At 40.0% G+C, this 137,922-nt stretch overlaps 2 protein-coding genes across 2 annotated transcripts; both read left to right on the forward strand.

The window, feature by feature from the left end:
- Positions 1–8,134: 8,134 nt before the first annotated feature.
- LOC124126700 lies at positions 8,135–56,841 on the forward strand. Its single transcript, XM_046490203.2, has 5 exons — positions 8,135–8,857; positions 16,483–16,537; positions 17,599–17,677; positions 54,107–54,277; positions 56,227–56,841. Exons 1-5 carry the CDS (start codon positions 8,551–8,553, stop codon positions 56,317–56,319), a joined length of 705 nt encoding a protein of 234 aa, XP_046346159.2. The 5' UTR covers positions 8,135–8,550; the 3' UTR covers positions 56,320–56,841.
- A 29,471-nt stretch (positions 56,842–86,312) lies between these two features.
- Positions 86,313–103,498, forward strand: LOC124117725. Its single transcript, XM_048394490.1, has 5 exons — positions 86,313–86,783; positions 96,080–96,134; positions 98,888–98,966; positions 100,390–100,560; positions 102,435–103,498. The coding sequence occupies exons 1-5, from the start codon at positions 86,471–86,473 to the stop codon at positions 102,525–102,527; spliced, it is 711 nt and encodes a 236-aa protein (XP_048250447.1). The 5' UTR covers positions 86,313–86,470; the 3' UTR covers positions 102,528–103,498.
- The last annotated feature ends 34,424 nt before the right edge of the window (positions 103,499–137,922 follow it).

Genomic DNA, 137,922 nt, shown 5'->3' on the forward strand with positions numbered 1-137,922 from the left:
ACACAAAGAAGAGTTTACTTTGTCCTACAAATAATTGGAACGTCAGCGACAAAACCCTTTCCCCAGTTGTAAGCAGTCACTGCTATAACAACCTCTTGACACAAGGAAAGCATACATTACACACGCTTTCTCATACCAAATAATGGGAATCAAAGCGACACAATCTCTACAAAAACAGTCCATCGTGCGATTTCAACTACGTAATAAGCATGCCTATATGAATCATCCTCAAATAGTGATGATACCAGATGTTCGCGAAAAGTATCCATTGTTGGCATCCGTCACAAACACATGCACAGGCAGGTAAATTGTTCAGCTGAAAGAACATGCTGAGTGCGGCGTTAAACAACAGACAAAACCAAAAACCAAACACACACACATACTCTCTCTCACACACACACACACACACACACACACACACACACACACACACACACACACACACACACACACACACACACTCTCACTCACATTCACAATAACACACACACACACATAAACATACACACAAACGTTTTTGTCACTATGAATCCTTTTACATAGATATTAATATGAAACAGATGATGCAGTTTCACGGGTCTTCTTTTATTTCTAGTTCAGGTGGGTGAATCTAAGGCAAGGAATGACCAAACGCCTGGAGCATAGGTTAAACTTATCATTCTCTTATTTTCATTTTGTCATCCCCAGCAGAAATGCTGACTAGACACAGAAACAGTTCAGGGAGGAGGGGACCACAGATGGTTTCCCTATAGGGACGCCCACCTCCTGCCTAAATGCCCTATCCACAAATGACACATAGACACGTGACACATTTGTGAGATGTCCAGCATTTCACGTCCTTTTTTCTCAGATCAAACGTACCTTCATTTTTGACACATTGCCCTGAAGATTTGAAGACAGAGATGTAACTGTTTGTAGACAGAGATTTAACCAGTTGGAACACGTACACACATTTCATGGATGACAGCTGGCTAGGGTAGAATAGGTTTGTTCCAATTCTGTTCCCCCCTTTTCAGTTTGTGCATTCTACCAATGACTGCATCATACGCTGACTTCACCCACGTACGCTGAAATACATTTAACAGATACTTCGTCTCCTTGACGAATGATCCGAAATCGAAAAATTAATTAACGGAACTTTCCTACATTGTCTGCCTGTGTAAGTGTGGAGAAGGAGTGTACGGCGTCTTTGTCGATACTTTGCTTGCTATGATTCAGGAATTGAGCATGAATATCTCCCTATGTATTTTTTATTATGCTCATCCGTGCGTATGTTAAATGATGTGTGTTTCCATTGCCTATGGTTAGATAAAAACACTAAACACTACTCGTTTGCCTTCGGTGGTTTATGTTCGACAAAGCATACAGGATATTATACGTGGAAAGTTACTGTAATCAGGGTGACAAGAATCTAGCATGAAGACATGGCCACACCTCTTGTGTACTGGATTCCAAGACTCCATACAACCCCCACACAACGTAAGATATGTTTGCGGGGTCCAGCAAATGTCACCAAATCCCTTTCTCAAGATTAACGATAATCCTTAATACAACCAATATATATTTACAAAATGTATTTGCGACAAGTGGAATAAGTGCTATGTGGTTTATCAAAAACTTTTGCTTGAATTTTGCAATCCCAGAAAAGAACCAAGTTCAAATCTGCACTCAGCAGTATTCCACCTGTCTGACGGAGGTCTGTAACTAGTCAAGCCAGGACCAGACAATCCAGTGATTGATGTCATGAGCATCCATCCACGCAATATATTATCTGCACCTGTATGAACATCTGGATCGTGCACTAAGCGCGTATTGAATTCATGAATGGAAAATATTTCATTATTACCCTGACTATTATTATGAATTAAAATTAATTTTCTTTGTCTTGTTGCTCTTGAAGTTTTTGTACATATACGCAGCAAACAAATTAAGGACCAACATTTTGACTAAAATATATGAAGCAACAACGGCAACGGAGTATAATTTTTTTTATTGATCTAGACATCTTTACAGTTCACTGAAATGTCACAATGAGTAGTATAGGAAATGGGGGTTCTGCCGCAATCCCACTGGAGCCAGATTTATATACCTACACTGCTACTACAGAGGGAATGCTTAATGCAAAAATTATGATGCGATTCAACGATCGTCATGATACTAAACTAAATTGTAATGAAAATATTCTCTATTATTTTTACTCATACACATACCATTTTTTTTAACAAAGTTGTTAAACATTTTTACTAAGTTCTTTGTTCATTTTACTAGGAGACAAGACTATATGTGCCATTTTCAAAAGATGTCACTATTTTTGTCCAAACCCATAACAAAATTAAAAATATAAATATTGACATTGTAATTTGTACAGATTATCACCTGCAAAATAATGCATATAATAAAATGGTTATTTTCAATCATTGTGTCATATTATGTGTTTTTGATGCGTTTTAAGTGGGTAGAAAGTGCATTTCTGGCTGTCCAAGTGCATTTAGCACCAAATTTGAGAAACTGTCATTTTATAAATATTGGCATATATAATATTAATGTGGTTATCTTATAAAAACTAGACTCATTTAGGAATTTCAGTGTGTAATTTTAATCTAACTGATATAATTCCTGAATAATAATTATATATAACACCGTCCTTAGATTTTGTGTCTTTCCTGTAACACTTAATAATCATTTTCTGTCATGCCTAGTACCATTTCCTGTACAATAGGAGTGCGATGTGCCATGTGCACAAGGGGACGAATAAGCACCAAAAGTTAACCAAAAAGGTAAAGAACTGATGAGTATTTTCATTTCATGTCTTTCCCATAACACTATTCAATGGAACAGATGCAAAATAGTTATTTCACTTCTAAGTTTATGTGCCAATTCATGAACAGAAAATTGTGTGAACATTCAGCTTCATGAAGGGACCATTAATTAGTCTATATATTTTTCATCTAATGATTTGTCTTTCCTGTAACACTAAATTTTGTTACAGCTAAGACAGATTTTGTTATGGTAATGACATAAGGACTTCATATCATTGAGTGGTAAAGGTAATTGGGGTTTTGCCGCAACCCCCCCCCCCCCCCCACTGGAGCCAGATTTATATACCTATACTGCAACTACAGAAGGAATTATTTATGCAAAAATGATGATGTGATTCAACGATCGTCATGATTCGTATAAAAAGAATCATCAATATTAACTCTTTCATCACTGGCTGCCCCAGAGTTATGTCCCTTGAGACCCTGCAGTCCCTGACACTGACAAGGCCTGTACACTGGCCTCCCTGGCAGTATTATTGGAAAATCACACTATCATTTTTGATGCACTTTTTCTACCAGAAACTTGCTTTTAATATACATTTATCATATACCATTGTAAAGAGGATTAAGTATACTTTAATATTCTTTGTTGTTATTGTCTCTAACCTTTGTTATTTTCTAATTACAGGTGTTTACAAGTGAAATAAAACTTGAAAACACTGAAAAAATGAAAACAGACAAGGAATTTTGGCTCAAATTGTATTACAAATCACAAAAATAAATCACAGATACAAGGTAAACATAACACAGTGGTCTTGTCATCTTGGACGGCACAGGTAATCCCAGGTGTTACAGGTAAATTCTCTTCATGCACATCTGTAAACAAATAAACAAGTTTACAACTCTTGGTACTGACTTTGTTTTCTATACTGATGTCACATATTACTTATGATACACTTACAGCCTCTTAGGTAAACTCGTTAACACAGGTAAACTTGTTAACGCAGGTAAACTCGTTAACACAGGTAAAAACACAAATATTTGATTTATTTTGTTCTTTTTCAGGATTTGAAACAAAAATTAAGTATTTAAGTTTTTAAAAAGTTATTTATCACATTATCTGAACATTGAACCACAGCTACTATAAGAATGACATCACAGGGAAGATAACACAGATTGATCTGAAGAGGGAAACATTGTAAAAGGACGGAAAGATCGTAAATTCAAGTTCTGCAAATATACAAGTTGTGATAACATATTTACAATACACTGCTATTTACAATTGCATAATAAATTAAATCAGTACTGTATTAAATCAATTAATAAATAAATAATCATTACAGTTACTAAAATTTAAATTAAGATGTAAAAAACAAGAAAACAAACATGAATATGGAAATAAATTTTATTCAAATTGAGCGAAATATAAGGACATACGACAAACCGGCAAACTACAATTCGGATTGCGATCAGAAAAATAAATTTAAAAAAAAAAAAACAGATACGTCATGCCACTCACCTTTGTTGTTGTTGTGATCGCTCGTTCACGTGTAGGCTGCATTCTCATTCGTCGCACTGATAATCTGTTCAAACACAGAATCAATGTAAAACAGTTGGAAAAAATCAATAGCACGACTCTTCACTCACCGTGTCAATATATATTCTTGAATCCGGTCGCCTCTTCAAAATCCCTCATGTCTCCACTGTCGTGTGTCCCTCTGCCACTCCCATTCTCGAAAGTTGGCGGGGGGGGGACACCTCGTCGAAACCGTCAAAATCTTCACGAAAATATTCGCGAAATTCCCTCTCCCCTTCGCGTAAATTATTCAATTCAAACACATTATTATTCCCGATATAGTCGTTGTTAATCATCTGATCGCTATCCGAATCGTAGTTGGCCGCCATTACGCTTGATTTACGATTCAAGCGAGAAAAATACCTGTCGCGAAAACAGGTGACATACCCGCGATTTTCGCGCCAAAAAGACGGGGAAATTCCATCGAATGACGTGTCAATACGTGTAGATCTCGTTTCCATATTTAGAACGAGATTACACACGAGAAAGGAAGTAGAAAGAGCGATTTTGTAAACACGCTCGCGCCGCCCGATTTATCGGGCAGCCGGGTTCTGGGCCTCGGCTTATGCTGCCCGATTTTTCGGGCAGCCGGGTCCTGGGACACGGTTTATCCTGCCCGATAAATCGGGCAGTCGGGGCGAAAGGGTTAATTACTAATGGATAAAATTTACTATAGCCCACGAGGATATTGGAAAGGTATAGGAGCAATAAAAAAATTAGCCATTGCGGCTAAGGTATCTTAAGATAACAAGGATTGGTTAAAGAAACAAGCGACGTGGCAAGTATACTTACCGGCACCGCGTTATATCCCAAGTAAGAAGTTTGGTATTTCTACAACGAATGAAGTCACGCTGACCTCTTGTTTCTTCCCCACGATGAGGTAAGACGCAAAACGTATAAATACGCTTTAACCGTAGTGGATGTGGCTAGTCGGTACAAAGAGGCTCAGCCATTAACCTTGAAAGATTCAACAGAAGTAGCTAATGCACTGAGCTGGATATATAAACGCGGACCACTAAAATGGCCTAAGTTATTTCAAGTAGACCCTAGTTGCGAGCTTATGGGAAACAAAGCACGATGTAGAAATCAGGCGTGGTGAAAAAGAGGCCCACCGTAGTCAAGCTATCGTTGAAAGATTTTACCGGACATTAGCGGAATGTTTGTTTGGCTATCAGTATGGGATTGAAATGAAATCAGAACGATTAAGATCAACCGAATAGGTGACACGATTATCAGCTGTTGTATCAACCCTGAATAATGAAGTAACAAGATTAATCGGGAAGAAACCATCCGATGCGATTAAAATGAAATCTGTGACTTCCGAATCTTCAGCACCGAGGAGAGGCAAAGAACAAAAACTTCAGAATAGAGTAAGCATAAGATATTAATACCAGGCGGTGAACTCGAAGGAGGCCTACGTCGCGCAACCGATCCGATTTGGTCCCTTAAGATATAGAACATAAGTCGGTTGGTTACGAAAGAAGGAGAGTCTATTCTTTATTGTTTTAAAGCTGGACCGGGCAGGGCATTTGTACGAGAAGACTTGCTCATAGTTCCCAACAATACAGTATTACTGCCATAACTATAAGCACAGGTAGTTACACCATCATTATCAGAGTATCGCTTTGTATCTAAGGGGGATAGTGATGTCTTGTTCATTCTTAATCCATATTTCCTGTTATTGTAATTTTTTAAGAGTTCATCTCGTGTTTGAATGTCCTACCATTGAATAATGCTTCTTTACACTGTTCGTGTTTGATATGCTTTTTACCACATTCTTCTTAACACACTCAGCTTTTCTTATATCTCCCCATTATCAGACTTCTTAATAGAATACATCTTAGGTCTTTATCCGACATGGGGCGGTCAGGTAGCCTGGTGGTTAAAGCGTTCGCTCGCCACGCCAAGGAGACGGGTTCGATTCCCGACATTGGTACAATGTGTGAAGCCCATTTCTGGTGTCCCCAGCCGTGATGTTGCTGGAATATTGCTCAAAGCGGCTGGTTGATGCATGTCATCGTATCCAAAATGCGTGGATCGATGTCATGTACTGGATTGTCTGGTCCAGCCTCGATTATACACAGACCGCCGTCATACAGCTGGAATATTGCTGAGTGCGGCGTTACAACAAACAAATATTATTGAGTATCTGCAAATAGATAGCACGAGACCGAATGTGTTACACAATGAGAACTCTTCCTGGAAAGAGGTCACGTCAGGCGTTAGATGGACCAGATTGCAAATTGTGCTACGTGGTTTACACTGACAGATCGAAATTCATTCTAAATGCTGCTGATTAAAGGTTCTGAATTTACAGAGGCGGGGAACGGGGAGGCATCGTAGTGGTCGTGTTGGTTTACCTATGTTGGGGAGGAAGCATCATAGTGTGGGTTTACCTATGTTTGGGAGGAAGCATCATAGTGTGGGTTTACCTATGTTGGGAAGGAAGCATCATAGTGTTGGTTTACCTATGTTGGGGAGGAAGCATCATAGTGTGGGTTTACCTATGTTGGGGAGGAAGCATCATAGTGTGGGTTTACCTATGATGGGGAGGAAGCATCTTAGTGTGGGTTTACCTATGTTGGGGAGGAAGCATCATAGTGTCGGTTTACCTATGTTTGGGAGGAAGCATCATAGTGTGGGTTTACCTATGTTGGGAAGGAAGCATCATAGTGTCGGTTTACCTAGGTTGGGGAGGAAGCATCATAGTGTGGGTTTACCTATGTTGGGGAGGAAGCATCATAGTGTCGGTTTACCTATACTGGGGAGGAAGCATCATAGTGTGGGTTTACCTATGTTGGGGAGGAAGCATCATAGTGTCGGTTTACCTAGGTTGGGAAGGAAGCATCATAGTGTGGGTTTGCCTATGTTGGGAAGGAAGCATCATAGTGTGGGTTTACCTATGTTTGGGAGGAAGCATCATAGTGTGGGTTTACCTATGTTGGGAAGGAAGCATCATAGTGTGGGTTTACCTATACTGGGGAGGAAGCATCATAGTGTGGGTTTACCTATGTTGGGGAGGAAGCATCATAGTGTCGGTTTACCTAGGTTGGGGAGGAAGCATCATAGTGTGGGTTGACCTATGATTGGGAGGAAGCATCATTGTGTTGGTTTACCTATGTTGGGGAGGAAGCATCACAGCGGTGGCTGGCATATGCTGTAGAGGAGGAAGCATCATTGTGTGGGCTCAACTGACCTTAGGATCGTGGAGCAGAACCTGCTTCCGTCTTTAAAGAGATCATGATGCGTACGTACTGTCATCATCTTCTTTGCACAACATACAAACATGACTGGTTTGAGAGATTGACACAAGTACTATGGTTCCTCCCAAAATAATGATAAGTTCAGCGTCCTTCTATTGTGTTTTTGTCGATCCCTTTAAATTGTTTGTCTCCTGTTTTCAGAGAAAAATCTGCATTTCTTAAATAAACGTATTTAAAAAAAAATCCAGTTCACAGGTCAGATGGGAGTATATGTACACCCACGTTACTTCCCCTGTCTTGTAAAGTACTAGTATATATATATCATCATAACACATCAGAATATACCAAAACACATAACACCTGAAGGATTAGCACTGGCTTCTGATCCATCAAAAATATGGTACAGCATTCTATTTGTAATGTTCATGTTCATTTAGCAACGCAGCTCCAGTATTTCTCTTCGACCTTGTACTAAGCACCAGCCATAAGGTCATCGCAGCTCATCTGATCAGCTACTGCATATGTCTTGTACCCGTCATCGATGTGTCTGGGTATGCCTCTCCCCAGCTCATCCCCCACAACGGAAATGTCGATAATCATCCACACAAACATTGTGAAGAATTCCTTCTTAAATATGCATCATTCAGCTTGGAATAAGCAATAGCAAAAGAAATTGCCTGAACTGTAACTATAACTAACGATTTCGCGCATTAAAATACAATGGGTAACCAATGTAGGGTAACGTCAATCAGAAGTTCCAACCAATCAGACAAGCATGCCAGCAATCTGAAAATACTGAACAGCCAATCGGTGAAACACGTTAATAATGTAACCATTCTTACCCTGTTGGCAAGGAGCCTGGGTATGACCACAGTAACAGCGCACCAGTTAGATCATCCAAGTGTATCCTGGAGACGATACTTGATGCCCGTGATTCACAGGACTTGGTGAAAACATTGCAGGTAGCAGGAGTGACGTTCAGTCGACGAACCAGCAGGAACTACCCACAGACATGATGGCCGGATACTGGACAGTGTGGGCAGCTGCTTTGAACATCTGTATGGTCACTGGTCAGAGAATAACTATGACACAATGTAATACTAAGTATGAATTTGGTTCCTACTACCAGGATAAGAAGATCGAGAAAGGCATAAGACGACGTGGCAATGCGACTAGTCTGGTGGAGTGTTTGTTGGTCTGTGACCGATTCAGTGCTGGTAACTTCTTCTACAACCGCGCCACCCAGGACTGTATCTGCCCCCTGGGTTACCCTTTAGTAATGGTCTCCGCACCTGGTTATACGTACTACAGCAAACCAGGTGAGAATTCCAGAGTATTTCACCTAAGATCCAAATTTCAGAGATAACAGTATTGACAAGTAACATTCTGACGTTCATTACAAATGAACATTCGACTCGGTTCGTTTATTCTGTTATTCTTATTCTATGTTTGTTTTGGCAATTTAAGCAGAAGACATATTATTTACCTGTAGGTGTCGAATGAGATGTGTTTGTACCAGGGGTGAAACAGTACGCTAAAGGACATCTTTAATTCTTTGAAATTCCGTTTGTTATATTGTTTTCATACGTTATCAAAGTGAACACTTTACTACATATAGTGAAATCTGTCATAAACAGTATTTAATTCTGAGTTAAAATCCTGTTTAGACTCACATATGGATTACACAGAAATTCAATCCTAGCTGGAATCCCTTGGCATCGCACTTGAGATATGAAGACTCAAGGACAACGTGTGTCAAAGAACAGTGGTAGACATGATACTTTTATGTCGTTGTGGTAGGGAGGTCTTGACGTTAGAAACACACGTGCCAATCTAAGACAGTGTGTACAGCTGAAGTCAGCATCAGTTGAGAGTCCCTCTGATACGCAGATAATCCAAACAATTCATGAAAGTATACATCTTGATACTGAATTAAGCTATAGTGTTTCATATTTTTGAGTTGCATATTGCTGGGCATCGTTTCAGACTGATATTTTAGTCATATTGTCCAAGAGCGTACCTTTCGCCCTCGGATGTTAGCTCAGGGTGATGACGGAAGACAAAACTCAGAGGTGAGACTTCAGACGACAGCAGCCGTTTTTATTGTTGCAGGTTGAAATATGTCGAAATGGTACATATAATGGTAATCACATGACAGAACGCACACCGGGACCCAGTGGCAAATATGTTCCCCTGACGCGGAGATCCGCTCTGTCAATAACACTGAGTCGGGAAGTCGGGTGTACACTGGTCGTTGGTGGGGCGACATACAATCTGCCCGCTCCTGTCGATGATCTGGGCCTCTCTCTCTGACTGATCATGGCAGTCAGGTTTTCTAGACAGAGGTATTACGTAACGTGGGGCAAGGTCATTGACCCACTCACATGCACATACGTAAGATCCGGCGACGTGAAGGGGTGTTAACTGACATTCTACCATGATATTGATGAATGCTTGATTCTGATTGGTTAAAAAGAGGTTTTGCTTTTTGTTACGGTAACCCCTTTCAAATATATCAAGCCTTTTCACCCATATAAACGTGTGTATGAATACATGGATAGCCTTACATATCGATTCATAAAGAAATAGCTGCCGATCTATCACCCCCACATGAACGGTAAAACGTATCTATTTTTCCTCGCTGGGTCTCTAATACAAGCCAGGTCTCTTATACACAACGAGTAAACGGCTCTCGCGAAATTAGGGTGTAATAGAGGAAATACAGTAGTTTGATATGGATGTTTTTGGCGACGATGATGTTCAAGGCCCTACCCCTGACTGCTTCGATGATGAGATTACAAGACTTTACGAAGGCATAACTTTTGCATCAAATGAAATGTTTATAAAACTGTTAGGGGCATGTTCGATGACAAACAGACTCGGAACAGGTAATTTTGATCGTCATTGAAACAACCCACAATAAAAGTAAAATATGACATTATAAAAATGTGTTTGAAGAAACTTTATTTATGACAATATGATGTTTACAAACCTTTTTGTGATCAATATTCATTGCCATCTCCGTCAACCACCACCATAAGGATTTGGCAGGAGATTTGAAAATCCATCGAAAACACTCCTCCCTTCGAAAGATCACGGATACAATGTCCCGACATCATTTAAGTCGACGCTTATCAAACTTGATGAAATTCATTTCAGAACACGCACAATTAAGAAAATTTTACACGAACCTCTATTTCTGGGCCACAAAGGTCTCATTGCTTTCACACTCTGGCTTTGAATCCATGAAATCTTGAAATAAATTAACAGGTCAAATCATGCAGGTTGCTTGTGTCAAAATAGCCGGCTCGTTTGCAGCCTTAAAAGCGGCTTCAACCATGTCAACAGTCACACTAGGTGAGGTGAAATGGGGTTTAACGTCGCGTCAAAGATTATTGCGACGTGCATGTTCGTGTGTTCGTTTGTGTGGCTGCTTGTACTAGTCCGGACTGATGCCTATTTATAGTGCTAGCTCACTGAGATACCATGCCGCAGTTTAACATAAATACCCCACTCAGACACAATATACTGACTCCGAGCTGACCAGTCCTTGTTTTAGCCCCTTAATGCCGAGCACCAGACAGGGTAACAACAAGTACCATATTTTAACGTCTTTTGGTATGACGTGGCCGGTAATCGAACCCCGGACCTTCCCCTCTCCGGGCGGTTGCTCTACCACAAGACCACGGACGCGGTCACAGTCACACTAAGTTCCATTGGCAATCGCATTGTACCAGCAGGCTCATTCCCAGTAAAATCTACAGGTTAATGTTGAACCACATCGAAGATCGCGGTTGTCATCTTGCTTGTGTAGTAACTTGTCTGAGGAACAAACTGTAAACACAACACTGTCAGCCATTGACAGTTGTGAGGTGTGAGTAACCGTGATGTAGGTCAAGTTCTGCCACATTCAAGTTCGGGGTGGAGAGGCAATTATTTTGATTTTTGTAATTATCTTCTGGGGTAATTGCTAACTAACTAATAAGACTTACACATGTTAAATACACAATAGAATGTTAATTCATAAAGTTTGTTGTGGAAATATATTCGTTTAGCATTTTAAAAACTATTTTTACAACCTGTCACCCTTACAATGAAAATGGCATGTTCGATTTCCAAGAAATGACCTCTCTCGCATAATTCCAAGAAATGACTTGGTCAGTCCAAACAGTGCAGAAAAGGTTGGAAGAAATTAAAACATTTGACTTTGGACTAGGTTTGGAGGGTTATTTGTCAACTTCTTTTTGAAAAACTTTGTTTTTTTAACACTTATTTTGAACTAATCAAGATTAAGGTGTTTTTGATCTTGAACATTAGCAATATTTGTTGCATATATAATTACCTTTGACCACTGATCGGAATGATCTAAGATTGCGTCCCTTTGTACCCTGTGTTGTTACGGGTTGCAAGAGTGCACCGTTTTCAAAGCGTTGTTGCTGTCATGGTATAATGGAAATAAACCTACTGTGTGTTGAAAATTGATGTAGTCCCACTGTAGAATAGATATTAAAGTAAAGAGGTATCTACTCTACAATGGGACTACATCACATTTCAAATACAGTAGGTTTATCTCCTAATTTATAGATAGTGCCAGAGATTATTGAAGTATTGAAAAGGTTTGTACTTTTATAAATAAAAGTATTGAAATGGTTTGCACTGTAAAAATATGAAAATCGATGATTGAGATAATAGGAGATAACTCTCATTTATCTTTATTTTTAGCCTGGTGTTCCATTTTCTATATTCTATTAAAAATGAAATATTTTCTCTGTCTTTTTATCCGATGAGGTTCTGGTCTGGTTGGTAATAAAAAAATTGAAGGTACAGGTACTAGGTAGTTACTACAATGTTTCAACGAAAACCAGAACAACATGGCCTTAAAACATATTACTACAATGTTTCAAAAAAAAGTAGAACAACATGGTCTTAAAACATGTTACTACAATGTTTAAACGAAAACTAAAACAACATGGTCTTAAAACATGTTACTACAATGTTTCAACGAAAACTAGAACAACATGGCCTTAAAGCATGTTACTACAATGTTTCAACGAAAACTAGAACAACATGGTCTAAAAACATGTTACTACAATGTTTAAACGAAAACTAAAACAACATGGTTTTAAAACATGTTACTACAATGTTTCAACGAAAACTAGAACAACATGGCCTTAAAGCATGTTACCACAATGCTTTAACGAAAACTAGAACAACATGTCTTTAGTCATGTCATAACAATCTTTCAACGAAAACTAGAGCAATATGGTCTTAAAACATGTTACTGCAATGTTTCAACGATAACTAGAACAGCATGGTCTTAAAACATGTTACTACAATGTTTCAACGATAACTAGAACAACATGGTCTTAAAACATGTTACTACAATGTTTCAACGAAAACTAGAACAACATGGTCTTAAAACACGTTACTGCAATGTTTCAACGATAACTAGAACAGGATGGTCTTAAAACATGTTACTACAATGTTTCAACGAAAACTAGAACAACATGGTCTTAAAACTAGAACAACATGGTCTTAAAACATGTTACCACAATGTTTCAACGGAAACTAGAACAACATGGTCTTAAAACAAGTTACTACAATGTTTCAACGAAAACTAGAACAACATGTCTTTAGTCGTTGTGGGGGTGTTGGTGGGGCGGGGGAGGAGGTTGTTGTTAGTAGTGGTTTTAATGGTGGCAGAGGTGGTATTGGTAGTATTGGCGGTATTGGAGGTGTTGGTGGTGGAGATGATTGGTAGTAGTTGAAAAGTTTTCTTTTATCTGAGCGCGGAACCTTGACGAAGACCGTGGGATGAATGAACTCTGCACAAAAGGCCACACAACCTGACACAGAGGATACATCCCTCAAACGTTTATTGATAGCACACTTTCCTCCCTCCATCCGATCTGAGTCACCTTGACTCAGCGATCCATGACGACATCGAACCAGTTTATTTATTTATCTAATGCGTTTCTAAACAGTCGACATTTCCTTTGTTTCATTGCGTTAACATCATGCACAGTGTTATTACACACATGCCTGTCTGAGTCACAACTCGGATTGTAGTAAGCACGTTCCTGCTGGGATACGCATTACTGCCCCTTGTTCTCACTTAACTCTCATGGTGCTTGGCCGTCATTACTGCCCCTTGTTCTCACTTAACCCTCATGGTGCTTGGCCGTCATTACTGCCCCTTGTTCTCAATTAACCCTCATGGTGCTTGGCTGTCATTACTGCCCCTTGTTCTCACTTAACCCTCATGGTGCCTGGCCGTCATAACTGCCCTTGTTCTCACTTAACCCTCATGGTGCTTGGCCGTCATTACTGCCCTTGTTCTCACTTAACCCTCGTGAGGCCTGGCCTTCATTTCTGCCCCTTGTTTTCATTTAACCCTCATGGTGCCTGGCCGTCAGCTTGCTGTGAACACCTCTCAGTACCGCACTGTGATGACGTCGCGGTTTCAAAAACGTATACGCTGCTTCAAAAGTGTTACAACGTTCTTATGACTTCACGCAGCGTAACCAAATTGTATAACATTCAACTGGAGTTGATTGTCTTTCCAACAGCATCTACAGTAAAAGCTCCAAAGATCAATGCACTGCCTAGCCATCGATAGAAGTGCTGGTATTGTCAGTTTCCTACTTTTTTTTCATTAATCGCGATATGGAAGCACCCGAATGTGGCAAGTAAAATGAAACAAACGCCCTTGTTCAAATCTAAATGTCCAATGATTCAAATCATTGGCAAGTACATATCCTAACGGTGATAGACTTATGACATTTATGTCGAAGTACACATTCATTGAGAATTTTCCGTGATTTGATAAATCCCGATGAAATTGTCAATGTTTTTGACGTCAAAACAAAATTGACGGAAGCGGTCGTGATTAGTTCATACGCAGACAGTCTCAAAGATTATAGTACAATACGAATAACAGTTAGGAATATATAATGTTCATTATACAATTGTAAAATGTAATTAATTACATTTACATTTGTTATTGCAAATAGGGTATAGTGACGTATTTGTAAACTTTGTGCTGCAGGGTCCCGTTCCACAAAGCGATCGTAGCACAGCGACAGTCAAAAGTTTATGTTAAAGTATGGGAGTTACAATCATCTCAGCGTGAGGATAGCTTTGTGGAAGGACACACTCAATTAGGTGATGCTGTCCATAGCGTAGATCTCTGCCGCCTATTTACACACGACGGTGGCTTTTTGAAAAGTAGTACACGGCAAGTAATAAATAAAACACCAAACTCGGACCCGTGTAATGCCAATTTTATGAAACTCGTTTCATAGTTTCATAGCTTCATAGACAAATTTTCGTTCTTCAGATACCAGAACAATTTACTCATTTCATAAAATTGGTATTACAAGGGAGCTCTCTAAGTATTCTATATAATATGAATGCATCACGTCACAAGCGAATATGTATTTGTCAGGTTACAAGCTAATATGTATGTGTCATGTCACAAACTGATATGAATGTGTCACTTCACAAAAAAAAGAATATGTATGTGTCACAAACGAATATGTATGTCACGTCACAAACGAATATAAATGTGTTACGTCACAAACGAATATGTATGTGTCACAAACGAATATGTATGTGTCACGTCACAAACGAATATGTATGTCAAAGCGTAAACGAATATGAATGTCACTGCACAAACGAATATTTATGTGTCACGTTACAAACAAACATGTATGTCACGTCACAAACGAATATGTATGTTTCACGTTACAAACGAATATGAATGTCACGTCACAAACGAATATGAATGTGTCACGGTACAAAGTGATACCAGTGTGTCACGGTACAATCTAATACGAATGTGTCACGTTACAAACGAATATGTATGTGTCATGTCACAAACTGATATGAATGTGTCATGTCACAAACCGATATGAATCTGTCACGTCACAAACTGATATGAATGTGTCACATTACAAACGAATAAGTATGTGTCATGTCACAAAATGATATTAATGTGTCAGTTCAAAAACTGATATGAATGTGATACGTCACAAACTGATATGAATGTGTCACGTTACAAACGAATATGTTTGTGTCACGGCACAAACTGATATGAATGTGTCACGTCACAAACTGTTTTGAATGTGTCACGTTACAAACGAATATGTATGTGTCACGTTACAAACTGATATGAATGTGTCAGGTCAAAAACTGATATGAATGTGTCACGTCACAAACTGATATGAATATGTCACGTTACAAACGAATATGTATGTGTCACGTCAGAAACTTATATGAATGTGTCAGGTCAAACACTGATATGAATGTGTCACGTCACAAACTGATATGAATGTGTCACTTCACAAACAAAAATGAATATGTCACTTCACAAACGAATATGAATTTGTCACGGTCACAAACGAATATGAATTTGTCACTTCACAAACAAACATGAATATGTCACTTCACAAACGAATATGAATTTGTCACGGTCACAAACGAATATGAATTTGTCACTTCACAAACAAAAATGAATATGTCACTTCACAAACGAATATGAATTTGTCACGGTCACAAACGAATATGAATTTGTCACTTCACAAACGAATATGAATTTGTCACGGTCACAAACGAATATGAATTTGTCACTTCACAAACGAAAATGAATTTGTCACTTCACAAACAAAAATGAATATGTCACGTCACAAACGAATATGAATTTGTCACGGTCACAAACGAATATGTATGTATCACGTCACAAACGGAATCTGCAATGCGTCAACAATGCCACTGCTCACGTGAAATCATTATTAATGATAAATGTATTCTAATTTACAAGCGTATAGTGATTTCTATTGCTTAAACATATTGAAATATTGATATTGTGTCTATATGTTCTAAAACATGCTCCACGTTGAACTATTTGTAATTTGTAGTAACTTCGCTCCTGTTTCTTTCACAGGTCTGATTGGAAAGTGGATGACAGTAGCGATCAACGCTTCATCACAGGGCAATGGGTACGTTTTTGTCATCCCCACTAGATTAGAATCAGAACAGCATATCGGATTTATGACTTGGTGTCTTTATTTAAAATATTCCGATCAGGGTTCCAACACGTTGATGTGTAATCACGTAATCACGTACAATCGACAAAGTCAACTCTTCAGGATGAAAATAAATAACCAGTGCATGCGATTCCTAGCCAGTGGAACAGTTTTATCACAGATGAGTGAGCAATGTCATTTATGGCCTATTGTCGGCATAGTGACATTGGAAGTTTTGTCACGTGCAGCCCAATCACGTGGGGCTATTGTCACGTGCTGGCCTGTCACGTGGGGTATTACACATTTTTTAAATTGTAGAATCAATAGTTATATTTGCAATGTCTTGTAAGACCAAAAAGAAGTCCAGCTTGTTGTTTTGGATTTTTCTTCCACCATGTGTATTTTTTTTGCATCTATATTTTTCTCTCTCAATTATCAATTATATCAAAGCTTTCTGGGTTTTCTCAAGTACTTACTTTATGGCTTTGGGATTGTTGATATGCTTATAATTTTCCAAATCGACATATGGATTAAGTACCAAGTTCCGTCACAGGGCAACGCAAAAAGGACAAAGTCTTCACGACGAAGAATTTCATTCGTCAACCAATATTCAATGATAGGAGTGTGACTTGAGCACCGAAACTGACTTAAAGCGATGCGATATAAGCATTACTATTAAACACAAGAAAAATACATTTCAAAAGTAACATATTAACCATAATATTTAAATCCAATTGAAATGAGAATATTTTATTGCACCTTGCTTGATTGTCAATATCAACTCATCTACGACTAATACTTATAGAAATAGAACTGATATGTCAAGCACCACACAAACACAGATACCGATACACGAAGTACAGTTACACAGCAACTAATGTATCCAGGTGAGCTACCTTTTGAAACACTGATGTACAATTGGAATAGTTGTGGTGATATATATGTATTTTCTCATCCATTTATTAATGAAATGCAAAGTTTATTTTCACCTTATTTATATGGCAAGGGTCACTGTATGACTTGTAATATTTCAGGTATCCATTAAGCAATGTCATTGGAGGTTCTGCCTCTGTCTGGAAGCCAAGGTCGGACGATGCAGCTCCGTGGATTGAGGTGAATATTATCGTTAGCATTATGTTGCCACTAGACAACTTCATCGAAAAGATCACTTACAATGTATCTTAGTTGGTGTAGTGTTTACACAAAACATGTAGCATTCAAATCTATTATATAAACAATCTACATGTCAGCTTGACCCGCTTTGCATGTTTGTCCTTTATAGGAAAATACGCTTCAGGAAAGTAATTACACTAACTACGGAAACTATGGGAATCGCCGACACATGTAAATCTAATACACTTATGACACCCATCCTGGCAGCAGGGGTATATTGACCGCTGGGATGTGATTGCCTGTGGGTGAAGAATAATGCCCGTCTGTCATTGCCAGTAAAGCAAAAGAGGCTCCAAGTGCTACTGGCTTCTTCTATTGTTCACTGTGAAGTCAGTGACTTATCAGTCTGTGAGTCCACTGTAAGTCAACCACTATGTCCACAATACAGTCTAGGTTCAGTAATGGAATTTAGTTCCCGACACTTTCCCTGCCAGAAAACATTTTCCCCAAACTTTCATAATTGAGTGATGCATGTGTAAAACTACCCACAACAACAGCATTGTTTACGGAGCATGGTTTGATAACTTTAGGAAACGAACATAGGTTCAATCAGAGTTACTGTGAAGTGCTCCACGTGAAACATGCAATACAAATGATTCTATCATGACATTTAGTACTCTGCATTCTGATTGGTCCGCCAGCGGTATCGAATCTACGCAAGACTTTGCTTTTGCTAATGATCGCATCAATGTAGATGAAACTATATCTTTGAAAGCAGTTTTCTGAAACCCGACCGGTAGTAAATTTGAAATACCGATTTCACTGAACAAATGTTGCGGAACAAAGTGTTCGAGATCCAGATTATTTACAGAAAATGTGGCAATATTTTTTTAAAATGGGAAATCCGACGAAGAACGTCTTAGAGAGGGTGTTTTAAGTTCAGTTACATTAACACAGTTTGACATTAAGTTACCGCTCATTTATAACGTCCTGTGACGTCATGTCTATCGCTTCATAGCACGAGGGTGGTGTGCACAAACTGTAAGGATCGTTTTGAAAAATGTTTACACAGTATGTGTGGTAGATAGTTCTAATGTCTCTTAGTGAAAACATTTTAGTATTATGGTGTTAATTATGTTTTGAGTAAAAACAACCAAACAATCTCGGATTAAAGCTTACTGATCCCTAAAGTTGACCATTCAGCCTATTGTAAATATTAGACTTAGCCCATGCCACGTCACTTATTACCTCTGTATTACGAAATCGTTCGAGATTATTGCATATTAAATGTATCTACGATGTATTTTTGTTTTCGGCGGAGAAAGGGTTTAGTATGATAAACATATTTGGAGGTATTTTGTTTAAGATGACGCATTCAGTTAATTAAACTGTTTCTCTTCAACAGATTGGGATGGATACTTTCCTCTACATTGCTGAGGTTCGAATCTACCCCGACATTTCTACCTTTACTAAGGACATCTGGTTTCGGGACTCCAACAGGAACTGGATGGTGACATGGACGAGGAACGACGAGGCATCCATTTTGGGAGGCTACTTCGTTCCACACTGTAAAGTTAGTTTCATATTGTACATGTTGAATCGTTGCCAGTTTTAACACAGTCTGCATTCATCAATCTGAATGAGAAGAAAAATGTCCATTCATTTTGGGGATATGGATATTTTCACGAGTATGACTTGACAGAAAGTATGGTCAGTTTCCTATTGTATGAAGTTGTTAGTTTTAACAGCGGTAGATTTAACATTGTCCATACAGTCAACAACAAGTCCGATTTTATAGAAAATATTATCTGCATATCTGTCATTTGTTGAAGTAAGCTCATCTCAACATACAAACATTTCTCGATAACTGTGACATCTACCTGTGATCCCTAGACACCGTGCTGGGGACGCTTACATAACTGTACATCGCCCTGTAACACACCCATGTGTGATCCGCAGGGACCGTGCTGGGGACGTTTACATAACTGTACATCGCCCTGTAACACATTCATGTGTGATCCAAAGGGGCCGTGTTGGGGACGTACAGAACTGTACATCGCCCTGTAACACATCCAGGTGTGATCTCTAGGGACCGTGGTGAGGACGTTTACATAACTGTACATCGCCCTGTAACACACCCATGTGTGATCCCTAGGGACACTGCTGGGGACGTACATAACTGTACATCGCTCTGTAACACACCCATGTGTGATCCCTAGGGACACTGCTGGGGACGTTTACACAACTGTACATCGCCCTGTAACACATTCATGTGTGATCCACAGGGACCGTGCTGGGGACGTTTACATAACTGTACATCGTCTTGTCACACATTCATGTGTGATCCCTAGTGACCGTGCTGGGGACGTTTTCATCACAGCACATCGACTTGTAACATAGTCACAGATCCAAGTCAACCATGATTAGTTAAGTTTACATCTTTCACAATTCACCAGTCTTGTTATACCGCGGTGTTTTATTCACAGATGCTGACAATTCCTGCAGATGCAGTCAGAATTACAATGGACAAACACAGCAGTCTTCAAGTGCAAGGCGTTCTTGTGCGTTGTCTTATGTAACTTCATTTCAATACAATACCATCATTGTTAAAAATCGCCTCTGCCCACACTATATCAACTCTGTCACCAACAGCCTCTGCCCACACATCTTCAACTCTGTCACCAGCAGCCTCGGCCCACACATCTTCAAATCTGTCACCAACAGCCTTGGCCCACACATCTTGAACTCTGTCACCAACAGCCTCGGCCCACACTATATCAACTCTGTCACCAACAGCCTCGGCCCACACATCTTCAACTCTGCGTGGAGAGCGGAGGGTCGTGGGTTCTATTTCCGGTACCACAGTGGGCTAGCACCATAAAATCGGCGTTAGTCCGGACTGCTACAAGTAGCCACACACACACACACACACACACACACACACACACACACACACACACACACACACACACGAACGCACGCACGCACGCACGCACTCACGCACGCACGCACGCACTCACGCACGCACGCACGCACGCACACACACACACATTTGTGCATGCACATCGTTATGTAAATGCAATAATCTTGAACCCCATTTTAACCCCGTTAAATCCCATTTCACCTCACCTTACTTCATCTGCATTTGTACTCTGCCCGAAGTCTGTCCTGTACATAGGCATTCTGGAATTAGTCCCTAACCTGCATTTCAAAGTACGTATAGGCCTGACTTTCCACGAGATGGTCAATAACTCCCAAGTTATTATCATTATTAAAGTTCTTATCATTATTATTAACAGATTAAAATAAAAAAATGCAGCAAAGAGGGTTTAGGTGATCCTGGCACAGTCAGGCTGATTAGGCTCATCATCAGCTCAGATCCCTTGTCCCATCTACACGCAGCCCAGACAACGAATGGAACTTCTCCCAGGAAGCGCTGCCTAGTCGAACCCACTGAGAACTTTTCGGAGAATGTGAAGACTCCCCAACACTGCAGCCTTCTGCATTACCCAGGGTGTCGGAAAGGCTGTATTCCTGGCAGCAAACCCGGGTACTCTCCCAATGTCACTCAACAGGTTGGGAGGTACCAAACCTAAGGCACCGAGAACAATGGGGAGTCGGACAATTTGGTACTTGCGATGCAAGCGTGACATTTCGAAAGCGAGGTCCGCATGTTTGCCATGTTTTTCCTGAATCTTGTCAATCACATTAGTGTCAAAAGGGACAGAAAATTCAAAAATATAAATGATTTGATTGGATTTATCAAAAAGGACAAGATCAGGTTGTTGGCCTGGATACGTCTTAGGCTGGAAACGGGCCTATTCCAAAGAATTTTGTATTAACATTTCCCATGACGCCCTCCACATATTCCGGGTCGCACCATGGATGGACCTCTGTGTCAAAACCATAAGCATGGCGAAGACGGTAATAAAATGATCAAGCCACTCCATCATATAACTTAAGACACTGTGTTTGTGCCAAAGCTGGGTCTCCACTGACAATGTGTGACAGTCTCTTTAAATTCATTACATAATCTACATTTCATATTTACATTTGGATGCAAAATCCCACATTGACGGTTTCGTGTTGGAAGTGACTGGTCCTAAGCAGCAAAAAGAAAACCTACTGTTTCACTTTACAGGCCAGCCGACCTCATCCAAGCGAAGGACTCTGCTGATCTTCTAAACACACTGCACATAAACTCAATGCAGTGGTCGTTCAGATAGCCTTCCCTTAAAAAACTGAGTCTGGGCCGATTTGATGTAGCACTTTACCAGGTTGACACTCATTCCTGTACCGTCCAGAAGTACAGAACCATCAACAAAATCAACACTGACACTGAGATTATGTCCGCCATCAACATATTGATCATAATTATCAGTTATCAATGCATTATATAATCCCGTTGCCTTTGAATATTGTTGGGTAAATCAGTTTCCATTGTCGATTGTTCTTGATGACGTTTGCGTCATAGCGGTCAGGATGAAGTGACATACCACAAAACACTTACTTATGTTTATGGAAAGATTCAGCGCGTCAAACCCCACCGTTTATAACTGTAATGCACTTTTGCGTGAGGTCGTGTAAATACGCATGAACGTGGAGAAAGATTTGTGTACAATATCCATGTGCAGCTCGTCTGTCTAAAACAGCAATGCATTCAAACATTTGTAGATATGGCTAGAGTATTGCCGATGTGACGTTAAATATTAACTCACTCACTCACTCACTCACTCACTCACTCACTCACTCACTCACTCATGTATTAGCTACTGCTTGTTCATTGGATCAACATTCAAATCGGGAATCTGCAATACTGGCGAAACGTTTGGTTTGGTGATGAACCACGTGTTTTGCTTCAGCGTTGTGATGGGAGATCGACGTTCAAATGGTTTATGCATGTCATCGTATCCCAATTGCGTGGATCGATGCTCATGATGTCAAACACTGCATTGTCTGGTCCAGACTCGTATATTTACAGACCGCCGTCATATAGGTGGAATGTGGCTGAGTGCGGCTTTAAACAACAAACAAAACAAACGACATCAAATGACGTGTCGGGTGTCATATCCTACAAGCAGAGATCAAACCCTGTGTATTTACGGGGGAATTTAACGGTTATTCGCTTCGGATGAAATTGTACGACATCACATGGTTCCCATTATTGACTGTCAGAGGGAAATGTTGCAGCAAGATAATGTCAGGCCGCATACTCCACGTGCCACAGTTGAATATCTACAGAACGAAAACTTTACAAATCTCCCATGACCTTCCAAATCCCCAGATATCAACCCCAAAGAACATCAGTGTTATGACCTGGATAGACGTCAATGTCAACCCATACACTTCAGCCACTTTTACACGCATTTTCTGGACGAGTTGGCTGGGATCCCACAATCCCGGTTTGTTGTTTGTGAGAACAACGCCCACGTGAACTGACGTCAACAATCATTGAACTTCACACGTCACACTGTCACACAGGCGCACAAATTGGGATTCTTTAAGGTTTTTCTTGAAATTGACCACCGCCGCCTCTCTTTGCTTTTGAAACCATTTGGCGTTGGGATATCTTTCATCATGCATATTTTCTATATAGTTGTGGGAAATGTTTTGACACATAGACCACTGATGTCAAGGTTCAAGATCACCCTCAAGTGGCAATATTGTTGTTAATACTAAAAGTGATGATACTATTAGGATATCAGAAGTAGGTCACTGTGAACTACTTATTGTGATCAGCATATGCTTTTCTCCAATGTTACATTGCGGTTACCGTATTTGGTATATTTGCTGGAACGTTTTTGAAACGCCTCACTGATATTCAATGTCAAATAACTTTATTGAGGTAGCTAGGGGCATGGGACTTTTTTAAAAGTTGTTTTGCATGAGACATGTGTTTTCCCAAACTGGACCTATTTTTATTAGACATGAAGTGCACACATTCTTATTAATGTTCTTACAAAAACGAGACTTTCTGTTTAAAATTGTATTGCATGAGACGTACATGTATCTTGTCCCAAGTCGGCAGTGGTGTAACTTTCTTATTACTGTTTTTGAAGGCGTGTTGTAAGGTCGCTCTGAATATGACGTGTATTTGCCAACAGAAAGTGATACCATTCAACCTGAAGCGCGTAAAACCTTCTTTATAAAGTAGATTGAGGTACAGGACCTTCTGTTGTAAAGTTGTCTTGCACTGGGCACGTATTATTGAAATATGATTATTTAAACGACGCAATCAGCCTTGATGTCTGAGTGATGTCATTGCTTTGGGAATGGCTTCAGATTCCTCATTATGCTAGACCAAGTCAGGTCCTTCAATCTGGTATGGGGTTGTAGTAGGCATGTATTTCACCGAACCAGAGGTAATGGTACGACACTGGAAACGTGATGGTAGGTAATGATTTCTGAGGAGTACTAGAACTGTTAGTGAGGGGACTGCTTCTGTTTTTGCAAGTTCGTGCAAACACATTTCTTATTTATATATGTATTTATACGATTATTACAATAATATGTTTTGTTTGTTTTAATAGTGTATTTGTTGTGTCTGTGCAGCTAACGACTTATTGTCAATTGAAACACCCATTCTCTTGATACTAGCTCATGCTTTAATTCAATGCTAGCTGGCTTAGCGGTCATATCACACTATTACACTTAAACCCGCTTAGTCTGGAAACCCCAGTTTGCGGACGCTCAGTCCGTATTAACCAGGTTTAATTGTATTTTTCCGAACACTTTCTCTATTTCTTCCGAAACGTATCAGAGTTAGATTTAAACCAAAACAAGAATCACCATCTTCATGTTGTGGGGACATTAATGTGAACGTACTCGTTAACTTTAAAATATATAAATCAATTGTAATTTGAGCTATGTAATCTTATTACTCATGTTTGCATTTTGAATGTAGTCTTGATATTGATATTATGCTGTCTCTGTGATTTTCCATGAAATTGATATTGTTGTAATCATGAAAATAATTGGCATTCACTTGCTTACGTGATCGAGGATCGATTGACATATTGCCACACATCTTGTATCGTTGCATTTCGAATCCTCTTAGGAAAGCGTATACCAAAACCGAAAAAACACACTTTTAGTAAATTGTGCAGCACATCATTTGATATTGAGATCAGAACAATACGTGGAACATGTCTAAGGAAGAACAGTTTTCCTAAAGTCAGTAATTCTACTCGAAATACTATCTGTTTTGGTGTTGTTTAATGTCTTTATGTTGTGTGTCATTTTTCAAATAAAAAGGTGTTCAGCATCATTAAAGTTGTTTATTCTCTATTCGTGTGTGTGTGCGTGTGCGTGTGCGTGTGCGTGTGCGTGCATGTACGTGTGCGTGTGCGTTATGTGTGTGTTTGTGTGTTTCTTTTAACGGATATATTCTTGAGTCGTATCCGAAAAGTTGCCACACTTGCGGGGTTTCACATGAAGTAATGCCAGAGTTTATTTGCAGGCTCATACTTTAGGAGCGACATCAGGGGTTGTATCAGGGGTCACACAAGAGGTCATGACAGAGGTTATCTCCAGGCTCATACTTTAGGGGCTATATCAGGGGCTGTATCAGGAGTCACACAAGAGGTCATGCCAGAGGTTATTTTCCGGGTCATACTTTAGGGGCGATATCAGGGGTTGTATCAGGGGTCACATAAGAGGTCATGTTAGAGGTTATTTCAAAGGTTATACTTTTGGAGCGATAAAAGGGTTTGTATCAGGGGTCACACAAGACGTCATGCCAGAGGTTATTTTTCAGGCTCATACTTTAGGGGCTATATCGGGGGCTGTATCAGGAGTCACACAAGAGGTCATGCCAGAGGTTATTTTCAGGGTTATACTTTAGGGGCGATATCAGGGGTTGTATCAGGGGTCACACAAGAGGTCATGCCAGAGGTTATTTTCAGGGTTATACTTTAGAGGCTATATCAGGGGTTGTGTCAGGAGTCACACAAGAGGTCATGCCAGAGGTTATTCAGGGTTGTACTTAAGGGGCTATATCAGGGGTTGTATCAGGGGTCACACAAGAGGTCACGCCAGAGGTTATTTTCCGGGTCATACTTTAGGGGCGATATCAGGGGTTGTATCAGGGGTCACATAAGAGGTCATGTTAGAGGTTATTTCAAAGGTTATACTTTTGGAGCGATAAAAGGGTTTGTATCAGGGGTCACACAAGACGTCATGCCAGAGGTTTATTTTTCAGGCTCATACTTTAGGGGCGATATCAGGGTTGTATCAGGGGTCACACAAGAGGTCATGCCAGAGGTTATTTTCAGGGTTATACTTTAGAGGCTATATCAGGGGTTGTGTCAGGAGTCACACAAGAGGTCATGCCAGAGGTTATTCAGGGTTGTACTTAAGGGGCTATATCAGGGGTTGTATCAGGGGTCACACAAGAGGTCACGCCAGAGGTTATTTTCCAGGTCATACTTTAGGGGCGACATCAGGGGCTGTATCAGGGGTCACACAAGAGGTCATGCCAGAGGTTATTTTAAGTGTCATACTTTAGGGACTATATCAGGGGTTGTATCAGGGGTCACATAAGAGGTCATGTTAGAGGTTATTTCAAAGGTTATACTTTTGGAGCGATAAAAGGGTTTGTATCAGGGGTCACACAAGAGGTCATGCCAGAGGTTATTTCAAGAGTTGTACTTTAGGGGCGGTGTGGTATATTTTTGTTGCCATGTGTTTGTAGATAACGAGTTATTGTCAATGTAAACACATGCTCATAAGAACCATGTTTTCATCATATGTTTCCTTCTTTAATAATGAAAATAGAAGAGATCTTGATTCACTCCATTTCTAGCTAGGGCTAATTGTCATGTCTAAATATCAACCCGTCAGTCAGTGTGTGTCCATGCCATGACAATATATGACCTGGGTACATGTCAATGTCAGGTCTAAATACAATCAGTGTGTATCACATGCTGTGACGATGTGTGACGTGGTTAACTTGTTTATGTCAGGTCTGAATACAATCAGTGTGTATATATAACATCACAATGTGTAACCTGGGTACTTGTATATATCAGGACTGAATGCAATCAGTGTGTATCCATGCCATCACAATATGTCACCTGGGTACTTGTATATGTCAGGTCTAAATACAATCAGTATGTATCATGGGCATGGACCTGGGCATTACAACATTGTGGACTGATCATGGTACTCCCTGTCATCACGGACGTCGGTGTTACGACATTGTGAACTGATCATGTTACTCCCTGTCATCACGGACGTCGGTGTTACGACATTGTGGACTGATCATGTTACTCCCTGGCATCACGGACGTCGGTGTTACGACATTGTGGATCAATCATGTTACTCCCTGGTGTCACGGACGTCGGTGTTACGACATTGTGGACTGATCATGTTACTCCCTGGCATCACGGACGTCTGTGTTACGACATTGTGGACTGATCATGTTACTCCCTGGCATCACGGACGTCGGTGTTACGACGTTGTGGACCGATCATGTTACTCCCTTGCATCACGGACGTCGGTGTTACGACGTTGTGGACCGATCATGTTACTCCCTTGCATCACGGACGTCGGTGTTACGACATTGTGGACTGATCATGGTACTCCCTGTCATCACGGACGTCGGTGTTACGACATTGTGGACTGATCATGTTACTCCCTGGCATCACGGACGTCGGTTTTACGACATTGTGGACTGATCATGTTACTCCCTGTCATCACGGACGTCGGGTTTACGACATTGTGGACCGATCATGTTACTCCCTGTCATCACGGACGTCGGTGTTACAACATTGTGGACTGATCATGGTACTCCCTGGTGTCACGGACGTCGGTGTTACGACATTGTGGACTGATCATGTTACTCCCTGTCATCACGGACGTCGGTGTTACGACATTGTGGACTGATAATGTTACTCCCTGTCATCACGGACGTCGGTGTCACGACAATGTGGACCGATCATGTTACTCCCTGGTATCAAGGACGTCGGTGTTACGACATTGTGAACTGATCATGTTACTCCCTGTCATCACGGACGTCGGTGTTACGACATTGTGGACTGATCATGTTACTCCCTGGCATCACGGTCGTCGGTGTTACGACATTGAGGACTGATCATGTTAATCCCTGGCATCACGGACGTCGGTGTTACGACATTGTGGACTGATCATGTTACTCCCTGGCATCACGGTCGTCGGTGTTACGACATTTAGGACTGATCATGTTACTCCCTGGCATCACGGACGTCGGTGTTACAACATTGTGGACTGATCATGTTACTCCCTGTCATCACGGACGTCGGTGTTACAACATTGTGGACTGATCATGTTACTCCCTGGCATCATGGACGTCGGTGTTACGACGTTATGGATGGACGACGTCTGTGATGTGTCATGTGGTAACTTGTGAAGTGAGGTGAAATGAGGGTTTAAGTTCTCTTTCAAGATTATTGACCGCTCTGGTCCAAAGTCCATGTTTAACTTTCCTATATTCAATAAAGGCAAAATTAGTTAAGATATAAAAAACTGACAATATAACCAGACACACACAAGCTACCAGACACACACAAACTACTCGACAGATACAAGCTCCCAGATACACACAAGCTACCAGACACACACAAGCTACCAGACACATACAAGCTACCAGATACACACAAGCTACAAGACACACAAGCTACCAGATACACACATGCTACCAGACACACAGAAGCTACCAGATACACACAACCTAACAGATACACAGAAGCTACCAGACACACAGAAGCGATCAGATACAAACAGCCTACCAGACACACACAACCTACCCGACACACACAACCCTACCAGATACACACAAGCTACCAGATACACACAAACTACTAGACACACACAAGCTACCAGACACACACAACCTTCCAGATACACACAACCTACCAGATAGACACAATCTACGAGATACACACAACCTACGAAACACACACAAACTACCAGACACACACATCCTACCAGACACACACAACCTACCAGATACACATAACCTAAAAGATACACACAAACTACTAGATACACACAACCTACGAGACACACACAACTTACCAGATACACACAACCTACGAAACACACACAAACTACCAGACATACACAAGCTACCAGACACACAACCCTACCAGACATACACAACCTACAAGATACACACAACCCTCGAAACACACACAAACTACCAGACATACACAAGCTACCAGACACACAACCCTACCAGACACACACAAGCTACCTGATCGATTTGTAATGGAGTGAAAGGTTTTTTTTCGTCATCCCATTTGGCACTTTTACACATTTCACATAATTGTTCTGATCTTGGAGTTTTTGTGTATCTCCCACTCTCGATGCATAAATCATGGGATGAACATCAAAATCTTGCCAATGAATTGCGGTATTTCTTAATATATACATAAAGCAGACACTGTTCAATGAGTTTTCAACATTCTATAATATCAAAAATTATTCGATAATGTCAACGAAAATGACCATGATTGCAGATAAATATCTTTTACCCTCTGTAGGTTCTACTACAAAAAATCAGAACCAGTTTGGACAGTGCGGTTTTCGTAGCCTTCAGTGCAGATCGAGAGATATCTGCAGGCTGTGATTGGAGGATATTCTGTAAGATTTTTATGTCTTTTAAATGTACATCCATCCAGTTATTAAAACTGACCATGTTTTTCTATATTTAGTACTGTCTTTTTCAACATGATGACTTATGCTGAATGTGACCACAGCTATTTTCAAGTAGGTGATATTTGGTGCGAAACTGGGGGTGGTGTGTTTAGCTTCCGGTACTCGGTAAAGGAGCTGGCTAAGCTAGTCATATTTTATTTTTTTATTACTGCTCTAAGGCCAAACTATGCACACACGTACGTATTTTAAAAATATAACGTTACTATAGAAGTCTATGGGAAAACATTTGGTTATGTGTAGCCTGTAGATAAGAGTTGGTAAATACACTTTCAGACTGTACAAATTAATCATACCAATAATTTTCAAAACCACTATTGAATAACAATTTTTCACATTAGTTACCCAATTAGTCTTTCCATTCTTATCGTATAGCATCATCATTTTGTAAAATTTCTTAGGGTATCTCTATGAATTCATTTTAAGGAGTTGCAGCCAGTACTTTATGACTTTCAGCTGTGAATATATGACTAGAGCAAATCTACCACATTCTCCATAAACCATTGCGCTAGATGTGTTGGGTTTTACACCGAGAATTCTTTTACATGCAAATAAGTGGACCTTTTCGATATCATTAAATGGTTTTAATCCCCATATTTCAGCACCGTAAAGTAAAATTGGGTTATTTATAACATCAAAGATCTTAAAGAATGACTTATAACTTATATTACAAGGATATGTATATTCTTTAATATACCAAATAAAACCTTTTTGGCCTGACCTGATGCTTCTCTTACATGAACAGACCAATTTAGACTGTTACTGAAATAAACACCCAAATATTTATAATGTGTAGTCACATTCAAGCTTTCAGCTTTAAAGGATCATTTTGCATTTTGGCATGTTTGCAACAATTTTTGAATTCAATAATTTTTGGTTTTGACTCTATTAACTGTGCCACCATCTGTGATTGAGAACATGATGGTATCATCTGCAAAAAATAAAAGAAAGAGTTAAACAACATCTGGATGTAATTGAATGCCGTTTGTACAATTGTTTCTGATACTAATTCATTGATTAGAAAGGAAAACAAAAACGGAATCAATATACATCCTTGGCGGAGGCCGGATTTGCATTCAAACATATCAGACATAAAACCCTTGTCACGTTTTAACATTTGCATATATACTACACAATAACTTCAACATTTTGGAAGTAAGTCCACGTGCAGTAAATATTCTCCATAGATCGCACCTGTGTATAGAATCAAATGCTTTTGAGAAGTCAACAAATAGTCCATAAAACTCCCCCCTTTTTTGTTGATATAGCGCTGTACCAGAGATTGTAGTATAAAGACATTATCAACTGTTGAATATCCTTCCCTTAATCCAGTCTGCGCTTCCGAAATTGTATCCATGGTATTGGCCCAAGACACAAGTCTACACAAAGTAAATATTTTACTGAAGATACAAAAGAGAGTTATCGTTCTGTAGTTGTTGACATCATTTGAAGCACCTGCTTTATGAAGCGGAATTAAAAAACCAATAGACCATGTTGGCGGGAAGTATCCCTCTTCAAAAATCACATTAAAAAACAATTCTAGGTATGGGACAAGTAGATCAGCCGAATGTATAAATAATTCAGAAATGGTGTCAGCTATTCCTGGAGTTTGTTACATTTTAAATGATGGATACTGTTTAATATTTCGTCTTTTGTTATAGGCATATTAAGAATATCCTCTGTAATATCTTTAGTGACATCATCATTAGTACAGTCATCTTGTAAGATACTTGGAAAGTCGTCCGGTACAGTTGTTGTCTGCTCACCAGCAAACACATCTCTAAAATGTGCAAAAAAGTCATCAATCTTAATATTATTTTGAACATAATTCTTAAAATTCAAACTTTTAATCATAGACCAGTAATTCTTTGAGTTCTTAATATTATTCTCCATATATTGTTTTTTGTGTTCAAAATATTCATTCCTTGCCTACAGCATTATATTTGTTTCTTATGTAGTTGTAATCCTTCAAAGTGTGACTGTCCTGATATGTTCTAAACCTATTCAGTGCCCTACATCTTTTGCGTTTCAACAGTTCACTATCAGTATCAAACCATTCATTATTGTATTTACTTCTTCCAACTGGCTTCTTCATATCATTTGCTGCGACACATAATGTATATATCTATCTATCTATCTATCCCAAATCATCAAAAGGCACCATTTCACAACTAGACGTATCTGCACAGAAAGTTTCATCTTGAACTATTAAACAGTTTAAAAGTTCTGCTCAGGATACGAGCAATACCTTCGTTTTCAGTCGAAGTCCAACTTCAAATCTTTGAAAGGCATTTAGAAGTGATACACATAAGTAAGAGAATTTAAGGATGTCAACTACTTTATTATGAGGAACACAACGTTTCGGAGTATATGCTTACTCCTTCATCAGGTGAATGAATGACATGAGGCAGAGAGCCTATATATGTACATATCATTCATTCACCTGATGAAGGAGGAAGCATATACTTCGAAAAGTTGTGTTCCTCATAATAAGGAAGTTGACATCCATAAACTCTCTTTCTTGAAGTCCAACTTGTCACGAAAAAATACAACGTAATAAAACTTCCAAAATCATCAAAATGCACCTGTTCCCCACTAGACTTATCTATATAGCCAGTTTTAACAAGAAGGCTTTTGGAGTTCTGTTCCGTAAACAAAATAACAACTTCTTTTCCTCGTGAAAATTATGAAGAAAAAAAACAAAACCCAGGGGTATAAAACCTTCTTCTTTATTGTACAGGAAAGTCATGATAATTGGTTTCTGGACAGTGGACAAACAGTCGTAAAGGAGACTACTAGACTCGGGTCACTCGAATTTTGATTCCTGTCATCCAAAATCAATATATAATTGGGTCGGTTAATTATATTTTATGATGTGTAGTTGATGGAGACCTTAATTACACACAGACAATGTCTCAATCTGTCTCAGTCACTAATCACAATGTCCAGACCAAGATGGAACCAGGTCGGAGAGTCATCCGTTAATCAATGCATAGCCCCGGGTTCTGGTTAATTACCTACACAGTAATACATTAGTGCGTTCTAACGATCACTTTAAATTATTCAGAATGTTGTTAACTTCCTTCACACCTGATGCAGAAATATCAATACATGGAGGAATACATCACAGAACTAATATCTAAATATCTTTTTTGAATGAAAAATGCACTTGTTGTATGCAACGCTCTCTTGACACAAAGAATAGTTCACTTTGTCTTACCAATAATGTGAACATCAGCGACAAAACCTTTTACAGAGTAATAAGACATCTCTACTATAACAACCTCTTGACACAAGGGTATCGTACATTACACACACTTTATCTTACCAATAATGGGACAAAACCCTTTCCATAGTTGTAAGTAGTCACTGCTATAACAACCTCTTGACACAAGGGTATCGTACATTACACACACTTTGTCTTACCAATAATGGGACGATCAGCGACAAGATCTCTGAAAAGACAGTCAATCGTGCAAGAAGAACTATGAAAAAAGCATGCCTATATTAATCATTTTTAATAGTGATGATACCAGATAGTCGCGAAAAGGTGGGCGTATCCATTGTTGGCATCCGTCACAAACACATGCACAGGCAGGTAAATTGTTCACCTGAAAGAACATGCTGAGTGCGGCGTTTAACAACAGACAAAACCCAAAAACCAAACACACACACATACTCTCTCTCACGCACACACACACACACACACACACACACACACACACACACACACACACACACACACACACACACACACACACACACACACACACACACACACACACTCTCTCTCTCTCTCTCACACACATTCTCTCTCTCTCTCACACACACACACACATACACACAAGTACACACCTTTTCAGTTTGTGCATTCTGCCAATGACAGCATCATGCACTGACTTCACCCACGCTGAAATACATTTAACAAATACTTCGTCTCTTTGAGAATGATCTGAAATCGAAAAATTAATGAACGGAACTTTCCTACATTGTCTGCCTGTCTAATTTTGGAGAAGGAGTGTTTGTGCGTCGTTGTCGATACTTTGCTTGCTATGATTCAGGAATTGAGCATGAATATATCTCTATGTATTTTTCATTATGCTCATCCGTGCGTATATTTAATGATGTGTGTTTCCATTACCTATGGTTAGATAAAAACACTACGGTTTACGGTGGTTTATGTTCGACAAAGCATACAGGATACTATACTTGGAAAGTTACTGTAATCAGGGTGACAAGAATCTAGCATGAAGACATGCAACACCTCTTGTGTACTGGATTCCAAGACTCCAAACAACCCAACACAATGTAAGATATGTTGCGGGGTCCAGCAAATGTCACCAAATCCCTTTCTCAAAGATTAACGATAATCCTTAATACAACCAATGAAGGGTTTTCTATATATTTACAAAACGTATTTGCCACAAGTGGAATAAGTGCTATGTGGTTTATCAAACACTTTTGCTTGAATTTTGCAATCCCAGAAAAAGAACCAAGTTCAAATCTGCACTCAGCAGTATTCCACCTGTCTGACGGAGGTCTGTAAATCATCGAGTCAGGACCAGACAATCCAGTGATTGATGTGATGAGCATCCATCCACGCAATATATATCTGCACCTGTATGAAAATCTGGAGCGTGCACTAAGCGCGTATTGAATTCATGAATGGAAAATATTTCATTATTACCCTGAATATTATGATGAATTAAAATTAATTTCCTTTGTCTTGTTGCTCTTGAAGTTTTTTGTACATATACGCAGCAAACAAATTAAAGACCAAATGTAAACATTTTGACTAAAAGATATGAAGCAACAACAGCAACGGAGTATACAGTTTTTATTGATCTAGACGCCTTTACAGTTCACTGAAATGTCACAATGAGTAGTATAGGAAATGGGGGTTATGCCGCAACCCCAATGGAGCCAGATTTATATACCTATATACTGCTACTACAGAGGGAATTTTTTATGCAAAAATGATGATGCGATTCAACGATCGTCATGATACTAAATTGTAATGAAAATATTCTCTATTATTTTTACTCATATGCATACCATTATTTTGAACAAAGTTGTTAAACATTTTTACTGAGGACTTTGTTCATTTTATTAGGAGACAAGACTATATGTGGCATTTTAAAAAAAATGTCACTATTTTTGTCCAAACCCATTACAAAATTATAAATATATATATTGACATTGCAATTTGTACAGATTATCACCTGCAATTTAATGTATATAATAAAACGGTTATTTTCAATCATTGTGTCATATTATGTGTTTTTGATGGGTTTAATATGGGTAGACAGTGCATTTTTGGCCGTCCCAGTGCATTTAGCACCAAATTTGAGAAACTGTCATTTTATAAATATTGGCATATATATAATGTTAATGTGGTTATCTTATAAAACCTAGATCATTAAGGAATTTCAGTGTGTAATTCAATTTAACTGATATAATTCCTGAATGAAAATTATATATAACACCGTGCTTAGATTTTTTGTCTCTCCTGTAACACTTAATAAAAATTTGGAATAATCAATGATCCCCAATGCAAAGATATCAGTACTTTCTGTCATGCCTAGTACCATTTCCTATACAATAGGAGTGTTATGTGCCATGTGCACCAGGAGACAAATAAGCACCAAAAGTTAACCAAAAAGGTAAGGAACTGATGAGTGTTTTCATTTCATGTCTATCTCATAACACTATTCAATGGAACAGATGCAAAATAGTTATTTCACTTCTAAGTTTATGTGCCAATTCATGAACAGAAAATAGTGTGAACATTCAGCTTCATGAAGGGACCATTAATTAGTCAAAATATTTTTTTATCTAATGATTTGTCTTTCCGCTAACACCAAATTTTGTTACAGCTAAGACATATTTTGTTATGGTAATGACATAAGGACTTCATATCATTGAGTGGTATAGGTCATGGGGGTTCTGCCGCAGCCCCCACTGGAGCCAGATTTATATACCTATACTGCAACTACAGAAGGAATTATTTATGCAAAAATGATGATGCGATTCAACGATCGTCATGATTCGTATAAAAAGAATCATCAATATTAATTACTAATGGATAAAATTTACTATAGCCCACGAGGATATTGGAAAGGTACAGGAGCAATAAAAAAATTAGCCATCGCGGCTAAGGTATCTTAAGATGTGGCCAAGGATTGGTTAAAGAAACAAGCGATGTGGCAAATATACTTACCGGCACCGCGTTATAGCCGAGTAAGAAGTTTGATATTTTTACAACGAATGAAGTTCATCATGTTGACCTCTTGTTTCTTCCCCACGATAAGGTAAGACGCAAAACGTATAAATATGCTTTAACCATAGTGGATGTGGCTTGTCGGTACAAAGAGGCTGAGCCATTAACCTAGAAGGATTCAATAGAAGTAGCTAATGCAATGAGCCGCATATATAAACGTAGACCACTAAAATGGCCTAAGTTATTTCAAGTAGATCCTATTTGGGAGTTTATGGGAAGAAAGCATCACTGTGTGGGATGTTTACACAGTAGGAGAGGAAGCATCGCTGTGTGAAATGTATATACAGTTGGGGAGGAAGCATCACAGTGTGGGATGTATACACAGTAGGGGAGGAAGCATCACTGTGTGAAATGTATATACAGTAGGGGAGGAAGCATCACAGTTTGAAATGTATACACAGTAGGGGAGGAAGCATCACTGTGTAAAATGTATATACAGTTGGGGAGGAAGCATCACCGTCCGGGATGTTTACACATTAGGGGAGGAAGCATCGCTGTGTGAAATGTATATACAGTTGTGAATGAAGCATCACTGTTTGGGATGTATACACAGTAGGGGAGGAAGCATCGCTGTGTGAAATGTATATACAGTCGGGTAGGAAGCATCACAGTGTGGGATGTTTACACAGTAGGGGAGGAAACATCACTGTGTAGGATGTATACACAGAAGGGGAAGAAGCATCACTGTGTGAGATGTATACACAGTAGGGGAGGAAGCATCACTGTGTGAAATGTATATACAGTTGGGGAGGAAGCATCACTGTGTGGGATGTTTACACAATAGGGGAGGAAGCATCGCTGTGTGAAATGTATATACAGTTGGGGAGGAAGCATCACTGTGTGGGGTGTATACACAGTAGGGGAGGAAGCATCACAGTGTGAGATGTATACTCAGTAGGGGAGGAAGCATAACAGTGTGAGATGTATCCACAGTAGGGGAGGAAGCATCACAATGTGAGATGTATACACAGTAGGGGAGGAAGCACCACAGTGTCGGATGTATACACAGTTGGGAAGGGATCAGCACAGTTTGAGATGTATCCAATGTAGGGGAGGAAGCATCACAATGTGAGATGTATACACAGTAGGGGAGGAAGCATCACAGTGTGAAATGTATCCAATGTAGGAGAGGAAGCATCACAGTTTGAGATGTATACACAGTAGGGGAGGAAGCATCACAGTGTGGGATGTTCACACAGTAGGGGAGGAAGCATCATAGTGTGGGTGTTTACACAGTAGGACAGGAAGGATCACAGTGTTGGATGTTTCACAGTAGGGGAGGAAGTATCACAGTTTGGGATGTATACGCAGTAGGGGAGGAAGCATCACAGTGTGAGATGTATCCAATGTAGGAGAGGAAGCATCACAGTGTGAGATGTATACACAGTGGGGGAGGAAGCATCACAGTGTGGGATGCCTACACAGTAGGGGAGGAAGCTTCATGGTGTCGGAAGTATACACAGTAGGGGAGGAAGCATCACAGTGTGAGATGTGTACACAGTAAGGGAGGAAGCTTCATAGTGTCGGAAGTATACACAGTATGGAAGGAATCATCGCAGTGGTGGCTGGCATATGCTGTAGAGGAGGAAGCATCACAGTGTGAGGTATATATGTATTATCATAACACATCAGAATATAGCAGAACACATGACACCTGAAGGAATAGCACTGGCTTCTGATCCATCGAAAATATGGTACAGCATTCTATTTCTAATGTTCATTAAACAACGCAGCTCCAGTATTTCTCTTCGATCTTGTACTAAGCACCAGCTGTAAGGCCATCTCAGCTCATCTGATCAGGCACTGCATTTGTCTTGTACCCGTCATCGATGTGTCTGGTTAAGCCTCTCCACAGCTCACCCCCAACTACGCAAATGTCGATAATCATCCACACAAACATTGTGAACTATTCCTACTTATATATGCATCATTCAGCTTGGAATAGCAATAGAAGAGCACATTGTCTGAACAATAACTATAACTAACGATTTCGCGCATTAAAACACAATAGGTGACCCATGTAGGGTAACGTCAATCAGAAGTTCCACCCAATCAGAGAAGCATGCCAGCAATCTGAAAATACTGAAGAGCCAATCGGTGAAACACGTTAATAATGTAACCATTCTTACCCTGTTGGCAAGGAGCCTGGGTATGACCACAGTAACACCGCACCAGTTAGATCATCCAAGTGTATCCTGGAGACGATACTTGATGCCCGTTATTCACAGGACTTGGAGAGAACATTGCAGGTAGCAGGAGTGACATTCAGTCGATGAACCAGCTGGAACTACCCACAGACATGATGGCCGGATACTGGACAGTGTGGGCAATTGCTTTGTACATCGGTATGGCCACTGGTCAGGGAATAACTGTGACACAATGTAATACAACGTATCAATTAGACCTTTCCGTGAGCTACTTCCAGGATAAGAAGATCGAGAAAGGAATAAGACGACGTGGCAATGCGACTAGTCTGGTGGAGTGTTTGTTGGTCTGTGACCGATTCAGTGCTGGTAACTTCTTCTACAACCACGCCACCCAGGACTGTATCTGCCCCCTGGGTTACCCTTTAGGAATGGTCTCCGCACCTGGCTATACGTACTACAGCACACCAGGTGAGAATTCCAGATTATTTCATCTTAGATCCAAATTTCAGAGATAACAGTATTGACAAGTAACATTCTGACGTTCAATACAAATGAACATTCGACTCGGTTCGTTTATTCTGTTATACTTATTCTATGTTTGTATTGACAATTTAAGCAGAAGACTTATTATTTACCTGTAGGTGTCGAATGAGATTTGTACCATGGATGAAACAGTACGCCAAAGGACATCTTCAATTGTTTGAAATTCCGTTTTTTATATTGTTTTCATACGTTATCAAAGTGAACCCTTTACTACATATAGTGAAATCTGTCAAAAACAGTATTTAATTCTGAGTTAAAATCCTGTTTAAACTCACGTATGGATTACCCAGAAATTCAATTCAAGCAGGAATCCCTTGGTATCGCGTTTGAGATATGAAGACGCAAGGACAACGTGTGTCAAGGAACAGTGGTAGATATAATGTTTTTATGTCGTTGTAGTAGGGAGGTCTTGACGTTAGAGACACACGTGCCAATGTAAGACAGTGTGTACAGCTGAAGTTAGCATCAGTTGAGAGTCCCTCTGATACGCAAATAATCCAAACAATTCATGAAAGTATCCATCTTGATACTGAATTAAGCAATTGTGTTTCATATTTTTGAGTTGCATATTGCTGGGCCTCGTTTCAGACTGATATTTTAGTCATATTGTCCAAGAGCGTACCTTTCGCCCTCGGATGTTAGCTCAGGGTGATGACGGAAGACAAAACTCAGAGGTGAAACTTAAGACGACAGCAGCCGTTTATTGTTGCAGGTTGAAATATGTGGAAATGGTACATATAATGGTAATCACATGACAGAACGCACACCGGGACCCAGTGGGAAATATGTTCCTCTGGTGCAGAGATCCGCTCTGTCACTAACACTGAGTCGGGAAGTCGGGTGTACACTGGTCGTTGGTGAGGCGACGTACAATCTGCCCGCTCCTGTAGATGATCTGGGCCTCTCTCTGTGACTGATCATTGCAGTCAGTTTTTTTAGATAGAGGTATTACGTAACGTGGGGCAAGGTCATTGACCTACTCACATGCACATACGTAAGATCCGGCGACGTGGAGGGGTGTTAACTGACATTCTACCATGACATTGATGAATGCTTGATTCTGATTGGTTAAAAAGAGGTTTTGCTTTTTGTTACGGTAACCCCTTTCAAATATATTAAGCCTTTTTACCCAAATAAACGTGTGTATGAATACATGAATAGCCTTACATATCGATTCATAACAAAATAGCTGCCAATCTATCACCCCCACATGAATGGTAAAACATGTCTATTTTTCCTCTATTACACGCTGGGTCTCTAATACAAGCAAGGTCTCTTATACTCACCGCGCCAAAGGCTCTCGCGAAATTGATAGACGACATAGGTTCTAATAGAGGAAATACAGTAGTTTGATATCGGATGTTTTTGGCGACGATATGATGTTCTAGGCTCTATCCCTGACTGCTTCGATGATGAGATTACAAGACTATACGAAGGCATAACTTTTGCATGAACAGACTCAGAACAGGTAATTTTGATTGTCATTGAAACAACCAACAATGAAAGTAAATATAACATTATAATGTGTTTGAAGACACTTTATTTATGACAACATGTTGTTTACAAACACTTTTGTGAGCAATATTCATTGCCATCTCCGTCAACCACCACCATAAGGATTTGGCAGGAGGGGATTTGAAAGTCCATCAGAAAACACTTCACCTTTCGAAAGATCATGGATACAATGTCCCGCGTGACTCAAGCCAATGCTTATCAAACTTGATGAAATTCATTTCAGAACACGCACAATTAAGACAATTATACACAAACCACTATTTCTGGGCCACAAAGGTCTCATTGCTTTCACATTCTGGCTTTGAATCCATGAAATCTTGAATTAAATTAACACGTCAAATCATGCAGATTCCTTGTGTCAAAATAGCCGGCTCGTCTGCAGCCTAAAAAGCGGCTTCAACCATGTCAACAGTTGATATTCAGTTCCATTGGCAATCGCATTGTACCAGCAGGCTCATTCCCAGTAAATCTTCAGGATAATTTTTTAACCACATCAAAGATCAGGGTTGTCATCTTGTTCGTGTAACTTGTCTGAGGCACAAAACGTAAACACAACACTGTCAGCCATTGACAGTTGTGAGGTGTGAGTAACCGTGATGTAGGTCAAGTTTTGTCACATCCAGGTTCGGGGTGGAGAGGCATTTATTTAAAAACAAATAATTATCTTATGAGGTAATTGCTTACTAACTAATAAGACTTACACATGTTAAATACACAATAGAATGTTAATTCATAAAGTTTGTTGTGGAAATATATTCGTTTAGCATTTTTAAAAACCATTTTTACAAAGTGTCACCCCTACAGTGATAATGGCATGTTCGATTTCGAAGAAATGACCTCTCTCGCATCATTCCAAGAAATGACTTGGTCAGTCCAAACAGTGCAGAAAAGGTTTGAAGAAATTTTAATATTGGTCTTTGTACTTGGTTTGGCGGGTTATTTGTCAACCCTTTTTTGAAAAACTATGTAAATGTGTTTTGAACATTTATTTTGAATGAATTAAGATTATGGTGTTTTTTATCTTGAACTTTAGTAATAATTGTTACATATATAACTACCTGTGACCACTTTTCGGAATGATTTAAGATTGCGGACCTGTGTACCTGTGTTATTACGGGTTGCAAGAGAGCACCGTTTTCAAAGCGTTGTTGCCGTCATGGTAGAATGGAGATAAACCTACTGTGTTTTGAAATTTGATGTAGTCCCACTGTAGAGTAGATATTAAAATAAAGAGGTATCTACTCTACAGTGGGACAACATCAAATTTCAAAACACAGTAGGTTTATCTCCTAATTTATAGATAGTGCCAGGGATTATTGAAGTACATGTATTGAAATGGTTTGTACTTTATAAATATAAGTATTGAAATGGTTTGCACTATACAAATATGAAAATCGATGATTGAAATAATAGGAGATAACTCTCATTTATCTTTATTTTTAGCCTTGTGTTATGTTTTCTATATTCTATTTAAAATGAAATATTTTCCCTGTATTTTTAACCGATGATGTTCTGGTCTGGTTGATAATAAAAAAAATGCAGATACAGGTAGTTGAACACGTGTTATTGATACAATGAAAGAGTGAGTGAGTGAGTGAGTGAGTGAGTGAGTGAGTGAGTGAGTGAGTGAGTGAGTGAGTGAGGGTTTACACCGCTTTTAGCACTATTCCTGCATCACAGTGGGCGACACCAGTCACCCATGTAGGGATTCGAACCCGGGACCTACGGTGTGACGAGCGAATGCTTTTACCACAAGGCTACCCCGACGCTTCTATTGATAGAATTAGCCTAGAGTAGTGGTATAACAGTAATAAGAATCGCACGTTCAGGAGCTCTTTAGATATCAATGAGCCTGGAGTTATGCGAATAGACATGCATGATGACGTGGGATATAGGATTCATGTGAGCGTCATACAAATCGATTTGCAGAAGATGATACCTCAGTCGGATATAAGAACGGTCCAAAGTTCCATTGCAATGTATTAATTAGTCCGACCCTTGATTAAGTGACAAGGGATATAAATTGAGTTTCGAAATAGGACAGTAATTACCAATATGGATGTGTAATAACACAGTAGTATATGAAAAGGAATGCATGTAATAACACAGTACTGAATGGAAAGGCATGTATGTAATAACACAGTACTGTATGGAAAGGCATGTATATAATAACACAGTACTGAATGGAAAGGCATGTACGTAATAACACAGTACTGTATGGAAAACAATGTGTTTGTGGAGAGGCATGTATGTTATAACGCTGTGCTGTATGGAAACGCATAGCCAAGTACACTACATTTCATAAGTAACTTCCCCTATTTTCGCGAAAATTTCGCGAAATTTTCTCGCCACTATTGCGGCACTAACGCGGAATTATTGCGCCACCTTTGAGCAATTAACGCGAAACTATTGCGCCACTTTCGAGACACTTTCGCGCCATTTTCGCGATAACATTTTACAAGATCGCGGCACTTTCGCGAAACTTTCACGGCACTATCGCGCCACTTTCACGCCACTATCGCGACACTTTCACGCCACTTTCGCGCCACTATCGCGCCACTTTCGAGACAGAAAAGTCACGCTATCTTGTGACAGTTGTGCTAAATGTATGGTACAATATATTGTATTACTTTTTTCCTTGACTGATTTTGAGTTACATTTTGTTACATGGCATGCTAGTCTGCATTATTTAAGATCATAGTGTATAGCTTCTTTTCCTTTGACAAATACCGATATCTATACTTTTTTTAGACTGCAAATGTAAGGTGATCATGTGGTCATGACTCCAATCACAAATACTCGTACACAGCTGAGGTGATTTTCCAAATAAGTTAGAACATAATCAAACACAATCATGTGTCGGCCAAAATGACCGTCAGGAAACCTCATAACCAACTAATGTTTTGTGCATGTCTAGTATCCCATAATGTTTCGTGATAAATTTCATTCTGAATATAATGTGAAATAGTCTTGACAAAATCGTTTGGTTATTAAAGATTTCCTATGATAAACGAAGTCCTTCACAAATATTACGTCGTCAGGTATTTGTATTACACAGTGACTTGTTCTTGATGTGTGGACGAGTATTAACATTGTAAAAGAATACGCTTTTTATTGGAAACAAAATAAACAAAACCATTTCAATAAGTTACTTCTTTTCCATTCCATTCCGACTATATCATAAGCATGTGTTAATGAATCATACTCATGAATCAGGTTAGAGCGTATCCACCACAAAACATGCAAATGCAAGTCAGGTATTTGCAAGTCAAAGACATATATGTACAGTTACCACATTGAAATAACACAACTTTATACGAAGCTTCTGAAGTAAACTTAGGGAAGAGCTGGTTTCGTGTTTTAGAGGAAGACACTAGAATATACATGTATGTATTTACATAGACTTATCAGGCTGATTATAACTAGATTTGATTGAGAAATTATATTCAATTAGACGTGCTTTTCTTAGAATTGATGCGTAGATCTTCCATGAACTGCTATTTTAGCGTCTTCGGGATTTATAACATGGTGCCCCGATTTTGATTTCAGTAGGGGGCACGGGTGGCCCAGTCGTCTTGGGCGCTGCGATTCGCTGTGCATAGTTACGTCCCTTGGGCACGCCAGAAACCTATGATTGTGGGCTCGTAACACGGTTCGTCGTTAGGTAATGGTAAACGTCCGACACATGCATCACTTCGGGCTTTCCTCCCACATTAAGCTGACACGCTGTGATATAACTGGAATACTGTTAAATAGGCAATTACCTAAAGCAATTCCCCGAGAGTTGTTGCCTTTGTGTTTTCCCCCGTGAGTACCCGGATGATATAGCAGAGATCTAGACTAGTGCGCGACCTGTGCTGCGCCATTCGTTAGCGCAGTTGTCACTTTTATTGACAGTATAAGGGCGTATGGTCACATTTATCAACAAAATGAAATACAGTTTTGGAAATAATGAGGAAATGTAGGTATCTTTGTGGGTAGCATCATTAATGGTGACGGTGTTTTGATAAGTCACTTGCTTGGTAATTGTGTGATTTTCGTTTACACTTTTTTGACTTGCAACACAAAGAAAATATTTCACCTGCCCATTGCTTATTTTATGGTGTTTATATTTTTACAGTCAAAACGTGCAAAAGTTTCACTTAGGAAATTTATTAAACGCCTAAATATTCAGTTATTTCACAAATTGACTGAAAAATATGCCCATTTGTATTATGATGATGACGAATTCCAAACATTTTTATGTTTAATATCATCACCAAGTGACTGAAAATGTAAGGATATTAAAAGTACATTTCTATATTGTTTGGATTCTAATCCTAGCATGATTAATCTATTGTGATGTTTTTAAGCCCTTTTGTCCGTCTTCGTCATTTTTAGTCAATCTGTTAAATAAATGAACAGATTTTGCAGTCAATCGCCTGAAATATTTAGACATTCTATAGATTGCCTGAGTGAATCATATGTTACACATTGACTGTAACATATACACGCATACAAAGGAAAAGACTTGTGAAAACAACGTCTATCGCGCATCGAAGAACTTCCCAACCAAGACGTAGAGGAACAAGAATGATTATGTTCAATGCTACAGCAAATGAATGAAAACAAAATGCAAATATCATAATTACAACCTACCAAAGTTATATGTATATTGTTTTGTTCGAGGAATGCAACCGTAAATATTCACATAAAGGAACAATATTCCACATATCTGCAGCTGTACAAAGACATTTATTGGATGTCACGTGTCTCTGTAACAATCAAATATTTCAAAATATATTTATCGTTTCGGGATATTATAACCCGTGTTTGGTTTCTCAACTGTATCTAATATCAGTGCTGTACGGAAAGGGATGTATGTGATTACAATGTATTGTATGGAAAGACATATATGCAATAACAATGTGTTATACGGAGAGGAATGTATGTAATAACACTGTGCTGTATGGAAAGGAACGTATGTGATAGCACTGTGCTGTACGGAATGACGTGTAGGTAATAACACTGTGCTGTATGGAATGGCATTCATGAAATAACACTGTGCTGTATGGAATGGTATGTATGCAATAACACTGTGCTGTGTGGAATGGCATGTATGTAATAACACTGTTCTTTACGGAATGGCATGAATGTAATAACACTGTGGTGTATGGAAAGGCATGTAGGTAATAACACTGTCCTGTATGGAAATGCATGTAGGTAATAACACTGTGCTGTTTGGAAAGGCATGCATGTGATAACACATTTATCTATGAAGCGGTTTGACTATATTATCATTGTGGTGTATGGAAAGACATGCAGGTAATAACACTGTGCTGTATGGCATGGCATGTTTGTAATAACACTGTCCGATATGGAAAGGCATGTATGTAATAACACTGTGCTGTATGGAAACGCATGAAGGTAATAGCACGTGCTCTATGGAAAAGGTATGTGTGTAATAACACTGTGTTGTATGGAAAAGCATAGATGTAATAACACTATGCTGTATGCTGTATGGAAAGACGTGTATGTAATAACACTGTGCTGTATGGAATGGCATGGATGTATTAACACTGTGCTGTATAGAAAGGCATGCAGGTAATAACTCTGTGCTGTATGGAATGGCATGTATGTAATAACACTGTGCTGTATGGAAAAGCATAGATGTAATAACACTGTGCTATATGGAAATACGTGTATGTAATAACACTGTGGTGTACATGATAAAACCTCTTCAACAAGCCTGGCATGCATTGAGAACACGTCTCCCAAAGTAACATTATGTGTGGACATGCCGGGGCTCAATTGTATGTGTACATGTGTTGATATTTTTCTTTCACAAGGCTTCTCAGATACTGGCGTATTTTCTCATATGAGGATTGAGGCATGAAGCTCGTCGTTTCTATAAGGAGACGGTTATTTTTACTACAAACACGGTTTCGCCAAGTCAAGGCTGTTCGAAAGTCATGGAATACTGGATATCCTGTAAGAATGATATGCGTTTCATGGACAATACTCCTTGGATTTAGAAACAGTGCAGGTGAGCGTGGACATTCGTGCACCAATTCATGGCGTATCTCATGAGATTTTATATATAGGACAGGTTTTAAAAGGAAAAACTTGAACCTAAGATGCGTTTTTATGACAAACACATATGAGGTGTTGAGATAGAGAAGAGATCGGATTGGGAAACTAGCTCGTGAATTTGGCTGCCAATGTTCATTGTTTGATCAGCTGGATATCGACCTGGTATTGCTCATTTATGATCACCAAGGGTTCTGTGGCAGGCTTATCCGATGTTTTCTTTGTTTCATCGAAAACATGAACAACATGGTCTTAAAACATGTCACTACAATGTTTCAACGAAAACTAGAACAACATGGTCTTAAAACATGTCACTACAATGTTTCAACGAAAACTAGAACAACATAGTCTTAAAACATGTTACTACAATGTTTCAGTGAGTGAGTGAGTGAGTGAGTTGGGTTTAACGCCGCGTTTAATATTATTCCAGTTGTATCACTGCGTGTCAGCTTAATGTGGGAGGAAAGCCCGAAGTGATGCAGGTCTCAGACGTTTACCACTTCGGTGAAACCCACGAACGGTATGCTGCTGACAAACCTAGAAACATAATTGGGGTGAACCGGGATTCGAACCCACAATAATAGGTTTCTGGCGTGTCCAGGGGACGCAACACTGCACAGCGAATCGCGGCCCCCTAAAATGTTTCAACGAAAACTAGAACAACATGACCTTAAGACATGTAACTGCAATGTTTCAACGAAAACTAGAACAAAATGGTCTGAAAACATGCTACTACAATGTTTCAACGAAAACTAGAACAACATGGTCTGAAAACCTTCAAACCTTTTATTGATAGCAGACTTTCCTCCATCCATCCGAATTGAGCGTGCTGTTTTTTCAAACTGACCTGAGTCACCTGGACTCAGCTATCCTTGGCGACATCAAACCAGTTTATTTATTTATCTAATGCGTTTCTAAACAGTCGACAGCTCCTTTGTTTCATTGCGTTAACATCATGCACAGTATTATTACACACATGCCTGTCTGAGTCACGACTCGGATTGTAGTAAGCACGTTCCTGCTGGGATACGCATTCCTGCCCCTTGTTCTCACTTAACCCTCATGGTGCCCGCCCGTCATTACCGCCCCTTGTTCTCACTTAACCCCCATGGTGCCTGGCCGTCATTACCGCCTCTTGTTCTCACTTAACCCTCATGGTGCCTGGCCGTCATTACTGCCCCTTGTTCTCACTTAACCCTCATGTTGCCTGGCCGTCACCTGGCTGTGTAAACCGCTCAGTACCGCACTGTGATGACGTCGCGGTTTCAAAAACGTATACGTTGCATAAAAAGTGTTCCAATGTTCTTATGTCTTCACACAGCGTAACCAAATTTTATAACATTCAACTCGAGTTGATTGTCTTTCCAACAGCATCTACAGTAAAAACTCCAAGGATCAATGTACTGCCGAGCCATCGATAGAAGTGCTGGTATTGTCAGTTTCCTACGTTTTTTCATTAATCGCGATATGGAAGCACCCGAATGAAATTGTCCGTGTTTTTGACGTCAAAACAAAATTGACGGAAGTAGTCGTGATTAGTTCATACGCAGACAGTTTCAATGATTATGTTACAATACGAATGGCAGTTTGGAATATATAATATATATAATGTTCATTATATAATTGTAAAATGTTATTAATTACGTTTACATTTGTTATTGCAAATAGTTTATTTCAAAATACTGACTTATGTTATTTCTTTATTAAATAAAAGAATGTCACAAATTACGTCATAGGGTAGAGTGACGTATTTGTAAACTTTGTGCTGCAGGGTCCCGATCCACAAAGCGATCGTAGCGCAGCGACAGTCATAAGTTTATGTTAAAGTATGGGAGTTGCAATCATCTCAGCACCTGAAGTCGAAAGGTAGACCGTTGTATGGTATTCATATAATAAATGTCAACTTTTAATGCGTTTGAAGTATTATTCTGTTAAACTCAATTGGGTGATGCTGTTCATAGCGTAGATCTCTGCCGCCTATTAACACACGACGATGGCTTTATGAAAAATAGTACACGGCAAGTAATGAATAAAACACCAAACTCGGACCCGTGTAATACCAATTTTATGAAACTCGTTTCATAGTTTCATAGCTTCATAGACGAATTTTCGCTCTTCAGATACCAGAACAATTTACTCATTTCATAAAACTGGCATTACAAGGGAGCTCTTTAAGTATTCTATATAGTATGAATGTATCACGCCACAAGCGAATATGTATTTGTCAGGTTACAAACGAATATGTATGTGTCATGTCACAAACTGATATGAATGTGTCACTTCACAAAAAAAAGAATATGTATGTGTCACAAACGAATATGTACGTCACGTCACAAACGAATATGTATGTGTCACGTCACAAACGAATATGTATGTGTCACAAACGAATATGTATATGTCACGTCACAAACGAATATGTATGTGTCACGTTACAAACGAATATTCATGTGTCACGTCACAAACGAATATGTATGTGTCACGTTACAAACGAATATGAATGTCACGTCACAAACGAATATGTATGTGTCATGTCACAAACGATTATGTATGTCACATCACAAACGAATATGAATGTCACGTCACAAACGAATATGTATGTGTCACGTCACAAACTGATAGGAATGTGTCACGTCACAAACTGATAGGAATGTCACGTCACAAACGAATATGTATGTGTCACGTCACAAACTGATAGGAATGTGTCACTTCACAAACTGATAGGAATGTGTCACGTTACAAACGAATATGTATGTGTCACGTCACAAACTGAAAGGAATGTGTCACGTCACAAACTGATAGAAATGTGTCACGTCACAAACGAATATGAATTTGTCACGGTCACAAACGAATATATATGTGTCACGTCACAAACGAATATGTATGTGTCACTTCACAAACAAAAATGAATATGTCACGTCACAAAATAATATGAATGTGTCACGTCACAAACGAATATGTAAGTCACGTCACAAACGAATATGAATTTGTCACGTCACAAACGAATATGTATGTGTCAACAATGCCAGTGCTCACGTGAAATCATTATTAAAGATAAATGTATTCCAATTAACAAGCTTATTGTGAATTCTATTGCTAAAACATATTGATATTTTGATATGTATATACATGTGTATATATGTTCTAAAGCATGCTCCAAGTTGAACTATTTGTAATTTGTAGTAACTTCGCTCCTGTTTCTTTCACAGGTCTGATTGGAAAGTGGATGACAGAGGCGATCAACGCTTCTTCAGAAGACAATGAGTACGTTTTTGTCATCCCCACTAGATTGGAATGAGAACAGCATATCGGATTTATGACTTGGTGTCATTATTTAAAATATTCCGATCAGGGTTCCAACACGTTGATGTCAATCACGCAATCACGTACAATCGACAAAGTCAACTCTTTGGGATGAAAATAAATAATCAGCGCATGCGATTTCTGCCCAGTGGAACGGTTTTATCATAGATGAGTGAGCAATGTCAATTATAGTGAGTATGGTTTTACGCCGCTTTTAGCAATATTCCAGCAATATCATGGCGGGGGACACCAGAAATGTACTTCACACATTGTACCCATATGGTCGCGGGTGGTACAGTGACGTGGTGATAGTTTCGTGTGTGGCAGAGTGACGTGGATCTATTGTCGCAGGTGGCACAGTAACGTTAAATATTGTCACTGGAGACGACGTTGCAGTGGCACGGTGACATGGGCTATTGTCGGCATAGTGACATTGGAGCTATTGTCACGTGCAGCCTAGTCACGTGGGGCTATTGTCACGTGCTGCCCTGTCATATGGGGGTATTGAAACATTCTTTTTTTAAATTACAGCATTGACTTGTATTAGCAGCGATCAGTTCAAAACGTTCATTTGTTAACATTTCATAACATTCATTTAATGACATGACGTTTATAACATTTTTATATCACTGTTTATCAAATTCATGTTCACATGTATTTAGCAGTTCATGACTTACACACAGGGAGATGTGTAGTCAGTGATTTAGAAAGCTTGTAGCTTTTATGGAAATTATGAGAGTCGCCCTCAGAGAGACTTTCCTCGGCATTTACGGTAAATTATGTGCTACTTACAGAAATATAGAATTCTTTGACTTTGAAACGAACATAACATTCGATATGTAAGTCGATGTCATTTCAGTATATAGCACGTCATGTGGTGTACTTATTAAGTGTAGGTTACATACCTATATAGCAGACAGTAAATTCTAGTTGGCAACAGGTGTACAACAATGTTCACAAATAGTGAAACGAGCAGGCTCTATTTGCCATGCTTATTAACTAAGTGTGAAGCAAAATCCTTACAGCACATTAGTGGAAATTGTTCATGTTCAAAATAGAGACATATTAACAAGACAATTCATTTGCTAAATTTTTCAATTTGATCAAAGTCTTCAGAAAGTTTTCAAGTGACAATTTGTTTTTCTTAATACTTGATACATGTATATATTTTTTGTATGCCAGTATGATGTATTTTAAGTAAGTAATTTTACATGTTTTGTACAGTTTCTGTATCTGATAAAAACATCCTTCCACGATATATGGATATAAGTCAAGAATGGTATCCTATTTTTCACATACTGTTGGGAGAATTGCTGTAGTTATAGTCTTATCATAAAAATATCTGGAGCGCTACAAGTAAATCTATCAAAGTTGCATTTAAATGTTGATTATATAAAATAATGTGATTATTTCTATTAGTATCTTTCCAAGATTTTGGTATGATTTTTGAACCTGGTAATAGTCAATAATTGTGCCTTTAATTTGGTATTTTGTCTGAAGTTCATTGAAGGGCATTATATCACCTTCATTACAGATATCCTTAATAGTGTAAATTCCCTTTAAAAACAATTTCTTATAATGAAATCATTTTTTTTAAACTGATGGTTACCCCAAAGAGGTTCTGATAGTACTTCTTCATTGTTTGTGGAGTTAGTTTTGTGTCTTCTATACAATGTTCCACAAGCAGCCAAAACATCTATTCAGTAAGGGTTAGCTAAGTGGATACATTTTGTAATATTGGCCCCAAGTAGGAAATTGTTTTTCAGTGGAGAGATGCTAGGGTTATACACTTTTTGTTTTGAAGATGTTTTTGAGAACTGACAGTTTTAGAGAAATTTAAAATTCCTCACCTCTATAATTCTCAGTCCGCCTTCGTCACATTTTCTTATTGAAGTTGTTCGTTTTATTTTGTCCCCTTTGTCATTCCAGATGAATCTGTACAATATGTTGTTTAGTTCATCAATAAATTCACTTTTACTCTATATATCCATATTCTAAGATCCTTCCAGAAAAAATGAAAAACTCTACAGGGAATCTATCAATACCTGGGCTTTTGTTATTTTTCATAGATTTTACGGCCTTTGTTATTTCATTCATGTTAATCAGGTCTTCTAAATAATCAAACTGTGATTGAATAATTTTTGGTGTGTTAAGTTTGTGTAATAAATGTTTGGATTCCTTAGTTATTTCTTCACTTGAAGAGCAAAGTTTCTCATAAAAATGTCTTTGTCCAGTTAAGATGGATTGTCTATCGGTTATTGAATCCCCTTTTTCAGATATAATACTGTTAATTAGTTTACTGGTATAGTTCCTGTTTTCAAGATGACAAAAATATTTTGATGGTTTCTCTCCCTACTCGTACCACTGGATTCTGTTTCTTATTTGAAATCCCTTTGATTCTTCTTTTAATGTTTCTAAGATAAGAAGGTATCACTGATTTTTAATTTTAAGTTTTGGTGTTCAGTTTTTATGGTTCATCTTTGGAACATTTACTGTTTGAACATTTTAGCTTTGTTTCTTCTAGTGTATCGTTCACTATTTGGATATATTGATTGTTAAACAATACAGAAGTATTTAACTTCTGGTAGTCCCTACCTTTTTCTTTTGCTAATTGTATTTGAAAAAGTCAATGTTATTGCAAAGTGATTGGATTTGCATCCGGGGGTCATTGTAGAATCAATAGTTATATTTGCAATGTTTTGTGAGACCAAAAAGAAGTCCAGCTTGTTGTTTTGGCTTTTTCTTTCACCATGTGTATTTTTTTGCATCTATATTTTTCTCTCTCCAAATATCAATTAGATCAAAGCTTCTTTTTTTTTTCATGTACTTACTTTATTGCTTTGGGATTGTTGATATGTTTATAATTTTCCAAATCGACATATGGATTGAGTACCAAGTTCCGTCACAGGGCAATGCAAAAAGGACAAAGTCTTCACGACGAAGAATTTCATTCGTCAACCAAATTCAATGATAAGGGTGTGACTTGAGCACCGAAACTGACTTAAAGCGATGCGATATAAGCATTACTATTTTACACAAGATCAATACATTTCATAAGTAACATATTAACCATAATATTGAAATCCAATTGAAATGTGAATATTTTATTGCACCTTGCTTTATTGTCAATATCAACTCATCTCTGACTAATACTAATAGAAATAGAACTGATATGTCAAGCACCACACAAATACAGAATCAGATACACGAAGTACAGGTACACAGCAACTAATGTATCCAGGTGAGCTACCTATTTTAACACTGATATACTATTTGAATAGTAGTGGTGATATTTATATATGTATTTTCTCATCCATTCATAAATGAAATGCAAAGTTTATTTTCACATTATTTGTATGGAAAGGGTCACTGTATGACTTGTAATATTTCAGGTATCCATTGAGCAGTGTCATTGGAAGTTCTCCCTCTGTCTGGAAGCCAAGGTTGGATGATGCAACTCCGTGGATTGAGGTGAATATTATCGTTAGCATTATGTTGTCACTCGAGAACTTCATCGAAAAGATCACTTACAATGTATCTTAGTTGGTGTAGTGTCTACACAAAACATGTAGCACTCAAATCTATTATATAAAAAAAAATACATATTAGCTTGACTCGTTATGCATGTTTGTCATTTATAGGAAAATACGCTTCAGGAAACTGTGGGAATCGCCGACACATGTAAATCTAATACACTTATTAAGTAACACCCCTCCGGGCAGCAGGGGTATATTGACCGCTGGAGTGTGATTGCCTGTGGGTGAAGAATAATGCCCGTCTGTCATTGCCAGTAAAGCAAAAGAGGCTCCAAGTGCAACTGGTTTCTTCTATTGTTCACAGTGATGTCAGTGACTTATCAATCTGTGAGGCCACTGTGCGTCAACCGCTATGTCCACAATAGTCTAGGTTCAGTACATGGAATTTAGTTTCCAACACTTTCCCTCCCAGAAAACATTTTCCCCAAACTTTCATAATTGAGTGATGCATGTGTAAAACTACCCACAACAACAACATTGTTTACGGAGCATGGTTTGATAACTGTAGGATACGAACATAGGTTCAATCAGAGTTACTGTGAAGTGTTCCATGTGATTCGAACACATGCAGAATATACAGATAAAAATTCAACTGGAATCATGCAATACAAATGATTCTATCATGACATTTATTATTCTGCATTTTGACTGTTCCGCCAGCGGTATCGAATCTACGCAGGAATTTGCTCCTGCTAATGATCGCGTCAATGGAGATGAAACTATTTCTTTGAAAGCAGTTTTCTGAAACCCGACCGGTAGTAAATTTGAAATACCGATTTTACTGAACAAATGTTGCGGAACAAAGTGTTCGAGATCCAGATTATTTATAGCAAATGTGGCAATATGTTTTCAGATGAGAAATCCGACGAAGAACGTCTTAGAGAGGGTGTGTTAAGTTCAGTTCCATTAACACAGTTTGACATTAAGTTAGCGCTCATGCTTAACGTCCTGTGACGTCATGTCTATCGCTTCATAACACGAGGTTGGTGTGAACAAGCTGCAAGGGTCGTTTTGAAAAAGTTTTAAACGGTATGTGTGGTAGATAGTTCTAGTGTCTCTTAGTGAAAACATTTTAGTATTATGGTGTTAATTATGTTTTGAGTAAACACAATCAAACATTTTCGGATTAAAGCTTACTGATCCCTTAAGTTGACCATTCAGCATATTGTAAATATTAGACTTAACCCATGCCACGTCACTTATCACCTCTGTATTACGAAATAATTCGAGATTATTACATATTAAATGTATCAACGATGTATTTTTGTTTTCGGCGGACAAAGAGTTTAGTAGGAAACACATATTTCGAGGCATTCAGTAAATTAAACTGTTTTCTCTTCAACAGGCTGGGATAGATACTTTCCTCTACTTTGCTATGGTCCAAATCTACCCCGACATCTCTACCTTCACGAAGAACATCTGGTTTCGGGACTCCAACAGGAACTGGATGGTGACATGGACGAAGAATGATGACGATGAGGCATCCATTGTGGGATTTTTTATTCCACATTGTCAAGTAAGTTTCATATTGTACATGTTGAATCGTTGCCAATCTTAACACAGTTTGCATTCATCCGTCTGAATGAGAAGAAAAATGTCCATCTCTTTTGGGGATATAGGTATTTTCACGATTACGGCTTGACAAAAAGTAAAGTTAGTTTCATAGTGTATGAAGTTGCTAGTTTTACCATCGGTAGTTTTAACATTGAAGAGACAATTGTCCATGCAGTTGGTGCTAACTAGGAGTGGGATTTTATAGAAAGTAATAATCTGCATATCTGTCATTTGTTGAAGTAAGTTAATTTCAACATACAAACATTTCTCGAGAACTGTGACATCGACCTGTGATCCCTAATCACCGTGCTGGCTACGTTTACATAACTGTACATCGTCCTGTAACACACCCATGTGTGATCCCTAGGGGCCGTGCTGGCGACGTTTACATAACTGTACATCGCCCTGTAACACAGCCATGTCTGATCCCTAGGGACCATGCTGGGGAGGTTTACATGACTGTAAATCGACCATTAACACATTCATGTGTGATCCCTAGGGATACTAATGGGAACGTTTACATCACTGTACATCGCCCTGTAACACACCCATGTGTGATCCCTAGGGACCGTGTTGAGAACGTTTACATAACTGTACATCGCCCTGTAACACAGCCATGTGTGATCCCTAGGGACCGTACTGGGGACGTTTAAAAACTGTACATCGCCCTGTAACACTTCATGTGTGATCCCTAGGGACCATGGTGGGGGCGTTTACATCACTGTATATCGTCCTCTATCACATCCATGTGTGATCCCTAGGGACCGTGCTGGAGACGTTTACATAACTGTACATCGCCCTGTAACACATCAATGTGTGATCCCTAGGGACCGTGCTGGGGACGTTTACATTACTGTACATCGCCCTGTCAAAATTTCATGTGAGATCCCTTGGGATACTGCTGGGAACGTTTACATAACTGTACATCGCCCTGGAACACATCCATGTGTGATCCCTAGGGACCGTGCTGGGAACGTTTACATAACTGTACATCGCCCTGGAACACATCCATGTGTGATCCTTAGGGACCGTGCTGGGAACGTTTACATAACTGTACATCGCCCTGGAACACATCCATGTGTGATCCTTAGGGACCGGGCTGGGGCCGTTTATATAACTGTGCATCGCCCTGTAACACATTCATGTGTGATCCCTAGGGACCGGGCTGGGGCCGTTTATATAACTGTACATCGCCCTGTAACACATTCATGTGTGATCCCTTGGGACCGTGCTGGGGACGTTTACATCACTGTACATCGCCCTGTAACACATTCATGTGTGATCCCTAGGGACCATGGTGGAGGCTTTTACATCACTGTACATCGTCCTGTAACACTTTCATGTGTGATCCCTAGGGACCGTGCTGGGAACGTTTACATAACTGTACATCGCCCTGTCACACATTCATGTGTGATCCCTAGGGACTGTACTGGGTATGTTTACATCACTGTACATCGACCTTTCACACAGTCATATGTGATCCCTAGGGACTGTACTGAGGATGGTTACATCACTGTACATCGACCTTTCAGATAGTCATGTGTGGTCCCTAGGGACTGTACTGGGGATGTTACATCACTGTACATCGACCTTTAACATAGTCATACATGTATGTGATCCCTAGGGACTGTACTGAGGATGGTTACATCACTGTACATCGACCTTTCACATAGTCATGTGTGGTCCCTAGGGACTGTACTGGGGATGTTACATCACTGTACATCGACCTGTAACATAGTCATGTGTGATCCCTAGGGACCGGGCTGGGGCTGTTTATATAACTGTACATCGCCCTGTCACAGGTAACCCTAGTTGTGGCCGTTTTCAACACACAGGTCGAAGTCAACCATCAGTAGTTAAGTTAACATCTGTCACAATTCACCTTGTTATACCGCGATGTTTTCTTTACAGATGCTGACAGTCCCAACAGACGCAATCAGAATCACAATGGACAAACACAGCAGTGTTGAAGTCGCACGCGTTTATGTGCGTGGTCTTCTGTAAATTCATTTCAATACAAGACCATCATTGTTAAAGAACAAGCTCAGCCCACACATCTTCAACTCTGTCACCAAGTGCCACGGCCCACACATCATCAACTCACCAACAGATACGGCCCACACATCTTCAACTCCGTCACCAACAGCCTCGGCCCACACATCTTCAACTCTCTCACCAACAGCCTAGGCCCACACATCTTCAACTCCGTCACCAACATCCTCGGCCCACACATCATCCACTCACCAACATCCTCGGCCCACACATCTTCAACTCTCTCATCAACAGCCTCGGCCCACACATCTTCATCTCCGTTACCAACAGCCTCGGCCCACACATCTTCAACTCTGTCAGCAACAGCATCAGCCCGCACATAATCAACTCCGTCACCAACATCCTCGGCCAACACATCTTCAACTCTCTCACCAACAGCCTCGGCCCACACATCTTCAACTCTCTCACCAACAGCCTCGGCCCACACATCATCAACTCACCAACAGCCTCGGCCCACACATCTTCAACTCTCTCACCAACAGCCTCGGCCCACACATCATCAACTTACCAACAGCCTCGGCCCACACATCTTCAACTCTCTCACCAACAGCCTCGGCCCACACATCATCAACTCTCTCACCAACAGCCTCGGCCCACACATCATCCACTCACCAACATCCTCGGCCCACACATCTTCAACTCTCTCACCAACAGCCTCGGCCCACACATCTTCAACTCTCTCACCAACAGCCTCGGCCCACACATCATCAACTCACCAACAGCCTCGGCCCACACATCTTCAACTCTCTCACCAACAGCCTCGGCCCACACATCATCAACTTACCAACAGCCTCGGCCCACACATCTTCAACTCGGTCACCAACATCCTCGGCCCACACATCATCAACTCACCAACAGCCTCGGCCCACACATCTTCAACTCTCTCACCAACAGCCCCGGCCCACACATCTTCAACTCCGTCACCAACAGCCTCGGCCCACACATCTTCAACTCACCAACAGCCTCGGCCCACACATCTTCAACTCTATCAGCAACATCCTCGGCCAACACATCTTCAACTCACCAACAGCCTCGGCCAACACATCTTCAACTCTATCAGGAATATCCTCGGCCCACACATAATCAACTCACCAACAGCCTCGGCCCAAACTTCTTCAACTCTATCACAAACAGCCTCGGCCCACACATAATCAACTCCGTCACCAACAGATTCGGCCCACACATCTTCAACTCGGTCACCAACAGCCTCGGCCAACACATCATCAACTCTGTCACCAACAGCCTCGGCCCACACATCTTCAACTCCGTCACCAGCAGCCTCGGCCCACACATCATTAACTCTATCGCCAACATCCTCGGTCCACACATCTTCAACTGTCACCAACAGCCTCGGCCCACACATAATCAACTCCGTCACCAACATCCTCGGCCCACACATCTTCAACTCTGTCACCAACAGCATCGGCCAACACATCTTCAACTCTATCGCCAACAGCCTCGGCCCACACATCATCAACTCACCAACAGCCTCGGCCCACACATCGTCAACTCTGTCACCAGCAGCCTCGGCCCACACATGTTCAACTCTGTCACCAACAGCCTCGGCCCACACATCTTCAACTCTGTCACCAACAGCCTCGGCCCACACATCTTCAACTCTGTCACAAACAGCCTCGGCCCACACATCTTCAACTCTCCCACAAACAGCCTCGACCCACACATCTTCAACTGTCACCAGCAGCCTCGGCCCACACATCATTAACTCACCAACAGCCTCGGCCCACACATCTTCAACTCCGTGACCAGCAGCCTCGGCCCACAAATCTTCAACTCTATCACCAACAGCCTCGGCCCACACATCTTCAACTCTATCAGCAACAGCCTCGGCCCACACATCTTCAACTCCCTCACCAACAGCCTCGGCCCACACATCATCAACTCACCAACAGCCTCGGCCCACACATCATCAACTCTCCAACAGCCTCGGCCCAAACATCTTCATTTGTCACCGAGACCGTTTCCGTGACCAAGCCGTAAAAAGATGGTTCTTGTTGTTACCCTGCCTTGCACTTGGCATGAAGGGACTATCACAAGGACTGAGGGGGTATTTATGTTAAACTGAGGCATTGTATTTCAGTGGTATCCGGACTGGTACACGTAGCCACACACACACACACACACACACACACACACACACACACACACACACACACACACACACACACGTGCATGCGCGTCGTTACATAGGTTATACCCCGTTAAACCACATTGCATCCCACCTCACTTCATCTGTCACCAACAGCCTCGGCCAACACATCATGCATATTGATTTGTACTCTGCCCGACGTCTGTTCTACAAAATTGGTTTGGATGATCCTTGCACAGTCAGGCTGGTGAGGCTTATCATCAGCTCAGGGCACTTGGTCCCTCTACACGAAGCCCAGACAGGGAATGGGACTTCTCCCAGGAAGCGCTGCCTAGTCAAACCCACCCAGAACTTTTCGGAAAATGTGAAGACTCCCCAACACTGCAGACTTCTGCATTACCAGGATTGTCAGAAGGGCTGTATTCCTGGTAGCAAACCCGGATACTCTCCCAATTTCAGTCAACAGGTACCAAATCTAAGACACCGAGAACAATGGAGAATCGGACAACTTGGTACTTTGGGTGCAAGCGTGACATTTCGAAAGCGAGGTGGGCATATTTGCCATGTTTTTCTTGTATCTTGGCAATCACACTAGTGTCAAAAGGGATAGAAAATTCAATGAGATAAATGATTTCATTGGATTTATCACACGATCTGGTTTATTGCCCTGTAAACGGGCCTATCTGAAAGAATTCTGTATTGATCATTTTCCATGACGCCCTCTACATATTCCGTGTCGTACCACGGATGGACCTCTGTGTCAAAACCACAAGCTTGGCGAAGACGGTAATACAATGATCGAGCCACTCCATCATATCGTTTAAGACACTGTGTTTGTGCCAAGGCTGGGCGTCCACTGACAATGTGTTTGACAGTCTCGTTAAATTCATTACATAATCTACCGTAACATGTCATATTAACATTCTGATGCAAAATCACACATGGACGATTTCGAGTGGGAAATGACTGGTCCTTAACAGCAAGCAGAAAGCCTTCTGTTTCACCTTTCAGGCCAGTCGACTTCATCCAAGCGAAGGACTCTGCATGGTTGCTAATCACAAACTGCACATAAACTCGATGCAATGGTCGTTCAGATAACATCTCCTTAAAACACTGAGTCTTGGCCGATTTGATATGGCACTTCGCTTGGTTGACACTCATTTCTGCACCATCCAGCAGTACAGAACCATCAACAAAATCAACACTGACATTGATATTATGTCCCACATCCTTTCATCATCATCTTCTTCTACTTCTTCTTCGTGTGCAACTCGTCTGTCTAAAACAGCAATGCATTCAAACATTTATACATATGGCAGAAGCCTTACTGATTTAGCGTTAAATATAAACTCACTCACTCACTCCCTCAAACATGCATCAACCACTGCTTACTCCGTAGATCGACATTCAAGTCGGTAATCTGCAATACTGGCGAAACGTTTGGTTTAGTGATGAACCACGTGCACGTGTTTTGCTTCGGCGTTGTGATGGAAGAACGACGTTTAAATGGTTTATGCATTAGACGTTTCTCCTAACTTTCTCCTAACCATTTTTGAAGGCATGTTTTAAGATCGCTCTGAACATGACGTGTATTTTCCATCACGAAGTGATATCATTCAACCTGAAGTGCGTAAAACCTTCTTTATAAGGTAGTCTGAGGTACAGGACAGTCTGTTGTAAAGTTGTCTTGCACTGGGCACGTATTATTGAAATATGATTATTGAAACGACGAAATCAGACTTGATGTCTGAGCGATGTCATTGCTTTGGAAATGGCTTTAGAATCCTCATTATGTTAGACCAAGGTACATGTAGTTATGGTATGGGGCCGTAGTAGGCATGTATTTCACCGAACCAGAGATACTGGAAACGTGATGGTAGGTAATGATTTCTGAGGAGTTCTAGAACTGTTAGTGAGGGCACTGCTTCTGTTTTTGCAAGTTCGTGCAAAACACATTTCTTATTTATATTTATAGAATACTAAACGAGCTCCCGTGTAGTACCAATTTTATGAAACGAGTGAATAATTCTGGTATCTGACGAGCGAAAGCGAGTCAGATACTACAACTATTCACGAGTTTCATAAAATTGGTACTACACGGGAGCGAGTTTAGTATTTTATTTATTACTCGTCATTCGTACCTACGTAAAAATCAGCTGATTGACTCCGTACGTCGCATCCCGAGTTCAAATCAGGTCATGCGTATGAATACAAAGTCATGTAAATAGTCATCGTCAAGTGCATCTATAATATCAAAATTTTAGCAATTCCAATGGAGAAAACACCCGAACGCTCTTTTTTTCCACAATAAATCTACTTTAATGAACTTCCTGCGAAACTTCGAAACTGCGGTAATGTTTCGAAAACAATAACAAAACAAGTTTATTCGTTCGTTGACAAGGCCAAGGTCACAACGTCACATGACCGCAGGCAGAGGGATTCCCCCGATGACAGTCTGTTTTCAAACTTTCTATCACTGGCGATTCATGTCTGATGACATGTCACTGCTATGGTTTAGAAAATTTACATTTGTCACAGAATTGGTGATTGTACCGGCAAAGATAGAGCTGAGTGTGCGAGACTGGCTAGCTGTCACATTGAAAGTTTAGGGATGGAGCAGAGACGGTCGACGGTTGGCAAGTCGGAACACAGAGCAGTGATTGTGAAGTGCAAGAATCACTAGGCCTGTCAATCAATGTACTGATGTGTTTGTGCTGCTCTTCAGAAATTTGTGAATAGTTATTGACACTCTGCACATTTCTATGGCCACTGATTTGCATTATCTGAGTAGGTGGAACATTTTTCTCAGAAAGAGTTTGGACCAGATACTTTCGGGCGGAATGATTCGTCAACCGTTTGGTAGATTCAAGTTTTGCATTCGCTGCCATGCGTTTCATTATGGACCCAAGCTTGTTGATGCCAACAGGTTGTCGCTTAAACCAAGGATGTGTCGGAGCGGGAGCAGTTTTAGAATTTGTTGCCAAGTAGAAAGGCGCGTCATGGCCACTGAAACCAGTTGGTCTAAGGTTAGCATAGCGCTTATACGCAAGGACGGGGCAGCGATTGTCACCTGTCGCCCAAGCTTTCGGCGTGACAGTCCGAACATCCCGGATGTTTACACCAGTGCGTGTTTTGGTTTGCCGCTCAGCAAACTGCAGGTATTCCATTCCATTTCCATCTTGATTCAACATCACGTCTCCCCAGTGCATATTTCTATGGGGAGTAACGCTACGCAGTCCAAAATGTGTCGTGTTGTGCCACCAAAGTGTATTCAAAATGGACTCGGGAGTTTCGAGACCTAATTCCCCGGATTTCCATAATGTGTCAATGTCGTTCTGACTTAATGACTGCGCACGCATAGGTAAGTTTCCGAGACCTTCTTGTTTTAGAATTTTTTGTTTGGTTTTCAGTACCTCCCTGACGTGTGTAAACTCTAAATCGTGCATAATTGATTTCCCGTAAAATTTTGTTTTGAGGTGCCTGTCTATACTGGCAATCACCCCCCTCAAACTTGTGGGCTCATAATCGGACCCGTCTCCCTTTTTGACGTTCATAAAGAATTTGCATAAAAGTTTACAAAGTTCATGGGCAGGAATGGCTTCTAGTTGTCTGAAGTCATTCTGCTCGTGCATGAATCTAGTGATGATTTTCATGTCATACGCGGTCTTCCTGGAAGTGTTGACATTCTGATTTGTTGCAATGAAATTCGCAATTTCGGAATCGTCACGGTAGGTTGGCGGAACAGGTATTTCATCCCCCTTTAGAGGCACGGGCACAATATAAAAAAAGTCATCTTTGAATAGATCATTAAGATCGAACAAACTGTTGTCATTATCAACAAAGGTGGGTGGGGGTAACATGGCCGAAACTGTCTCCGGAATTCGTTGCGTTGGATAGCGAGGTACCTGTTTCATGGAACCATCATCCAGTTTAACGTTGAACATGCTGTATGTCCCTAAAGGTTGAACAACCGATAGCACCCGTCCCTTCAGCTGACCATCAATTTTGACACAATCGTTTACTTTTATAGCTTCGGTTGCCATTGTGATAGGATTATTCACTTGACGATAGATTCATCGTCTGCTATATGTACTTTAATTTTCATGTCGTTTATTATTTCTAAGTAATGAATATTTTCTCATCCATATATTTAGAACATATTAATTTTTCGATTTCATGATAATTCATCTGAAGAAAAAGTATTTGTAGTCACGCCCTGGTGAGAATCGGTACATTTTGACAGTAGCCATTTTGTTTGGTCATGTGATGTATCATGTGGCCGGCCAAAAATAGTTCCGTGTGCACGTGATGTTATTAAACAATGTGTAATACCGCTGTATGTTTATTAAACGGGTGATCTCTTCACGGATGAGTAATAAATGTATTTATACGATTGTGTATTACAATAATATGTTTGTTTGGTTTTAATAGTGTATTTGTTGTGTCTGTGCAGCTAACGACTTATTGTCAATTGAAACGCCCACTTTCTGGATACTAGCTCATGCTTTAATTCAATTCTTGCTGGCTTAGCGGTCATATCACACTATTACGCTTAAACCCGCTTAGTTTGGAAACCCCAGTTTGCTGACGCTCATTCCGTATTAACCAGGTTTCATTGTATTTTTCCGAACACTTTCTCTATTTCTTCCGAAACGTATCAGAGTTAGATTTAAACCAAGACAAGAATCACCATCTTCAAGTTGTTGGGACATTAATGTGAACGTATTCGTAAACTTTAAATTATATAAATCAATTGTAATTTGAGCTTTGTAATCTTATTACTAAAGTTTGCATTTTGAATGTAGTCTTGCTATTGATATCTTGCTGTCTCTTTCTGTGATTTTCCATGAAATTGATATTGTTGTAATCATGAAAATCTTTTATCGTTACATTTCCATCCCACTTACGAAAGCGTATACCATAACAGAAAAAAACACACTTTTAGTAAATTGTGTAGCACATCATATGCTATTGAGATCAGAACAATATGTGGAACATGTTTTCCTAAAGTCAGTAATTCTACTGGAAATACTTTCTGATTTGGTGTTGTTTAATGTCCTTATGTTGTATGGTATTTTTCAAATAAAAAGATGTTCAACGTCATAAAAGTTGTTTATTCTCTATTCGTGTGCGTGTGTGTGCTTGTGCGCGTGTGTGCGTGTGTGCGTTCGTTCGTGCATGTGCGTGTGTGTGCGTGCGCGCGTGCGTGCGTGTATTCATTTAACGGATATATTGTTGAGTCGTATACGAAAAGTTGCGATACTCGCGGGGTTTCACATGAAATAATGCCAGAGTTTATTTCCATGGTCATACTTTAGGGGCGACATCAGGAGTTGTATCAGGGATCACATAAGAGGTCGTGCGAGAGGTTATTTCAAGGGTTGTACTTAGGGGCTTTATCAGGGGTTGCATCAGGGGTCACCCAAGAGGTCGTGCCAGAGGTCATTTCAAGGGTTGTACTTTATTGGCTGAGTGGTTATGTTTTTGTTGCCATGTGTTTGTAGATAACGAGTTATTGTCAATGTGAACACATGCTTATAAGAACCATTTTTTCATCATATATTTCCTTCTGTAATAATGACAATAGAAGAGATTGCTTCACTCCATTTCTAACTGGGGCTAATTGTCATGTCAAACTATTAACCCGTCAGCCATGGCAATATATAACCTAGGTACTTGTAAATGTCAGGTCTGAATACAATCAGTGTGTATCACATGCAATGACAATGTGTGACCTGGGCACTTGTAAATGTCGTTTGTGGATACAATCGGTGTGTATCAATGCCAGGACAATGTGTGACCTGGATACTTGTATATGTCGGGTCTGAATACAATCAGTGTGTGTCACATGTCATGGCAATATGTGACCTGGGCATGACGACATTGTGGACTGATCATGTTACTCCCTGTCATCACGGACGTCGTTGTTACGACATTGTGGACTGATCATGTTACTCCCTGGCATCAAGGACGTCGGTGTTACGACATTGTGGACTGATCATGTTACTCCCTGTCATCACGGATGTCGTTGTTACGACATTCTGGACTGATCATGTTACTCCCTGGCATCAAGGACGTCGGTGTTACGACATTGTGGACTGATCATGTTACTCCCTGGCATCAAGGACGTCGGTGTTACGACATTGTGGACTGATCATGTTACTCCCTGGCATCAAGGACGTCGGTGTTACGACATTGTGGACTGATCATGTTACTCCCTGGCATCAAGGACGTCGGTGTTACGACATTGTGGACTGATCATGTTACGCCCTGTCATCATGGACGTCGGTGTTACGACATTGTGGACTGATCATGTTACTCCCTGTCATCACGGACGTCGTTGTTACGACATTGTGGACCGATCATGTTACTCCCTGTCATCACGGACGTCGTTGTTACGACATTGTGGACTGATCATGTTACTCCCTGTCATCACGGACGTCGGTGTTACGACATTGTGGACTGATCATGTTACTCCCTGGCATCTAGGACGTCGTTGTTATGACATTGTGGACTGATCATGTTACTCCCTGGCATCACGGACGTCGGTGTTACGACATTGTGGACTGATCATGTTACTCCCTGGCATCTAGGACGTCGGTGTTACGACATTGTGGACTGATCATGTTACTCCCTGGCATCACGGACGTCGGTGTTACGACATTGTGGACTGATCATGTTACTCCCTGGCATCACGGACGTCGGTGTTACGACATTGTGGACTGATCATGTTACTCCCTGTCATCACGACGTCGGTGTTACGACATTGTGGACTGATCATGTTACTCCCTGTCATCACGGACGTCGGTGTTACGACATTGTGGACTGATCATGTTACTCCCTGTCATCACGACGTCGGTGCTACGACATTGTGGACTGATCATGTTACTCCCTGTCATCATGACGTCGGTGTTACGACATTGTGGACTGATCATGTTACTCCCTGTCATCACGGACGTCGGCGTTACGACATTGTGGATGGACGACATCGGCCATGTGTCATGTGGTAACTTGTGAAGTGAGGTGAAATGGGGTTAAACTACGCGTTCAAGATTATTGCACTCTCTCTTTCTTGGCGCAATTAAAGGGAAGTTACTCTTGTTGCATTGTTGAACCATTAAAGTGAGGTGAGGTGTAATTGCGTTTAACGTCGCGTCCATGATTATTGCCCTAATATAGCGATGTGCATGCACGTGTGTGTGTGTGTGTGTGTGTGTGTGTGTGTGTGTGTGTGTGTGTGTGTGTGGCTGCTTGTACTAGACCAGGCTGATGCCGATTTATAGTGCTAGCACACTGAGATACAATACCGCAGTTTAACATGAATACCCCACTCAGACAAAGTATACTGACTCCGAGCCGACCAGTCCTTGCTTTAACCCCTTAATGCCGGGCGCCAGACAGGGTAACAACAAGTACCATCTTTTAACGTCTTTTGGTATGACGCGGTCGGGGATCGAACACCTGACCTTCCGCTCTCCGGGCGGACGCTCTTCCACTAGACCGAGGCGGTCGAAGCATTAAAGTAAAGCTCATCATCACATACCACCATTAGAAAGGAAATTTACATGTTTAACTTTCCTGTATTCGATAAAGGCAAAATTAGTTGAGATATAGAAACTACTGACAATACAAGTTGTACACAGTAGGAGTACAGGGAATATGACTTCGCCTGTAGAGGTTCCAAGTAATATGAGTTTGTCTGCTGAGAATACAAGGAATATTAGTCATTTTACTGAGAATATTATTTAATCTGTTGCGAATACAAGGATTTTGAGTTAATCGATTTAAAGTACAAGAAAATTTAGTTAATCGATTTTAAATACAAGGAATTTAATTTAATCTATGGAGAATACAAGGAATAGTATTTAATCTATTGAGTATACAAGGAACAATATTTAATCTTCATGGAATACCAGGAATATCAGTCAATCAATTGAGAATACACGAATATTATATTATATATCGATAATACAAGGACATTGGGATTATCGTTTGAGAATACGGGGAATACCAGACAGTCCATTGAGACTACATGAATACGATTGAACCTTTGAAAATACAAGGAATATAATTAGTCTATTAACAACACAAGGAATACGGGTTCAATTATTGAGAATACAAGGAATATTAGTTAATATGTTGGGTATAAAGGGAATATGAGATCAACCATTGAATACAAAGAATGTTAAGTAATCTATACAGCATCAAAGGAATATTAGTTGATTTATAGCACAGTATAAAGGCTACAAAGAATATGAGCTAACAAATAGAGGATATACGAAATCTTGGTTAATCAATAAAAGATAGAAGGATTATGAGTTAATCTATTACGAATACAGGTAATGTTGGTTAATCCATTCAGTAAAAAGGTAAGTATGAGTTAATCTATTAAGTATAAAGGTAAGTATGAGTTAATCCATTGCGTATTAATGTAAGTATGAGTTATTCAGTTGAGGACAAAGGTAAGTATGAGTTAATCCAATGAGTATAAAGGTAAGTATGAGTTAATCAATTGAGTATAAAGGTAAGTATGAGTTAATCAATTGAGTATAAAGGTAAGTATGAGTTAATCCATTAAGTATAAAGGTAAGTATGAGTTAATCCATTAAGTATAAAGGTAAGTATGATTTAATCCATTAAGTATAAATGTACGTATGAGTTAATCCATTAAGTATTAATGTAAGTGTGAGTTAATCCAGTGAGTATAAAGGTAAGTATGAATTAATCAATTGAGTATATAGGTAAGTATGAGTTAATCGAGTGAGTATAAAGGCAAGTATGAGTTAATTCATTAAGTATAAATGTAAGTATGAGTTAATCCATTAAGTATAAAGGTAAGTGTGAGTTAATCCAGTGAGTATAAAGGTAAGTATGAGTTAATCAATTGAGTATATAGGTAATTAGTAGATGCAACTTGAGAAAAGGAGTAAAATGTAAAGACGCAGATGAGGGATGTCATCTGGTGTCTCCTTCAAAAGATTCGATTCATTGTCCAACACTGACAGAATAACAAATCACACCTATGTACCGTCCCTATGTCAGATCTGGGCCGTTCAGACAAAATATATCTTACATGTGTAAATTCACTTCTCGTTTGAATTCGCTGTTAACAGTAAACAAAATGCAGATGAAGTCCCAGCAACTTCAAGTCGACTTCTAAGTGGTGGTTATCTACTTGAAGACTTCATGGTGATATAAGCTTGTGAAACCTGTCCCAAGGCAGTTGGGGGCGTGGATGGCCCAGTCGTCTAAAGCGGCGCGATGCGCTATGCAGAGATCTATGATTGTGGGTTCGCCCCGATTATGTTTCTAGATTTGTCAGCACCATTTACGTGGTCGTGTGTTTCACTGAATAGGTAAACGTCTGAGACCTGCATCACTTCGGGCTTTCCTCCCACATTAAGCTGACACGCCGTGATACAACTGGAATACTGTTAAAAGCGGCGTTAAACCAAACTCACTCACTCACACCAAAGGCGGTTAGTTAGTGTGAAGTGAGGCGAGGTGGACTACTAATGGTAAAGTGTGATAGTGCCAGCCCACTGATATACCATGCGGCAGTTTAACATGAATACCCCACAGTATACTCCAAACTAACCATACCTTGTTTTAGCCCCTTATCATATCCGCATCAGGTTGGTATGAAGCTTGTCAACTCCGCCTTGCGTTGGTATGAAGCTTCTCAAGCCTTCAAGTTAATATGAAGTCTGTGGAGTCCGTCTCATGTTGGTATGAAGCTTGTCAAGTCCGCTCTCTTCAAGTTGGTATGAAGTTTGTCAAGTCCGCCTCAAGTTGTTATGAAAGATTATCGAGTCCACCCCTTTACTGGTATGAAGCTTGTCAAATCCCCCTTGTGCTGGTATCAAGTTCCTCAAGTCCGTCTCATGTTGGTATGAAGCTTGTCAAGTCCGTCTCAAGTTGGTATGAAGCTTGTCAAGTCCACCTCATGTTGCTATGATGCTTTTCAAGCCCGCTCTCTTCAAGTTGGTATGAAGCTTGTCTAGTCCGATCTCTACAAGTTGGAATGATGCTTGTGAAGTTCGCCTCATGGTGGTATAATGCTTGTCATGTCCGCCTCATGTTGGTACGAAGCTTGTCAAGTCGATTGTGAGAGGTGTTTTTAACAGTGCAGCAGCAGACGCAGCAGAATGACGCCGTCAGGATTGTGCCCAGAAACTCATATTCGTGTCATTCAGGTCACATTCAGATCTACATGTGCAATAACCCGTGATGTGGGTCTCTTTTGACGTTTGTCAACTCGTTAATTGTGCTAACATTCTCAATGGGATTGTGCTGGGATTCTACATATTGATCACAGGTTTCTGACATACCAAAGGAACACAATTTTTCACAGTGAATTGTGCCGCACAAGATGACTGGGCCTCCCATATCCATACTGATCTACAAGTGGGCTAAGTCCAATGTCCTGCTATCAGCTGTGGGGCTACTGACCAATCTGCCATTACCAATTGCTGGAAGCTGGTGATCAGTCGGAGCCGGGGCTCAATCTCCAGATACAGAGATCCCGTCACAGTTGCTGTCCCGGCGCTCACTGTCCACGCCTTGCTGCCATCATTGACCGCGACATGTTATTGCTAAAAACAACCATCACCACCAACACCGACCGTCACCACCGACCACCATCACCACAACCTGCCACACAACCTATTGGAAACGCACAACCTAGCTACCAGACACACACAAACACCTACCTGTCACACACCGACCACCATCACCACAACCTGCCACACAACCTATTAGATACGCACACCGAACCTACCAGACACACACACGCTACCAGATGCACACAAGCTACCAGGCACACACAACCTACCAGATAAACACAACCTACCAATTACACACAACCTACTAGATAAACACAACCTACCAGATACACACAACCTACCAGACACACACAACCTACCAGATACACACAACCTACCAATTACACACAAGCTACCAGGCACACACAACCTACCAGATAAACACAACCTACCAATTACACACAAGCTACCAGGCACACACAACCTACCAGATAAACACAACCTACCAATTACACACAAGCTACCAGACACACACAACCTACCAGATGCACACAACCTACCAGACACATACAACCTTCCATACATACACAACCCACCAGATATACACAACCTACGAGACACACACAAACTACTAGACACACTCAAGCTACTAGACACACAACCCTACCAGACACACACAAGCTACCAGATCGATTTGTACTGGAGTGAAAGGGATGTTTTCGTCATCTAATGTTGCACTTCGGACCCAGCTACGTATAGCTGTAAACTATGTTCAACACATTCCATTCCATTATATAAATAAAAAAATTACATCAACATCAATCAATCAATCTTCATTCAAGTACTTAAGAGGCCCCCAGCCTATTGTACATGTGACAGAAATGTTGCACACAAGTTTAACTTATATTTACAGATTTGGTTCTACATAAGAATGCGTGGAATATGTATATGGCTACGTTTCTCATTATTAATTTATCTAGACTGGGTATCTAGAATTGGATCGCAACATTTGGATCGTTAAAGAAGTACACAGGAATATATTTTTTCTCACAATGGAGTACTATGGACATACAAGTAAAAAGTGATATTCATCCTCTATATCTTGCCAATTACACATTTCACCTAATCCTTCTGATCTTGGAGTTTTTGTGTATTTCCCACTATCGATGCATAAATGATTGGATGAACATCAACATCAATAAATTGCGGTATTTCTTTATATTTACATAAAGCAGATACTGTTCAATGAGTTTTCAACATTCTATAATATAAAAAATTATTTGATAATGTCAACGAAAATGACAATGATTGCAGATAAATATCTTTTACCCTCTGTAGAAAAGAGTTGGTAAATACACTTTCAGATTGTACAAATTGATCATACCAAAAATGTCCAAAACCACCATTGAATAACAGTTTTTCTTACCCAATTAGTCTTTCCATTCGTAACGTATAACATCATGATATTGCAACACTTCTTTGGGTATCTCGATGAACTCATTTTAAGGAGTTTCAGCCAGTACTTTATGACTTTCAGCTGTGAATATATGACCAGAGCAAATCTACCACATTCTCCATAAACCATGATAGATGTGTTGGGTTTTACACCGAGAATTTTTTTACATGCAAATAAGTGGACCTTTTCGATATCATTAAATTGTTTCAATCCCCATATTTCAGCACCGTAAAGTAAAATTGGGTTAATTATAACATCAAAGATCCTAAAGAATGACTTATAACTTATATCACAAGGATATGTATATTCTTTAATATACCAAATAAAACTTTTTTGGCCTGAACTGATGCTTCTCTTACATGAACAGACCAATTTAGACTGTTACTGACATAAACACTCAAATATTTAAAGTGTGTAATCACATTCAAACTTTCAGCTTTAAAGGACCTTTTGCATTTTTGGCAAGTTTGCCACAATTTTTGAATTCAATAATTTTTGGTTTTGACTCTATTAACTGTGCCACCAGCTGTGCTTGAGAACATGATAACATAATCTGCAAATAATAAAAGAAAGAGTTTTACAACATCTGGATGTAATTGAATGCCGTTTGTACAATTGTTTCCGATACTAATTCATTTATGAAGGAAAATAAAAATGGAATCAATATACATCATGGCGGACGCCAAATTTGCATTCAAACATATCAGACATCAAACCGGTGTCACGTTTTATCATTTGCATATAAACAACACAATAACTTCAACATTTTGGAACTAATTCCACGTGCAGTAAATATTCTCCATAGTTTACACCTGTTTATAGAATCAAATGCTTTTGAGTAGTCAACAAATTATCCATAAAACTTTCCCTCTTTTTTTGTTGATATAGCGCTGTACCAGAGAAAGTGTAGTATAAAGACATTATCAACTGTTGAATATCCTTCCCTAAATCGAGCCTGCGCTTCCGAAATTTTATCCATGGTATTGGCCCAAGAGACAAGTCTCTTGTTAATAATAAAAGTATATATTTTACTGAAGATACACAAGAGAGTTATCCTTCTGTAGTTGTTGACATCATTTGAAGCACCTGCTTTATGAAGCGGAATTAAAAAACCAATAGACCATGTTGCCGGGAAGTATCCCTCTTCAAACATCACATTAAATAACAATTCTAGGTATGGGACAAGTAGATCAGCCGAATGTATAAATAATTCAGAAATGGTGTCAGCTATTCCGGAAGATTTGTTACATTTTAAATGATGGATACTGTTTAATATTTCGTCTTTTGTTATAGGCATATTAAGAATATCCTCTTTAATATATTTAGTGACATCATCATTAGTACAGTCATCTTGTAAGATACTCGGAAAGTCGTCCGGCACAGTTGTTGTTTGCTCACCAGCAAACAAATCTCTAAAATGTGCAAACAAGTCATCAATCTTAATATAATTTTGAACATAATTCTTAAAATTCAAACTCTTAATCACAGACCAGTAATTCTTTATGTTCTTAATCTTATTCTCCATATATTGTTTTTTGCGTTCAAAATATTCATTGCTTTTTTGCCTGCATGCAGCATTATATTTGTTTCTTATGTAGTTGTAATCCTTTAAAGTGTGACTGTCCTTATGTGTTCTAAACCTATTCAGCACCCTACATCTTTTACGTTTCAACAGTTCACATTCAGTATCAAACCATTCGTTATTGTATTTACTTCTTCCAACTGGCTTCTTCATATCATTTGCCGTGACACATAATGTATCTGTAATACACTCTATACTTCTATCAATGTCATTAAAAAACCATATCAACATATTTATCCAGTAATTCTTGTATATGATCGGACAGCATATTTTCCCTAAATAATTCTAACTTTTCAGAGTCCCATTTAAATTTAAATGAATTTTGGATAGAAAAGTCATTGGCAAGCTCAGACACTGCCACAGATGCAATTATATAATCTATTACACTTGCCCCATTTTGCCCAATGAATGTATATTCCCAAATTTCACGGTCAGTTCCTGATCTTCCGTTCATGACATGAATGTTGCATAACGAGCACCACTATAACAAACATTTACCAAAGTTGTTTACATTTTTATCACTTGAGAAACGATTTAAACTAAAATAATCGCCCATTAAATCCCAGCTTGAGATAAACCACAGGAGATGACATATTCCCTTCAGTTTGGTGCAATTCGGAAATGAAGCTACTTATATCCCACTTGTGGTTCACTGCAATTGACGACCTTCAGTTTAGTGAAGAAAAAAATATTCATGTATTTTACAAAATCCCAAAATCCCCCAAAATGCACCAGTTCACCACTATACGGTTCTGTATATCAAGTTTCGTCTGGAAATATTTATCGCTTCTGCTCAGGAAGTACTACCCTCATTTTCAGTAAAGTCCGACTTGTTATGAAAACATAATATATACATATCTCCCAAATCATTAAAAGGCACCATTTCACCACTAGACTTATCTGCACAGAAAGTTTCATCTTGAACTATTAAACAGTTTAGAAGTTCTGCTCAGGATACGAGCACTATCTTCGTTTTCAGTCGAAGTCCAACTTCAAATCTTTGAAAGGCATTAGAAGTGAAACACATAAGGAAGAGAATTTAAGGATGTCAACTTCCTTATTATGAGGAACACAACGTTTCGGAGTATATGCTTACTCCTTCATCAGGTTAATGAATGACATGAGGCAGAGAGCATATATATGTACATATCAATCATTCACCTGATGACGGAGTAAGCATGTACTTCGAAACGTTGTGTTTCTCATAATAAGGAAGTTGACATCCATAAACTCTCTTCCTTGAAGTCCAACTTGTCATGAAAAAATAAAAAGTAAAAAACTTCCAAAATCATCAAAATGCACCTGTTCCCCACTAGACTGATCTATATAGCCAGTTTCAACAAGAAGGTTTTTGGAGTTCTGTTCCGGAAACGGAAAACAACTTGTTTTCCTCATGAAAATTATGAAAACAAAACAAAAACCGGGGGTATAAAACCCTCTTCTTTATTGTAAGGAAAGTCATGATAAATGCTTTCTGGACAGTGGACAAACAGCCGTAAAGGAGACTAGACTCGGGTCACTGGAATTTTGATTCCAGTGATCCAAAATCTATATATTATTGTGTCGGTTCCTTATAATGATGTGTAGTTGATGAAGACCTTTATTACTAACAGACAGTGTATCAGGCTGTCTCAGTCACTAGTCACAATTTCCAGACCAAGACTGAGATGGAACCCTGTCGTAGAGTCATCCTTTAATGAATGCATAGCCCCGGGTTCTGGTTAATTACCAACACAGTAATACATTAGTGTGTTCTAACTGCATTCGGAATGATCACTAAATTATTCAGAATGTTGTTAACCTCCGTCACACCTGATGCAGAAATATCAATACATGGAGGAATACATCACAGGAATAATCTGACTTGACAGAATGACAGAACATTAATGTCTATTCTGAATGACAAATGTACTTATTGTATGTAATAACCTCTTGACGCAAAGAGTAGTTGATAACAGACACTTTGTCTAACCATTAATTGGAATCTGAGCGACAAAACCTCTACTTTGTTTTAAGCAGTCTCTACTATAACAACCTCTTGACACAAGGAAATCGTACATTACACGCACTTTGTCTTACCAATAATGGCACAAAACCCTTTCCAGTTATAAGCAGTCTCTGCTATAAAACCTCTTCACACAAGGAAATGGTCCATTACACACACTTTGTCTTTGTCACACAGCGACAAAACCCTTTCTATTGTTATAAGCATTCTCTACTATAACAATCTCTTCACACAAGGAAATCGTACATTACACGCACTTTGTCTTACCAATAATGGCACAAAACCCTTTCCATAGTTAAAGGGGACTCTGCTATAAAACCTCTTGACACAAGGAAATGGTCCATTACACACACTTTGTCTTTGTCACACAGCGACAAAACCCTTTCCATTGTTATAAGCATTCTCTACTATAACAATCTCTTGACACGAGGAAATCGTACATTACACACACTTTGTCTTACCAATAATGGGAACATCAGCGACAAAACCCTTTACAGAGTAATAAGACATCTCTACTATAACAACCTCTTGACACAAGGATATCGTACATTACACACACTTTGTCTTACCCAATAATGGGACAAAACCCTTTCCATAGTTATAAGCAGTTTATGCTATAACAACCTCTTGACACAAGGAAATCGTACATTACACACACTTTGTCTTACCAATAATGGCACAAAACCCTTTCCATAGTTATAAGCAGTCTCTGCTATAACAACCTCTTGACACGAGAAAATCGAACATTACACACACTTTGTCTTACCAATAATGTGACAAAACCTTTTCCATTGTTATATGCAGTCTCTGCTATAACAACCTCTTGACACAAGGATATCGTACATTACACACACTTTGTCTTACCAATAATGGGAACATCAGCGACAAAACCCTTTACAGAGTAATAAGACATCTCTACTATAACAACCTCTTGACACAAGGATATCGTACATTACACACACTTTGTCTTACCAATAATGGCACAAAACCCTTTCCATAGTTAAAAGTAGTCTCTGCTATAAAACCTCTTGACACAAGGAAATCGTACATTACACACACTTTGTCTTACCAATAATGGCACAAAACCCTTTCCATAGTTAAAGGGGACTCTGCTATAAAACCTCTTGACACAAGGAAATGGTACATTACACACACTTTGTCTTACCAATAATGGGAACATCAGCGACAAAACCCTTTCCATTGTTATAAGCATTCTCTACTATAACAATCTCTTGACACGAGGAAATGGTACATTACCCACACACTTTGTCTTACCAATAATGGGAACATCAGTGACAAAACCCTTTACAGAGTAATAAGACATCTCTACTATAACAACCTCTTGACACAAGGATATCGTACATTACACACACTTCGTCTTACCAATAATGGGACAAAACCTTTTCCATTGATATAAGCAGTCTCTGCTATAACAACCTCTTGACACAAGGAAATCGCATATTACACACACTTTGTCTTACCAATAATGGGACCATCAGCGACAAAACCCTTTACCGAGTAATAAGATATCTCCACTATAACAACCTCTTGATACAAGGATATCGTACATCACTTACACTTCGTCTTACCAATAATGTGACAAAACCCTTTCCATAGTTATAAGCAGTCTCTGTTATAACAACCTCTTGACACAAGGAAATGGTACATTACACACACTTTGTCTTACCAATAATGGGAACTTCAGCGACAAAACCCTTTACAGAGTAATAAGACATCTCTACTATAACAACCTCTTGACACAAGGATATCGTACATTACACACACTTTGTCTTACCAATAATGGCACAAAACCATTTCCATTGTTATAAGCAGTCTCTCCTATAACAACCTCTTGACACAAGGAAATCGTATATTACACACACTTTGTCTTACCAATAATGGGAACATCAGCGACAAAACCCTTTACAGAGTAATAAGACATCTCTACTATAACAACCTCTTGACACAAGGATATCGTACATTACACACACTTTGTCTTACCAATAATGGCACAAAACCATTTCCATTGTTATAAGCAGTCTCTACTATAACGACCTCTTGACACAAGGAAATCGTACATTACACACACTTTGTCTTACCAATAATGGGACAAAACCCTTTCCATAGTTATAAGCAGTCTCTGCTATAACAACCTATTGACACAAGGATATCGTACATTACACACACTTTGTCTTACCTATAATGGGACGATCAGCGACAAGATCTCTGCAAAGACAGTCCATCGTGCGATTTGAACTATGAAAAAAGCATGCCTATATAAATCATTTTCAAATAGTGATGATACCAGATAGTCGCGAAAAGGTGGGCGTATCCATTGTTGGCATCCGTCACAAACACATGCACAGGCAGGTAAATTGTTCACCTGAAAGAACATGCTGAGTGCGGCGTTTAACAACAAACAAAACCAAAATTCAAACACACACAGATACTCTCTCTCTCAAACACACACACTCTCTCTCACACACAAACTCACTCACATTCACAATTACACACACACACACACACACAAAAAAAAAAAACAACAACAAACAAACAAAAAACAAAACAAAACAACAACAACAAAACAAAACAAAACATTTTTGTCCCTCTGAATCCTTTTACATAGATATTAATATGATGATGCAGTTTCACTGGTCTTCTTTTATTTCTAGTTCAGGTGGGTGAATCTACGGCAAGGAATGACCATACGCCTGGAACATAGGTTAAACTTATCATTCTCTTATTTTCATTTTGTCATCCCCAGCAGAAATGCTGACTAGACACAGAAACAGATCAGGGAGGAGGGGGCCACAGATGGTTTCCCGAGAGGGACGCCCACCTCTTGCCTAAATGCCCTTTCCCAAATGACACATAGACACATGACACATTTGTGAGATGTCCAGCATTTCTCGTACTTTTTTCTCAGATCAAACGTACCTTCATTTTTGACACATTGCCCTGGAGATTTAAAGACAGAGATGTAACTGTTTGTAGACAGAGATTTAACCAGTTGGAACAAGTACACACATTTCATGGATGACAGCTGGCTAGGGTAGACTAGGTTTGTTCCAATTCTGTTTCCTCCTTTTCAGTGTGTGCATTCTACCAATGACTTCACCCACGCTGAAATACATTTAACAAATACTTCGTCTCCTTGACGAATGATCCGAAATCGAAAAATTAATAAACGGAACTTTCCTACATTGTCTGCATGTCTAAGTGTGGAGAAGGAGTGTACGGCGTCTTTGTCGATACTTTGCTTGCTATGATTCAGGAATTGAGCATGAATATATCTCTATGTATTTTTCATTGTGCTCATCCGTGCGTATATTTAATGATGTGTGTTTCCATTACCTATGGTTAGATAAAAACACTATGGTTTACAGTGGTTATGTTCGACAAAGCATACAGGATATTATACGTGGAAAGTTACTGTAATCAGGGTGACAAGAATCTAGCATGGAGACATGGCCACACCTCTTGTGTACTGGATACCATGACTCCATACATCCCCACACAACGTAAGATATGTTGCGGGGTCCAGCAAATGTCACCAACTCTCTTTCTCAAAGATTAAAGATAATCCTTTATACAACCAATGAAGGGTTTTCTATATATTCACAAAACGCATTTGACACAAGTGGAATAAGTGCCATGTGTTTTATCAAACACTTTTGCTTGAATTTTGCAATCCCAGAAAAGAAAAGAAAAGAATCTGCAATATTCCACCTGTCTGACGGAGGTCTGTAAATAATTCAGGACCAGTGATTGATGTCATGAGCATCCATCCATGCAATGGATATTATCTGCACCGGTATGAACATCTGGAGCGTGCACTAAGCGGGTATTGAATTCATGAATGGAATATATTTCATTATTACCCTGACTATTATTATGAATTAGAATATATTTTCTTTGTCTTGTTGCTCTGAACGTTTTTGTACATATACGCAGCAAACAAATGAAGGACTAAAAGTAAACATTTTGACTAAAATATATAAAACAACAACAGCAACGGAGTATAAAGTTTTTATTGATGTAGACACATTTACAGTTCATTGAAATGTCACAAAGATATGAAGTTTCTTATGTCATGATTTAAAGTGTACCCCGCAATATCGAAATCACTTAATCAACATGTGAACACTGTCATGACAGAACACTATCAAAGCATCGAGAAAGTAAAATGACTGCAAATAACAACTTTTGTGACGATTTGACTGACCCTCTTCCAATATAGGTGCCTCTCTGCAGGCATAGTGAATCCTATCAATATCACCAGTGATAAGACAGGTGAATAAATATCCGCTCTCTTTGATGACTTGCTTCAAGGGCGGATCCATTATTTTTTAAAGGGAGAGGTCCAAAATATCAAAATACCCTCTCAAATAATTTTACTGCATACAACATGCTGCCCCTGCCCCTACCCTACATGGTTGGATGGTGAACAGCTGATTTGGAAGCTTTATATTTGACATTCAGGTCTTGAAAAGCAGACTGCTAAAGAGCTGAAAGAAGGCAGTATAATGTTTAAGCGTGCAATGTAACTCATACTACAATGGCCTGGAGAGTGGTGTTAAGTAGAACATTGCTATGGATAATATCCTGCCTTACAATGTTTGAAGATCCTGCAGTTTGAAGATCCTCCAGTGCTGAGAAAGATGGATGGTATGCAATGAACTGAAGCACGTCCATAGTATATGACTGTTTACAATAGTTTCTTGGTGGTTTTAATGTGTTCGGTCCGGTACATTAAACCTACCCTGTTATGTGCTGCAAAACGAATATATTTCTTTAACATTTTCAGCATCTCTGCACTTGTACACAGAATATGAAATTCAAAATTAACACATCGTTTGTATTAATTTTAACAAAATCAATAAATGCACTATCGTTTCACTGGTTTTTCTGGTCATCGATCACTTCCTTGTCTGGTCGACATCGCAAGGCAGCGTCAGGCAATCAGTACTTACTTTTTGATGGAGTGGATTGATGATTCTTGAGATAAAGAAGAATCCTGAAAATGGGAACTTTTGTTATACTTGAAATACATTCGGTGTACGAAGTTATTCAGCAACCCGAGTGGAGAAAATGTGAGGAATATCCATTTTAACCATGTCAAGTCTATTTGATTGGTCCTGGCGGTGTGGCGTCAGAGGGTGTTGTGGTGATGGATGCATAGGTGTCCTTTTATTCTGTGTTTTGAGCAAGTTTTGAACAGTTTTTCTCTCTCATTTGTTGTTTTCTGGACAGTCTTCAGAGAAAGATAAGGGACTTCAAGAGCAGTTTGTGTACTTGTTATATTTACTGTTACAGTCTTCGATACTCTCACTACACTAAGCTCATGTAACGGACTTTATGTAGGTATTTACACCATGGCCATGTGGCATTTGAAAGATTGCAAAGGGTTTGGAATGTTGACTTCAACATTGATATTACAATAACCTGGCTTTGGAGCATGGAGTAGAAAACGAATAGAGGTAAGTATTTGCTAGCGTTTCAGAAAGTATGCGGGTTGTGATTATTTTTACGTAGGTAACACTTTGTTCTTGGGACCGTTTCTAACCTGGAATCCCGACAGGAAGAGAAGCACAGCTTGTTGGAGGCCTATTTGTACCATTACACTAATCAACCTTAGCCATGTGTTAATTACAACAAAAATCACCAACTGTCTTCATTTGTTAATAACCATAAAAGCATAATTTTCTGATTACCTCATCGAACCCTGAGGTTCCACGGAAAGACAGGCATAGGCTGCACAGAACACCACAGTCTCTATTTCTTCCATGCAACCCTCAGAGAGGTCTGTGGAAAGTCTAATTAGCTGTACATGGTCGCCTCGATGGTGCAGCAAATTTACAAACGTCAATCAATTCGGACAATCAGAGCGCCTTATTTCTAAAGTGATCTGGACCAAGGCAGTTACATTTTACTTCCTGTGACATCCAGTGTTGCATACGGGAAGTGAAGGCTGACAGCAGTTGCAAATAAAAGCAACAAAACCCTGTTCATATTCCTTAGAAATCTCTGCTAAAAGCAAAGTCGATGTACGATTATATCATGAGCATGTGTTTATGAATAACTACCAAATCGTGATGATACCAAGTGTTCTCGAAAAGGTGAACACCTCCTGCCCTATCAGTGGCACCTGTGACAAACACATACAACGGCAAGAATTGTATGACGCTCTATGAAATCTTGGTAGGAAGAGCATGCTCATTTGTACCTCAAAATGTGAACTGTAGACACCAAGGGCTAGAGCTGCAGGAATATTGCTCGACATAAAGGGAAAATTGACTATTGGAAAGTTGAAGTCATCTTGTCCTACAGACCCGTGTAGATCCGTGTTATAATAGGTCATCAGCAATCCATGCTTGCCGTAAAAAGGCGATTGTACTTGTTGTAAGAGGCGACTAACGGGATCGGGTGGTCAGGCTCGCCGACTTGGTTGATGCATGTCATCGTATCCAAAATGCGTGGATCGATGCTCATGATGTCATGTACTGGAGTGTCTGGTCCAGCCTCGATTATACACAGACCGCCGTCATACAACTGGAATATTGCTGAGTGCGGCGTTACAACAAACACTATTATTGAGTATCTGCAAATAGATAGCACGGGACCGAATGTGTTACACAATGAGAACTCCTCTTCCTGGAAAGAGGTAAAAAAATGTGCAACGTGGTTTACACTGACAGATCGAAGTTCATTCTAAATGCTGCTGATTAAAGGTTCTGAATTTACAGAGGCGGGGAACGGGGAGGCATCGTAGTAGTGCCTGGCATAGCCAGTAGGGGAGGAAGCATCATAGTGTGGGTTTACCGATGTTTGGGAGGAATCATCATAGTGTGGGATTACCTATGTTTGGGAGGAAGCATCATATTGTGGGTTTACCTATGTTGGGGAGGAAGCATCATAGTGTGGGTTTACCTATGTTGGGGAGGAGGCATCACAGTAAGGGTTTACGTATGTAGAGGAGGAAGCATCACAGTGTGGGTTTACCTTTGTTTGGGAGGAAGCATCATAGTGTGGGTTTCCCTATGTTGGGGAGGAAGCATCATAGTGTAGGTTTGCCTATGTTGGGGAGGAAGCATCATATTGTGGGTTTACCTATGTTGGGGAGGAAGCATCATATTGTGGGTTTACCTATGTTGGGGAGGAAGCATCATAGTGTGGGTTTACCTATGTTGTGGAGGAAGCATCATAGTGTGGGTTTCCCTATGTTGGGGAGGAAGCATCATAGTGTAGGTTTGCCTATGTTGGGGAGGAAGCATCATATTGTGGGTTTACCTATGTTGGGGAGGAAGCATCCTAGTGTGGGTTTACCTATGTTGTGGAGGAAGCATCATAGTGTGGGTTTCCCTATGTTGGGGAGGAAGCATCATAGTGTAGGTTTGCCTATGTTGGGGAGGAAGCATCATATTGTGGGTTTACCGTATGTTTGGGAGGAAGCATCATATTGTGGGTTTACCTATGTTGGGGAGGAAGCATCATAGTGTGGGTTTACCTGTGTTGGGGAGGAAGCATCATAGTGTGGGTTTACCTGTGTTGGGGAGGAAGCATCATAGTGTGGGTTTACCTGTGTTGGGGAGGAAGCATCATAGTGTGGGTTTACCTGTGTTGGGGAGGAAGCATCATAGTGTGGGTTTACCTGTGTTGGGGAGGAAGCATCATAGTGTGGGTTTACCTGTGTTGGGGAGGAAGCATCATAGTGTGGGTTTACCTGTGTTGGGGAGGAAGCATCATAGTGTGGGTTTACCTGTGTTGGGGAGGAAGCATCATAGTGTGGGTTTACCTGTGTTGGGGAGGAAGCATCATAGTGTGGGTTTACCTGTGTAGGGGAGGAAGCATCATAGTGTGTGTTTACCTGTGTTGGGGAGGAAGCATCATATTGTGGGTTTACCGATGTAGGGTAGGGAGCGTTATAGTGTGGGTTTACCTGTGTTGGGGAGGAAGCATCATAGTGTGGGTTTACCTGTGTTGGGGAGGAAGCATCATAGTGTGGGTTTACCAATGTTGGGGAGGAAGCATCATATTGTGGGTTTACCGATGTAGGGTAGGGAGCGTTATAGTGTGGGTTTACCTTTGATGGGGAGGAAGCGTCAAAGTGCGGTTAACCTATGTTGGGGAGGAAGCATCATAGTGTGGGTTTCCCTATGTTTTGGAGGAAGCATCATAGTGTGGGTTTACCTTTGATGGGGAGGAAGCATCATAGTGTGGGTTTACTTATGTTGGGGAGGAAGCATCATAGTGTGGGTTTACCTGTGTTGGGGAGGAAGCATCATGTTGTGGGTTTACCTTTGATGGGGAGGAAGCATCATAGTGTGGGTTTACTTATGTTGGGGAGGAAGCATCATAGTGTGGGTTTACCTGTGTTGGGGAGGAAGCATCATAGTGTGGGTTTACCTTTGATGGGGAGGAAGCATCATAGTGTGGGTTTACTTATGTTGGGGAGGAAGCATCATAGTGTGGGTTTACCTGTGTTGGGGAGGAAGCATCATAGTGTGGGTTTCCTTATGTTGGGGAGGAAGCATCATAGTGTGGGTTTACCTTTTATGGGGAGGAAGCATCATAGTGTGGGTTTACCTATGTTGGGGAGGATGCATCATAGTGTGGGTTTACCTATGTTGTGGAGGAAGCATCATAGTGCGGGTTTCCCTATGTTGGGGAGGAAGCATCATAGTGTAGGTTTGCCTATGTTGGGGAGGAAGCATCATATTGTGGGTTTACCTATGTTGGGGAGGAAGCATCCTAGTGTGGGTTTACCTATGTTGTGGAGGAAGCATCATAGTGTGGGTTTCCCTATGTTGGGGAGGAAGCATCATAGTGTAGGTTTGCCTATGTTGGGGAGGAAGCATCATATTGTGGGTTTACCGTATGTTTGGGAGGAAGCATCATATTGTGGGTTTACCTATGTTGGGGAGGAAGCATCATATTGTGGGTTTACCTATGTTGGGGAGGAAGCATCATAGTGTGGGTTTACCTGTGTTGGGGAGGAAGCATCATAGTGTGGGTTTACCTGTGTTGGGGAGGAAGCATCATCGTGTGGGTTTACCGATGTAGGGTAGGGAGCGTTATAGTGTGTGATTACCTATGTTGGTCGGGGAGCATCATAGTGTGGGTTTACCTTTGATGGGGAGGAAGCGTCAAAGTGCGGTTAACCTATGTTGGGGAGGAAGCATCATAGTGTGGGTTTCCCTATGTTTTGGAGGAAGCATCATAGTGTGGGTTTACCTGTGTTGGGGAGGAAGCATCATAGTGTGGGTTTACCTATGTTGGGGAGGAAGCATCATCGTGTGGGTTTACCTTTGATGGGGAGGAAGCGTCAAAGTGCGGTTAACCTATGTTGGGGAGGAAGCATCATAGTGTGGGTTTCCCTATGTTTTGGAGGAAGCATCATAGTGTGGGTTTACCTTTGATGGGGAGGAAGCATCATAGTGTGGGTTTACTTATGTTGGGGAGGAAGCATCATAGTGTGGGTTTACCTGTGTTGGGGAGGAAGCATCATAGTGTGGGTTTCCTTATGTTGGGGAGGAAGCATCATAGTGTGGGTTTACCTTTTATGGGGAGGAAGCATCATAGTGTGGGTTTACCTATGTTGGGGAGGATGCATCATAGTGTGGGTTTACTTATGTTGGGGAGGAAGCATCAAATTGTGGGTTTACCTATGTTGGGGAGGAAGCATCATAGTGTGGGTTTACCTATGTCGAGGAGGAAGCATCATAGTGTCGGTTTACCTGTGTTGGGGAGGAAGCATCATCGTGTGGGTTTACCGATGTTGGGTAGAGAGCATTATAGTGTGTGATTACCTATGTTGGGTAGGGAGCATCATAGTGTCGGTTTACCTTTGATGGGGAGGAAGCGTCAAAGTGTGGGTTAACCTATGTTGGGAAGGAAGCATCATAGTGTGGGTCTACCCCTGTTGGGGAGGAAGCATCATAGTGTGGGTTTACCTATGTTGGGGAGGAAGCATCATAGTGTGGGTTTACCTATGTTTGGGAGGAAGCATCATAGTGTGGGTTTACCTATGTTGGGGAGGAAGCATCATAGTGTGGGTTTACCTATGTTGGGGAGGAAGCATCATAGTGTGGGTTTACCTATGTTGGGGAGAAAGCTTCATATTGTGGGTTTACCGATGTTGGGGAGGAAGTATCATAGCGTGGGTTTACCTATGTTGGGTAGGGAGCATCATAGTGTGGGTTTACCTTTGATGGGGAGGAAGCGTCAAAGTGCGGTTAACCTATGTTGGGGAGGAATCATCATAGTGTGGGTTTCCCTATGTTTGGGATGAAGCATCATAGTGTGGGTTTACCTTTGATGGGGAGGAAGCATCATAGTGTGGGTTTACTTATGTTGGGGAGGAAGCATCATAGTGTGGGTTTACCTGTGTTGGGGAGGAAGCATCATAGTGTGGGTTTCCTTATGTTGGGGAGGAAGCATCATAGTGTGGGTTTACCTTTGATGGGGAGGAAGCATCATAGTGTGGGTTTCCTTATGTTGGGGAGGAAGCATCATAGTGTGGGTTTACCTTTGGTGGGGAGGAAGCATCATAGTGTGGGTTTTCCTGTGTTGGGGAGGAAGCATCATAGTGTGGGTTTCCTTATGTTGGGGAGGAAGCATCATAGTGTCGGTTTACCTTTGTTGGGGAGGAAGCATCATAGTGTGGGTTTACCTATGTTGGGGAGGAAGCATCATAGTGTGGGTTTACCTTTGTTGGGGAGGAAGCATCATAGCGTGGGTTTACCTATGTTGGGGAGGAAGCATCATAGTGTGGTGTTTACCTATGTTGGGGAGGAAGCATCATAGTGTCGGTTTACCTGTGTTGGGGAGGAAGCATCATTTTATGGGTTTACCAATGTTGGGTAGGGAGCATTATAGTGTGTGATTACCTATGTTGGGTAGGGAGCATCATAGTGTGGGTTTACCTTTGATGGGGAGGAAGCGTCAAAGTGCGGGTTAACCTATGTTGGGGAGGAAGCATCATAGTGTGGGTTTACCTATGTTGGGGAGGAAGCATCATAGTGTGGGTTTACCTATGTTTAGGAGGAAGCACCATAGTGTGGGTTTACCTATGTTGGGGAGGAAGCATCATAGTATGGGTTTACCTATGTTTAGGAGGAAGCATCATAGTGTGGGTTTACCTATGTTGGGGAGGTAAGCATCCTAGTGTGGTATTTCCTATTTTTGGGAGGAAGCATCATAGTGTGGGTTTACCTATGTTGGGGGGGAAGCATCATAGTGTGGGTTTACCTATGTACGGGAAGAAGCATCATAGTGTGGGTTTACCTATGTTGGGGAGGAAGCATCATATCGTTGGTTTACCTATGTTGGGGAGGAAGCATCATTGTGTAGGTTTACCTATGTTGGGGAGGAAGCATCATAGTGTGGGTTGACCTATGATGGGGAGGAAGCATCATTGTGTTGGTTTACCTATGTTGGGGAGGAAGCATCATAGCGGTGGCTGGCATATGCTGTAGAGGAGGAAGCATCATTGTGTGGTCTCAACTGACCTTAGGATCGTGGAGCAGAACCTGCTTCCGTCTTCAAAGAGATCATGATGCGTATGTACTGTCATCATCTTCTTTGCACAACATACAAACATGACTGGTTTGAGAGACTGACACAAGTACTATGGTTCCTCCCAAAATATTGATAAGTTCAGCGTCCTTCTATTGTGTTGTTGTCGATCCCTCTAAATTGTTTGTCTCCTGTTTTCAGAGAAAAATCATAACACATCAGAATATACCAGAACACATAACACCTGAAGGAATAGCACTGGCTTTTGATCCATCAAAAATATGGTACATCATTCTAATATTCATGTTCATTTAGCAACGCAGCTCCAGTATTTCTCTTCGATTTTGTACTAAGCGTCAGCCGTAAGGCCATCTCAGCTCATCTGATCAGCTACTGCATATTTCTTGTACCCGTCATCGATGTGTCTGGTTATGCCTCTCCCCAGCTCATCTCCCACAACTGAAATGTCGATAATCATCCACACAAACATTGTGAAGTATCCTACTTAAATATGCATCATTCAGCTTGGAATAAGCAATAGAAAAAGAAATTGCCTGAACTTTAACTAAAACTAACGATTTCGCGCATTAAAACACAATGGGTAACCAATGTAGGGTAACGTCAATCAGAAGTTCCAACCAATCAGAGAAGCATGCCAGCAATCTAAAAATACTGAACAGCCAATCGGTGAAACACGTTAATAATGTAACCATTCTTACCCTGTTGGCAAGGAGCCTGGGTATGACCACAATAACACTGCACCAGTTAGATCATCCAAGTGTATCCTGGAGACGATACTTGATGCCCGTGATTCACAGGACTTGGAGAGAACATTGCAGGTAGCAGGAGTGACGTTCAGTCGACGAACCAGCAGGAACTACCAACAGAGAAGATGGCCGGATACTGGACAGTGTGGGCAATTGCTTTGTACATCGGTATGGCCACTGGTCAGGGCATAACTGTGACACAATGTAATACAACGTATCAATTAGACCTTTCCGTGAGCTACTTCCAGGATAAGAAGATCGAGAAAGGCATAAGACGACGTGGCAATGCGACTAGTCTAGTGGAGTGTTTGTTGGTCTGTGACCGATTCAGTGCTGGTAACCTCCTCTACAACCGCGCCACCCAGGACTGTATCTGCCCCCTGGGCTACCCTTTAGGGATGGTCTCCGCACCTGGTTATACGTACTACAGCACACCAGGTGAGAATTCAAGATTGTTTCACCTCAGATCCAAATTTCAGAGATAACAGTATTGACAAGTAACATTATGACGTTCAATACAAATGAACATTCGACTCGGTTCGTTTATTCTGTTATACTTATTCTATGTTTGTATTGACAATTTAAGCAGAAGACTTATTATTTACCTGTAGGTGTCGAATGAGATTTGTACCATGGATGAAACAGTACGCCAAAGGACATCTTCAATTCTTTGAAATTTCGTTTGTTATATTGTTTTCAAAGTGAACACTTTACTTCATAAAGTGAAATGTGTCAAAAACAGTATTTAATTCTGAGTTAAAATCCTGTTTAGACTCACATATGGATAACACAGAAATTCAATTCTAGCAGGATCGCACTTGAGATATGAAGACTCAAGGACAACGTGTGTCAAGGAACAGTTGTAAACATGATATTTTTATGTCGTTGTAGTAGGGAGGTCTTGACGTTAGAGACACACGTGCCGATGTAAGACAGTGTGTACAGCTGAAGTCAGCATCAGTTGAGAGTCCCTCTGATACGCAGATAATCCAAACAATTCATGAAAGTATACATCTTGATACTGAATTAAGCTATAGTGTTTCATATTTTTGAGTTGCATATTGCTGGGCCTCGTTTCAGACTGTTTTTTTAGTCATATTGTCCAAGGGCGTACGTTTCGCCCTCGGATGTTGGCTCAGGGTGATGACGGAAGACAAAACTCAGAGGCAAAACTTAAGACGACAACAGCCGTGTTTATTGTTGCAGGTTGAATCATGTCGAAATGGTACATATAATGGTAATCACATTACAGAACGCACACCGGGACCCAGTGGCAAATATGTTCCCCTGGTGCGGAGATCCGCTCTGTCACTAACACTGAGTCGGGAAGTCGGGTGTACACTGGTCGTTGTTGAGGCGACGTACAATCTGCCCGCTTCTGTCGATGATCTGGGCCTCTCTGTGTGACTGATCATGGCAGTCAGGTTTTCTAGATAGAGGTATTACGTAACGTGGGGCAAGGTCATTGACCTACTCACATGCACATACGTAAGATCCGGCGACGTGAAAGGGTGTTAACTGACATTCTACCATGATATTGATGAATGCTTGATTCTGATTGGTTAAAAAGAGGTTTTGCTTTTTGTTACGGTAACCCCTTTCAAATATATCAAGCCTTTTCACCCAAATAAACGTGTGTATGAATACATGAATAGCCTTACATATCGATTCATAAAAAAATAGCTGCCGATCTATCACCCCTACATGAACGGTAAAACGTATCTATTTTTCCTCGCTGGGTCTCTAATACAAGCCAGGTCTCTTATACACACCGATACAACGGCTCTCGCGAAATTGATAGACGACATAGGGTCTAATAGAGGAAATACAGTAGTTTGATATAGGATGTATTTGGCGACGATATGATGTTCTAGGCCCTATCCCTGACTGCTTCGATGATGAGATTACAAGACTTTACAAAGGCATAACTTTTGCATACAGTTTATGAAACTGTTAGGGACATGTTCGATGATGAACAGACTCAGAGCAGGTAATTTTGATCGCCATTGAAACAACCAACAATGAAAGTAAAATATAACATTATAAAAATGTGTTCGAAGAAACTTTATTTATGACAACATGTTGTTTACAAACCTCTTTGTGATCTATATTCATTGCCATGTCAGTCAACCACCACCATAAGGATTTGGCAGGAGATTTGAAAATCTATCAGAAAACACTCCTCCCTTCGAAAGATCACGGATACAATGTCCCGCGTCACTGAAACCGATGCTTATCAAACTTGATGAAATTCATTTCAGAACACGCACAATTAGGAAAATTATACACGTACCACTATTTCTTGGACACAAAGGTCTCATTGCTTTCACACGCTGGCTTTGAATATGTGTAATCTTGAAATTGACAGGTCAAATCATGCAGATTCCTTGTGTCAAAATAGCCGGCTCGTCTGCAGCCTAAAAAGCGGCTTCAACCATGTCAACAGTCATACTCAGTTCCATTGGCAATCGCATTGTACCAGCAGGCTCATTCCCAGTAAATCTACAGGTTAATGTTGAACCACATCAAAGATCGGGGTTGTCATCTTGATCGTGTAAGTTGTCTGAGGCACAAAACGTAAACACAACACTGTCAGCCATTGCCAGTTGTGAGGTGTGAGTAACCGTGATGTAGGTCAAGTTCTGCCACATCCAAGTTCGGGGTGGAGAGGCATTTATTTTGATTTTTTAAATTATCTTATGAGGTTATTGCTAACTAACAAATGAGACTTACACATGTTAAACCCACAATAGAATGTTAATTCATAAAGTTTGTTGTGGAAATATATTCGTTTAGCATTTTAAAAACCATTTTTACAACCTGTCACCCCTACAATGATAATGGCATGTTCGATTTCCAAGAAATGACCTCTCTCGCATAATTCCAAGAAATGTCTTGGTCAGTCCAAACAGCGCAGAAAAGGTTTGAAGAAATTAAAACATCTGTCTTTGTACTAGGTTTGGCGGGTTATTTGTCAACCTTTTTTTGAAAAACTATGGAAAGCGGGCGACACCAGTCACCCATGTAGGGATTCGAACCCGGGACCTACGGTGTGACGAGCGAATGCTTTTACCACAAGGCTGCCCCAACGCTCCTATTGATAGAATTAGCCTAGAGTAGTGGTATAACAGTAATACGAATCGCACGTTCAGGATTTCTTTAGATATCAATGAGCCTAGAGTTATGCAAATAGACATGCATGACGACATGGTAAATAGGATTCATTCGAGCGTCATACAAATGGATTTGCAGAAGTCGATACCTCAGTCGGATATAAGAACGGTCCAAAGTTCAATTGCAATGTATTAATTAGTCCGACCCTTGATTAAGTGACAAGGGATAAAAATTGAGTTTCGAAATAGGAAAGTAATTACCAATATGGATGTGTAATAACACAGTAGTATATGAAAAGGCATGCATGTAATAACACAGTACTGAATGGAAAAGCATGTATGTAATAACACAGTACTGTATGGAAAGGCATGTATATAATAACACAGTACTGTATGGGAAAGACATGTATGTAATAACACAGTACTGAATGGAAAGGCATGTATGTAATAACACAGTACTGTATGGAAAGGCATGTATATAATAACACAGTACTGTATGGGAAAGACATGTATGTAATAACGAAGTACTGAATGGAAAACAATGTGTTTGTGGAGAGGCATGTATGTTATAACGCTGTGCTGTATGGAAACGCATGTCTGTTATAACACTGTGGTGTGTGATAGCCAAGTACACTACATTTCATAAGTAACTTCCCCTAATTTTCTCGCCACTATTGCGGCACTAACGCGGAATTATCGCGCCACCTTTGAGCCATTAACGCGAAACTATTGCGCCACTTTCGAGACACTTTCGCGCCATTTTCGCGATAACATTTTACAAGATCGCGGCACTTTCGCGAAACTTTTACGGCACTATCGCGCCACTTTCACGCCACTATCGCGACACTTTCACGCCACTTTCGCGCCACTATCGCGCCACTATCGCGCCACTTTCGAGACAGAAAAGTCACGCTATCTTGTGACAGTTCTGCTAAATGTACGGTACAATATATTGTAGGGCTGGGACGATTCACCGACACATCGATGTATCACGATACATTACAGTTCGATACGACTATCGATTCGTGGGTCTATGTATCGATACAAAACGATACACAGCTGATATACTACGAGTAACAAAACGTATTTGGCGCTGTTTACATCGTCCGTTTTGTTCCAACGCAGTCAGTAAAGAAAATCAAGCGATGATACAAAGACAAATATGATTGGTTGATTTTCGTAGTACGACCAATCAAATGACTCGTATTAGTTTCAGCCTTCAAACATGGCGACTGGCTTTCCGGCCAAGAAGCATCGAGTCCCCAGACACCGTAGGCCGGTTTACCGGCCAAGTCGTAGTCACGTCAAAATAGTATATATTTTTATGGACCTATCTGTAATATCATTCATTTATTAAATCTATCACATTTCATAATGTGTGAAATACATATTCCAATTCAATTTATCATTTTTTATCGATAAATTAAAAAAATATTCACTAATATTCCCGCGATGTTATTGAAATACGGGTCCACATCGAACATGTCAAAGAGCAAAATAAAGAAGTTTTAAACAAATCTTTAAATATATTATACAAAGTAATAAATGATATCAACAAAAATATATTACATCAAAGTTATTATTTCCATCTTTTCGTGCTATCGCGTGTAATGTAAGTCAAATGACATCTCGGCTTTCGTCGCCTTGAATTCTCGGCTCGGACACAATGTTTAATGCAAAAATATAAGCATGAAAAATCTTTGTCACAGCTCGTAACCAAGCACGATACGTTCAAGAAGTTCCATATTTTTAATATATATCGTGATTTCCTGCTTAAAACGTTCAGAATAGCACGATTTAACAAAACATCTTTCGCCAACATCTGAAATCAAACACGAGCTTGGTATCACAGCTGTAATTTGATTGACTGCCTTAGGTCACGTGCTCAAAATTGTCAAATCACGAAACTTGTAGCAGATTTCGACAAGAAAGCGTCATTAGAAACCAATTTTAATCAAACGAAATCGCTTGTTATAACTACGGAAAAAACAGTCGATGTTACGAGAATGTAGATGAAAGAATAAGCTTTCCAGCGATGTGTCATATGCCATTCTTCGAAGAACGTTTTATTCATACGAAGCCTCGAAAACGGGGGTATTTCTTCATGTTCCTGAGCGGACAGCCGCTGTTATCGGGAAATGGGTGATGACAGAAACTATTCATAATCCTTTATTAAAAATGATTTTCCAATTACGTAAACAATGAAAATAAAACAGAAATAGGTAAGTGGATTTTATGAATTCTTATATTTGCCGAAAATCGTCAAGTTTTCCCTTCCTTGGTCCTTAATCTCGATGTTAACAACGTGTTAGCTTACATTTTTTATTTACAACCAACTTAATTAAGTTGTAAATGCATTATTTTAAATAATGTGAAAAACATAACTTTCATATTTATAAACCATAGGATCAGACCTTTCAAATGGTGTATAACATGTAGTGGCAAATATATTTTACAAGCAGATATTTTCTTTGATCAATGTTGGCTTCATCTATCACACAAGAGTCTCTGGGAACTTGGTGTCCCAGCAGTAAACACTTCTGGTTGACTGGTGTTGAAAGAGTTAATGTTCAGACATTAGTTAAACATGTCTGACTTTGTTATTTACTAATTAGTGTGATGTTGATTTTTCAAGTTCAGAGTTTCAGGCAATTTGCCTTTCATTGGTCATTGTGAGAAAATCACAAAGGCATGTATGTAATAACACTGTGCTGTATTGAAAAGCATAGATGTAATAACACTATGCTGTATGCTGTATGGAAAGACGTGTATATAATAACACTGTGCTGTATGGAATGGCATGGATGTAATAACACTGTGCTGTATGGAAAAGCATAGATGTAATAACACTATGCTGTATGGAAATACGTGTATGTAATAACACTGTGGTGTACATGATAAAACCTCTTCAACAAGCCTGGCATGCATTGGGAACACGTCTCCCAAAGTAACATTATGTGTGGACATGCCGGGGCTCAATTGTATGTGTACATGTGTTGATATTTTTCTTTCACAAGGCTTCTCAGATACTGGCGTATTTTCTCATATGAGGATTGAGGCATGAAGCTCGTCGTTTCTATAAGGAGACGGTTATTTTTACTACAAACACGGTTTCGCCAAGTCAAGGCTGTTCGAAAGTCATGGAATACTGGATATCCTGTAAGAATGATATGCGTTTCATGGACAATACTCCTTGGATTTGGAAACAGTGCAGGTGAGCGTGGACATTCGTGCACCAATTCATGGCGTATCTCGTGAGATTTTATATATAGGACAGGTTTTAAAATAAAAAACATGAAGCTAAGATGCGTTTTTATGACAAACACATATGAGGTGTTGAGATAGAGAAGAGATCGGATTGGGAAACGAGCTCGTGAATTTGGCTGCCAATGTTTTCAATGTTTGATCAGCTGGATATCGACCTGGTATTGCTCATTTATGATCACCAAGGGTTCTGTGGCAGGCTTATCCGATGTTTTCTTTGTTTCATCGAAAACTAGAACAACATGGTCTTAAAACATGTCACTACAATGTTTCAACGAAAACTAGAACAACATAGTCTTAAAACATGTTACTACAATGTTTCAGTGAGTGAGTGAGTGAGTTGGGTTTAACGCCGCGTTTAACATTATTCCAGTTATATCACGGCGTGTCAGCTTAATGCGGGAGGAAAGCCCGAAGTGATGCAGGTCTCAGACGTTTACCACTTCGGTGAAACCCACGAACACGGGTATGGTGCTGACAAACCTAGAAACATAATTGGGGTGAACCGGGATTCGAACCCACAATCATAGGTTTCTGGCGTGTCCAGGGGACGCAACTCTGCACAGCGAATCGCGGCGCCTTAGACGACTAGCCCACCCGTGCGTCCCCCTACAATGTTTCAACGGAAACTAGAACAACATGACCTTAGGACATGTTACTGCAATGTTTCAACGAAAACTAGAACAAAATGGTCCGAAAACATGCTACTCCAATGTTTCAACGAAAACTAGAACAACATGGTCTGAAAACCTTCAAACGTTTATTGATAGCAGACTTTCCTCCATCCATCCGAATTGAGCGCGCTTTTTTTTCAAACTGACCTGAGTCACCTGGACTTGGCGACATCAAACCAGTTTATTGATTTATCTAATGCGTTTCTAAACAGTCGACAGCTCCTTTGTTTCATTGCGTTAACATCATGCACAGTATTATTACACACATGCCTGTCTGAGTCACGACTCGGACTGTAGTAAGCACGTTCCTGCTGGGATAAGCATTACTGCCCCTTGTTCTCACTTAACCCTCATGGTGCCCGCCCGTCATTACCGCCCCTTGTTCTCACTTAACCCTCATGGTGCCTGGCCGTCATTACTGCCCCTTGTTCTCACTTAACCCTCATGGTGCCTGGCCGTCATTACTGCCCCTTGTTCTCACTCAACCCTCATGGTGCCTGGCCGTCAGCTGGTTGGGTAAACCGCTCAGTACCGTACTGTTATGACGTCGCGGTTTCAAATGTCTTTAAAAATGTTTTTATGTCTTCACACAGCGTAACCAAATTTTATAACATTCAACTCGAGTTGATAGTCTTTCCAACAGCATCTACAGTATAAAATCCAAAGATCAATGCACTGCCTAGCCATCGATAGAAGTGCTGGTATTGTCAGTTTCCTACGTTTTTTCATTAATCGCGATATGGAAGCTCCCGAATGAAATTGTCCATGTTTTTTACGTCAAAACAAAATTGACGGAAGTAGTCGTGATTAGTTCATACGCAGACAGTTTCAATGATTATGTTACAATACGAATGGTAGTTTGGAATATATAATATATATAATGTTCATTATATAATTGTAAAATGTTATTAATTACGTTTACATTTGTTATTGCAAATAGTTTATTTCAAAATACTGACTTATGTTATTTCTTTATTAAATAAAATAATGTCACAAATTACGTCATAGGGTATAGTGACGTATTTCTAAACTTTGTGCTGCAGGGTCCCGATCCACAAAGCGATCGTAGCGCAGCGACAGTCATAAGTTTATGTTAAAGTATGGGAGTTACAATCATCTCAGCATTAGGATAGCTTTGTGGAACGGACACCTGAAGTCGAAAGGTAGACCGTTGTATGGTATTCATATAATAAATGCCAACTTTTGATGTGTTTGAAGTATTATTCTGTTAAACTCAATTGGGTGATGCTGTCCATAGCGTAGATCTCTGCCGCCTATTTACACACGACGGTGGCTTTTTGAAAAGTAGTACACGGCAAGTAATAAATAAAACACCAAACTCGGACCCGTGTAATGCCAATTTTATGAAACTCGTTTCATAGTTTCATAGCTTCATAGACGGATTTTCGCTCTTCAGATACCAGAACAATTTACTCATTTCATAAAACTGGCATTACAAGGGAGCTCTTTAAGTATTCTATATAGTATGAATGCATCACGTCACAAGCGAATATGTATTTGTCAGGTTACAAATTAATATGTATGTCTCATGTCACAAACTGATATGAATGTGTCACTTCACAAAAAAAAGAATATGTTTGATTCACAAACGAATATGTATGTCACGTCACAAACGAATATGTATGTGTCACGTCACAAACGAATATGTGTGTGTCACAAACGAATATGTATGTGTCACGTCACAAACGAATATGTATGTGTCACGTTACAAACGAATATGAATGTGTCACGTCACAAACGAATATAAATGTGGCACTTCACAAACGAATATGTATGTGTCACGTTACAAACGAATATGAATGTGTCACGTCAAAAACGAATATGTATGTGTCACGTCACAAACGATTATGTATGTCACGTCACAAACGAATATGAATGTGTCACGTCAAAAACGAATATGTATGTGTCACGTTACAAACGAATATGAATGTGTCACGTCACAAACGAATATAAATGTGGCACTTCACAAACGGATATATGTATGTGTCACGTTACAAACGAATATGAATGTGTCACGTCAAAAACGAATATGTATGTGTCACGTCACAAACGATTATGTATGTCACGTCACAATCGAATATGAATGTCACGTCACAAACGAATATGTATGTGTCACGTCACAAACTGTTAGGAATGTGTCACTTCACAAGCTGATAGGAATGTGTCACCTTACAAACGAATATGTATGTGTCACGTCACAAACTGAAAGGAATGTGTTACGTCACAAACTGATAGGAATGTGTCACGTCACAAACGAATATGAATTTGTCACGGTCACAAACGAATATATATATGTGTCACGTCACAAACAAATATGTATGTGTCACTTCACAAACAAAAATGAATATGTCACGTCACAAAATAATATGAATGTGTCACGTCACAAACGAATATGTATGTCACGTAACAAACGAACATGAATTTGTCACGTCACAAACGAATATGTATGTGTCACGTCACAAACGGAATCTGCAATGCATCAACAATGCCATTTCACGTGAAATCATTATTAAAGATACATGTATTCCAATAAACAAGCTCATTGTGAATTCTATTGCTAAAAAATACCAATATTTATATACATGTGTCTATATGTTCTAAAACATGCTCCACGTTGAACTATTTGTAATTTGTAGTAACTTCGCTCCTGTTTCTTTCACAGGTCTGACTGGAACGTGGATGACAGAGGCGATCAACGCTTCTTCACAGGGCAATGGGTACGTTTTTGTCATCCCCACTAGATTAGAATCAGAACAGCATATCGGATTTATGACTTGGTGTCATTATTTAAAATATTCCGATCAGGGTTCCAACACATTGATGTGTAATCACGCAATCACGTACAATCGACAAAGTCAACTCTTCGGGATGAAAATAAATAATCAGCGCATGCGATTTCTGCCCAGTGGAACGGTTATATCACAGATGAGTGAGCAATGTCAATTATAGTGAGTATGGTTTAACGCCGCTTTTAGCAATATTCCAGCAATATCATGGCGGGGGACACCAGAAATGCACTTCACACATTGTACCCATATGGTCGCGGGTGGGGGGAGGGTATTGTCGAGGGTGGTACAGTGACGTGGTGATAGTTTCGTGTGTGGCAGAGTGACGTGGATCTATTGTCGCAGGTGGCACAGTAACGTTGGATATTGTCACTGGAGACGACGTTGCAGTGGCACGGTGACATGGGCTATTGTCGGCATAGTGACACTGGAGCTATTGTCACGTGCAGCCCAGTCACGTGGGGCTATTGTCACGTGCTGCCCTGTCATATGGGGGTATTGAAACATTCTTTTTTTAAATTACAGCATTGACTTGTATTAGCAGCGATCAGTTCAAAACGTTCATTTGTTAACATTTCCAAACATTCATTTAATGACATGACGTTTATAACATTTTTATATCACTGTTTATCAAATTCATGTTCACATGTATTTAGCAGTTCATGACTTACACACAGGGAGATGTGTAGTCAGTGATTTAGAAAGCTTGTAGCTTTTATGGAAATTTTGAGAGTCGCCCTCAGAGAGACTTTCCTCGGTAATAGTCAATAATTGTGCCTTTAATTTGGTATTTTGTCTTTAGTGTATTGAAGGGCATTATATCACCTTCATCACAGATATCCTTAATAGTGTAAATTCCCTTTAAAAACAATTTTTTATAATGAAATCATTTTTTTAAACTGATGGTTACACCAGGGAGGTTCTGATAGTACTTCTTCATTGTTTGTGGAGTTAGTTTTGTGTCTTCTATACAATGTTCCCCAAGCAGCTATCCAGTAAGTGTTAGCTAAGTGTATACATTTTGTAATATTGGCCCCAAGTAGGAAATTGTTTTTCAGTGGAGATATGCTAGGGTTATACACTTTTTGTTTTGAAGATGTTTTTGAGAACTGACAGTTTTAGAGAAATTTAAAATTCCTCACCTCTATAATTCTCAGTCCGCCTTCGTCACATTTTTTTATTGAAGTTGTTCGTTTTATTTTGTCCCCTTTGTCATTCCAGATGAATCTGTACAATATGTTGTTTAGTTCATCAATAAATTCACTTTTACTCTATATATCCATATTCTAAGATCCTTCCAGAAAAAATGAAAAACTCTACAGGGAATCTATCAATACCTGGGCTTTTGTTATTTTTCATAGATTTTACGGCCTTTGTTATTTCATTCATGTTAATCAGGTCTTCTAAATAATCAAACTGTGATTTAATAAGTTTTGGTGTGTTAAGTTTGTGTAATAAATGTTTGGATTCCTAAGTTATTTCTTCACTTGAAGAGTAAAGTTTCTCATAAAAATGTCTTTGTCCAGTTAAGATGGATTGTCTATCGGTTATTGAATCCCCTTTTTCAGATATAATACTGTTAATTAGTTTACTGGTATAGTTCCTGTTTTCAAGATGACAAAAATATTTTGATGGTTTCTCTCCCTCCTCGTACCACTGGATTCTGTTTCTTATTTGAAATCCCTTTGATTCTTCTTTTAATGTTTCTAAGAAAAGAAGGTATCACTGATTTTTAATTTTAAGTTTTGGTGTTCAGTTTTTATGGTTCATCTTTGGAACATTTCCTGTTTGAACATTTTAGCTTTGTTTCTTCTAGTGTATCGTTCACTATTTGGATATATTGATTGTTAAACAATACAGAAGTATTTAACTTCTGGTAGTCCCTACCTTTTTCTTTTGCTAATTGTATTTGAAAAAAGTTAATGTTATTGCAAAGTGATTGGATTTGCATCCGGGGGTCATTGTAGAATCAATAGTTATATTTGCAATGTTTTGTGAGACCAAAAATAAGTCCAGCTTGTTGTTTTGGCTTTTTCTTTCACCATGTGTATTTTTTTGCATCTATATTTTTCTCTCTCAAATATCAATTAGATCAAAGCTTTTGGTTTTTTTCAAGTACTTACTTTATTGCTTTGGGATTGTTGATATGTGTATAATTTTCCAAATCGACATATGGATTGAGTACCAAGTTCCGTCACAGGGCAATGCAAAAAGGACAAAGTCTTCACGACGAAGAATTTCATTCGTCAACCAAATTCAATGATAAGGGTGTGACTTGAGCACCAAAACTGACTTAAAGTGATGCGATATAAGCATTACTATTTTACACAAGATAAATACATTTCATAAGCAACATATTAACCATAATATTGAAATCCAATTGAAATGAGAATAGTTTATTGCACCTTGCTTGATTGTCAATATCAACTCATCTCTGACTAATACTCATAGAAATAGAACTGATATGTCAAGCACCACACAAGTACAGAATCAGATACACGAAGTACAGGTACACAGCAACTAATGTATCCAGGTGAGCTACCTATTTTAACACTGATATACTATTGGAATAGTAGTGGTGATATTTATATATGTATTTTCTCATCCATTCATAAATGAAATGCAAAGTTTCTTTTCACATTATTTGTATGGAAAGGGTCACTGTATGACTTGTAATATTTCAGGTATCCATTGAGCAGTGTCATTGGAGGTTCTACCTCTGTCTGGAAGCCAAGGTCGGACGATGCAGCTCCGTGGATTGAGGTGAATATTATCGTTAGCATTATGTTGTCACTCGAGAACTTCATCGAAAAGATCACTTACAATGTATCTTAGTTGGTGTAGTGTCTACACAAAACATGTCGCACTGAAATCTATTATATAAAAAAAATTACATATTAGCTTGACTCGTTATGCATGTTTGTCATTTATAGGAAAATACGCTTCAGGAAACTGTGGGAATCGCCGACACATGTAAATCTAATACACTTATTAAGTAACACCCATCCGGGCAGCAGGGGTATATTGACCGCTGGAGTGTGATTGCCTGTGGGTGAAGAATAATGCCCGTCTGTCATTGCCAGTAAAGCAAAAGAGGCTCCAAGTGCAACTGGCTTCTTCTATTGTTCACAGTGATGTCAGTGACTTATCAGTCTGTGAGGCCACTCTGCGTCAACCGCTATGTCCACAATAGTCTTGGTTCAGTACATGGAATTTAGTTTCCAACACTTTCCCTCCCAGAAAACATTTTCCCCAAACTTTCATAATTGTGTGATGCATGTGTAAAACTACCCACAACAACATTGTTTACGGAGCATGGTTTGATAACTTTAGGATACGAACATAGGTTCAATCAGAGTTACTGTGAAGTGCTCCACGTGATTCGAACAAATGCAGAATATACAGATAAAAATACAACTGGAAACATGCAATACAAATGATTCTATTATGACATTTAGTACTCTGCATTCTGACTGTTCCGCCAGCGGTATCGAATCTACACAGGACTTTGCTTCTGCTAATGATCGCATCAATGGAGATGAAACTATTTCTTTGAAAAGAGTTTTCTGAAACTCGACCGGTAGTAAATTTGAAATACCGATTTTACTGAACAAATGTTGCGGAACAAAGTGTTCGAGATCCAGATTATTTATAGCAAATGTGGCAATATTTTCTCAGATGAAAATCCGACGAAGCACGTCAAAGAGAGGGTGTGTTAAGTTCAGTTCCATTAACACAGTTTGACATTAAGTTAGCGCTCATGTTTAACGTCCTGTGACGTCATGACTATCGCTTAATAACACGAGGGTGGTGTGTACAAGCTGCAAGGGGCGTTTTGAAAAGTGTTAACACAGTATGTGTGGTAGATAGTTCTAATGTCTCTTAGTGAAAACATTTTAGTATTATGGTGTTAATTATGTTTTGAGTAAACACAATCAAACATTTTCGGATTAAAGCTTACTGATCCCTTAAGTTGACTATTCAGCCTATTGTAAATATTAGACTTGACACAGCCACGTTACTTTTTACCTCTGTATTACGAAATAATTCGAGATTATTACATATTAAATGTATCAACGATGTATTTTTGTTTTCGCCGGACAAAGAGTTTAGTAGGAAACACAATTTGGAGGTGTTTTGTTTAAGATGACGCATTCAGTAAATTAAACTGTTTTCTCTTCAACAGGTTGGGATAGATACTTTCCTCTACTTTGCTATGGTCCAAATCTACCCCGACATCTCTACCTTCACGAAGGACATCTGGTTTCGGGACTCCAACAGGAACTGGATGGTGACATGGACGAGGAATTATGACGATGAGGCATCCATTGTGGGGATTTTTATTCCACACTGTCAAGTTAGTTTCATATTGTACATGTTGCCAATATTAACACAGTTTGCATTCATCCGTCTGAATGAGAAGAAAAATGTCCATCCCTTTTGGGGATATATGTATTGTCACGATTACGGCTTGACAAAAAGTAAAGTTAGTTTCATAGTGTAAGAAGTTGCAAGTTTTACCATCGGTAGTTTAACATTGAAGAGACAATTGTCCATACAGTTGGTGCTAACCACAAGTGCGATTTTATAGAAAGTAATAATATCTGTCATTTGTTGAAGTAAGTTAATTTCAACATACAAACATTTCTCGAGAACTATGACATCGACCTGTGATCCCTAGACACCGTGCTGGCTACGTTTACATAACTGTACATCGTCCTGTAACACATCCATGTGTGATCCCTAGGGATACTGCTGGGAACGTTTAAAGAACTGTACATCGTCCTGTAACACATCCATGTGTGATCCCTAGGGACCGTGCTGGGGACGTTTACATAACTGTACATCGTCCTGTAACACATCCATGTGTGATCCCTAGGGACCGTGCTGGGGACGTTTACATAACTGTACATCGTCCTGTAACACATCCATGTGTGATCCCTAGGGACCGTGCTGGGGACGTTTACATAACTGTACATCGTCCTGTAACACATCCATGTGTGATCCCTAGGGACCGTGCTGGGGACGTTTACATAACTGTACATCGCCCTCTCACACTTTCATGTGTGATCCCTAGGGACCGTGCTGGGAACGTTTACATAACTGTACATCGCCCTGTAACACATTCATGTGTGATCCCTAGGGTCCATGGTGGGAACGTTTACATCACTGTACATCGTCCTGTAACACATTCATGTGTGATCCCTAGGGACCGTGCTGGGGACGTTTACATAACTGTACATCGCCCTGTAACACACCCATGTGTTATCCTTAGGGACCGCGCTGGGGAGGCTTACATGACTGTACATCGCCCTGTCACACATTCTTCTGTGATCCCTAGGGATCGTGCCGGGGTCATTTAAATAACTGTACACCGTAACTGTAATATAGCTATTTGTGATACCTAGGGAGTGTACTGGGTATGTTTACATCACTGTACATCAGCCTTTCATATAGTCATATGTGATCCCTAGGGACTGTACTGGGTATGTTTACATCACTGTACTTCGACCTTTCACATAGTCATGTGTGATCCCTAGGAACTGTACAGGGGATGTTTACATCACTGTACATCGACCTTTCATATAGTCATATGTGATCCCTAGGGACTGTACTGGGTATGTTTACATCACTGTACATCGACCTTTCATATAGTCATACGTGATCCCTAGGGACTGTACTGGGTATGTTTACATCACTGTACATCGACCTTTCACATAGTCATGCGTGATCCCTAGGGACTGTACTGGGTATGTTTACATCACTGTACATTGACCTTTCACATAGTCATGTGTGGTCCCTAGGGACTGTACTGGGTATGTTTACATCACTGTACATGGACCTTTAACATAGTCATGTGTAACCCTAGGGACTGTACTGGGGACGTTTACATTACTGTACATCGCACTGTAACATAGTCATTTGTGGTCCCTAGGGACTGTACTGGGGACGTTTACATTACTGTACATCGCACTGTAACATAGTCATGTGTGGTCCCTAGGGACTGTACTGGGGATGTTTACATCACTGTACATCGACCTGTAACATAGTCATGTGTGATCCCTAGGGACCGGGCTGGGGCTGTTTATATAACTGTACATCGTCCTGTCACATGTAAACCTAGGGACCGAGTTGTGGACGTTTTCAACACACAGGTCCAAGTCAACCATCAATAGTTAAGTCAACATCTGTCACAATTCACCTTGTTATACCGCGATGTTTTCTTTATAGATGCTGACAGTCCCCACAGACGCAATCAGAATCACACTGGACAAACACAGCAGTGTTGAAGTCGCACGCGTTTATGTGCGTGGTCTTCTGTAAATTCTTTTCAATACAAGACCATCATTGTTGAAAACAGGCTCGGCCCACACATCATCAACTCTGTCACCAAGTGCCTCGGCCCACACATCATCAACTCACCAACAGCCTTGGCCCACATATCTTCAACTCCGTCACCAACAGCCTCGACCAACACATCTTCAACTCTCTCACCAACAGCCTCGGCCCACACATCTTCAACTCTGTCACCAACAGCCTCGGCCCACACATCTTCAACTCCGTCACCAACAGCCTCGGCCCACAAATCATCAACTCACCAACATCCTTGGCCCACACATCTTGAACTCTCTCACCAACAGCCTCGGCCCACACAACTTCAACTCCGTCACCAATAGTCTCGGCCCACACATCTTCAACTCTGTCACCAACAGCATTAGCCCGCACATAATCAACTCTGTCACCAACAGCCTCGGCTCACACATCGTCAACTCTGTCACCAACAGCATTAGCCCGCACATAATCAACTCTGTCACCAACAGCCTCGGCTCACACATCATCAACTCCCTCACCAACATCCTCGGCCCACACATCTTCAACTCCGTCACCAACAGCCTCGGCCCACACATCTTCAACTCTCTCACCAACAGCCCCGGCCCACACATCATCAACTCTGTCAGAAACATCCTCGGCCCACACATCTTCAACTCTCTCACCAACAGCCTCGGCCCACACATCTTCAACTCACCAACAGCCTAGGTCCACACATCTTCAACTCTATCAGCAACAGCCTCGGCCCACACTTCTTCAACTCCCTCACCAACAGACTCGGCCCACACATAATCAACTCACAAACAGCCTCGGCCCACACATAATCAACTCCCTCACCAACAGACTCGGCCCACACATCTTCAACTCTGTCACCAGCAGCCTCGGCCCACACATCTTCAACTCGGTCACCAACATCCTCGGCCCACACATCATCAACTCACCAACATCCTCGACCCACAAATTTTCAACTCCGTCACCAACATCCTCGGCCAACACATCTTCAACTCTGTCACCAACATCCTCGGCCCACACATCTTCAACTCGGTCACCAGCAGCCTCGGCCCACACTTCTTCAACTCTGTCACCAACATCCTCGGCCCACACATCTTCAACTCGGTCACCAGCAGCCTCGGCCCACACATCATCAACTCACCAACATCCTCGGCCCACACATTTTCAACTCCGTCACCAACATCCTTGGCCAACACATGTTAAACTCTGTCACCAACATCCTCGGCCCACACATCTTAAACCCTGTCACCAACAGTCTCGGCCCACACATCTTCAACTCAGTCGCCAACAGCCTCGGCCCACACATAATCAACTCACCAACAGCCTCGGCCCACACATCTTCAACTCCGTCACCAACATCCTCGGCCCACACATGTTCAACTCTCTCACAAACAGCCTCGGCCCACACATCTTCAACTCCGTCACCAACAGCCTCGGCCAACACATCATCAACTCACCAACAGCCTCGGCCGACACATCTTCAACTGTCACCAGCAGCCTCGGCCAACACATCATCAACTCACCAGCAGCCTCGGCTCACACATCTTCAACTCTGTCACCAACAGCCTCGGCCCACACATCTTCAACTCCGTCACCAACAGCCTCGACCCACTCATCTTCAACTCTCTCACCAACAGCCTCGGCCCACACATCTTCAACTGTATCAGCAACATCCTCGGCCCACATATCTTCAACTCCCTCACCAAAAGCCCCGGTCGACACAACTTCAACTCTCCAACAGCCTCGGCCCACACATCTTCAACTGTCACAAACAGCCTCGGCCAACACATCATCAACTCAACAGCAGCCTCGGCCCACACATCTTCAACTCCGTGACCAGCAGCCTTGGCCCACACATCTTCAACTCTGTCACCAACAGCCTCGGCCCACTCATCTTCAACTCTATCAGCAACATCCTTGGCCCACATATCTTCAACTCCCTCACCAAAAGCCCCGGTCGACACAACTTCAACTCACCAACAGCCTCGGCCCACACATCATCAACTTTCCAACAGCCTCGGCCCACACATCTTCATTTGTCACCAAGACCGCTTCCGTGACCAAGCCGTAAAAAGATGGTTCTTGTTGTTACCCTGCCTTGCACTTGGCAAGAAGGGACTATAACAAGGACTGAGGGGGTATTTATGTTAAACGGAGGCATGGTATTTCAGTGGTATCCGGACTGGTACACGTAGCCACACACACACACACACACACACACACACACACACACACACACACACACACACACACACACACACACACACACACACACACACACACACACACACACACACACACACACACACACACACACGTGCATGCGCGTCGTTATATAGGTTATACCCCGTTAAACCACATTGGATCCACACTCACTTCATCTGTCACCAACAGCCTCGGCCAACACATCATGTATATTGATTTGTACTCTGCCCGACGTCTGTTCTACAAAATGGGTTTGGATGATCCTTGCCCAGTCAGTCTGGTGAGGTTTATCATCAGCTCAGGGCACTTGGTCCCTCTACACGCAGCCCAGACAGGGAATGGGACTTCTCCCAGGAAGCGCTGCCTAGTCAAACCCACCCAGAACGTTTAGGAAAATGTGAAGACTCGCCAACACTGCAGACTTCTGCATTACCAAGATTGTCAGAAGGGCTGTATTCCTGGTAGCAAACCCGGGTACTCTCCCAATTTCAGTCAACAGGTACCAAATCTTAGACACCGAGAACAATGGAGAATCGGACAACTTGGTACTTTGGGTGCAAGCGTGAAATTTCGAAAGCGAGGTGGGCATATTTCCCATGTTTTTCTTGTATCTTGGCAATCACATTAGTGTCAAAAGGGATAGAAAATTCAATGAGATAAATGATTTCATTGGATTTATCACACGATCTGGTTTATTGCCCTGTAAACAGGCCTATCTCAAAGAATTTTGTATTTATCATTTTCCATGTCGTACCACGGATGGACCTCTGTGTCAAAACCACAAGCTTGGCGAAGACGGTAATACAATGATCGAGCCACTCCATCATATCGTTTAAGACACTGTGTTTGTGCCAAGGCTGGGCATCCACTGACAATGTGTTTGAGAGTCTCATTAAATTCATTACATAATCTACTGTAACATATCATATTTACATTCTGATGCAAAATCACACATTGACATTGACACTGCACATAAACTCGATGCAATGGTCGTTCAGATAACCTCTCCTTAAAACACTGAGTCTTGGCCGATTTGATATGGCACTTCGCGTTGTTGACATTCATTTCTGCACCATCCAGCAGTACAGAACCATCAACAAAATCAACACTTGAGATTATGTCCAACATCCTTTCATCATCTTCTTCTTCTACTTCTTCTTCGTGTGCAACTCGTCTGTCTAAAACAGCAATGCATTCAAACATTTACACATATGACAGAAGCCTTACCGATTAAGCGTTAAATATAAACTCACTCACTCACTCTCTCAAACATGCATCAAACACTGCTTACTCAATAGATTAACATTCAAATTGGGAATCTGCAATACTGGCGAAACGTTTGGTTTAGTGATGAACCACGTGTTTTGCTTCGGCGTTGTGATGGAAGAACGACGTTTAAATGGTTTATGCATTAGACGTTTTTTGTCCCAAATCGGCAGGGGTGTCACTTTCTCCTAACTATTTTTGAAGGCATTGTTTTAAGATCGCTCTGAACATGCCGTGTATTTTCCAACACGAAGTGATATCATTCAACCTGAAGTGCGTAAAACCTTCTTTATAAGGTAGTTGAGGTACAGGGCAGTCTGTTGTAAAGTTGTCTTGCACTGAGCACGTATTATTGAAATATGATTATTGAAACGACGAAATCAGACTTGATGTCTGAGTGATGTCATTGCTTTGGACATGGCTTTAGAATCCTCATTATGTTAGACCAAGGCAGGTATGGTATGGGGCTGTAGTAGGCATGTATTTCACCGAACCAGAGGTAATGGTACGATACTGGAAACGTGATGGTAGGTAATGATTTCTGAGGAGTTCTAGAACTAGTGAGGGGACTGCTTCTGTTTTTGCAAGTTCGTGCAAACACATTTCTTATTTATATATGTATTTATATGCTTGTGTATTATATTACATGTTTTGTTTGTTTTCATAGTGTATTTGTTGTGTCTGTGCAGCTAACGACTTATTGTCAATTGAAACGCCCGCTCTCTGGATACTAGCTCATGCTTTAATTCATTTCTAGCTTGGCTTAGCAGTCACATCACACTATTACACTTAGTCTGGAAAGCCCAGTTTGCGGAGGATCATTTCGGATTAACCAGGTTTCATTGTATTTTCCCGAACACTTTCTCTATTTCTTCCGAAACGTATCAGAGTTAGATTTAAACCAAGACAAGAATCACCATCTTCAAGTTGTGGGGACATTAATGTGAACGTACTCGTAAACTTTAAATAATATAAATCAGTTGTAATTTGAGCTATGCAATCTTATTACTCATGTTTGCATTTTGAATGTAGTCTTGATATTGATATCCTGCTGTCTGTTTTTGTGATTTTCCATGAAATTCATATGATTGTAATCATGAAAATCTTGTATTGTTACATTTCCATCCCACTTACGAAAGCGTATACCAGAACAGAAAAACCCTACTTTTAGTAAATTGTGTAGCACATTATATGATATTGAGATCAGAACAATATGTGGAACATGTTTAAGAAAGAACTGTTTTCCTAAAGTCAGTAATTCTACTCGAAAAACTTTCTGATTTGGTGTTGTTTTATGTCCTTATGTTGTGTTTTATTTTTCAAATAAAAAGTCATACAAGTTGTTTATTCTCTATTCGTGTGCGTGCGTGTGATTGTGCGCGTGTGTCTGCGTGTGTGTGCTTTCGTTCGTGCATGTGCGTGTGTGCGAACGTGCGTGCGTGCGTGCGAGCGTGCGTGCGTGCGTGCGTGCGTGCGTGTATTCATTTAACGGATATATTCTTGAGTCGTATACGAAAAGTTGCGATACTCGCGGGGTTTCACATGAAATAATGCCAGAGTTTATTTCCAGGCTCATACTTTAGGGGCGACATCAGGGGTTGTATAGGGGTCACATAAGAGGTCGTGCCAGAGTGTATTTGCAGGGTCATACTATAGGGGCGATATCAGGGGTTGTATCAGGGTTCACACAAGAGGTTACGCCAGAGGTTATTTTCAAAGGTTGCACTTTAGGGGCGATATCAGGGGTTGTATCAGGGGTCACACAAGAGGTCATGCCAGAGGTTATTTTAAGGGTTGTACTTTAGGGGCGATATCAGGGGTTGTATCAGGGGTCACCCAAGAGGTCGTGCCAGAGGTCATTTCAAGGGTTGTACTTTAGGGGCGGAGTGGTTATATTTTTGTTGCCATGTGTTTATAGATAACGAGTTATTGTCAATGTAAACACATGCTTATAAGAACCATTTTTTTCATCATATATTTCCTTCTGTAATAATGACAATAGAAGAGATTGCTTCACTCTATTTCTAGCTGGGGCTTATTGTCATGTCAAACTATTAACCCGTCAGCCATGGCAATATATAACCTAGGTACTTGTAAATGTCAGGTCTGAATACAATCAGTGTGTATCACATGCAGTGACGATGTGTGACGTGGTTAACATGTATATGTCAGGTCTGAATACAATCAGTGTGTATCCATGCCATCACAATATGTAACCTGGGTACTTGTATATGTTAGGTCTGAATACAATCAGTGTGTATCACATACTGTGACGATGTGTAACATGGTTAACTTGTATATGTCAGGTCTGAATACAATCATGTTACTCCCTGTCATCACGGACGTCGGTGTTACGACATTGTGGACTGATCATGTTACTCCCTGGCATCACGGACGTCGTTGTTACGACATTGTGGACTGATCATGTTACTCCCTGTCATCACAGACGTGAGTGTTATGACATTGTGGACCGATCATGTTACTCCCTGTCATCACAGACGTGAGTGTTACGACATTGTGGACCGGTCATGTTACTCCCTGTCATCACGGACGTTGGCGTTACGACATTGTGGATGGACGACGTCTGCCATGTGTCATGTGTCAACTTGTGAAGAGAGGTGAAATGGGGTTTAACTTCGCGTTCAAGATTATTGCACTCTCTCTTTCTTGGCGCAATTAAAGGGAAGTTACTCTTGTTGCATTGTTGAACCATTAAAGTGAGGTGAGGTGTAATTGCGTTTAACGTCGCGTCCATGATTATTGCACTAATATAGCGATGTGCATGCACGTGTGTGTGTGTGTGTGTGTGTGTGTGTGTGTGTGTGTGTGTATGTGTGTGTGTGTGTGTGTGTGTGTGTGTGTGTGTGTGTGTGTGTGTTTGTGTATGTGTATGGCTGCTTGTACTAGACCAGGTTGAAGCCTATTTATAGTGCTAGCACACTGAGATACAATACCGCAGTTTAACATGAATACCCCACTCAGACAAAGTATACTGACTCCGAGCCGACCAGTCCTTGCTTTAACCCCTTAATGCCGGGCGCCAGACAGGGTAACAACAAGTACCATATTTTAACGTCTTTGGGTATGACGCGGTCGGGGATCGAACCCCTGACCTTCCGCTCTCCGGGCGGACGCTCTTCCACTAGACCACGGAGGCGGTCGAAACATTAAAGTAAAGCTCATCATCACATACCCCCATTAGAAAGGAAATTTACATGTTTAACTTTCCTGTATTCGATAAAGGCAAAATTAGTTGAGATTTAGAAACTACTGACAATACAAGTTGTACACAGTAGGAGTACAGGGAATATGACATCGCCTGTAGAGGTTCAAAGTAATATGAGTTAGCCGACTGAGAATACAAGGAATATAAGTCATTCCACTGAGAATATTATTTAATCTGTTGCGAATACAAGGATTGTGAGTTAATCGATTTAAAGTACAAGAAAATTTAGTTAATCGATTTTAAATACAAGGAATTTAATTTAATCTATGGAGAATACAAGGAATAGTATTTAATCTATTGAGTTTACAAGGAACAATATTTAATCTTCATGGAATACCAGGAATATCAGTCAATCAATTGAGAATACACGAATATTATATTATATATCGATAATACAAGGACATTGGGATTATCGTTTGAGAATACGGGGAATACCAGACAGCCCATTGAGACTACATGAAAACGATTGAACCTTTGAAAATACAAGGAATATAATTAGTCTATTAACAACACAAGGAATACGGGTTCAATTATTGAGAATACAAGGAATATTAGTTAATATGTTGGGTATAAAGGGAATATGAGATCAACCATTGAATACAAAGAATGTTAAGTAATCTATACAACATCCTAGGAATATTAGTTGATTTATAGCACAGTATAAAGGCTACAAAGAATATGAGCTAACAAATAGAGGATATACGAAATCTTGGTTAATCAATAAAAGATAGAAGGATTATGAGTTAATCTATTACGAATACAGGTAACGTTGGTTAATCCATTGAGTATAAAGGTAAGTATGAGTTAATCCATTAAGTATAAAGGTAAGTATGAGTTAATTCATTAAGTATAAATGTAAGTATGAGTTAATCCATTAAGTATAAATGTAAGTATGAGTTAATCCATTAAGTATAAAGGTAAGTGTGAGTTAATCCAGTGAGTATAAAGGTAAGTATGAATTAATCAATTGAGTATAAATGTAAGTATGAATTAATCAATTGAGTATTAAGGTAAGTGTGAGTTATTCCATTGAGTATAAAGGTAAGTATGAGTTCATCAATTGAGTGTATAGGTAATTAGTAGATGCAACTTGAAAAAAGGAGTAAAATGTAAAGACGCAGATGAGGGATGTCATCTCTATCAACAGATTTGAGTCATTGTCCACCACTGACAGAATAACATATCACACCTATATATACCGTCCCTATGTCAGATCTGTGCCGTTCAGTCAAAATATATCTTACATGTGTAAATTCACTTCGCGTTTGAATTCGCTGTTAACAGTAAACAAAATGCAGATGGAGTCCCAGCAACATCAAGTCGACTTCTAAGTGGTGGTTATCTACTTGAAGACTTCATGGTGATATAAGCTTGTGAAACCTGCCCCAAGGCAGTTGGGGGCGTGGATGGCCCAGTCGTCTAAAGCGGCGCGATGCGCTATGCAGAGATCTATGATTGTGGGTTCGCCCCGATTATGTTTCTAGATTTGTCAGCACCATTTACGTGGTCGTGTGTTTCACTGAATAGGTAAACGTCTGAGACCTGCATCACTTCGGGCTTTCCTCCCACATTAAGCTGACACGCCGTGATACAACTGGAATACTGTTAAAAGCGGCGTTAAACCAAACTCACTCACTCACACCAAAGGCAGTTAGTTAGTGTGAAGTGAGGCGAGGTGGACTACTAATGGTATAGTGTGATAGTGCCAGCCCACTGATATACCATGCGGCAGTTTAACATGAATACCCCACATTATACTCCAAACTAACCATACCTTGTTTTAGCCCCTTATCATATCCGCATCAGGTTGGTATGAAGCTTGTCAACTCCGCCTTGCGTTGGTATGAAGCTTGTCAAGCCTTCAAGTTAATATGAAGTCTGTGGAGTCCGTCTCATGTTGGTATGAAGCTTGTCAAGTCCGTCTCAAGTTGGTATGAAGCTTGTCAAGTCCACCTCATGTTGCTATGATGCTTTTCAAGCCCACTCTCTTCAAGTTGGTATGAAGCTTGTCTAGTCCGATCTCTACAAGTTGGAATGATGCTTGTGAAGTTCGCCTCATGGTGGTATAATGCTTGTCGTGTCCGCCTCATGTTGGTAGGAAGCTTGTCAAGTCGATTGTTAGAGATGTTTTTAACAGTGCAGCAGCAGACGCAGCAGAATGACGCCGTGAGGATTGTTCCCAGAAACTCATATTCGTGTCATTCAGGTCACATTCAGATCTGCATGTGCAATAACCCGTGATGTGGGTCTCTTTTGACGTTTGTCAACTCGTTAATTGTGCTAACATTCTCAATGGGATTGTGCTGGGATTCTACATATTGATCACAGGTTTCTGACATACCAAAGGAACACAATTTTTCACAGTGAATTGTGCCGCACAAAAGATGACTGGGCCTCCTATATCCATACTGATCTACAAGTGGGCTAAGTCCAATGTCCTGCTATCAGCTGTGGGGCCACTGACCAATCTGCCATTACCAATTGCTGGAAGCTGGTGATCAGTCGGAGCCGGGGCTCAATCTCCATACAGAGATCCCGTCACAGTTGCTGTCCCGGCGCTCACTGTCCACGCCTTGCTGCCATCATTGACCGCGACATGTTATTGCTAAAAACAACCATCACCATCAACACCGACCGTCATCACCGACCACCATCACCACAACCTGCCACACAACCTATTAGATACGCACAACCTAGCTACCAGACACACACAAACACCTACCTGTCACACACCGACCACCATCACCACAACCTGCCACACAACCTATTAGATACGCACACCCAACCTACCAGACACACACACGCTACCAGATGCACACAAGCTACCAGACACACACAAGCTACCAGATGCACACAAGCTACCAGGCACACACAACCTACTAGATAAACACAACCTACCAATTACACACAAGCTACCAGACACACACAACCTACCAGATACACACAACCTACCAATTACACACAAGCTACCAGGCACACACAACCTACCAGATAAACACAACCTACCAATTACACACAAGCTACCAGGCACACACAACCTACCAGATAAACACAACCTACCAATTACACACAAGCTACCAGACACACACAACCTACCAGATACACACAACCTACCAGACACATACAACCTTCCATACATACACAACCCACCAGATATACACAACCTACGAGACACACACAAACTACTAGACACACTCAAGCTACTAGACACACAACCCTACCAGACACACACAAGCTACCAGATCGATTTGTACTGGAGTGAAAGGGATGTTTTCGTCATCTAATGTTGCACTTCGGACCCAGCTACGTATAGCTGTAAACTATGTTCAACACATTCCATTCCATTATATAAATAAAAAAATTACATCAACATCAATCAATCAATCTTCATTCAAGTACTTAAGAGGCCCCCAGCCTATTGTACATGTGACAGAAATGTTGCACACAAGTTTAACTTATATTTACAGATTTGGTTCTACATAAGAATGCGTGGAATATGTATATGGCTACGTTTCTCATTATTAATTTATCTAGACTGGGTATCTAGAATTGGATCGCAACATTTGGATCGTTAAAGAAGTACACAGGAATATATTTTTTCTCACAATGGAGTACTATGGACATACAAGTAAAAAGGGATATTCATCCTCTATATCTTGCCAATTACACATTTCACCTAATCCTTCTGATCTTGGAGTTTTTGTGTATTTCCCACTATCGATGCATAAATGATTGGATGAACATCAACATCAATAAATTGCGGTATTTCTTTATATTTACATAAAGCAGATACTGTTCAATGAGTTTTCAACATTCTATAATATAAAGAATTATTTGATAATGTCAACGAAAATGACAATGATTGCAGATAAATATCTTTTACCCTCTGTAGAAAAGAGTTGGTAAATACACTTTCAGATTGTACAAATTGATCATACCAAAAATGTCCAAAACCACCATTGAATAACAGTTTTTCTTACCCAATTAGTCTTTCCATTCGTAACGTATAACATCATGATATTGCAACACTTCTTTGGGTATCTCGATGAACTCATTTTAAGGAGTTTCAGCCAGTACTTTATGACTTTCAGCTGTGAATATATGACCAGAGCAAATCTACCACATTCTCCATAAACCATGATAGATGTGTTGGGTTTTACACCGAGAATTTTTTTACATGCAAATAAGTGGACCTTTTCGATATCATTAAATTGTTTCAATCCCCATATTTCAGCACCGTAAAGTAAAATTGGGTTAATTATAACATCAAAGATCCTAAAGAATGACTTATAACTTATATCACAAGGATATGTATATTCTTTAATATACCAAATAAAACTTTTTTGGCCTGAACTGATGCTTCTCTTACATGAACAGACCAATTTAGACTGTTACTGACATAAACACTCAAATATTTAAAGTGTGTAATCACATTCAAACTTTCAGCTTTAAAGGACCTTTTGCATTTTTGGCAAGTTTGCCACAATTTTTGAATTCAATAATTTTTGGTTTTGACTCTATTAACTGTGCCACCAGCTGTGCTTGAGAACATGATAACATAATCTGCAAATAATAAAAGAAAGAGTTTTACAACATCTGGATGTAATTGAATGCCGTTTGTACAATTGTTTCCGATACTAATTCATTTATGAAGGAAAATAAAAATGGAATCAATATACATCATGGCGGACGCCAAATTTGCATTCAAACATATCAGACATCAAACCGGTGTCACGTTTTATCATTTGCATATAAACAACACAATAACTTCAACATTTTGGAACTAATTCCACGTGCAGTAAATATTCTCCATAGTTTACACCTGTTTATAGAATCAAATGCTTTTGAGTAGTCAACAAATTATCCATAAAACTTTCCCTCTTTTTTTGTTGATATAGCGCTGTACCAGAGAAAGTGTAGTATAAAGACATTATCAACTGTTGAATATCCTTCCCTAAATCGAGCCTGCGCTTCCGAAATTTTATCCATGGTATTGGCCCAAGAGACAAGTCTCTTGTTAATAATAAAAGTATATATTTTACTGAAGATACACAAGAGAGTTATCCTTCTGTAGTTGTTGACATCATTTGAAGCACCTGCTTTATGAAGCGGAATTAAAAAACCAATAGACCATGTTGCCGGGAAGTATCCCTCTTCAAACATCACATTAAAAAACAATTCTAGATATGGGACAAGTAGATCAGCCGCCGAATGCATAAATAATTCAGAAATGGTGTCAGCTATTCCGGAAGATTTGTTACATTTTAAATGATGGATACTGTTTAATATTTCGTCTTTTGTTATAGGCATATTAAGAATATCCTCTTTAATATATTTAGTGACATCATCATTAGTACAGTCATCTTGTAAGATACTCGGAAAGTCGTCCGGCACAGTTGTTGTTTGCTCACCAGCAAACAAATCTCTAAAATGTGCAAACAAGTCATCAATCTTAATATAATTTTGAACATAATTCTTAAAATTCAAACTCTTAATCACAGACCAGTAATTCTTTATGTTCTTAATCTTATTCTCCATATATTGTTTTTTGCGTTCAAAATATTCATTGCTTTTTTGCCTGCATGCAGCATTATATTTGTTTCTTATGTAGTTGTAATCCTTTAAAGTGTGACTGTCCTTATGTGTTCTAAACCTATTCAGCACCCTACATCTTTTACGTTTCAACAGTTCACATTCAGTATCAAACCATTCGTTATTGTATTTACTTCTTCCAACTGGCTTCTTCATATCATTTGCCGTGACACATAATGTATCTGTAATACACTCTATACTTCTATCAATGTCATTAAAAAACCATATCAACATATTTATCCAGTAATTCTTGTATATGATCGGACAGCATATTTTCCCTAAATAATTCTAACTTTTCAGAGTCCCATTTAAATTTAAATGAATTTTGGATAGAAAAGTCATTGGCAAGCTCAGACACTGCCACAGATGCAATTATATAATCTATTACACTTGCCCCATTTTGCCCAATGAATGTATATTCCCAAATTTCACGGTCAGTTCCTGATCTTCCGTTCATGACATGAATGTTGCATAACGAGCACCACTATAACAAACATTTACCAAAGTTGTTTACATTTTTATCACTTGAGAAACGATTTAAACTAAAATAATCGCCCATTAAATCCCAGCTTGAGATAAACCACAGGAGATGACATATTCCCTTCAGTTTGGTGCAATTCGGAAATGAAGCTACTTATATCCCACTTGTGGTTCACTGCAATTGACGACCTTCAGTTTAGTGAAGAAAAAAATATTCATGTATTTTACAAAATCCCAAAATCCCCCAAAATGCACCAGTTCACCACTATACGGTTCTGTATATCAAGTTTCGTCTGGAAATATTTATCGCTTCTGCTCAGGAAGTACTACCCTCATTTTCAGTAAAGTCCGACTTGTTATGAAAACATAATATATACATATCTCCCAAATCATTAAAAGGCACCATTTCACCACTAGACTTATCTGCACAGAAAGTTTCATCTTGAACTATTAAACAGTTTAGAAGTTCTGCTCAGGATACGAGCACTATCTTCGTTTTCAGTCGAAGTCCAACTTCAAATCTTTGAAAGGCATTAGAAGTGAAACACATAAGGAAGAGAATTTAAGGATGTCAACTTCCTTATTATGAGGAACACAACGTTTCGGAGTATATGCTTACTCCTTCATCAGGTTAATGAATGACATGAGGCAGAGAGCATATATATGTACATATCAATCATTCACCTGATGACGGAGTAAGCATGTACTTCGAAACGTTGTGTTTCTCATAATAAGGAAGTTGACATCCATAAACTCTCTTCCTTGAAGTCCAACTTGTCATGAAAAAATAAAAAGTAAAAAACTTCCAAAATCATCAAAATGCACCTGTTCCCCACTAGACTGATCTATATAGCCAGTTTCAACAAGAAGGTTTTTGGAGTTCTGTTCCGGAAACGGAAAACAACTTGTTTTCCTCATGAAAATTATGAAAACAAAACAAAAACCGGGGGTATAAAACCCTCTTCTTTATTGTAAGGAAAGTCATGATAAATGCTTTCTGGACAGTGGACAAACAGCCGTAAAGGAGACTAGACTCGGGTCACTGGAATTTTGATTCCAGTGATCCAAAATCTATATATTATTGTGTCGGTTCCTTATAATGATGTGTAGTTGATGAAGACCTTTATTACTAACAGACAGTGTATCAGGCTGTCTCAGTCACTAGTCACAATTTCCAGACCAAGACTGAGATGGAACCCTGTCGTAGAGTCATCCTTTAATGAATGCATAGCCCCGGGTTCTGGTTAATTACCAACACAGTAATACATTAGTGTGTTCTAACTGCATTCGGAATGATCACTAAATTATTCAGAATGTTGTTAACCTCCGTCACACCTGATGCAGAAATATCAATACATGGAGGAATACATCACAGGAATAATCTGACTTGACAGAATGACAGAACATTAATGTCTATTCTGAATGACAAATGTACTTATTGTATGTAATAACCTCTTGACGCAAAGAGTAGTTGATAACAGACACTTTGTCTAACCATTAATTGGAATCTGAGCGACAAAACCTCTACTTTGTTTTAAGCAGTCTCTACTATAACAACCTCTTGACACAAGGAAATCGTACATTACACGCACTTTGTCTTACCAATAATGGCACAAAACCCTTTCCAGTTATAAGCAGTCTCTGCTATAAAACCTCTTCACACAAGGAAATGGTCCATTACACACACTTTGTCTTTGTCACACAGCGACAAAACCCTTTCTATTGTTATAAGCATTCTCTACTATAACAATCTCTTCACACAAGGAAATCGTACATTACTCGCACTTTGTCTTACCAATAATGGCACAAAACCCTTTCCATAGTTAAAGGGGACTCTGCTATAAAACCTCTTGACACAAGGAAATGGTCCATTACACACACTCTGTCTTTGTCACACAGCGACAAAACCCTTTCCATTGTTATAAGCATTCTCTACTATAACAATCTCTTGACACGAGGAAATCGTACATTACACACACTTTGTCTTACCAATAATGGGAACATCAGCGACAAAACCCTTTACAGAGTAATAAGACATCTCTACTATAACAACCTCTTGACACAAGGATATCGTACATTACACACACTTTGTCTTACCCAATAATGGGACAAAACCCTTTCCATTGTTATAAGCAGTTTATGCTATAACAACCTCTTGACACAAGGAAATCGTATATTACACACACTTTGTCTTACCAATAATGGGAACATCAGCGACAAAACCCTTTACAGAGTAATAAGACATCTCTACTATAACAACCTCTTGACACAAGGATATCGTATATTACATGCACTTTGTCTTACCAATAATGGCACAAAACCCTTTCCATAGTTATAAGCAGTCTCTGCTATAACAACCTCTTGACACAAGGAAATCGTACATTACACACACTTTGTCTTACCAATAATGGCACAAAACCCTTTCCATAGTTATAAGCAGTCTCTGCTATAACAACCTCTTGACACGAGAAAATCGAACATTACACACACTTTGTCTTACCAATAATGTGACAAAACCTTTTCCATTGTTATATGCAGTCTCTGCTATAACAACCTCTTGACACAAGGATATCGTACATTACACACACTTTGTCTTACCAATAATGGGAATATCAGCGACAAAACCCTTTACAGAGTAATAAGACATCTCTACTATAACAACCTCTTGACACAAGGATATCGTACATTACACACACTTTGTCTTACCAATAATGGCACAAAACCCTTTCCATAGTTAAAAGTAGTCTCTGCTATAAAACCTCTTGACACAAGGAAATCGTACATTACACACACTTTGTCTTACCAATAATGGCACAAAACCCTTTCCATAGTTAAAGGGGACTCTGCTATAAAACCTCTTGACACAAGGAAATGGTACATTACACACACTTTGTCTTACCAATAATGGGAACATCAGCGACAAAACCCTTTCCATTGTTATAAGCATTCTCTACTATAACAATCTCTTGACACGAGGAAATGGTACATTACCCACACACTTTGTCTTACCAATAATGGGAACATCAGTGACAAAACCCTTTACAGAGTAATAAGATATCTCCACTATAACAACCTCTTGATACAAGGATATCGTACATCACTTACACTTTGTCTTACCAATAATGGGACAAAACCCTTTCCACAGTTATAAGCAGTCTCTGCTATAACAACCTCTTGACACAAGGATATCGTACATTACACACACTTCGTCTTACCAATAATGGGACAAAACCTTTTCCATTGATATAAGCAGTCTCTGCTATAACAACCTCTTGACACAAGGAAATCGCATATTACACACACTTTGTCTTACCAATAATGGGACCATCAGCGACAAAACCCTTTACCGAGTAATAAGATATCTCCACTATAACAACCTCTTGATACAAGGATATCGTACATAACTTACACTTTGTCTTACCAATAATGGCACAAAACCCTTTCCATAGTTATAAGCAGTCTCTGCTATAACAACCTCTTGACACAAGGATATCGTACATTACACACACTTCGTCTTACCAATAATGTGACAAAACCTTTTCCATTGTTATATGCAGTCTCTGTTATAACAACCTCTTGACACAAGGAAATGGTACATTACACACACTTTGTCTTACCAATAATGGGAACTTCAGCGACAAAACCCTTTACAGAGTAATAAGACATCTCTACTATAACAACCTCTTGACACAAGGATATCGTACATTACACACACTTTGTCTTACCAATAATGGCACAAAACCATTTCCATTGTTATAAGCAGTCTCTCCTATAACAACCTCTTGACACAAGGAAATCGTATATTACACACACTTTGTCTTACCAATAATGGGAACATCAGCGACAAAACCCTTTACAGAGTAATAAGACATCTCTACTATAACAACCTCTTGACACAAGGATATCGTACATTACACACACTTTGTCTTACCAATAATGGCACAAAACCATTTCCATTGTTATAAGCAGTCTCTACTATAACGACCTCTTGACACAAGGAAATCGTACATTACACACACTTTGTCTTACCAATAATGGGACAAAACCCTTTCCATAGTTATAAGCAGTCTCTGCTATAACAACCTATTGACACAAGGATATCGTACATTACACACACTTTGTCTTACCTATAATGGGACGATCAGCGACAAGATCTCTGCAAAGACAGTCCATCGTGCGATTTGAACTATGAAAAAAGCATGCCTATATAAATCATTTTCAAATAGTGATGATACCAGATAGTCGCGAAAAGGTGGGCGTATCCATTGTTGGCATCCGTCACAAACACATGCACAGGCAGGTAAATTGTTCACCTGAAAGAACATGCTGAGTGCGGCGTTTAACAACAAACAAAACCAAAATTCAAACACACACAGATACTCTCTCTCTCAAACACACACACACTCTCTCTCACACACAAACTCACTCACATTCACAATTACACACACACACACACAAAAAAAACCAACAACAACAAACAAACAAAAAACAAAACAAAACAACAACAACAAAACAAAACAAAACATTTTTGTCCCTCTGAATCCTTTTACATAGATATTAATATGATGATGCAGTTTCACTGGTCTTCTTTTATTTCTAGTTCAGGTGGGTGAATCTACGGCAAGGAATGACCATACGCCTGGAACATAGGTTAAACTTATCATTCTCTTATTTTCATTTTGTCATCCCCAGCAGAAATGCTGACTAGACACAGAAACAGATCAGGGAGGAGGGGGCCACAGATGGTTTCCCGAGAGGGACGCCCACCTCTTGCCTAAATGCCCTTTCCCAAATGACACATAGACACATGACACATTTGTGAGATGTCCAGCATTTCTCGTACTTTTTTCTCAGATCAAACGTACCTTCATTTTTGACACATTGCCCTGGAGATTTAAAGACAGAGATGTAACTGTTTGTAGACAGAGATTTAACCAGTTGGAACAAGTACACACATTTCATGGATGACAGCTGGCTAGGGTAGACTAGGTTTGTTCCAATTCTGTTTCCTCCTTTTCAGTGTGTGCATTCTACCAATGACTTCACCCACGCTGAAATACATTTAACAAATACTTCGTCTCCTTGACGAATGATCCGAAATCGAAAAATTAATAAACGGAACTTTCCTACATTGTCTGCATGTCTAAGTGTGGAGAAGGAGTGTACGGCGTCTTTGTCGATACTTTGCTTGCTATGATTCAGGAATTGAGCATGAATATATCTCTATGTATTTTTCATTGTGCTCATCCGTGCGTATATTTAATGATGTGTGTTTCCATTACCTATGGTTAGATAAAAACACTATGGTTTACAGTGGTTATGTTCGACAAAGCATACAGGATATTATACGTGGAAAGTTACTGTAATCAGGGTGACAAGAATCTAGCATGGAGACATGGCCACACCTCTTGTGTACTGGATACCATGACTCCATACATCCCCACACAACGTAAGATATGTTGCGGGGTCCAGCAAATGTCACCAACTCTCTTTCTCAAAGATTAAAGATAATCCTTTATACAACCAATGAAGGGTTTTCTATATATTCACAAATCGCATTTGACACAAGTGGAATAAGTGCCATGTGTTTTATCAAACACTTTTGCTTGAATTTTGCAATCCCAGAAAAGAAAAGAAAAGAATCTGCAATATTCCACCTGTCTGACGGAGGTCTGTAAATAATTCAGGACCAGTGATTGATGTCATGAGCATCCATCCATGCAATGGATATTATCTGCACCGGTATGAACATCTGGAGCGTGCACTAAGCGGGTGTTGAATTCATGAATGGAATATATTTCATTATTACCCTGACTATTATTATGAATTAGAATATATTTTCTTTGTCTTGTTGCTCTGAACGTTTTTGTACATATACGCAGCAAACAAATGAAGGACTAAAAGTAAACATTTTGACTAAAATATATAAAACAACAACAGCAACGGAGTATAAAGTTTTTATTGATGTAGACACATTTACAGTTCATTGAAATGTCACAAAGATATGAAGTTTCTTATGTCATGATTTAAAGTGTACCCCGCAATATCGAAATCACTTAATCAACATGTGAACACTGTCATGACAGAACACTATCAAAGCATCGAGAAAGTAAAATGACTGCAAATAACAACTTTTGTGACGATTTGACTGACCCTCTTCCAATATAGGTGCCTCTCTGCAGGCATAGTGAATCCTATCAATATCACCAGTGATAAGACAGGTGAATAAATATCCGCTCTCTTTGATGACTTGCTTCAAGGGCGGATCCATTATTTTTTAAAGGGAGAGGTCCAAAATATCAAAATACCCTCTCAAATAATTTTACTGCATACAACATGCTGCCCCTGCCCCTACCCTACATGGTTGGATGGTGAACAGCTGATTTGGAAGCTTTATATTTGACATTCAGGTCTTGAAAAGCAGACTGCTAAAGAGCTGAAAGAAGGCAGTATAATGTTTAAGCGTGCAATGTAACTCATACTACAATGGCCTGGAGAGTGGTGTTAAGTAGAACATTGCTATGGATAATATCCTGCCTTACAATGTTTGAAGATCCTGCAGTTTGAAGATCCTCCAGTGCTGAGAAAGATGGATGGTATGCAATGAACTGAAGCACGTCCATAGTATATGACTGTTTACAATAGTTTCTTGGTGGTTTTAATGTGTTCGGTCCGGTACATTAAACCTACCCTGTTATGTGCTGCAAAACGAATATATTTCTTTAACATTTTCAGCATCTCTGCACTTGTACACAGAATATGAAATTCAAAATTAACACATCGTTTGTATTAATTTTAACAAAATCAATAAATGCACTATCGTTTCACTGGTTTTTCTGGTCATCGATCACTTCCTTGTCTGGTCGACATCGCAAGGCAGCGTCAGGCAATCAGTACTTACTTTTTGATGGAGTGGATTGATGATTCTTGAGATAAAGAAGAATCCTGAAAATGGGAACTTTTGTTATACTTGAAATACATTCGGTGTACGAAGTTATTCAGCAACCCGAGTGGAGAAAATGTGAGGAATATCCATTTTAACCATGTCAAGTCTATTTGATTGGTCCTGGCGGTGTGGCGTCAGAGGGTGTTGTGGTGATGGATGCATAGGTGTCCTTTTATTCTGTGTTTTGAGCAAGTTTTGAACAGTTTTTCTCTCTCATTTGTTGTTTTCTGGACAGTCTTCAGAGAAAGATAAGGGACTTCAAGAGCAGTTTGTGTACTTGTTATATTTACTGTTACAGTCTTCGATACCCTCACTACACTAAGCTCATGTAACGGACTTTATGTAGGTATTTACACCATGGCCATGTGGCATTTGAAAGATTGCAAAGGGTTTGGAATGTTGACTTCAACATTGATATTACAATAACCTGGCTTTGGAGCATGGAGTAGAAAACGAATAGAGGTAAGTATTTGCTAGCGTTTCAGAAAGTATGCGGGTTGTGATTATTTTTACGTAGGTAACACTTTGTTCTTGGGACCGTTTCTAACCTGGAATCCCGACAGGAAGAGAAGCACAGCTTGTTGGAGGCCTATTTGTACCATTACACTAATCAACCTTAGCCATGTGTTAATTACAACAAAAATCACCAACTGTCTTCATTTGTTAATAACCATAAAAGCTTAATTTTCTGATTACCTCATCGAACCCTGAGGTTCCACGGAAAGACAGGCATAGGCTGCACAGAACACCACGGTCTCTATTTCTTCCATGCAACCCTCAGAGAGGTCTGTGGAAAGTCTAATTAGCTGTACATGGTCGCCTCGATGGTGCAGCAAATTTACAAACGTCAATCAATTCGGACAATCAGAGCGCCTTATTTCTAAAGTGATCTGGACCAAGGCAGTTACATTTTACTTCCTGTGACATCCAGTGTTGCATACGGGAAGTGAAGGCTGACAGCAGTTGCAAATAAAAGCAACAAAACCCTGTTCATATTCCTTAGAAATCTCTGCTAAAAGCAAAGTCGATGTACGATTATATCATGAGCATGTGTTTATGAATAACTACCAAATCGTGATGATACCAAGTGTTCTCGAAAAGGTGAACACCTCCTGCCCTATCAGTGGCACCTGTGACAAACACATACAACGGCAAGAATTGTATGACGCTCTATGAAATCTTGGTAGGAAGAGCATGCTCATTTGTACCTCAAAATGTGAACTGTAGACACCAAGGGCTAGAGCTGCAGGAATATTGCTCGACATAAAGGGAAAATTGACTATTGGAAAGTTGAAGTCATCTTGTCCTACAGACCCGTGTAGATCCGTGTTATAATAGGTCATCAGCAATCCATGCTTGCCGTAAAAAGGCGATTGTACTTGTTGTAAGAGGCGACTAACGGGATCGGGTGGTCAGGCTCGCCGACTTGGTTGATGCATGTCATCGTATCCAAAATGCGTGGATCGATGCTCATGATGTCATGTACTGGAGTGTCTGGTCCAGCCTCGATTATACACAGACCGCCGTCATACAACTGGAATATTGCTGAGTGCGGCGTTACAACAAACACTATCATTGAGTATCTGCAAATAGATAGCACGGGACCGAATGTGTTACACAATGAGAATCCTCTTCCTGGAAAGAGGTAAAAAAATGTGCAACGTGGTTTACACTGACAGATCGAAGTTCATTCTAAATGCTGCTGATTAAAGGTTCTGAATTTACAGAGGCGGGGAACGGGGAGGCATCGTAGTAGTGCCTGGCATAGCCAGTAGGGGAGGAAGCATCATAGTGTGGGTTTACCGATGTTTGGGAGGAATCATCATAGTGTGGGATTACCTATGTTTGGGAGGAAGCATCATATTGTGGGTTTACCTATGTTGGGGAGGAAGTATCATAGTGTGGGTTTACCTATGTTGGGGAGGAGGCATCACAGTAAGGGTTTACGTATGTAGAGGAGGAAGCATCACAGTGTGGGTTTACCTTTGTTTGGGAGGAAGCATCATAGTGTGGGTTTCCCTATGTTGGGGAGGAAGCATCATAGTGTAGGTTTGCCTATGTTGGGGAGGAAGCATCATATTGTGGGTTTACCTATGTTGGGGAGGAAGCATCATATTGTGGGTTTACCTATGTTGGGGAGGAAGCATCATAGTGTGGGTTTACCTATGTTGTGGAGGAAGCATCATAGTGTGGGTTTCCCTATGTTGGGGAGGAAGCATCATAGTGTAGGTTTGCCTATGTTGGGGAGGAAGCATCATATTGTGGGTTTACCTATGTTGGGGAGGAAGCATCCTAGTGTGGGTTTACCTATGTTGTGGAGGAAGCATCATCGTGTGGGTTTCCTTATGTTGGGGAGGAAGCATCATAGTGTAGGTTTGCCTATGTTGGGGAGGAAGCATCATAGTGTGGGTTTACCTATGTTGGGGAGGAAGCATCATAGTGTGGGTTTACCTATGTCGGGGAGGAAGCATCATAGTGTCGGTTTACCTGTGTTGGGGAGGAAGCATCATCGTGTGGGTTTACCGATGTTGGGTAGAGAGCATTATAGTGTGTGATTACCTATGTTGGGTAGGGAGCATCATAGTGTGGGTTTACCTTTGATGGGGAGGAAGCGTCAAAGTGTGGGTTAACCTATGTTGGGAAGGAAGCATCATAGTGTGGGTCTACCCCTGTTGGGGAGGAAGCATCATAGTGTGGGTTTACCTATGTTGGGGAGGAAGCATCATAGTGTGGGTTTACCTATGTTTGGGAGGAAGCATCATAGTGTGGGTTTACCTATGTTGGGGAGGAAGCATCATAGTGTGGGTTTACCTATGTTGGGGAGGAAGCATCATAGTGTGGGTTTACCTATGTTGGGGAGAAAGCTTCATATTGTGGGTTTACCGATGTTGGGTAGAGAGCATTATAGTGTGTGATTACCTATGTTGGGTAGGGAGCATCATAGTGTGGGTTTACCTTTGATGGGGAGGAAGCGTCAAAGTGCGGTTAACCTATGTTGGGGAGGAATCATCATAGTGTGGGTTTCCCTATGTTTGGGATGAAGCATCATAGTGTGGGTTTACCTTTGATGGGGAGGAAGCATCATAGTGTGGGTTTACTTATGTTGGGGAGGAAGCATCATAGTGTGGGTTTACCTGTGTTGGGGAGGAAGCATCATAGTGTGGGTTTCCTTATGTTGGGGAGGAAGCATCATAGTGTGGGTTTACCTTTGATGGGGAGGAAGCATCATAGTGCGGGTTTCCTTATGTTGGGGAGGAAGCATCATAGTGTGGGTTTACCTTTGGTGGGGAGGAAGCATCATAGTGTGGGTTTTCCTGTGTTGGGGAGGAAGCATCATAGTGTGGGTTTCCTTATGTTGGGGAGGAAGCATCATAGTGTCGGTTTACCTTTGTTGGGGAGGAAGCATCATAGTGTGGGTTTACCTATGTTGGGGAGGAAGCATCATAGTGTGGGTTTACCTTTGTTGGGGAGGAAGCATCATAGCGTGGGTTTACCTATGTTGGGGAGGAAGCATCATAGTGTGGTATTTACCTATGTTGGGGAGGAAGCATCATAGTGTCGGTTTACCTGTGTTGGGGAGGAAGCATCATTTTATGGGTTTACCAATGTTGGGTAGGGAGCATTATAGTGTGTGATTACCTATGTTGGGTAGGGAGCATCATAGTGTGGGTTTACCTTTGATGGGGAGGAAGCGTCAAAGTGCGGGTTAACCTATGTTGGGGAGGAAGCATCATAGTGTGGGTTTACCTATGTTGGGGAGGAAGCATCATAGTGTGGGTTTACCTATGTTTAGGAGGAAGCACCATAGTGTGGGTTTACCTATGTTGGGGAGGAAGCATCATAGTATGGGTTTACCTATGTTTAGGAGGAAGCATCATAGTGTGGGTTTACCTATGTTGGGGAGGTAAGCATCATAGTGTGGTATTTCCTATTTTTGGGAGGAAGCATCATAGTGTGGGTTTACCTATGTTGGGGGGGAAGCATCATAGTGTGGGTTTACCTATGTACGGGAAGAAGCATCATAGTGTGGGTTTACCTATGTTGGGGAGGAAGGATCATATCGTTGGTTTACCTATGTTGGGGAGGAAGCATCATTGTGTAGGTTTACCTATGTTGGGGAGGAAGCATCATAGTGTGGGTTGACCTATGATGGGGAGGAAGCATCATTGTGTTGGTTTACCTATGTTGGGGAGGAAGCATCATAGCGGTGGCTGGCATATGCTGTAGAGGAGGAAGCATCATTGTGTGGTCTCAACTGACCTTAGGATCGTGGAGCAGAACCTGCTTCCGTCTTCAAAGAGATCATGATGTACTGTCATCATCTTCTTTGCACAACATACAAACATGACTGGTTTGAGAGACTGACACAAGTACTATGGTTCCTCCCAAAATATTGATAAGTTCAGCGTCCTTCTATTGTGTTGTTGTCGATCCCTCTAAATTGTTTGTCTCCTGTTTTCAGAGAAAAATCATAACACATCAGAATATACCAGAACACATAACACCTGATGGAATAGCGCTGGCTTTTGATCCATCAAAAATATGGTACATCATTCTAATGTTCATGTTCATTTAGCAACGCAGCTCCAGTATTTCTCTTCGATTTTGTACTAAGCGTCAGCCGTAAGGCCATCTCAGCTCATCTGATCAGCTACTGCATATTTCTTGTACCCGTCATCGATGTGTCTGGTTATGCCTCTCCCCAGCTCATCTCCCACAACTGAAATGTCGATAATCATCCACACAAACATTGTGAAGTATCCTACTTAAATATGCATCATTCAGCTTGGAATAAGCAATAGAAAAAGAAATTGCCTGAACTTTAACTATAACTAACGATTTCGCGCATTAAAACACAATGGGTAACCAATGTAGGGTAACGTCAATCAGAAGTTCCAACCAATCAGAGAAGCATGCCAGCAATCTAAAAATACTGAACAGCCAATCGGTGAAACACGTTAATAATGTAACCATTCTTACCCTGTTGGCAAGGAGCCTGGGTATGACCACAATAACACTGCACCAGTTAGATCATCCAAGTGTATCCTGGAGACGATACTTGATGCCCGTGATTCACAGGACTTGGAGAGAACATTGCAGGTAGCAGGAGTGACGTTCAGTCGACGAACCAGCAGGAACTACCAACAGAGAAGATGGCCGGATACTGGACAGTGTGGGCAATTGCTTTGTACATCGGTATGGCCACTGGTCAGGGCATAACTGTGACACAATGTAATACAACGTATCAATTAGACCTTTCCGTGAGCTACTTCCAGGATAAGAAGATCGAGAAAGGCATAAGACGACGTGGCAATGCGACTAGTCTAGTGGAGTGTTTGTTGGTCTGTGACCGATTCAGTGCTGGTAACCTCCTCTACAACCGCGCCACCCAGGACTGTATCTGCCCCCTGGGCTACCCTTTAGGGATGGTCTCCGCACCTGGTTATACATACTACAGCACACCAGGTGAGAATTCAAGATTGTTTCACCTCAGATCCAAATTTCAGAGATAACAGTATTGACAAGTAACATTATGACGTTCAATACAAATGAACATTCGACTCGGTTCGTTTATTCTGTTATACTTATTCTATGTTTGTATTGACAATTTAAGCAGAAGACTTATTATTTACCTGTAGGTGTCGAATGAGATTTGTACCATGGATGAAACAGTACGCCAAAGGACATCTTCAATTCTTTGAAATTCCGTTTTTTATATTGTTTTCATACGTTATCAAAGTGAACACTTTACTACATATAGTGAAATCTGTCAAAAACAGTATTTAATTCTGAGTTAAAATCCTGTTTAAACTCACGTATGGATTACCCAGAAATTCAATTCAAGCAGGAATCCCTTGGTATCGCGTTTGAGATATGAAGACGCAAGGACAACGTGTGTCAAGGAACAGTTGTAGATATAATGTTTTTATGTCGTTGTAGTAGGGAGGTCTTGACGTTAGAGACACACGTGCCAATGTAAGACAGTGTGTACAGCTGAAGTTAGCATCAGTTGAGAGTCCCTCTGATACGCAAATAATCCAAACAATTCATGAAAGTATCCATCTTGATACTGAATTAAGCAATTGTGTTTCATATTTTTGAGTTGCATATTGCTGGGCCTCGTTTCAGACTGATATTTTAGTCATATTGTCCAAGAGCGTACCTTTCGCCCTCGGATGTTAGCTCAGGGTGATGACGGAAGACAAAACTCAGAGGTGAAACTTAAGACGACAGCAGCCGTTTATTGTTGCAGGTTGAAATATGTGGAAATGGTACATATAATGGTAATCACATGACAGAACGCACACCGGGACCCAGTGGGAAATATGTTCCTCGGTGCAGAGAACCGCTCTGTCACTAACACTGAGTCGGGAAGTCGGGTGTACACTGGTCGTTGGTGAGGCGACGTACAATCTGCCCGCTCCTGTAGATGATCTGGGCCTCTCTCTGTGACTGATCATTGCAGTCAGTTTTTTTAGATAGAGATATTACGTAACGTGGGGCAAGGTCATTGACCTACTCACATGCACATACGTAAGATCCGGCGACGTGGAGGGGTGTTAACTGACATTCTACCATGACATTGATGAATGCTTGATTCTGATTGGTTAAAAAGAGGTTTTGCTTTTTGTTACGGTAACCCCTTTCAAATATATTAAGCCTTTTTACCCAAATAAACGTGTGTATGAATACATGAATAGCCTTACATATCGATTCATAACAAAATAGCTGCCAATCTATCACCCCCACATGAATGGTAAAACATGTCTATTTTTCCTCTATTACACGCTGGGTCTCTAATACAAGCAAGGTCTCTTATACTCACCGCGCCAAAGGCTCTCGCGAAATTGATAGACGACATAGGTTCTAATAGAGGAAATACAGTAGTTTGATATCGGATGTTTTTGGCGACGATATGATGTTCTAGGCTCTATCCCTGACTGCTTCGATGATGAGATTACAAGACTATACGAAGGCATAACTTTTGCATACAAATGAAATGTTTATGAAACTGTTAGGGACATGTTCGATGATGAACAGACTCAGAACAGGTAATTTTGATTGTCATTGAAACAACCAACAATGAAAGTAAATATAACATTATAATGTGTTTGAAGACACTTTATTTATGACAACATGTTGTTTACAAACACTTTTGTGAGCAATATTCATTGCCATCTCCGTCAACCACCACCATAAGGATTTGGCAGGAGGGGATTTGAAAGTCCATCAGAAAACACTTCACCTTTCGAAAGATCATGGATACAATGTCCCGCGTGACTCAAGCCGATGCTTATCAAACTTGATGAAATTCATTTCAGAACACGCACAATTAAGACAATTATACACGTACCACTATTTCTGGGCCACAAAGGTCTCATTGCTTTCACATTCTGGCTTTGAATCCATGAAATCTTGAATTAAATTAACACGTCAAATCATGCAGATTCCTTGTGTCAAAATAGCCGGCTCGTCTGCAGCCTAAAAAGCGGCTTCAACCATGTCAACAGTTGATATTCAGTTCCATTGGCAATCGCATTGTACCAGCAGGCTCATTCCCAGTAAATCTTCAGGATAATTTTTTAACCACATCAAAGATCGGGGTTGTCATCTTGTTCGTGTAACTTGTCTGAGGCACAAAACGTAAACACAACACTGTCAGCCATTGACAGTTATGAGGTGTGAGTAACCGTGATGTAGGTCAAGTTTTGTCACATCCAGGTTCGGGGTGGAGAGGCATTTATTTAAAAAACAAATAATTATCTTATGAGGTAATTGCTTACTAACTAATAAGACTTACACATGTTAAATACACAATAGAATGTTAATTCATAAAGTTTGTTGTGGAAATATATTCGTTTAGCATTTTCAAAAACCATTTTTACAAAGTGTCACCCCTACAGTGATAATGGCATGTTCCATTTCGAAGAAATGACCTCTCTCGCATCATTCCAAGAAATGACTTGGTCAGTCCAAACAGTGCAGAAAAGGTTTGAAGAAATTTTAATATTGGTCTTTGTACTTGGTTTGGCGGGTTATTTGTCAACCCTTTTTTGAAAAACTATGTAAATGTGTTTTGAACATTTATTTTGAATGAATTAAGATTATGGTGTTTTTTATCTTGAACTTTAGTAATAATTGTTACATATATAACTACCTGTGACCACTTTTCGGAATGATTTAAGATTGCGGACCTGTGTACCTGTGTTATTACGGGTTGCAAGAGAGCACCGTTTTCAAAGCGTTGTTGCCGTCATGGTAGAATGGAGATAAACCTACTGTGTTTTGAAATTTGATGTAGTCCCACTGTAGAGTAGATATTAAAATAAAGAGGTATCTACTCTACAGTGGGACAACATCAAATTTCAAAACACAGTAGGTTTATCTCCTAATTTATAGATAGTGCCAGGGATTATTGAAGTACATGTATTGAAATGGTTTGTACTTTATAAATATAAGTATTGAAATGGTTTGCACTATACAAATATGAAAATCGATGATTGAAATAATAGGAGATAACTCTCATTTATCTTTATTTTTAGCCTTGTGTTATGTTTTCTATATTCTATTTAAAATGAAATATTTTCCCTGTATTTTTAACCGATGATGTTCTGGTCTGGTTGATAATAAAAAAAATGCAGATACAGGTAGTTGAACACGTGTTATTGATACAATGAAAGAGTGAGTGAGTGAGTGAGTGAGTGAGTGAGTGAGTGAGTGAGGGTTTACACCGCTTTTAGCACTATTCCTGCATCACAGTGGGCGACACCAGTCACCCATGTAGGGATTCGAACCCGGGACCTACGGTGTGACGAGCGAATGCTTTTACCACAAGGCTACCCCGACGCTTCTATTGATAGAATTAGCCTAGAGTAGTGGTATAACAGTAATAATAATCGCACGTTCAGGAGCTCTTTAGATATCAATGAGCCTGGAGTTATGCGAATAGACATGCATGATGACGTGGGAAATAGGATTCATGTGAGCGTCATACAAATCGATTTGCAGAAGATGATACCTCAGTCGGATATAAGAACGGTCCAAAGTTCCATTGCAATGTATTAATTAGTCCGACCCTTGATTAAGTGACAAGGGATATAAATTGAGTTTCGAAATAGGACAGTAATTACCAATATGGATGTGTAATAACACAGTAGTATATGAAAAGGAATGCATGTAATAACACAGTACTGAATGGAAAGGCATGTATGTAATAACACAGTACTGTATGGAAAGGCATGTATATAATAACACAGTACTGAATGGAAAACAATGTGTTTGTGGAGAGGCATGTATGTTATAACGCTGTGCTGTATGGAAACGCATAGCCAAGTACACTACATTTCATAAGTAACTTCCCCTATTTTCGCGAAAATTTCGCGAAATTTTCTCGCCACTATTGCGGCACTAACGCGGAATTATTGCGCCACCTGTGAGCAATTAACGCGAAACTATTGCGCCACTTTCGAGACACTTTCGCGCCATTTTCGCGATAACATTTTACAAGATCGCGGCACTTTCGCGAAACTTTCACGGCACTATCGCGCCACTTTCACGCCACTATCGCGACACTTTCACGCCACTTTCGCACCACTATCGCGCCACTTTCGAGACAGAAAAGTCACGCTATCTTGTGACAGTTGTGCTAAATGTATGGTACAATATATTGTATTACTTTTTTCCTTGACTGATTTTGAGTTACATTTTGTTACATGGCATGCTAGTCTGCATTATTTAAGATCATAGTGTATAGCTTCTTTTCCTTTGACAAATACCGATATCTATACTTTTTTTAGACTGCAAATGTAAGGTGATCATGTGGTCATGACTCCAATCACAAATACTCGTACACAGCTGAGGTGATTTTCCAAATAAGTTAGAACATAATCAAACACAATCATGTGTCGGCCAAAATGACCGTCAGGAAACCTCATAACCAACTAATGTTTTGTGCATGTCTAGTATCCCATAATGTTTCGTGATAAATTTCATTCTGAATATAATGTGAAATAGTCTTGACAAAATCGTTTGGTTATTAAAGATTTCCTATGATAAACGAAGTCCTTCACAAATATTACGTCGTCAGGTATTTGTATTACACAGTGACTTGTTCTTGATGTGTGGACGAGTATTAACATTGTAAAAGAATACGCTTTTTATTGGAAACAAAATAAACAAAACCATTTCAATAAGTTACTTCTTTTCCATTCCATTCCGACTATATCATAAGCATGTGTTAATGAATCATACTCATGAATCAGGTTAGAGCGTATCCACCACAAAACATGCAAATGCAAGTCAGGTATTTGCAAGTCAAAGACATATATGTACAGTTACCACATTGAAATAACACAACTTTATACGAAGCTTCTGAAGTAAACTTAGGGAAGAGCTGGTTTCGTGTTTTAGAGGAAGACACTAGAATATACATGTATGTATTTACATAGACTTATCAGGCTGATTATAACTAGATTTGATTGAGAAATTATATTCAATTAGACGTGCTTTTCTTAGAATTGATGCGTAGATCTTCCATGAACTGCTATTTTAGCGTCTTCGGGATTTATAACATGGTGCCCCGATTTTGATTTCAGTAGGGGGCACGGGTGGCCCAGTCGTCTTGGGCGCTGCGATTCGCTGTGCATAGTTACGTCCCTTGGGCACGCCAGAAACCTATGATTGTGGGCTCGTAACACGGTTCGTCGTTAGGTAATGGTAAACGTCCGACACATGCATCACTTCGGGCTTTCCTCCCACATTAAGCTGACACGCTGTGATATAACTGGAATACTGTTAAATAGGCAATTACCTAAAGCAATTCCCCGAGAGTTGTTGCCTTTGTGTTTTCCCCCGTGAGTACCCGGATGATATAGCAGAGATCTAGACTAGTGCGCGACCTGTGCTGCGCCATTCGTAAGCGCAGTTGTCACTTTTATTGACAGTATAAGGGCGTATGGTCACATTTATCAACAAAATGAAATACAGTTTTGGAAATAATGAGGAAATGTAGGTATCTTTGTGGGTAGCATCATTAATGGTGACGGTGTTTTGATAAGTCACTTGCTTGGTAATTGTGTGATTTTCGTTTACACTTTTTTGACTTGCAACACAAAGAAAATAGTTCACCTGCCCATTGCTTATTTTATGGTGTTTATATTTTTACAGTCAAAACGTGCAAAAGTTCCACTTAGGAAATTTATTAAACGCCTAAATATTCAGTTATTTCACAAATTGACTGAAAAATATGCCCATTTGTATTATTATGATGACGAATTCCAAACATTTTTATGTTTAATATCATCACCAAGTGACTGAAAATGTAAGGATATTAAAAGTACATTTCTATATTGTTTGGATTCTAATCCTAGCATGATTAATCTATTGTGATGTTTTTAAGCCCTTTTGTCCGTCTTCGTCATTTTTAGTCAATCTGTTAAATAAATGAACAGATTTTGCAGTCAATCGCCTGAAATATTTAGACATTCTATAGATTGCCTGAGTGAATCATATGTTACACATTGACTGTAACATATACACGCATACAAAGGAAAAGACTTGTGAAAACAACGTCTATCGCGCATCGAAGAACTTCCCAACCAAGACGTAGAGGAACAAGAATGATTATGTTCAATGCTACAGCAAATGAATGAAAACAAAATGCAAATATCATAATTACAACCTACCAAAGTTATATGTATATTGTTTTTGAGCTGCCTTGTTCGAGGAATGCAACCGTAAATATTCACATAAAGGAACAATATTCCACATATCTGCAGCTGTACAAAGACATTTATTGGATGTCACGTGTCTCTGTAACAATCAAATATTTCAAAATATATTTATCGTTTCGGGATATTATAACCCGTGTTTGGTTTCTCAACTGTATCTAATATCAGTGCTGTACGGAAAGGGATGTATGTGATTACAATGTATTGTATGGAAAGACATATATGCAATAACAATGTGTTATACGGAGAGGAATGTATGTAATAACACTGTGCTGTATGGAAAGGAACGTATGTGATAGCACTGTGCTGTACGGAATGACGTGTAGGTAATAACACTGTGCTGTATGGAATGGCATTCATGAAATAACACTGTGCTGTATGGAATGGTATGTATGCAATAACACTGTGCTTTGTGGAATGGCATGTATGTAATAACACTGTTCTTTACGGAATGGCATGAATGTAATAACACTGTGGTGTATGGAAAGGCATGTAGGTAATAACACTGTCCTGTATGGAAAGGCATGTAGGTAATAACACTGTGCTGTTTGGAAAGGCATGCATGTGATAACACATTTATCTATGAAGCGGTTTGACTATATTATCATTGTGGTGTATGGAAAGACATGCAGGTAATAACACTGTGCTGTATGGCATGGCATGTTTGTAATAACACTGTCCGATATGGAAAGGCATGTATGTAATAACACTGTGCTGTATGGAAAGGCATGAAGGTAATAGCACGTGCTCTATGGAAAAGGTATGTGTGTAATAACACTGTGTTGTATGGAAAAGCATAGATGTAATAACACTATGCTGTATGCTGTATGGAAAGACGTGTATGTAATAACACTGTGCTGTATGGAATAGCATGGATGTATTAACACTGTGCTGTATAGAAAGGCATGCAGGTAATAACTCTGTGCTGTATGGAATGGCATGTATGTAATAACACTGTGCTGTATGGAAAAGCATAGATGTAATAACACTGTGCTATATGGAAATACGTGTATGTAATAACACTGTGGTGTACATGATAAAACCTCTTCAACAAGCCTGGCATGCATTGAGAACACGTCTCCCAAAGTAACATTATGTGTGGACATGCCGGGGCTCAATTGTATGTGTACATGTGTTGATATTTTTCTTTCACAAGGCTTCTCAGATACTGGCGTATTTTCTCATATGAGGATTGAGGCATGAAGCTCGTCGTTTCTATAAGGAGACGGTTATTTTTTCTAAAAACACGGTTTCGCAAAGTCAAGGCTGTTCGAAAGTCATGGAATACTGGATATCCTGTAAGAATGATATGCGTTTCATGGACAATACTCCTTGGATTTAGAAACAGTGCAGGTGAGCGTGGACATTCGTGCACCAATTCATGGCGTATCTCATGAGATTTTATATATAGGACAGGTTTTAAAAGGAAAAACTTGAACCTAAGATGCGTTTTTATGACAAACACATATGAGGTGTTGAGATAGAGAAGAGATCGGATTGGGAAACGAGCTCGTGAATTTGGCTGCCAATGTTCATTGTTTGATCAGCTGGATATCGACCTGGTATTGCTCATTTATGATCACCAAGGGTTCTGTGGCAGGCTTATCCGATGTTTTCTTTGTTTCATCGAAAACTGGAACAACATGGTCTTAAAACATGTCACTACAATGTTTCAACGAAAACTAGAACAACATGGTCTTAAAACATGTCACTACAATGTTTCAACGAAAAATAGAACAACATAGTCTTAAAACATGTTACTACAATGTTTCAGTGAGTGAGTGAGTGAGTGAGTTGGGTTTAACGCCGCGTTTAACATTATTCCAGTTGTATCACTGCGTGTCAGCTTAATGTGGGAGGAAAGCCCGAAGTGATGCAGGTCTCAGACGTTTACCACTTCGGTGAAACCCACGAACGGTATGCTGCTGACAAACCTAGAAACATAATTGGGGTGAACCTGGATTCGAACCCACAATAATAGGTTTCTGGCGTGTCCAGGGGACGCAACTCTGCACAGCGAATCGCGGCCCCCTAAAATGTTTCAACGAAAACTAGAACAACATGACCTTAAGACATGTAACTGCAATGTTTCAACGAAAACTAGAACAAAATGGTCTGAAAACATGCTACTACAATGTTTCAACGAAAACTAGAACAACATGGTCTGAAAACCTTCAAACCTTTTATTGATAGCAGACTTTCCTCCATCCATCCGAATTGAGCGTGCTGTTTTTTCAAACTGACCTGAGTCACCTGGACTCAGCTATCCTTGGCGACATCAAACCAGTTTATTTATTTATCTAATGCGTTTCTAAACAGTCGACAGCTCCTTTGTTTCATTGCGTTAACATCATGCACAGTATTATTACACACATGCCTGTCTGAGTCACGACTCGGATTGTAGTAAGCACGTTCCTGCTGGGATACGCATTACTGCCCCTTGTTCTCACTTAACCCTCATGGTGCCCGCCCGTCATTACCGCCCCTTGTTCTCACTTAACCCTCATGGTGCCTGGCCGTCATTACTGCCCCTTGTTCTCACTTAACCCTCATGGTGCCTGGCCGTCATTACTGCCCCTTGTTCTCACTTAACCCTCATGGTGCCTGGCCGTCACCTGGCTGTGTAAACCGCTCAGTACCGCACTGTGATGACGTCGCGGTTTCAAAAACGTATACGTTGCATAAAAAGTGTTCCAATGTTCTTATGTCTTCACACAGCGTAACCAAATTTTATAACATTCAACTCGAGTTGATTGTCTTTCCAACAGCATCTACAGTAAAAACTCCAAGGATCAATGCACTGCCGAGCCATCGATAGAAGTGCTGGTATTGTCAGTTTCCTACGTTTTTTTATTAATCGCGATATGGAAGCACCCGAATGAAATTGTCCGTGTTTTTGACGTCAAAACAAAATTGACGGAAGTAGTCGTGATTAGTTCATACGCAGACAGTTTCAATGATTATGTTACAATACGAATGGCAGTTTGGAATATATAATATATATAATGTTCATTATATAATTGTAAAATGTTATTAATTACGTTTACATTTGTTATTGCAAATAGTTTATTTCAAAATACTGACTTATGTTATTTCTTTATTAAATAAAAGAATGTCACAAATTACGTCATAGGGTGGAGTGACGTATTTGTAAACTTTGTGCTGCAGGGTCCCGATCCACAAAGCGATCGTAGCGCAGCGAGAGTCATAAGTTTATGTTAAAGTATGGGAGTTACAATCATCTCAGCACCTGAAGTCGAAAGGTAGACCGTTGTATGGTATTCATATAATAAATATCAACTTTTAATGCGTTTGAAGTATTATTCTGTTAAACTCAATTGGGTGATGCTGTTCATAGCGTAGATCTCTGCCGCCTATAAACACACGACGATGGCTTTATGAAAAATAGTACACGGCAAGTAATGAATAAAACACCAAACTCGGACCCGTGTAATACCAATTTTATGAAACTCGTTTCATAGTTTCATAGCTTCATAGACGAATTTTCGCTCTTCAGATACCAGAACAATTTACTCATTTCATAAAACTGGCATTACAAGGGAGCTCTTTAAGTATTCTATATAGTATGAATGTATCACGTCACAAGCGAATATGTATTTGTCAGGTTACAAACGAATATGTATGTGTCATGTCACAAACTGATATGAATGTGTCACTTCACAAAAAAAAGAATATGTATGTGTCACAAACGAATATGTACGTCACGTCACAAACGAATATGTATGTGTCACGTCACAAACGAATATGTATGTGTCACAAACGAATATGTATATGTCACGTCACAAACGAATATGTATGTGTCACGTTACAAACGAATATGAATGTGTCACGTCACAAACGAATATGTATGTGTCACGTCACAAACGATTATGTATGTCACATCACAAACGAATATGAATGTCACGTCACAAA

The sequence above is a fragment of the Haliotis rufescens genome, unplaced genomic scaffold (genome assembly GCF_023055435.1).
Source record: "Haliotis rufescens isolate VD_foot unplaced genomic scaffold, xgHalRufe1.0.p SCAF_13, whole genome shotgun sequence".
In the NCBI taxonomy this organism is placed as follows: domain Eukaryota; kingdom Metazoa; phylum Mollusca; class Gastropoda; order Lepetellida; family Haliotidae; genus Haliotis; species Haliotis rufescens.

Excerpts from the sequence above, each read along its gene's own strand:
- LOC124126700 (XM_046490203.2), top strand. The coding sequence starts at position 8,551 with ATGATGGCCGGATACTGGACAGTGTGGGCAGCTGCTTTGAACATCTGT. Across the intron at positions 16,538-17,598 it reads GCTTCATCACAGGGCAATGG|GTATCCATTAAGCAATGTCA; the intron begins GTACGTTTTTGT and ends GTAATATTTCAG. Across the intron at positions 54,278-56,226 it reads TTTTTATTCCACATTGTCAA|ATGCTGACAGTCCCAACAGA; the intron begins GTAAGTTTCATA and ends TTTTCTTTACAG.
- LOC124117725 (XM_048394490.1), top strand. The coding sequence starts at position 86,471 with ATGGCCGGATACTGGACAGTGTGGGCAATTGCTTTGTACATCGGTATG. Across the intron at positions 98,967-100,389 it reads ATGCAGCTCCGTGGATTGAG|GTTGGGATAGATACTTTCCT; the intron begins GTGAATATTATC and ends TCTCTTCAACAG. Across the intron at positions 100,561-102,434 it reads TTTTTATTCCACACTGTCAA|ATGCTGACAGTCCCCACAGA; the intron begins GTTAGTTTCATA and ends TTTTCTTTATAG.